The sequence below is a fragment of the Athene noctua genome, chromosome 13, assembly GCF_965140245.1.
Source record: "Athene noctua chromosome 13, bAthNoc1.hap1.1, whole genome shotgun sequence".
NCBI classification, from domain to species: domain Eukaryota; kingdom Metazoa; phylum Chordata; class Aves; order Strigiformes; family Strigidae; genus Athene; species Athene noctua.
This window is the reverse complement of record NC_134049.1, coordinates 24359330-24503032: the sequence shown is the minus strand read 5'-3', so window position 1 is coordinate 24503032 and position 143703 is coordinate 24359330.

Genomic DNA, 143703 nt, shown 5'->3' with positions numbered 1-143703 from the left:
ACACCACGGCTCTTTCTGAGAAAAAGCAAGCACGGAGGACGAGAACCGCTTTTGCCCTGCGTAGCGTTCCGGGCAGCGGGTAGAACCAGGCAGAGAATTCCCGGCTAGCAGCTTCCCTGTGGCGGGGAAGTGCAAACGTACACGTTTTCGGCCGAAAACGCGTTTTCCGGCGAAAACGCACACCACGGCTCTTTCTGAGAAAAAGCAAGCACGGAGGACGAGAACCGCTTTTGCCCTGCGTAGCGTTCCGGGCAGCGGGTAGAACCAGGCAGAGAATTCCCGGCTAGCAGCTTCCCTGTGGCGGGGAAGTGCAAACGTACACGTTTTCGGCCGAAAACGCGTTTTCCGGCGAAAACGCACACCACGGCTCTTTCTGAGAAAAAGCAAGCACGGAGGACGAGAACCGCTTTTGCCCTGCGTAGCGTTCCGGGCAGCGGGTAGAACCAGGCAGAGAATTCCCGGCTAGCAGCTTCCCTGTGGCGGGGAAGTGCAAACGTACACGTTTTCGGCCGAAAACGCGTTTTCCGGCGAAAACGCACACCACGGCTCTTTCTGAGAAAAAGCAAGCACGGAGGACGAGAACCGCTTTTGCCCTGCGTAGCGTTCCGGGCAGCGGGTAGAACCAGGCAGAGAATTCCCGGCTAGCAGCTTCCCTGTGGCGGGGAAGTGCAAACGTACACGTTTTCGGCCGAAAACGCGTTTTCCGGCGAAAACGCACACCACGGCTCTTTCTGAGAAAAAGCAAGCACGGAGGACGAGAACCGCTTTTGCCCTGCGTAGCGTTCCGGGCAGCGGGTAGAACCAGGCAGAGAATTCCCGGCTAGCAGCTTCCCTGTGGCGGGGAAGTGCAAACGTACACGTTTTCGGCCGAAAACGCGTTTTCCGGCGAAAACGCACACCACGGCTCTTTCTGAGAAAAAGCAAGCACGGAGGACGAGAACCGCTTTTGCCCTGCGTAGCGTTCCGGGCAGCGGGTAGAACCAGGCAGAGAATTCCCGGCTAGCAGCTTCCCTGTGGCGGGGAAGTGCAAACGTACACGTTTTCGGCCGAAAACGCGTTTTCCGGCGAAAACGCACACCACGGCTCTTTCTGAGAAAAAGCAAGCACGGAGGACGAGAACCGCTTTTGCCCTGCGTAGCGTTCCGGGCAGCGGGTAGAACCAGGCAGAGAATTCCCGGCTAGCAGCTTCCCTGTGGCGGGGAAGTGCAAACGTACACGTTTTCGGCCGAAAACGCGTTTTCCGGCGAAAACGCACACCACGGCTCTTTCTGAGAAAAAGCAAGCACGGAGGACGAGAACCGCTTTTGCCCTGCGTAGCGTTCCGGGCAGCGGGTAGAACCAGGCAGAGAATTCCCGGCTAGCAGCTTCCCTGTGGCGGGGAAGTGCAAACGTACACGTTTTCGGCCGAAAACGCGTTTTCCGGCGAAAACGCACACCACGGCTCTTTCTGAGAAAAAGCAAGCACGGAGGACGAGAACCGCTTTTGCCCTGCGTAGCGTTCCGGGCAGCGGGTAGAACCAGGCAGAGAATTCCCGGCTAGCAGCTTCCCTGTGGCGGGGAAGTGCAAACGTACACGTTTTCGGCCGAAAACGCGTTTTCCGGCGAAAACGCACACCACGGCTCTTTCTGAGAAAAAGCAAGCACGGAGGACGAGAACCGCTTTTGCCCTGCGTAGCGTTCCGGGCAGCGGGTAGAACCAGGCAGAGAATTCCCGGCTAGCAGCTTCCCTGTGGCGGGGAAGTGCAAACGTACACGTTTTCGGCCGAAAACGCGTTTTCCGGCGAAAACGCACACCACGGCTCTTTCTGAGAAAAAGCAAGCACGGAGGACGAGAACCGCTTTTGCCCTGCGTAGCGTTCCGGGCAGCGGGTAGAACCAGGCAGAGAATTCCCGGCTAGCAGCTTCCCTGTGGCGGGGAAGTGCAAACGTACACGTTTTCGGCCGAAAACGCGTTTTCCGGCGAAAACGCACACCACGGCTCTTTCTGAGAAAAAGCAAGCACGGAGGACGAGAACCGCTTTTGCCCTGCGTAGCGTTCCGGGCAGCGGGTAGAACCAGGCAGAGAATTCCCGGCTAGCAGCTTCCCTGTGGCGGGGAAGTGCAAACGTACACGTTTTCGGCCGAAAACGCGTTTTCCGGCGAAAACGCACACCACGGCTCTTTCTGAGAAAAAGCAAGCACGGAGGACGAGAACCGCTTTTGCCCTGCGTAGCGTTCCGGGCAGCGGGTAGAACCAGGCAGAGAATTCCCGGCTAGCAGCTTCCCTGTGGCGGGGAAGTGCAAACGTACACGTTTTCGGCCGAAAACGCGTTTTCCGGCGAAAACGCACACCACGGCTCTTTCTGAGAAAAAGCAAGCACGGAGGACGAGAACCGCTTTTGCCCTGCGTAGCGTTCCGGGCAGCGGGTAGAACCAGGCAGAGAATTCCCGGCTAGCAGCTTCCCTGTGGCGGGGAAGTGCAAACGTACACGTTTTCGGCCGAAAACGCGTTTTCCGGCGAAAACGCACACCACGGCTCTTTCTGAGAAAAAGCAAGCACGGAGGACGAGAACCGCTTTTGCCCTGCGTAGCGTTCCGGGCAGCGGGTAGAACCAGGCAGAGAATTCCCGGCTAGCAGCTTCCCTGTGGCGGGGAAGTGCAAACGTACACGTTTTCGGCCGAAAACGCGTTTTCCGGCGAAAACGCACACCACGGCTCTTTCTGAGAAAAAGCAAGCACGGAGGACGAGAACCGCTTTTGCCCTGCGTAGCGTTCCGGGCAGCGGGTAGAACCAGGCAGAGAATTCCCGGCTAGCAGCTTCCCTGTGGCGGGGAAGTGCAAACGTACACGTTTTCGGCCGAAAACGCGTTTTCCGGCGAAAACGCACACCACGGCTCTTTCTGAGAAAAAGCAAGCACGGAGGACGAGAACCGCTTTTGCCCTGCGTAGCGTTCCGGGCAGCGGGTAGAACCAGGCAGAGAATTCCCGGCTAGCAGCTTCCCTGTGGCGGGGAAGTGCAAACGTACACGTTTTCGGCCGAAAACGCGTTTTCCGGCGAAAACGCACACCACGGCTCTTTCTGAGAAAAAGCAAGCACGGAGGACGAGAACCGCTTTTGCCCTGCGTAGCGTTCCGGGCAGCGGGTAGAACCAGGCAGAGAATTCCCGGCTAGCAGCTTCCCTGTGGCGGGGAAGTGCAAACGTACACGTTTTCGGCCGAAAACGCGTTTTCCGGCGAAAACGCACACCACGGCTCTTTCTGAGAAAAAGCAAGCACGGAGGACGAGAACCGCTTTTGCCCTGCGTAGCGTTCCGGGCAGCGGGTAGAACCAGGCAGAGAATTCCCGGCTAGCAGCTTCCCTGTGGCGGGGAAGTGCAAACGTACACGTTTTCGGCCGAAAACGCGTTTTCCGGCGAAAACGCACACCACGGCTCTTTCTGAGAAAAAGCAAGCACGGAGGACGAGAACCGCTTTTGCCCTGCGTAGCGTTCCGGGCAGCGGGTAGAACCAGGCAGAGAATTCCCGGCTAGCAGCTTCCCTGTGGCGGGGAAGTGCAAACGTACACGTTTTCGGCCGAAAACGCGTTTTCCGGCGAAAACGCACACCACGGCTCTTTCTGAGAAAAAGCAAGCACGGAGGACGAGAACCGCTTTTGCCCTGCGTAGCGTTCCGGGCAGCGGGTAGAACCAGGCAGAGAATTCCCGGCTAGCAGCTTCCCTGTGGCGGGGAAGTGCAAACGTACACGTTTTCGGCCGAAAACGCGTTTTCCGGCGAAAACGCACACCACGGCTCTTTCTGAGAAAAAGCAAGCACGGAGGACGAGAACCGCTTTTGCCCTGCGTAGCGTTCCGGGCAGCGGGTAGAACCAGGCAGAGAATTCCCGGCTAGCAGCTTCCCTGTGGCGGGGAAGTGCAAACGTACACGTTTTCGGCCGAAAACGCGTTTTCCGGCGAAAACGCACACCACGGCTCTTTCTGAGAAAAAGCAAGCACGGAGGACGAGAACCGCTTTTGCCCTGCGTAGCGTTCCGGGCAGCGGGTAGAACCAGGCAGAGAATTCCCGGCTAGCAGCTTCCCTGTGGCGGGGAAGTGCAAACGTACACGTTTTCGGCCGAAAACGCGTTTTCCGGCGAAAACGCACACCACGGCTCTTTCTGAGAAAAAGCAAGCACGGAGGACGAGAACCGCTTTTGCCCTGCGTAGCGTTCCGGGCAGCGGGTAGAACCAGGCAGAGAATTCCCGGCTAGCAGCTTCCCTGTGGCGGGGAAGTGCAAACGTACACGTTTTCGGCCGAAAACGCGTTTTCCGGCGAAAACGCACACCACGGCTCTTTCTGAGAAAAAGCAAGCACGGAGGACGAGAACCGCTTTTGCCCTGCGTAGCGTTCCGGGCAGCGGGTAGAACCAGGCAGAGAATTCCCGGCTAGCAGCTTCCCTGTGGCGGGGAAGTGCAAACGTACACGTTTTCGGCCGAAAACGCGTTTTCCGGCGAAAACGCACACCACGGCTCTTTCTGAGAAAAAGCAAGCACGGAGGACGAGAACCGCTTTTGCCCTGCGTAGCGTTCCGGGCAGCGGGTAGAACCAGGCAGAGAATTCCCGGCTAGCAGCTTCCCTGTGGCGGGGAAGTGCAAACGTACACGTTTTCGGCCGAAAACGCGTTTTCCGGCGAAAACGCACACCACGGCTCTTTCTGAGAAAAAGCAAGCACGGAGGACGAGAACCGCTTTTGCCCTGCGTAGCGTTCCGGGCAGCGGGTAGAACCAGGCAGAGAATTCCCGGCTAGCAGCTTCCCTGTGGCGGGGAAGTGCAAACGTACACGTTTTCGGCCGAAAACGCGTTTTCCGGCGAAAACGCACACCACGGCTCTTTCTGAGAAAAAGCAAGCACGGAGGACGAGAACCGCTTTTGCCCTGCGTAGCGTTCCGGGCAGCGGGTAGAACCAGGCAGAGAATTCCCGGCTAGCAGCTTCCCTGTGGCGGGGAAGTGCAAACGTACACGTTTTCGGCCGAAAACGCGTTTTCCGGCGAAAACGCACACCACGGCTCTTTCTGAGAAAAAGCAAGCACGGAGGACGAGAACCGCTTTTGCCCTGCGTAGCGTTCCGGGCAGCGGGTAGAACCAGGCAGAGAATTCCCGGCTAGCAGCTTCCCTGTGGCGGGGAAGTGCAAACGTACACGTTTTCGGCCGAAAACGCGTTTTCCGGCGAAAACGCACACCACGGCTCTTTCTGAGAAAAAGCAAGCACGGAGGACGAGAACCGCTTTTGCCCTGCGTAGCGTTCCGGGCAGCGGGTAGAACCAGGCAGAGAATTCCCGGCTAGCAGCTTCCCTGTGGCGGGGAAGTGCAAACGTACACGTTTTCGGCCGAAAACGCGTTTTCCGGCGAAAACGCACACCACGGCTCTTTCTGAGAAAAAGCAAGCACGGAGGACGAGAACCGCTTTTGCCCTGCGTAGCGTTCCGGGCAGCGGGTAGAACCAGGCAGAGAATTCCCGGCTAGCAGCTTCCCTGTGGCGGGGAAGTGCAAACGTACACGTTTTCGGCCGAAAACGCGTTTTCCGGCGAAAACGCACACCACGGCTCTTTCTGAGAAAAAGCAAGCACGGAGGACGAGAACCGCTTTTGCCCTGCGTAGCGTTCCGGGCAGCGGGTAGAACCAGGCAGAGAATTCCCGGCTAGCAGCTTCCCTGTGGCGGGGAAGTGCAAACGTACACGTTTTCGGCCGAAAACGCGTTTTCCGGCGAAAACGCACACCACGGCTCTTTCTGAGAAAAAGCAAGCACGGAGGACGAGAACCGCTTTTGCCCTGCGTAGCGTTCCGGGCAGCGGGTAGAACCAGGCAGAGAATTCCCGGCTAGCAGCTTCCCTGTGGCGGGGAAGTGCAAACGTACACGTTTTCGGCCGAAAACGCGTTTTCCGGCGAAAACGCACACCACGGCTCTTTCTGAGAAAAAGCAAGCACGGAGGACGAGAACCGCTTTTGCCCTGCGTAGCGTTCCGGGCAGCGGGTAGAACCAGGCAGAGAATTCCCGGCTAGCAGCTTCCCTGTGGCGGGGAAGTGCAAACGTACACGTTTTCGGCCGAAAACGCGTTTTCCGGCGAAAACGCACACCACGGCTCTTTCTGAGAAAAAGCAAGCACGGAGGACGAGAACCGCTTTTGCCCTGCGTAGCGTTCCGGGCAGCGGGTAGAACCAGGCAGAGAATTCCCGGCTAGCAGCTTCCCTGTGGCGGGGAAGTGCAAACGTACACGTTTTCGGCCGAAAACGCGTTTTCCCGGCGAAAACGCACACCACGGCTCTTTCTGAGAAAAAGCAAGCACGGAGGACGAGAACCGCTTTTGCCCTGCGTAGCGTTCCGGGCAGCGGGTAGAACCAGGCAAGAATTCCCGGCTAGCAGCTTCCCTGTGGCGGGGAAGTGCAAACGTACACGTTTTCGGCCGAAAACGCGTTTTCCGGCGAAAACGCACACCACGGCTCTTTCTGAGAAAAAGCAAGCACGGAGGACGAGAACCGCTTTTGCCCTGCGTAGCGTTCCGGGCAGCGGGTAGAACCAGGCAGAGAATTCCCGGCTAGCAGCTTCCCTGTGGCGGGGAAGTGCAAACGTACACGTTTTCGGCCGAAAACGCGTTTTCCGGCGAAAACGCACACCACGGCTCTTTCTGAGAAAAAGCAAGCACGGAGGACGAGAACCGCTTTTGCCCTGCGTAGCGTTCCGGGCAGCGGGTAGAACCAGGCAGAGAATTCCCGGCTAGCAGCTTCCCTGTGGCGGGGAAGTGCAAACGTACACGTTTTCGGCCGAAAACGCGTTTTCCGGCGAAAACGCACACCACGGCTCTTTCTGAGAAAAAGCAAGCACGGAGGACGAGAACCGCTTTTGCCCTGCGTAGCGTTCCGGGCAGCGGGTAGAACCAGGCAGAGAATTCCCGGCTAGCAGCTTCCCTGTGGCGGGGAAGTGCAAACGTACACGTTTTCGGCCGAAAACGCGTTTTCCGGCGAAAACGCACACCACGGCTCTTTCTGAGAAAAAGCAAGCACGGAGGACGAGAACCGCTTTTGCCCTGCGTAGCGTTCCGGGCAGCGGGTAGAACCAGGCAGAGAATTCCCGGCTAGCAGCTTCCCTGTGGCGGGGAAGTGCAAACGTACACGTTTTCGGCCGAAAACGCGTTTTCCGGCGAAAACGCACACCACGGCTCTTTCTGAGAAAAAGCAAGCACGGAGGACGAGAACCGCTTTTGCCCTGCGTAGCGTTCCGGGCAGCGGGTAGAACCAGGCAGAGAATTCCCGGCTAGCAGCTTCCCTGTGGCGGGGAAGTGCAAACGTACACGTTTTCGGCCGAAAACGCGTTTTCCGGCGAAAACGCACACCACGGCTCTTTCTGAGAAAAAGCAAGCACGGAGGACGAGAACCGCTTTTGCCCTGCGTAGCGTTCCGGGCAGCGGGTAGAACCAGGCAGAGAATTCCCGGCTAGCAGCTTCCCTGTGGCGGGGAAGTGCAAACGTACACGTTTTCGGCCGAAAACGCGTTTTCCGGCGAAAACGCACACCACGGCTCTTTCTGAGAAAAAGCAAGCACGGAGGACGAGAACCGCTTTTGCCCTGCGTAGCGTTCCGGGCAGCGGGTAGAACCAGGCAGAGAATTCCCGGCTAGCAGCTTCCCTGTGGCGGGGAAGTGCAAACGTACACGTTTTCGGCCGAAAACGCGTTTTCCGGCGAAAACGCACACCACGGCTCTTTCTGAGAAAAAGCAAGCACGGAGGACGAGAACCGCTTTTGCCCTGCGTAGCGTTCCGGGCAGCGGGTAGAACCAGGCAGAGAATTCCCGGCTAGCAGCTTCCCTGTGGCGGGGAAGTGCAAACGTACACGTTTTCGGCCGAAAACGCGTTTTCCGGCGAAAACGCACACCACGGCTCTTTCTGAGAAAAAGCAAGCACGGAGGACGAGAACCGCTTTTGCCCTGCGTAGCGTTCCGGGCAGCGGGTAGAACCAGGCAGAGAATTCCCGGCTAGCAGCTTCCCTGTGGCGGGGAAGTGCAAACGTACACGTTTTCGGCCGAAAACGCGTTTTCCGGCGAAAACGCACACCACGGCTCTTTCTGAGAAAAAGCAAGCACGGAGGACGAGAACCGCTTTTGCCCTGCGTAGCGTTCCGGGCAGCGGGTAGAACCAGGCAGAGAATTCCCGGCTAGCAGCTTCCCTGTGGCGGGGAAGTGCAAACGTACACGTTTTCGGCCGAAAACGCGTTTTCCGGCGAAAACGCACACCACGGCTCTTTCTGAGAAAAAGCAAGCACGGAGGACGAGAACCGCTTTTGCCCTGCGTAGCGTTCCGGGCAGCGGGTAGAACCAGGCAGAGAATTCCCGGCTAGCAGCTTCCCTGTGGCGGGGAAGTGCAAACGTACACGTTTTCGGCCGAAAACGCGTTTTCCGGCGAAAACGCACACCACGGCTCTTTCTGAGAAAAAGCAAGCACGGAGGACGAGAACCGCTTTTGCCCTGCGTAGCGTTCCGGGCAGCGGGTAGAACCAGGCAGAGAATTCCCGGCTAGCAGCTTCCCTGTGGCGGGGAAGTGCAAACGTACACGTTTTCGGCCGAAAACGCGTTTTCCGGCGAAAACGCACACCACGGCTCTTTCTGAGAAAAAGCAAGCACGGAGGACGAGAACCGCTTTTGCCCTGCGTAGCGTTCCGGGCAGCGGGTAGAACCAGGCAGAGAATTCCCGGCTAGCAGCTTCCCTGTGGCGGGGAAGTGCAAACGTACACGTTTTCGGCCGAAAACGCGTTTTCCGGCGAAAACGCACACCACGGCTCTTTCTGAGAAAAAGCAAGCACGGAGGACGAGAACCGCTTTTGCCCTGCGTAGCGTTCCGGGCAGCGGGTAGAACCAGGCAGAGAATTCCCGGCTAGCAGCTTCCCTGTGGCGGGGAAGTGCAAACGTACACGTTTTCGGCCGAAAACGCGTTTTCCGGCGAAAACGCACACCACGGCTCTTTCTGAGAAAAAGCAAGCACGGAGGACGAGAACCGCTTTTGCCCTGCGTAGCGTTCCGGGCAGCGGGTAGAACCAGGCAGAGAATTCCCGGCTAGCAGCTTCCCTGTGGCGGGGAAGTGCAAACGTACACGTTTTCGGCCGAAAACGCGTTTTCCGGCGAAAACGCACACCACGGCTCTTTCTGAGAAAAAGCAAGCACGGAGGACGAGAACCGCTTTTGCCCTGCGTAGCGTTCCGGGCAGCGGGTAGAACCAGGCAGAGAATTCCCGGCTAGCAGCTTCCCTGTGGCGGGGAAGTGCAAACGTACACGTTTTCGGCCGAAAACGCGTTTTCCGGCGAAAACGCACACCACGGCTCTTTCTGAGAAAAAGCAAGCACGGAGGACGAGAACCGCTTTTGCCCTGCGTAGCGTTCCGGGCAGCGGGTAGAACCAGGCAGAGAATTCCCGGCTAGCAGCTTCCCTGTGGCGGGGAAGTGCAAACGTACACGTTTTCGGCCGAAAACGCGTTTTCCGGCGAAAACGCACACCACGGCTCTTTCTGAGAAAAAGCAAGCACGGAGGACGAGAACCGCTTTTGCCCTGCGTAGCGTTCCGGGCAGCGGGTAGAACCAGGCAGAGAATTCCCGGCTAGCAGCTTCCCTGTGGCGGGGAAGTGCAAACGTACACGTTTTCGGCCGAAAACGCGTTTTCCGGCGAAAACGCACACCACGGCTCTTTCTGAGAAAAAGCAAGCACGGAGGACGAGAACCGCTTTTGCCCTGCGTAGCGTTCCGGGCAGCGGGTAGAACCAGGCAGAGAATTCCCGGCTAGCAGCTTCCCTGTGGCGGGGAAGTGCAAACGTACACGTTTTCGGCCGAAAACGCGTTTTCCGGCGAAAACGCACACCACGGCTCTTTCTGAGAAAAAGCAAGCACGGAGGACTACTCGAGAACCGCTTTTGCCCTGCGTAGCGTTCCGGGCAGCGGGTAGAACCAGGCAGAGAATTCCCGGCTAGCAGCTTCCCTGTGGCGGGGAAGTGCAAACGTACACGTTTTCGGCCGAAAACGCGTTTTCCGGCGAAAACGCACACCACGGCTCTTTCTGAGAAAAAGCAAGCACGGAGGAGAACCGCTTTTGCCCTGCGTAGCGTTCCGGGCAGCGGGTAGAACCAGGCAGAGAATTCCCGGCTAGCAGCTTCCCTGTGGCGGGGAAGTGCAAACGTACACGTTTTCGGCCGAAAACGCGTTTTCCGGCGAAAACGCACACCACGGCGGCTCTTTCTGAGAAAAAGCAAGCACGGAGGACGAGAACCGCTTTTGCCCTGCGTAGCGTTCCGGGCAGCGGGTAGAACCAGGCAGAGAATTCCCGGCTAGCAGCTTCCCTGTGGCGGGGAAGTGCAAACGTACACGTTTTCGGCCGAAAACGCGTTTTCCGGCGAAAACGCACACCACGGCTCTTTCTGAGAAAAAGCAAGCACGGAGGACGAGAACCGCTTTTGCCCTGCGTAGCGTTCCGGGCAGCGGGTAGAACCAGGCAGAGAATTCCCGGCTAGCAGCTTCCCTGTGGCGGGGAAGTGCAAACGTACACGTTTTCGGCCGAAAACGCGTTTTCCGGCGAAAACGCACACCACGGCTCTTTCTGAGAAAAAGCAAGCACGGAGGACGAGAACCGCTTTTGCCCTGCGTAGCGTTCCGGGCAGCGGGTAGAACCAGGCAGAGAATTCCCGGCTAGCAGCTTCCCTGTGGCGGGGAAGTGCAAACGTACACGTTTTCGGCCGAAAACGCGTTTTCCGGCGAAAACGCACACCACGGCTCTTTCTGAGAAAAAGCAAGCACGGAGGACGAGAACCGCTTTTGCCCTGCGTAGCGTTCCGGGCAGCGGGTAGAACCAGGCAGAGAATTCCCGGCTAGCAGCTTCCCTGTGGCGGGGAAGTGCAAACGTACACGTTTTCGGCCGAAAACGCGTTTTCCGGCGAAAACGCACACCACGGCTCTTTCTGAGAAAAAGCAAGCACGGAGGACGAGAACCGCTTTTGCCCTGCGTAGCGTTCCGGGCAGCGGGTAGAACCAGGCAGAGAATTCCCGGCTAGCAGCTTCCCTGTGGCGGGGAAGTGCAAACGTACACGTTTTCGGCCGAAAAGGCGTTTTCCGGCGAAAACGCACACCACGGCTCTTTCTGAGAAAAAGCAAGCACGGAGGACGAGAACCGCTTTTGCCCTGCGTAGCGTTCCGGGCAGCGGGTAGAACCAGGCAGAGAATTCCCGGCTAGCAGCTTCCCTGTGGCGGGGAAGTGCAAACGTACACGTTTTCGGCCGAAAACGCGTTTTCCGGCGAAAACGCACACCACGGCTCTTTCTGAGAAAAAGCAAGCACGGAGGACGAGAACCGCTTTTGCCCTGCGTAGCGTTCCGGGCAGCGGGTAGAACCAGGCAGAGAATTCCCGGCTAGCAGCTTCCCTGTGGCGGGGAAGTGCAAACGTACACGTTTTCGGCCGAAAACGCGTTTTCCGGCGAAAACGCACACCACGGCTCTTTCTGAGAAAAAGCAAGCACGGAGGACGAGAACCGCTTTTGCCCTGCGTAGCGTTCCGGGCAGCGGGTAGAACCAGGCAGAGAATTCCCGGCTAGCAGCTTCCCTGTGGCGGGGAAGTGCAAACGTACACGTTTTCGGCCGAAAACGCGTTTTCCGGCGAAAACGCACACCACGGCTCTTTCTGAGAAAAAGCAAGCACGGAGGACGAGAACCGCTTTTGCTCTGCGTAGCGTTCCGGGCAGCGGGTAGAACCAGGCAGAGAATTCCCGGCTAGCAGCTTCCCTGTGGCGGGGAAGAGCAAACGTACACGTTTTCGGCCGAAAACGCGTTTTCCGGCGAAAACGCACACCACGGCTCTTTCTGAGAAAAAGCAAGCACGGAGGATGAGAACCGCTTTTGCCCTGCGTAGCGTTCCGGGCAGCGGGTAGAACGAGGCAGAGAATTCCCGGCTAGCAGCTTCCCTGTGGCGGGGAAGTGCAAACGTACACGTTTTCGGCCGAAAACGCGTTTTCCGGCGAAAACGCACACCACGGCTCTTTCTGAGAAAAAGCAAGCACGGAGGACGAGGAACCGCTTTTGCCCTGCGTAGCGTTCCGGGCAGCGGGTAGAACCAGGCAGAGAATTCCCGGCTAGCAGCTTCCCTGTGGCGGGGAAGTGCAAACGTACACGTTTTCGGCCGAAAACGCGTTTTCCGGCGAAAACGCACACCACGGCTCTTTCTGAGAAAAAGCAAGCACGGAGGACGAGGACCGCTTTTGCCCTGCGTAGCGTTCCGGGCAGCGGGTAGAACCAGGCAGAGAATTCCCGGCTAGCAGCTTCCCTGTGGCGGGGAAGTGCAAACATACACGTTTTCGGCCGAAAACGCGTTTTCCGGCGAAAACGCACACCACGGCTCTTTCTGAGAAAAAGCAAGCACGGAGGACGAGAACCGCTTTTGCCCTGCGTAGCGTTCCGGGCAGCGGGTAGAACCAGGCAGAGAATTCCGGCTAGCAGCTTCCCTGTGGCGGGGAAGTGCAAACGTACACGTTTTCGGCCGAAAACGCGTTTTCCGGCGAAAACGCACACCACGGCTCTTTCTGAGAAAAAGCAAGCACGGAGGACGAGAACCGCTTTTGCCCTGCGTAGCGTTCCGGGCAGCGGGTAGAACCAGGCAGAGAATTCCCGGCTAGCAGCTTCCGTGTGGCGGGGAAGTGCAAACGTACACGTTTTCGGCCGAAAACGCGTTTTCCGGCGAAAACGCACACCACGGCTCTTTCTGAGAAAAAGCAAGCACGGAGGACGAGAACCGCTTTTGCCCTGCGTAGCGTTCCGGGCAGCGGGTAGAACCAGGCAGAGAATTCCCGGCTAGCAGCTACCCTGTGGCGGGGAAGTGCAAACGTACACGTTTTCGGCCGAAAAGGCGTTTTCCGGCCAAAACGCACACCACGGCTCTTTCTGAGAAAAAGCAAGCACGGAGGACGAGAACCGCTTTTGCCCTGCGTAGCGTTCCGGGCAGCGGGTAGAACCAGGCAGAGAATTCCCGGCTAGCAGCTTCCCTGTGGCGGGGAAGTGCAAACGTACACGTTTTTGTCCGAAAACGCGTTTTCCGGCGAAAACGCACACCACGGCTCTTTCTGAGAAAAAGCAAGCACGGAGGACGAGAACCGCTTTTGCCCCGCGTAGCGTTCCGGGCAGCGGGTAGAACCAGGCAGAGAATTCCCGGCTAGCAGCTTCCCTGTGGCGGGGAAGTGCAAACGTACACGTTTTCGGCCGAAAACGCGTTTTCAGGCGAAAACACACACCACGGCTCTTTCTGAGAAAAAGCAAGCACGGAGGACGAGAACCGCTTTTGCCCTGCGTAGCGTTCCGGGCAGCGGGTAGAACCAGGCAGAGAATTCCCGGCTAGCAGCTTCCCTGTGGCGGGGTAGTGCAAACGTACACGTTTTCGGCCGAAAACGCGTTTTCCTTCGAAAACGCACACCACGGCTCTTTCTGAGAAAAAGCAAGCACGGAGGACGAGAACGCTTTTGCCCTGCGTAGCGTTCCGGGCAGCGGGTAGAACCAGGCAGAGAATTCCCGGCTAGCAGCTTCCCTGTGGCGGGGAAGTGCAAACGTACACGTTTTCGGCCGAAAACGCGTTTTCCGGCGAAAACGCACACCACGGCTCTTTCTGAGAAAAAGCAAGCACGGAGGACGAGAACCGCTTTTGCCCTGCGTAGCGTTCCGGGCAGCGGGTAGAACCAGGCAGAGAATTCCCGGCTAGCAGCTTCCCTGTGGCGGGGAAGTGCAAACGTACACGTTTTCGGCCGAAAACGCGTTTTCCGGCGAAAACGCACACCACGGCTCTTTCTGAGAAAAAGCAAGCACGGAGGACGAGAACCGCTTTTGCTCTGCGTAGCGTTCCGGGCAGCGGGTAGAACCAGGCAGAGAATTCCCGGCTAGCAGCTTCCCTGTGGCGGGGAAGAGCAAACGTACACGTTTTCGGCCGAAAACGCGTTTTCCGGCGAAAACGCACACCACGGCTCTTTCTGAGAAAAAGCAAGCACGGAGGATGAGAACCGCTTTTGCCCTGCGTAGCGTTCCGGGCAGCGGGTAGAACCAGGCAGAGAATTCCCGGCTAGCAGCTTCCCTGTGGCGGGGAAGTGCAAACGTACACGTTTTCGGCCGAAAACGCGTTTTCCGGCGAAAACGCACACCACGGCTCTTTCTGAGAAAAAGCAAGCACGGAGGACGAGGACCGCTTTTGCCCTGCGTAGCGTTCCGGGCAGCGGGTAGAACCAGGCAGAGAATTCCCGGCTAGCAGCTTCCCTGTGGCGGGGAAGTGCAAACGTACACGTTTTCGGCCGAAAACGCGTTTTCCGGCGAAAACGCACACCACGGCTCTTTCTGAGAAAAAGCAAGCACGGAGGACGAGGACCGCTTTTGCCCTGCGTAGCGTTCCGGGCAGCGGGTAGAACCAGGCAGAGAATTCCCGGCTAGCAGCTTCCCTGTGGCGGGGAAGTGCAAACATACACGTTTTCGGCCGAAAACGCGTTTTCCGGCGAAAACGCACACCACGGCTCTTTCTGAGAAAAAGCAAGCACGGAGGACGAGAACGCTTTTGCCCTGCGTAGCGTTCCGGGCAGCGGGTAGAACCAGGCAGAGAATTCCCGGCTAGCAGCTTCCCTGTGGCGGGGAAGTGCAAACGTACACGTTTTCGGCCGAAAACGCGTTTTCCGGCGAAAACGCACACCACGGCTCTTTCTGAGAAAAAGCAAGCACGGAGGACGAGAACCGCTTTTGCCCTGCGTAGCGTTCCGGGCAGCGGGTAGAACCAGGCAGAGAATTCCCGGCTAGCAGCTTCCGTGTGGCGGGGAAGTGCAAACGTACACGTTTTCGGCCGAAAAGGCGTTTTCCGGCGAAAACGCACACCACGGCTCTTTCTGAGAAAAAGCAAGCACGGAGGACGAGAACCGCTTTTGCCCTGCGTAGCGTTCCGGGCAGCGGGTAGAACCAGGCAGAGAATTCCCGGCTAGCAGCTTCCCTGTGGCGGGGAAGTGCAAACGTACACGTTTTCGGCCGAAAACGCGTTTTCCGGCGAAAACGCACACCACGGCTCTTTCTGAGAAAAAGCAAGCACGGAGGACGAGAACCGCTTTTGCCCTGCGTAGCGTTCCGGGCAGCGGGTAGAACCAGGCAGAGAATTCCCGGCTAGCAGCTTCCCTGTGGCGGGGAAGTGCAAACGTACACGTTTTCGGCCGAAAACGCGTTTTCCGGCGAAAACGCACACCACGGCTCTTTCTGAGAAAAAGCAAGCACGGAGGACGAGAAACGCTTTTGCCCTGCGTAGCGTTCCGGGCAGCGGGTAGAACCAGGCAGAGAATTCCCGGCTAGCAGCTTCCCTGTGGCGGGGAAGTGCAAACGTACACGTTTTCGGCCGAAAACGCGTTTTCCGGCGAAAACGCACACCACGGCTCTTTCTGAGAAAAAGCAAGCACGGAGGACGAGAACCGCTTTTGCTCTGCGTAGCGTTCCGGGCAGCGGGTAGAACCAGGCAGAGAATTCCCGGCTAGCAGCTTCCCTGTGGCGGGGAAGAGCAAACGTACACGTTTTCGGCCGAAAACGCGTTTTCCGGCGAAAACGCACACCACGGCTCTTTCTGAGAAAAAGCAAGCACGGAGGATGAGAACCGCTTTTGCCCTGCGTAGCGTTCCGGGCAGCGGGTAGAACGAGGCAGAGAATTCCCGGCTAGCAGCTTCCCTGTGGCGGGGAAGTGCAAACGTACACGTTTTCGGCCGAAAACGCGTTTTCCGGCGAAAACGCACACCACGGCTCTTTCTGAGAAAAAGCAAGCACGGAGGACGAGGACCGCTTTTGCCCTGCGTAGCGTTCCGGGCAGCGGGTAGAACCAGGCAGAGAATTCCCGGCTAGCAGCTTCCCTGTGGCGGGGAAGTGCAAACGTACACGTTTTCGGCCGAAAACGCGTTTTCCGGCGAAAACGCACACCACGGCTCTTTCTGAGAAAAAGCAAGCACGGAGGACGAGGACCGCTTTTGCCCTGCGTAGCGTTCCGGGCAGCGGGTAGAACCAGGCAGAGAATTCCCGGCTAGCAGCTTCCCTGTGGCGGGGAAGTGCAAACATACACGTTTTCGGCCGAAAACGCGTTTTCCGGCGAAAACGCACACCACGGCTCTTTCTGAGAAAAAGCAAGCACGGAGGACGAGAACGCTTTTGCCCTGCGTAGCGTTCCGGGCAGCGGGTAGAACCAGGCAGAGAATTCCCGGCTAGCAGCTTCCCTGTGGCGGGGAAGTGCAAACGTACACGTTTTCGGCCGAAAACGCGTTTTCCGGCGAAAACGCACACCACGGCTCTTTCTGAGAAAAAGCAAGCACGGAGGACGAGAACCGCTTTTGCCCTGCGTAGCGTTCCGGGCAGCGGGTAGAACCAGGCAGAGAATTCCCGGCTAGCAGCTTCCGTGTGGCGGGGAAGTGCAAACGTACACGTTTTCGGCCGAAAACGCGTTTTCCGGCGAAAACGCACACCACGGCTCTTTCTGAGAAAAAGCAAGCACGGAGGACGAGAACCGCTTTTGCCCTGCGTAGCGTTCCGGGCAGCGGGTAGAACCAGGCAGAGAATTCCCGGCTAGCAGCTACCCTGTGGCGGGGAAGTGCAAACGTACACGTTTTCGGCCGAAAAGGCGTTTTCCGGCCAAAACGCACACCACGGCTCTTTCTGAGAAAAAGCAAGCACGGAGGACGAGAACCGCTTTTGCCCTGCGTAGCGTTCCGGGCAGCGGGTAGAACCAGGCAGAGAATTCCCGGCTAGCAGCTTCCCTGTGGCGGGGAAGTGCAAACGTACACGTTTTTGTCCGAAAACGCGTTTTCCGGCGAAAACGCACACCACGGCTCTTTCTGAGAAAAAGCAAGCACGGAGGACGAGAACCGCTTTTGCCCCGCGTAGCGTTCCGGGCAGCGGGTAGAACCAGGCAGAGAATTCCCGGCTAGCAGCTTCCCTGTGGCGGGGAAGTGCAAACGTACACGTTTTCGGCCGAAAACGCGTTTTCAGGCGAAAACACACACCACGGCTCTTTCTGAGAAAAAGCAAGCACGGAGGACGAGAACCGCTTTTGCCCTGCGTAGCGTTCCGGGCAGCGGGTAGAACCAGGCAGAGAATTCCCGGCTAGCAGCTTCCCTGTGGCGGGGTAGTGCAAACGTACACGTTTTCGGCCGAAAACGCGTTTTCCTTCGAAAACGCACACCACGGCTCTTTCTGAGAAAAAGCAAGCACGGAGGACGAGAACGCTTTTGCCCTGCGTAGCGTTCCGGGCAGCGGGTAGAACCAGGCAGAGAATTCCCGGCTAGCAGCTTCCCTGTGGCGGGGAAGTGCAAACGTACACGTTTTCGGCCGAAAACGCGTTTTCCGGCGAAAACGCACACCACGGCTCTTTCTGAGAAAAAGCAAGCACGGAGGACGAGAACCGCTTTTGCCCTGCGTAGCGTTCCGGGCAGCGGGTAGAACCAGGCAGAGAATTCCCGGCTAGCAGCTTCCCTGTGGCGGGGAAGTGCAAACGTACACGTTTTCGGCCGAAAACGCGTTTTCCGGCGAAAACGCACACCACGGCTCTTTCTGAGAAAAAGCAAGCACGGAGGACGAGAACCGCTTTTGCTCTGCGTAGCGTTCCGGGCAGCGGGTAGAACCAGGCAGAGAATTCCCGGCTAGCAGCTTCCCTGTGGCGGGGAAGAGCAAACGTACACGTTTTCGGCCGAAAACGCGTTTTCCGGCGAAAACGCACACCACGGCTCTTTCTGAGAAAAAGCAAGCACGGAGGATGAGAACCGCTTTTGCCCTGCGTAGCGTTCCGGGCAGCGGGTAGAACCAGGCAGAGAATTCCCGGCTAGCAGCTTCCCTGTGGCGGGGAAGTGCAAACGTACACGTTTTCGGCCGAAAACGCGTTTTCCGGCGAAAACGCACACCACGGCTCTTTCTGAGAAAAAGCAAGCACGGAGGACGAGGACCGCTTTTGCCCTGCGTAGCGTTCCGGGCAGCGGGTAGAACCAGGCAGAGAATTCCCGGCTAGCAGCTTCCCTGTGGCGGGGAAGTGCAAACGTACACGTTTTCGGCCGAAAACGCGTTTTCCGGCGAAAACGCACACCACGGCTCTTTCTGAGAAAAAGCAAGCACGGAGGACGAGGACCGCTTTTGCCCTGCGTAGCGTTCCGGGCAGCGGGTAGAACCAGGCAGAGAATTCCCGGCTAGCAGCTTCCCTGTGGCGGGGAAGTGCAAACATACACGTTTTCGGCCGAAAACGCGTTTTCCGGCGAAAACGCACACCACGGCTCTTTCTGAGAAAAAGCAAGCACGGAGGACGAGAACGCTTTTGCCCTGCGTAGCGTTCCGGGCAGCGGGTAGAACCAGGCAGAGAATTCCCGGCTAGCAGCTTCCCTGTGGCGGGGAAGTGCAAACGTACACGTTTTCGGCCGAAAACGCGTTTTCCGGCGAAAACGCACACCACGGCTCTTTCTGAGAAAAAGCAAGCACGGAGGACGAGAACCGCTTTTGCCCTGCGTAGCGTTCCGGGCAGCGGGTAGAACCAGGCAGAGAATTCCCGGCTAGCAGCTTCCGTGTGGCGGGGAAGTGCAAACGTACACGTTTTCGGCCGAAAACGCGTTTTCCGGCGAAAACGCACACCACGGCTCTTTCTGAGAAAAAGCAAGCACGGAGGACGAGAACCGCTTTTGCCCTGCGTAGCGTTCCGGGCAGCGGGTAGAACCAGGCAGAGAATTCCCGGCTAGCAGCTACCCTGTGGCGGGGAAGTGCAAACGTACACGTTTTCGGCCGAAAAGGCGTTTTCCGGCCAAAACGCACACCCCGGCTCTTTCTGAGAAAAAGCAAGCACGGAGGACGAGAACCGCTTTTGCCCTGCGTAGCGTTCCGGGCAGCGGGTAGAACCAGGCAGAGAATTCCCGGCTAGCAGCTTCCCTGTGGCGGGGAAGTGCAAACGTACACTTTTTTGTCCGAAAACGCGTTTTCCGGCGAAAACGCACACCACGGCTCTTTCTGAGAAAAAGCAAGCACGGAGGACGAGAACCGCTTTTGCCCCGCGTAGCGTTCCGGGCAGCGGGTAGAACCAGGCAGAGAATTCCCGGCTAGCAGCTTCCCTGTGGCGGGGAAGTGCAAACGTACACGTTTTCGGCCGAAAACGCGTTTTCAGGCGAAAACACACACCACGGCTCTTTCTGAGAAAAAGCAAGCACGGAGGACGAGAACCGCTTTTGCCCTGCGTAGCGTTCCGGGCAGCGGGTAGAACCAGGCAGAGAATTCCCGGCTAGCAGCTTCCCTGTGGCGGGGTAGTGCAAACGTACACGTTTTCGGCCGAAAACGCGTTTTCCTTCGAAAACGCACACCACGGCTCTTTCTGAGAAAAAGCAAGCACGGAGGACGAGAACGCTTTTGCCCTGCGTAGCGTTCCGGGCAGCGGGTAGAACCAGGCAGAGAATTCCCGGCTAGCAGCTTCCCTGTGGCGGGGAAGTGCAAACGTACACGTTTTCGGCCGAAAACGCGTTTTCCGGCGAAAACGCACACCACGGCTCTTTCTGAGAAAAAGCAAGCACGGAGGACGAGAACCGCTTTTGCCCTGCGTAGCGTTCCGGGCAGCGGGTAGAACCAGGCAGAGAATTCCCGGCTAGCAGCTTCCCTGTGGCGGGGAAGTGCAAACGTACACGTTTTCGGCCGAAAAGGCGTTTTCCGGCGAAAACGCACACCACGGCTCTTTCTGAGAAAAAGCAAGCACGGAGGACGAGAACCGCTTTTGCCCTGCGTAGCGTTCCGGGCAGCGGGTAGAACCAGGCAGAGAATTCCCGGCTAGCAGCTTCCCTGTGGCGGGGAAGTGCAAACGTACACGTTTACGGCCGAAAACGCGTTTTCCGGCGAAAACGCACACCACGGCTCTTTCTGAGAAAAAGCAAGCACGGAGGACGAGAACCGCTTTTGCCCTGCGTAGCGTTCCTGGCAGCGGGTAGAACCAGGCAGAGAATTCCCGGCTAGCAGCTTCCCTGTGGCGGGGAAGTGCAAACGTACACGTTTTCGGCCGAAAACGCGTTTTCCGGCGAAAACGCACACCACGGCTCTTTCTGAGAAAAAGCAAGCACGGAGGACGAGAACCGCTTTTGCCCTGCGTAGCGTTCCGGGCAGCGGGTAGAGCCAGGCAGAGAATTCCCGGCTAGCAGCTTCCCTGTGGCGGGCAAGGGCAAACGTACACGTTTTCGGCCGAAAACGCGTTTTCGGCGAAAACGCACACCACGGCTCTTTCTGAGAAAAAGCAAGCACGGAGGACGAGAACCGCTTTTGCCCTGCGTAGCGTTCCGGGCAGCGGGTAGAACCAGGCAGAGAATTCCCGGCTAGCAGCTTCCCTGTGGCGGGGAAGTGCAAACGTACACGTTTTCGGCCGAAAACGCGTTTTCCGGCGAAAACGCACACCACGGCTCTTTCTGAGAAAAAGCAAGCACGGAGGACGAGAACCGCTTTTGCCCTGCGTAGCGTTCCGGGCAGCGGGTAGAACCAGGCAGAGAATTCCCGGCTAGCAGCTTCCCTGTGGCGGGGAAGTGCAAACGTACACGTTTTCGGCCGAAAACGCGTTTTCCGGCGAAAACGCACACCACGGCTCTTTCTGAGAAAAAGCAAGCACGGAGGACGAGAACCGCTTTTGCCCTGCGTAGCGTTCCGGGCAGCGGGTAGAACCAGGCAGAGAATTCCCGGCTAGCAGCTTCCCTGTGGCGGGGAAGTGCAAACGTACACGTTTTCGGCCGAAAACGCGTTTTCCGGCGAAAACGCACACCACGGCTCTTTCTGAGAAAAAGCAAGCACGGAGGACGAGAACCGCTTTTGCCCTGCGTAGCGTTCCGGGCAGCGGGTAGAACCAGGCAGAGAATTCCCGGCTAGCAGCTTCCCTGTGGCGGGGAAGTGCAAACGTACACGTTTTCGGCCGAAAACGCGTTTTCCGGCGAAAACGCACACCACGGCTCTTTCTGAGAAAAAGCAAGCACGGAGGACGAGGACCGCTTTTGCCCTGCGTAGCGTTCCGGGCAGCGGGTAGAACCAGGCAGAGAATTCCCGGCTATCAGCTTCCCTGTGGCGGGGAAGTGCAAACGTACACGTTTTCGGCCGAAAACGCGTTTTCCGGCGAAAACGCACACCACGGCTCTTTCTGAGAAAAAGCAAGCACGGAGGACGAGGACCGCTTTTGCCCTGCGTAGCGTTCCGGGCAGCGGGTAGAACCAGGCAGAGAATTCCCGGCTAGCAGCTTCCCTGTGGCGGGGAAGTGCAAACGTACACGTTTTCGGCCGAAAAGGCGTTTTCCGGCGAAAACGCACACCACGGCTCTTTCTGAGAAAAAGCAAGCACGGAGGACGAGAACCGCTTTTGCCCTGCGTAGCGTTCCGGGCAGCGGGTAGAACCAGGCAGAGAATTCCCGGCTAGCAGCTTCCCTGTGGCGGGGAAGTGCAAACGTACACGTTTTCGGCCGAAAACGCGTTTTCCGGCGAAAACGCACACCACGGCTCTTTCTGAGAAAAAGCAAGCACGGAGGACGAGAACCGCTTTTGCTCTGCGTAGCGTTCCGGGCAGCGGGTAGAACCAGGCAGAGAATTCCCGGCTAGCATCTTCCCTGTGGCGGGGAAGAGCAAACGTACACGTTTTCGGCCGAAAACGCGTTTTCCGGCGAAAACGCACACCACGGCTCTTTCTGAGAAAAAGCAAGCACGGAGGACGAGAACCGCTTTTGCCCTGCGTAGCGTTCCGGGCAGCGGGTAGAACCAGGCAGAGAATTCCCGGCTAGCAGCTTCCCTGTGGCGGGGAAGTGCAAACGTACACGTTTTCGGCCGAAAACGCGTTTTCCGGCGAAAACGCACACCACGGCTCTTTCTGAGAAAAAGCAAGCACGGAGGACGAGAACCGCTTTTGCCCTGCGTAGCGTTCCGGGCAGCGGGTAGAACCAGGCAGAGAATTCCCGGCTAGCAGCTTCCCTGTGGCGGGGAAGTGCAAACGTACACGTTTTCGGCCGAAAACGCGTTTTCCGGCGAAAACGCACACCACGGCTCTTTCTGAGAAAAAGCAAGCACGGAGGACGAGAACGCTTTTGCCCTGCGTAGCGTTCCGGGCAGCGGGTAGAACCAGGCAGAGAATTCCCGGCTAGCAGCTTCCCTGTGGCGGGGAAGTGCAAACGTACACGTTTTCGGCCGAAAACGCGTTTTCCGGCGAAAACGCACACCACGGCTCTTTCTGAGAAAAAGCAAGCACGGAGGACGAGCACCGCTTTTGCCCTGCGTAGCGTTCCGGGCAGCGGGTAGAACCAGGCAGAGAATTCCCGGCTAGCAGCTTCCCTGTGGCGGGGAAGTGCAAACGTACACGTTTTCGGCCGAAAACGCGTTTTCCGGCGAAAACGCACACCACGGCTCTTTCTGAGAAAAAGCAAGCACGGAGGACGAGAACCGCTTTTGCCCTGCGTAGCGTTCCGGGTAGCGGGTAGAACCAGGCAGAGAATTCCCGGCTAGCAGCTTCCCTGTGGCGGGGAAGTGCAAACGTACACGTTTTCGGCCGAAAACGCGTTTTCCGGCCAAAACGCACACCACGGCACATTCTGAGAAAAAGCAAGCACGGAGGACGAGAACCGCTTTTGCCCTGCGTAGCGTTCCGGGCAGCGGGTAGAACCAGGCAGAGATTTCCCGGCTAGCAGCTTCCCTGTGGCAGGGAAGTGCAAACGTACACGTTTTCGGCCGAAAACGCGTTTTCCGGCGAAAACGCACACCACGGCTCTTTCTGAGAAAAAGCAAGCACGGAGGACGAGAACCGCTTTTGCCCTGCGTAGCGTTCCGGGCAGCGGGTAGAACCAGGCAGAGAATTCCCGGCTAGCAGCTTCCCTGTGGCGGGGAAGTGCAAACGTACACGTTTTTGGCCGAAAACGCGTTTTCCGGCGAAAACGCACACCACGGCTCTTTCTGAGAAAAAGCAAGCACGGAGGACGAGAACCGCTTTTGCCCTGCGTAGCGTTCCGGGCAGCGGGTAGAACCAGGCAGATTATTCCCGGCTAGCAGCTTCCCTGTGGCGGGGAAGTGCAAACGTACACGTTTTCGGCCGAAAACGCGTTTTCCGGCGAAAACGCACACCACGGCTCTTTCTGAGAAAAAGCAAGCACGGAGGACGAGAACCGCTTTTGCCCTGCGTAGCGTTCCGGGCAGCGGGTAGAACCAGGCAGAGAATTCCCGGCTAGCAGCTTCCCTGTGGCGGGGAAGTGCAAACGTACACGTTTTCGGCCGAAAACGCGTTTTCCGGCGAAAACGCACACCACGGCTCTTTCTGAGAAAAAGCAAGCACGGAGGACGAGGACCGCTTTTGCCCTGCGTAGCGTTCCGGGCAGCGGGTAGAACCAGGCAGAGAATTCCCGGCTATCAGCTTCCCTGTGGCGGGGAAGTGCAAACGTACACGTTTTCGGCCGAAAACGCGTTTTCCGGCGAAAACGCACACCACGGCTCTTTCTGAGAAAAAGCAAGCACGGAGGACGAGGACCGCTTTTGCCCTGCGTAGCGTTCCGGGCAGCGGGTAGAACCAGGCAGAGAATTCCCGGCTAGCAGCTTCCCTGTGGCGGGGAAGTGCAAACGTACACGTTTTCGGCCGAAAAGGCGTTTTCCGGCGAAAACGCACACCACGGCTCTTTCTGAGAAAAAGCAAGCACGGAGGACGAGAACCGCTTTTGCCCTGCGTAGCGTTCCGGGCAGCGGGTAGAACCAGGCAGAGAATTCCCGGCTAGCAGCTTCCCTGTGGCGGGGAAGTGCAAACGTACACGTTTTCGGCCGAAAACGCGTTTTCCGGCGAAAACGCACACCACGGCTCTTTCTGAGAAAAAGCAAGCACGGAGGACGAGAACCGCTTTTGCTCTGCGTAGCGTTCCGGGCAGCGGGTAGAACCAGGCAGAGAATTCCCGGCTAGCATCTTCCCTGTGGCGGGGAAGAGCAAACGTACACGTTTTCGGCCGAAAACGCGTTTTCCGGCGATAACGCACACCACGGCTCTTTCTGAGAAAAAGCAAGCACGGAGGACGAGAACCGCTTTTGCCCTGCGTAGCGTTCCGGGCAGCGGGTAGAACCAGGCAGAGAATTCCCGGCTAGCAGCTTCCCTGTGGCGGGGAAGTGCAAACGTACACGTTTTCGGCCGAAAACGCGTTTTCCGGCGAAAACGCACTCCACGGCTCTTTCTGAGAAAAAGCAAGCACGGAGGACGAGAACCGCTTTTGCCCTGCGTAGCGTTCCGGGCAGCGGGTAGAACCAGGCAGAGAATTCCCGGCTAGCAGCTTCCCTGTGGCGGGGAAGTGCAAACGTACACGTTTTCGGCCGAAAACGCGTTTTCCGGCGAAAACGCACACCACGGCTCTTTCTGAGAAAAAGCAAGCACGGAGGACGAGAACGCTTTTGCCCTGCGTAGCGTTCCGGGCAGCGGGTAGAACCAGGCAGAGAATTCCCGGCTAGCAGCTTCCCTGTGGCGGGGAAGTGCAAACGTACACGTTTTCGGCCGAAAACGCGTTTTCCGGCGAAAACGCACACCACGGCTCTTTCTGAGAAAAAGCAAGCACGGAGGACGAGCACCGCTTTTGCCCTGCGTAGCGTTCCGGGCAGCGGGTAGAACCAGGCAGAGAATTCCCGGCTAGCAGCTTCCCTGTGGCGGGGAAGTGCAAACGTACACGTTTTCGGCCGAAAACGCGTTTTCCGGCGAAAACGCACACCACGGCTCTTTCTGAGAAAAAGCAAGCACGGAGGACGAGAACCGCTTTTGCCCTGCGTAGCGTTCCGGGTAGCGGGTAGAACCAGGCAGAGAATTCCCGGCTAGCAGCTTCCCTGTGGCGGGGAAGTGCAAACGTACACGTTTTCGGCCGAAAACGCGTTTTCCGGCGAAAACGCACACCACGGCTCTTTCTGAGAAAAAGCAAGCACGGAGGACGAGAACCGCTTTTGCCCTGCGTAGCGTTCCGGGCAGCGGGTAGAACCAGGCAGAGATTTCCCGGCTAGCAGCTTCCCTGTGGCAGGGAAGTGCAAACGTACACGTTTTCGGCCGAAAACGCGTTTTCCGGCGAAAACGCACACCACGGCTCTTTCTGAGAAAAAGCAAGCACGGAGGACGAGAACCGCTTTTGCCCTGCGTAGCGTTCCGGGCAGCGGGTAGAACCAGGCAGAGAATTCCCGGCTAGCAGCTTCCCTGTGGCGGGGAAGTGCAAACGTACACGTTTTTGGCCGAAAACGCGTTTTCCGGCGAAAACGCACACCACGGCTCTTTCTGAGAAAAAGCAAGCACGGAGGACGAGAACCGCTTTTGCCCTGCGTAGCGTTCGGGGCAGCGGGTAGAACCAGGCAGATTATTCCCGGCTAGCAGCTTCCCTGTGGCGGGGAAGTGCAAACGTACACGTTTTCGGCCGAAAACGCGTTTTCCGGCGAAAACGCACACCACGGCTCTTTCTGAGAAAAAGCAAGCACGGAGGACGAGAACCGCTTTTGCCCTGCGTAGCGTTCCGGGCAGCGGGTAGAACCAGGCAGAGAATTCCCGGCTAGCAGCTTCCCTGTGGCGGGGAAGTGCAAACGTACACGTTTTCGGCCGAAAACGCGTTTTCCGGCGAAAACGCACACCACGGCTCTTTCTGAGAAAAAGCAAGCACGGAGGACGAGGACCGCTTTTGCCCTGCGTAGCGTTCCGGGCAGCGGGTAGAACCAGGCAGAGAATTCCCGGCTAGCAGCTTCCCTGTGTCAGGGAAGTGCAAACGTACACGTTTTCGGCCGAAAAGGCGTTTTCCGGCGAAAATGCACACCACGGATCTTTCTGAGAAAAAGCAAGCACGGAGGACGAGAACCGCTTTTGCCCTGCGTAGCGTTCCGGGCAGCGGGTAGAACCAGGCAGAGAATTCCCGGCTAGCAGCTTCCCTGTGGCGGGGAAGTGCAAACGTACACGTTTTCGGCCGAAAAGGCGTTTTCCGGCGAAAACGCACACCACGGCTCTTTCTGAGAAAAAGCAAGCACGGAGGACGAGAACGCTTTTGCCCTGCGTAGCGTTCCGGGCAGCGGGTAGAACCAGGCAGAGAATTCCCGGCTAGCAGCTTCCCTGTGGCGGGGAAGTGCAAACGTACACGTTTTCGGCCGAAAACGCGTTTTCCGGCGAAAACGCACACCACGGCTCTTTCTGAGAAAAAGCAAGCACGGAGGACGAGAACCGCTTTTGCCCTGCGTAGCGTTCCGGGCAGCGGGTAGAACCAGGCAGAGAATTCCCGGCTAGCAGCTTCCCTGTGGCGGGGAAGTGCAAACGTACACGTTTTCGGCCGAAAACGCGTTTTCCGGCGAAAACGCACACCACGGCTCTTTCTGAGAAAAAGCAAGCACGGAGGACGAGGACCGCTTTTGCCCTGCGTAGCGTTCCGGGCAGCGGGTAGAACCAGGCAGAGAATTCCCGGCTAGCAGCTTCCCTGTGGCGGGGAAGTGCAAACGTACACGTTTTCGGCCGAAAAGGCGTTTTCCGGCGAAAACGCACACCACGGCTCTTTCTGAGAAAAAGCAAGCACGGAGGACGAGAACCGCTTTTGCCCTGCGTAGCGTTCCGGGCAGCGGGTAGAACCAGGCAGAGAATTCCCGGCTAGCAGCTTCCCTGTGGCAGGGAAGTGCAAACGTACACGTTTTCGGCCGAAAACGCGTTTTCCGGCGAAAACGCACACCACGGCTCTTTCTGAGAAAAAGCAAGCACGGAGGACGAGAACCGCTTTTGCCCTGCGTAGCGTTCCGGGCAGCGGGTAGAACCAGGCAGAGAATTCCCGGCTAGCAGCTTCCCTGTGGCGGGGAAGTGCAAACGTACACGTTTTCGGCTGAAAACGCCTTTTCCGGCGAAAACGCACACCACGGCTCTTTCTGAGAAAAAGCAAGCACGGAGGACGAGAACCGCTTTTGCCCTGCGTAGCGTTCCGGGCAGCGGGTAGAACCAGGCAGAGAATTCCCGGCTAGCAGCTTCCCTGTGGCAGGGAAGTGCAAACGTACACGTTTTCGGCCGAAAAAGCCTTTTCCGGCGAAAACGCACACCACGGCTCTTTCTGAGAAAAAGCAAGCACGGAGGACGAGAACCGCTTTTGCCCTGCGTAGCGTTCCGGGCAGCGGGTAGAACCAGGCAGAGAATTCCCGGCTAGCAGCTTCCCTGTGGCGGGGAAGTGCAAACGTACACGTTTTCGGCCGAAAACGCCTTTTCCGGCGAAAACGCACACCACGGCTCTTTCTGAGAAAAAGCAAGCACGGAGGACGAGAACCGCTTTTGCCCTGCGTAGCGTTCCGGGCAGCGGGTAGAACCAGGCAGAGAATTCCCGGCTAGCAGCTTCCCTGTGGCGGGGAAGTGCAAACGTACACGTTTTCGGCCGAAAACGCGTTTTCCGGCGAAAACGCACACCACGGCTCTTTCTGAGAAAAAGCAAGCACGGAGGACGAGAACCGCTTTTGCCCTGCGTAGCGTTCCGGGCAGCGGGTAGAACCAGGCAGAGAATTCCCGGCTAGCAGCTTCCCTGTGGCGGGGAAGTGCAAACGTACACGTTTTCGGCCGAAAACGCGTTTTCCGGCGAAAACGCACACCACGGCTCTTTCTGAGATAAAGCAAGCACGGAGGACGAGAACCGCTTTTGCCCTGCGTAGCGTTCCGGGCAGCGGGTAGAACCAGGCAGAGAATTCCCGGCTAGCAGCTTCCCTGTGGCGGGGAAGTGCAAACGTACACGTTTTCGGCTGAAAACGCCTTTTCCGGCGAAAACGCACACCACGGCTCTTTCTGAGAAAAAGCAAGCACGGAGGACGAGAACCGCTTTTGCCCTGCGTAGCGTTCCGGGCAGCGGGTAGAACCAGGCAGAGAATTCCGGGCTAGCAGCTTCCCTGTGGCGGGGAAGTGCAAACGTACACGTTTTCGGCCGAAAACGCGTTTTCCGGCGAAAACGCACACCACGGCTCTTTCTGAGAAAAAGCAAGCACGGAGGACGAGAATCGCTTTTGCCCTGCGTAGCGTTCCAAGCAGAGGGTAGAACCAGGCAGAGAATTCCCGGGTAGCAGCTTCCCTGTGGCGGGGAAGTGCAAACGTACACGTTTTCGGCCGAAAACGCGTTTTCCGGCGAAAACGCACACCACGGCTCTTTCTGAGAAAAAGCAAGCACGGAGGACGAGAACCGCTTTTGCCCTGCGTAGCGTTCCGGGCAGCGGGTAGAACCAGGCAGAGAATTCCCGGCTAGCAGCTTCCCTGTGGCGGGGAAGTGCAAACGTACACGTTTTCGGCCGAAAACGCGTTTTCCGGCGAAAACGCACACCACGGCTCTTTCTGAGAAAAAGCAAGCACGGAGGACGAGAACCGCTTTTGCCCTGCGTAGCGTTCCGGGCAGCGGGTAGAACCAGGCAGAGAATTCCCGGCTAGCAGCTTCCCTGTGGCGGGGAAGTGCAAACGTACATGTTTTCGGCCGAAAACGCGTTTTCCGGCGAAAACGCACACCACGGCTCTTTCTGAGAAAAAGCAAGCACGGAGGACGAGAACCGCTTTTGCCCTGCGTAGCGTTCCGGGCAGCGGGTAGAACCAGGCAGAGAATTCCCGGCTAGCAGCTTCCCTGTGGCGGGGAAGTGCAAACGTACACGTTTTCGGCCGAAAACGCGTTTTCCGGCGAAAACGCACACCACGGCTCTTTCTGAGAAAAAGCAAGCACGGAGGACGAGAACCGCTTTTGCCCTGCGTAGCGTTCCGGGCAGCGGGTAGAACCAGGCAGAGAATTCCCGGCTAGCAGCTTCCCTGTGGCGGGGAAGTGCAAACGTACATGTTTACGGCCGAAAAAGCCTTTTCCGGCAAAAACGCACACCACGGCTCTTTCTGAGAAAAAGCAAGCACGGAGGACAGGAACCGCTTTTGCCCTGCGTAGCGTTCCGGGCAGCGGGTAGAACCAGGCAGAGAATTCCCGGCTAGCAGCTTCCCTGTGGCGGGGAAGTGCAAACGTACACGTTTTCGGCCGAAAACGCGTTTTCCGGCGAAAACGCACACCACGGCTCTTTCTGAGAAAAAGCAAGCACGGAGGACGAGAACCGCTTTTGCCCTGCGTAGCGTTCCGGTCAGCGGGTAGAACCAGGCAGAGAATTCCCGGCTAGCAGCTTCCCTATGGCGGGGAAGTGCAAAAGTACACGTTTTCGGCCGAAAACGCGTTTTCCGGCGAAAACACACACCACGGCTCTTTCTGAGAAAAAGCAAGCACGGAGGACGAGAACCGCTTTTGCCCTGCGTAGCGTTCCGGGCAGCGAGTAGAACCAGGCAGAGAATTCCCGGCTAGCAGCGTCCCTGTGGCGGGGAAGTGCAAACGTACACGTTTTCGGCCGAAAACGCGTTTTCCGGCGAAAACGCACACCACGGCTCTTTCTGAGAAAAAGCAAGCACGGAGGACGAGAACCGCTTTTGCCCTGCGTAGCGTTCCGGGCAGCGGGTAGAACCAGGCAGAGAATTCCCGGCTAGCAGCTTCCCTGTGGCGGGGAAGTGCAAACGTACACGTTTTCGGCCGAAAAAGCCTTTTCCGGCGAAAACGCACACCACGGCTCTTTCTGAGAAAAAGCAAGCACGGAGGACGAGAACCGCTTTTGCCCTGCGTAGCGTTCCGGGCAGCGGGTAGAACCAGGCAGAGAATTCCCGGCTAGCAGCTTCCCTGTGGCGGGGAAGTGCAAACGTACACGTTTTCGGCTGAAAACGCCTTTTCCGGCGAAAACGCACACCACGGCTCTTTCTGAGAAAAAGCAAGCACGGAGGACGAGAACCGCTTTTGCCCTGCGTAGCGTTCCGGGCAGCGGGTAGAACCAGGCAGAGAATTCCCGGCTAGCAGCTTCCCTGTGGCGGGGAAGTGCAAACGTACACGTTTTCGGCCGAAAACGCGTTTTCCGGCGAAAACGCACACCACGGCTCTTTCTGAGAAAAAGCAAGCACGGAGGACGAGAACCGCTTTTGCCCTGCGTAGCCTTCCGGGCAGCGGGTAGAACCAGGCAGAGAATTCCCGGCTAGCAGCTTCCCTGTGGCGGGGAAGTGCAAACGTACATGTTTACGGCCGAAAAAGCCTTTTCCGGCAAAAACGCACACCACGGCTCTTTCTGAGAAAAAGCAAGCACGGAGGACAGGAACCGCTTTTGCCCTGCGTAGCGTTCCGGTCAGCGGGTAGAACCAGGCAGAGAATTCCCGGCTAGCAGCTTCCCTGTGGCGGGGAAGTGCAAACGTACACGTTTTCGGCCGAAAACGCGTTTTCCGGCGAAAACGCACACCACGGCTCTTTCTGAGAAAAAGCAAGCACGGAGGACGAGAACCGCTTTTGCCCTGCGTAGCGTTCCGGTCAGCGGGTAGAACCAGGCAGAGAATTCCCGGCTAGCAGCTTCCCTATGGCGGGGAAGTGCAAACGTACACGTTTTCGGCCGAAAACGCGTTTTCCGGCGAAAACACACACCACGGCTCTTTCTGAGAAAAAGCAAGCACGGAGGACGAGAACCGCTTTTGCCCTGCGTAGCGTTCCGGGCAGCGGGTAGAACCAGGCAGAGAATTCCCGGCTAGCAGCGTCCCTGTGGCGGGGAAGTGCAAACGTACACGTTTTCGGCCGAAAACGCGTTTTCCGGCGAAAACGCACACCACGGCTCTTTCTGAGAAAAAGCAAGCACGGAGGACGAGAACCGCTTTTGCCCTGCGTAGCGTTCCGGGCAGCGGGTAGAACCAGGCAGAGAATTCCCGGCTAGCAGCTTCCCTGTGGCGGGGAAGTGCAAACGTACACGTTTTCGGCCGAAAACGCGTTTTCCGGCGAAAACGCACACCACGGCTCTTTCTGAGAAAAAGCAAGCACGGAGGACGAGAACCGCTTTTGCCCTGCGTAGCGTTCCGGGCAGCGGGTAGAACCAGGCTGAGAATTCCCGGCTAGCAGCTTCCCTGTGGCGGGGAAGTGCAAACGTACACGTTTTCGGCCGAAAAGGCGTTTTCCGGCGAAAACGCACACCACGGCTCTTTCTGAGAAAAAGCAAGCACGGAGGACGAGAACCGCTTTTGCCCTGCGTAGCGTTCCGGGCAGCGGGTAGAACCAGGCAGAGAATTCCCGGCTAGCAGCTTCCCTGTGGCGGGGAAGTGCAAACGTACACGTTTTCGGCCGAAAACGCGTTTTCCGGCGAAAACGCACACCACGGCTCTTTCTGAGAAAAAGCAAGCACGGAGGACGAGAACCGCTTTTGCCCTGCGTAGCCTTCCGGGCAGCGGGTAGAACCAGGCAGAGAATTCCCGGCTAGCAGCTTCCCTGTGGCGGGGAAGTGCAAACGTACATGTTTACGGCCGAAAAAGCCTTTTCCGGCAAAAACGCACACCACGGCTCTTTCTGAGAAAAAGCAAGCACGGAGGACAGGAACCGCTTTTGCCCTGCGTAGCGTTCCGGGCAGCGGGTAGAACCAGGCAGAGAATTCCCGGCTAGCAGCTTCCCTGTGGCGGGGAAGTGCAAACGTACACGTTTTCGGCCGAAAACGCGTTTTCCGGCGAAAACGCACACCACGGCTCTTTCTGAGAAAAAGCAAGCACGGAGGACGAGAACCGCTTTTGCCCTGCGTAGCGTTCCGGTCAGCGGGTAGAACCAGGCAGAGAATTCCCGGCTAGCAGCTTCCCTATGGCGGGGAAGTGCAAAAGTACACGTTTTCGGCCGAAAACGCGTTTTCCGGCGAAAACACACACCACGGCTCTTTCTGAGAAAAAGCAAGCACGGAGGACGAGAACCGCTTTTGCCCTGCGTAGCGTTCCGGGCAGCGGGTAGAACCAGGCAGAGAATTCCCGGCTAGCAGCGTCCCTGTGGCGGGGAAGTGCAAACGTACACGTTTTCGGCCGAAAACGCGTTTTCCGGCGAAAACGCACACCACGGCTCTTTCTGAGAAAAAGCAAGCACGGAGGACGAGAACCGCTTTTGCCCTGCGTAGCGTTCCGGGCAGCGGGTAGAACCAGGCAGAGAATTCCCGGCTAGCAGCTTCCCTGTGGCGGGGAAGTGCAAACGTACACGTTTTCGGCCGAAAAAGCCTTTTCCGGCGAAAACGCACACCACGGCTCTTTCTGAGAAAAAGCAAGCACGGAGGACGAGAACCGCTTTTGCCCTGCGTAGCGTTCCGGGCAGCGGGTAGAACCAGGCAGAGAATTCCCGGCTAGCAGCTTCCCTGTGGCGGGGAAGTGCAAACGTACACGTTTTCGGCTGAAAACGCCTTTTCCGGCGAAAACGCACACCACGGCTCTTTCTGAGAAAAAGCAAGCACGGAGGACGAGAACCGCTTTTGCCCTGCGTAGCGTTCCGGGCAGCGGGTAGAACCAGGCAGAGAATTCCCGGCTAGCAGCTTCCCTGTGGCGGGGAAGTGCAAACGTACACGTTTTCGGCCGAAAACGCGTTTTCCTTCGAAAACGCACACCACGGCTCTTTCTGAGAAAAAGCAAGCACGGAGGACGAGAATCGCTTTTGCCCTGCGTAGCGTTCCGGGCAGCGGGTAGAACCAGGCAGAGAATTCCCGGGTAGCAGCTTCCCTGTGGCGGGGAAGTGCAAACGTACACGTTTTCGGCCGAAAACGCGTTTTCCAGCGAAAACGCACACCACGGCTCTTTCTGAGAAAAAGCAAGCACGGAGGACGAGAACCGCTTTTGCCCTGCGTAGCCTTCCGGGCAGCGGGTAGAACCAGGCAGAGAATTCCCGGCTAGCAGCTTCCCTGTGGCGGGGAAGTGCAAACGTACACGTTTTCGGCCGAAAACGCGTTTTCCGGCCAAAACGCACACCACGGCTCTTTCTGAGAAAAAGCAAGCACGGAGGACGAGAATCGCTTTTGCCCTGCGTAGCGTTCCGGGCAGCGGGTAGAACCAGGCAGAGAATTCCCGGCTAGCAGCTTCCCTGTGGCGGGGAAGTGCAAACGTACACGTTTTCAGCCGAAAACGCGTTTTCCAGCGAAAACGCACACCACGGCTCTTTCTGAGAAAAAGCAAGCACGGAGGACGAGAACCGCTTTTGCCCTGCGTAGCGTTCCGGGCAGCGGGTAGAACCAGGCAGAGAATTCCCGGCTAGCAGCTTCCGTGTGGCAGGGAAGTGCAAACGTACACGTTTTCGGCCGAAAACGCGTTTTCCGGCGAAAACGCACACCACGGCTCTTTCTGAGAAAAAGCAAGCACGGAGGACGAGAACCGCTTTTGCCCTGCGTAGCGTTCCGGGCAGCGGGTAGAACCAGGCAGAGAATTCCCGGCTAGCAGCTTCCCTGTGGCGGGGAAGTGCAAACGTACAAGTTTTCGGCCGAAAACGCGTTTTCCGGCGAAAACGCACACCACGGCTCTTTCTGAGAAAAAGCAAGCACGGAGGACGAGAACCGCTTTTGCCCTGCGTAGCCTTCCGGGCAGCGGGTAGAACCAGGCAGAGAATTCCCGGCTAGCAGCTTCCGTGTGGCGGGGAAGTGCAAACGTACACGTTTACGGCCGAAAACGCGTTTTCCGGCGAAAACGCACACCACGGCTCTTTCTGAGAAAAAGCAAGCACGGAGGACGAGAACCGCTTTTGCCCTGCGTAGCGTTCCGGGCAGCGGGTAGAACCAGGCAGAGAATTCCCGGCTAGCAGCTTCCCTGTGGCGGGGAAGTGCAAACGTACACGTTTACGGCCGAAAACGCGTTTTCCGGCGAAAACGCACACCACGGCTCTTTCTGAGAAAAAGCAAGCACGGAGGACGAGAACCGCTTTTGCCCTGCGTAGCGTTCCGGGCAGCGGGTAGAACCAGGCAGAGAATTCCCGGCTAGCAGCTTCCCTGTGGCGGGGAAGTGCAAACGTACACGTTTTCGGCCGAAAAAGCCTTTTCCGGCGAAAACGCACACCACGGCTCTTTCTGAGAAAAAGCAAGCACGGAGGACAGGAACCGCTTTTGCCCTGCGTAGCGTTCCGGTCAGCGGGTAGAACCAGGCAGAGAATTCCCGGCTAGCAGCTTCCCTATGGCGGGGAAGTGCAAAAGTACACGTTTTCGGCCGAAAACGCGTTTTCCGGCGAAAACACACACCACGGCTCTTTCTGAGAAAAAGCAAGCACGGAGGACGAGAACCGCTTTTGCCCTGCGTAGCGTTCCGGGCAGCGGGTAGAACCAGGCAGAGAATTCCCGGCTAGCAGCGTCCCTGTGGCGGGGAAGTGCAAACGTACACGTTTTCGGCCGAAAACGCGTTTTCCGGCGAAAACGCACACCACGGCTCTTTCTGAGAAAAAGCAAGCACGGAGGACGAGAACCGCTTTTGCCCTGCGTAGCGTTCCGGGCAGCGGGTAGAACCAGGCAGAGAATTCCCGGCTAGCAGCTTCCCTGTGGCGGGGAAGTGCAAACGTACACGTTTTCGGCCGAAAAAGCCTTTTCCGGCGAAAACGCACACCACGGCTCTTTCTGAGAAAAAGCAAGCACGGAGGACGAGAACCGCTTTTGCCCTGCGTAGCGTTCCGGGCAGCGGGTAGAACCAGGCAGAGAATTCCCGGCTAGCAGCTTCCCTGTGGCGGGGAAGTGCAAACGTACACGTTTTCGGCTGAAAACGCCTTTTCCGGCGAAAACGCACACCACGGCTCTTTCTGAGAAAAAGCAAGCACGGAGGACGAGAACCGCTTTTGCCCTGCGTAGCGTTCCGGGCAGCGGGTAGAACCAGGCAGAGAATTCCCGGCTAGCAGCTTCCCTGTGGCGGGGAAGTGCAAACGTACACGTTTTCGGCCGAAAACGCGTTTTCCTTCGAAAACGCACACCACGGCTCTTTCTGAGAAAAAGCAAGCACGGAGGACGAGAACCGCTTTTGCCCTGCGTAGCGTTCCGGGCAGCGGGTAGAACCAGGCAGAGAATTCCCGGCTAGCAGCTTCCCTGTGGCGGGGAAGTGCAAACGTACACGTTTTCGGCCGAAAAAGCCTTTTCCGGCGAAAACGCACACCACGGCTCTTTCTGAGAAAAAGCAAGCACGGAGGACGAGAATCGCTTTTGCCCTGCGTAGCGTTCCGGGCAGCGGGTAGAACCAGGCAGAGAATTCCCGGGTAGCAGCTTCCCTGTGGCGGGGAAGTGCAAACGTACACGTTTTCGGCCGAAAACGCGTTTTCCGGCGAAAACGCACACCACGGCTCTTTCTGAGAAAAAGCAAGCACGGAGGACGAGAACCGCTTTTGCCCTGCGTAGCGTTCCGGGCAGCGGGTAGAACCAGGCAGAGAATTCCCGGCTAGCAGCTTCCCTGTGGCGGGGAAGTGCAAACGTACACGTTTTCGGCCGAAAAAGCCTTTTCCGGCGAAAACGCACACCACGGCTCTTTCTGAGAAAAAGCAAGCACGGAGGACGAGAATCGCTTTTGCCCTGCGTAGCGTTCCGGGCAGCGGGTAGAACCAGGCAGAGAATTCCCGGGTAGCAGCTTCCCTGTGGCGGGGAAGTGCAAACGTACACGTTTTCGGCCGAAAACGCGTTTTCCGGCGAAAACGCACACCACGGCTCTTTCTGAGAAAAAGCAAGCACGGAGGACGAGAACCGCTTTTGCCCTGCGTAGCGTTCCGGGCAGCGGGTAGAACCAGGCAGAGAATTCCCGGCTAGCAGCTTCCCTGTGGCGGGGAAGTGCAAACGTACATGTTTTCGGCCGAAAACGCGTTTTCCGGAGAAAACGCACACCACGGCTCTTTCTGAGAAAAAGCAAGCACGGAGGACGAGAACCGCTTTTGCCCTGCGTAGCGTTCCGGGCAGCGGGTAGAACCAGGCAGAGAATTCCCGGCTAGCAGCGTCCCTGTGGCGGGGAAGTGCAAACGTACACGTTTTCGGCCGAAAAAGCCTTTTCCGGCGAAAACGCACACCACGGCTCTTTCTGAGAAAAAGCAAGCACGGAGGACAAGAACCGCTTTTGCCCTGCGTAGCGTTCCGGGCAGCGGGTAGAACCAGGCAGAGAATTCCCGGCTAGCAGCTTCCCTGTGGCGGGGAAGTGCAAACGTACACGTTTTCGGCTGAAAACGCCTTTTCCGGCGAAAACGCACACCACGGCTCTTTCTGAGAAAAAGCAAGCACGGAGGACGAGAACCGCTTTTGCCCTGCGTAGCGTTCCGGGCAGCGGGTAGAACCAGGCAGAGAATTCCCGGCTAGCAGCTTCCCTGTGGCGGGGAAGTGCAAACGTACACGTTTTCGGCCGAAAACGCGTTTTCCGGCGAAAACGCACACCACGGCTCTTTCTGAGAAAAAGCAAGCACGGAGGACGAGAATCGCTTTTGCCCTGCGTAGCGTTCCGGGCAGCGGGTAGAACCAGGCAGAGAATTCCCGGGTAGCAGCTTCCCTGTGGCGGGGAAGTGCAAACGTACACGTTTTCGGCCGAAAACGCGTTTTCCAGCGAAAACGCACACCACGGCTCTTTCTGAGAAAAAGCAAGCACGGAGGACGAGAACCGCTTTTGCCCTGCGTAGCCTTCCGGGCAGCGGGTAGAACCAGGCAGAGAATTCCCGGCTAGCAGCTTCCCTGTGGCGGGGAAGTGCAAACGTACATGTTTTCGGCCGAAAACGCGTTTTCCGGAGAAAACGCACACCACGGCTCTTTCTGAGAAAAAGCAAGCACGGAGGACGAGAACCGCTTTTGCCCTGCGTAGCGTTCCGGGCAGCGGGTAGAACCAGGCAGAGAATTCCCGGCTAGCAGCTTCCCTGTGGCGGGGAAGTGCAAACGTACACGTTTTCGGCCGAAAACGCGTTTTCCGGCGAAAACGCACACCACGGCTCTTTCTGAGAAAAAGCAAGCACGGAGGACGAGAACCGCTTTTGCCCTGCGTAGCGTTCCGGGCAGCGGGTAGAACCAGGCAGAGAATTCCCGGGTAGCAGCTTCCCTGTGGCGGGGAAGTGCAAACGTACACGTTTTCGGCCGAAAACGCGTTTTCCGGCGAAAACGCACACCACGGCTCTTTCTGAGAAAAAGCAAGCACGGAGGACGAGAACCGCTTTTGCCCTGCGTAGCCTTCCGGGCAGCGGGTAGAACCAGGCAGAGAATTCCCGGCTAGCAGCTTCCGTGTGGCGGGGAAGTGCAAACGTACACGTTTACGGCCGAAAACGCGTTTTCCGGCGAAAACGCACACCACGGCTCTTTCTGAGAAAAAGCAAGCACGGAGGACGAGAACCGCTTTTGCCCTGCGTAGCGTTCCGGGCAGCGGGTAGAACCAGGCAGAGAATTCCCTGCTAGCAGCTTCCCTGTGGCGGGGAAGTGCAAACGTACACGTTTTCGGCCGAAAACGCGTTTTCCGGCCAAAACGCACACCACGGCTCTTTCTGAGAAAAAGCAAGCACGGAGGACGAGAATCGCTTTTGCCCTGCGTAGCGTTCCGGGCAGCGGGTAGAACCAGGCAGAGAATTCCCGGCTAGCAGCTTCCCTGTGGCGGGGAAGTGCAAACGTACACGTTTTCAGCCGAAAACGCGTTTTCCAGCGAAAACGCACACCACGGCTCTTTCTGAGAAAAAGCAAGCACGGAGGACGAGAACCGCTTTTGCCCTGCGTAGCGTTCCGGGCAGCGGGTAGAACCAGGCAGAGAATTCCCGGCTAGCAGCTTCCCTGTGGCAGGGAAGTGCAAACGTACACGTTTTCGGCCGAAAACGCGTTTTCCGGCGAAAACGCACACCACGGCTCTTTCTGAGAAAAAGCAAGCACGGAGGACGAGAACCGCTTTTGCCCTGCGTAGCGTTCCGGGCAGCGGGTAGAACCAGGCAGAGAATTCCCGGCTAGCAGCTTCCCTGTGGCGGGGAAGTGCAAACGTACACGTTTTCGGCCGAAAACGCGTTTTCCGGCGAAAACGCACACCACGGCTCTTTCTGAGAAAAAGCAAGCACGGAGGACGAGAACCGCTTTTGCCCTGCGTAGCGTTCCGGGCAGCGGGTAGAACCAGGCAGAGAATTCCCGGCTAGCAGCTTCCGTGTGGCGGGGAAGTGCAAACGTACACGTTTACGGCCGAAAACGCGTTTTCCGGCGAAAACGCACACCACGGCTCTTTCTGAGAAAAAGCAAGCACGGAGGACGAGAACCGCTTTTGCCCTGCGTAGCGTTCCGGGCAGCGGGTAGAACCAGGCAGAGAATTCCCGGCTAGCAGCTTCCCTGTGGCGGGGAAGTGCAAACGTACACGTTTACGGCCGAAAACGCGTTTTCCGGCGAAAACGCACACCACGGCTCTTTCTGAGAAAAAGCAAGCACGGAGGACGAGAACCGCTTTTGCCCTGCGTAGCGTTCCGGGCAGCGGGTAGAACCAGGCAGAGAATTCCCGGCTAGCAGCTTCCCTGTGGCGGGGAAGTGCAAACGTACACGTTTTCGGCCGAAAAAGCCTTTTCCGGCGAAAACGCACACCACGGCTCTTTCTGAGAAAAAGCAAGCACGGAGGACAGGAACCGCTTTTGCCCTGCGTAGCGTTCCGGTCAGCGGGTAGAACCAGGCAGAGAATTCCCGGCTAGCAGCTTCCCTATGGCGGGGAAGTGCAAAAGTACACGTTTTCGGCCGAAAACGCGTTTTCCGGCGAAAACACACACCACGGCTCTTTCTGAGAAAAAGCAAGCACGGAGGACGAGAACCGCTTTTGCCCTGCGTAGCGTTCCGGGCAGCGGGTAGAACCAGGCAGAGAATTCCCGGCTAGCAGCGTCCCTGTGGCGGGGAAGTGCAAACGTACACGTTTTCGGCCGAAAACGCGTTTTCCGGCGAAAACGCACACCACGGCTCTTTCTGAGAAAAAGCAAGCACGGAGGACGAGAACCGCTTTTGCCCTGCGTAGCGTTCCGGGCAGCGGGTAGAACCAGGCAGAGAATTCCCGGCTAGCAGCTTCCCTGTGGCGGGGAAGTGCAAACGTACACGTTTTCGGCCGAAAAAGCCTTTTCCGGCGAAAACGCACACCACGGCTCTTTCTGAGAAAAAGCAAGCACGGAGGACGAGAACCGCTTTTGCCCTGCGTAGCGTTCCGGGCAGCGGGTAGAACCAGGCAGAGAATTCCCGGCTAGCAGCTTCCCTGTGGCGGGGAAGTGCAAACGTACACGTTTTCAGCTGAAAACGCCTTTTCCGGCGAAAACGCACACCACGGCTCTTTCTGAGAAAAAGCAAGCACGGAGGACGAGAACCGCTTTTGCCCTGCGTAGCGTTCCGGGCAGCGGGTAGAACCAGGCAGAGAATTCCCGGCTAGCAGCTTCCCTGTGGCGGGGAAGTGCAAACGTACACGTTTTCGGCCGAAAACGCGTTTTCCTTCGAAAACGCACACCACGGCTCTTTCTGAGAAAAAGCAAGCACGGAGGACGAGAACCGCTTTTGCCCTGCGTAGCGTTCCGGGCAGCGGGTAGAACCAGGCAGAGAATTCCCGGCTAGCAGCTTCCCTGTGGCGGGGAAGTGCAAACGTACACGTTTTCGGCCGAAAAAGCCTTTTCCGGCGTAAACGCACACCACGGCTCTTTCTGAGAAAAAGCAAGCACGGAGGACGAGAATCGCTTTTGCCCTGCGTAGCGTTCCGGGCAGCGGGTAGAACCAGGCAGAGAATTCCCGGGTAGCAGCTTCCCTGTGGCGGGGAAGTGCAAACGTACACGTTTTCGGCCGAAAACGCGTTTTCCGGCGAAAACGCACACCACGGCTCTTTCTGAGAAAAAGCAAGCACGGAGGACGAGAACCGCTTTTGCCCTGCGTAGCGTTCCGGGCAGCGGGTAGAACCAGGCAGAGAATTCCCGGCTAGCAGCTTCCCTGTGGCGGGGAAGTGCAAACGTACACGTTTTCGGCCGAAAACGCGTTTTCTGGCGAAAACGCACACCACGGCTCTTTCTGAGAAAAAGCAAGCACGGAGGACGAGAATCGCTTTTGCCCTGCGTAGCGTTCCGGGCAGCGGGTAGAACCAGGCAGAGAATTCCCGGCTAGCAGCTTCCCTGTGGCGGGGAAGTGCAAACGTACACGTTTTCGGCCGAAAACGCGTTTTCCGGCGAAAACGCACACCACGGCTCTTTCTGAGAAAAAGCAAGCACGGAGGACGAGAACCGCTTTTGCCCTGCGTAGCGTTCCGGGCAGCGGGTAGAACCAGGCAGAGAATTCCCGGCTAGCAGCTTCCCTGTGGCGGGGAAGTGCAAACGTACATGTTTTCGGCCGAAAACGCGTTTTCCGGAGAAAACGCACACCACGGCTCTTTCTGAGAAAAAGCAAGCACGGAGGACGAGAACCGCTTTTGCCCTGCGTAGCGTTCCGGGCAGCGGGTAGAACCAGGCAGAGAATTCCCGGCTAGCAGCTTCCCTGTGGCGGGGAAGTGCAAACGTACACGTTTTCGGCCGAAAACGCGTTTTCCGGCGAAAACGCACACCACTTCTCTTTCTGAGAAAAAGCAAGCACGGAGGACGAGAACCGCTTTTGCCCTGCGTAGCCTTCCGGGCAGCGGGTAGAACCAGGCAGAGAATTCCCGGCTAGCAGCTTCCGTGTGGCGGGGAAGTGCAAACGTACACGTTTACGGCCGAAAACGCGTTTTCCGGCGAAAACGCACACCACGGCTCTTTCTGAGAAAAAGCAAGCACGGAGGACGAGAACCGCTTTTGCCCTGCGTAGCGTTCCGGGCAGCGGGTAGAACCAGGCAGAGAATTCCCGGCTAGCAGCTTCCCTGTGGCGGGGAAGTGCAAACGTACACGTTTTCGGCCGAAAACGCGTTTTCCGGCGAAAACGCACACCACGGCTCTTTCTGAGAAAAAGCAAGCACGGAGGACGAGAACCGCTTTTGCCCTGCGTAGCGTTCCGGGCAGCGGGTAGAACCAGGCAGAGAATTCCCGGCTAGCAGCTTCCCTGTGGCGGGGAAGTGCAAACGTACACGTTTTCGGCCGAAAACGCGTTTTCCGGCGAAAACGTACACCACGGCTCTTTCTGAGAAAAAGCAAGCACGGAGGACGAGAACCGCTTTTGCCCTGAGTAGCCTTCCGTGCAGCGGGTAGAACCAGGCAGAGAATTCCCGGCTAGCAGCTTCCCTGTGGCGGGGAAGTGCAAACGTACACGTTTACGGCCGAAAACGCGTTTTCCGGCGAAAACGCACACCACGGCTCTTTCTGAGAAAAAGCAAGCACGGAGGACGAGAACCGCTTTTGCCCTGCGTAGCGTTCCGGGCAGCGGGTAGAACCAGGCAGAGAATTCCCGGCTAGCAGCTTCCCTGTGGCGGGGAAGTGCAAACGTACACGTTTTCGGCCGAAAACGCGTTTTCCGGCCAAAACGCACACCACGGCTCTTTCTGAGAAAAAGCAAGCACGGAGGACGAGAACCGCTTTTGCCCTGCGTAGCGTTCCGGGCAGCGGGTAGAACCAGGCAGAGAATTCCCGGCTAGCAGCTTCCCTGTGGCGGGGAAGTGCAAACGTACACGTTTTCGGCCGAAAACGCGTTTTCCGGCGAAAACGCACACCACGGCTCTTTCTGAGAAAAAGCAAGCACGGAGGACGAGAACCGCTTTTGCCCTGCGTAGCGTTCCGGGCAGCGGGTAGAACCAGGCAGAGAATTCCCGGCTAGCAGCTTCCGTGTGGCGGGGAAGTGCAAACGTACACGTTTCCGGCCGAAAACGCGTTTTCCGGCGAAAACGCACACCACGGCTCTTTCTGAGAAAAAGCAAGCACGGAGGACGAGAACCGCTTTTGCCCTGCGTAGCGTTCCGGGCAGCGGGTAGAACCAGGCAGAGAATTCCCGGCTAGCAGCTTCCCTGTGGCGGGGAAGTGCAAACGTACACGTTTTCGGCCGAAAACGCGTTTTCCGGCGAAAACGCACACCACGGCTCTTTCTGAGAAAAAGCAAGCACGGAGGACGAGAACCGCTTTTGCCCTGCGTAGCGTTCCGGGCAGCGGGTAGAACCAGGCAGAGAATTCCCGGCTAGCAGCTTCCGTGTGGCAGGGAAGTGCAAACGTACACGTTTTCGGCCGAAAAGGCGTTTTCCGGCGAAAACGCACACCACGGCTCTTTATGAGAAAAAGCAAGCATGGAGGACGAGAACCGCTTTTGCCCTGCGTAGCGTTCCGGGCAGCGGGTAGAACCAGGCAGAGAATTCCCGGCGAGCAGCTTCCCTGTGGCGGGGAAGTGCAAACGTACACGTTTTCGGCCGAAAACGCGTTTTCCGGCGAAAACGCACACCACGGCTCTTTATGAGAAAAAGCAAGCATGGAGGACGAGAACCGCTTTTGCCCTGCGTAGCGTTCCGGGCAGCGGGTAGAACCAGGCAGAGAATTCCCGGCGAGCAGCTTCCCTGTGGCGGGGAAGTGCAAACGTACACGTTTTCGGCCGAAAACGCGTTTTCCGGCGAAAACGCACACCACGGCTCTTTCTGAGAAAAAGCAAGCACGGAGGACGAGAACCGCTTTTGCCCTGCGTAGCGTTCCGGGCAGCGGGTAGAACCAGGCAGAGAATTCCGGGCTAGCAGCTTCCCTGTGTCAGGGAAGTGCAAACGTACACGTTTTCGGCCGAAAACGCGTTTTCCGGCGAAAACGCACACCACGGCTCTTTCTGAGAAAAAGCAAGCATGGAGGACGAGAACCGCTTTTGCCCTGCGTAGCCTTCCAGGCAGCGGGTAGAACCAGGCAGAGAATTCCCGGGTAGCAGCTTCCGTGTGGCGGGGAAGTGCAAACGTACACGTTTTCGGCCGAAAACGCGTTTTCCGGCGAAAACGCACACCACGGCTCTTTCTGAGAAAAAGCAAGCACGGAGGACGAGAACCGCTTTTGCCCTGCGTAGCGTTCCGGGCAGCGGGTAGAACCAGGCAGAGAATTCCCGGCTAGCAGCTTCCCTGTGGCGGGGAAGTGCAAACGTACACGTTTTCGGCCGAAAACGCGTTTTCCGGCGAAAACGCACACCACGGCTCTTTCTGAGAAAAAGCAAGCACGGAGGACGAGAATCGCTTTTGCCCTGCGTAGCGTTCCGGGCAGCGGGTAGAACCAGGCAGAGAATTCCCGGCTAGCAGCTTCCCTGTGGCGGGGAAGTGCAAACGTACACGTTTTCGGCCGAGAACGCGTTTTCCAGCGAAAACGCACACCACGGCTCTTTCTGAGAAAAAGCAAGCACGGAGGACGAGAACCGCTTTTGCCCTGCGTAGCCTTCCGGGCAGCGGGTAGAACCAGGCAGAGAATTCCCGGCTAGCAGCTTCCCTGTGGCGGGGAAGTGCAAACGTACACGTTTTCGGCCGAGAACGCGTTTTCCGGCGAAAACGCACACCACGGCTCTTTCTGAGAAAAAGCAAGCGCGGAGGACGAGAACCGCTTTTGCCCTGCGTAGCCTTCCAGGCAGCGGGTAGAACCAGGCAGAGAATTCCCGGCTAGCAGCTTCCCTGTGGCGGGGAAGTGCAAACGTACACGTTTTCGGCCGAAAACGCGTTTTCCGGCGAAAACGCACACCACGGCTCTTTCTGAGATAAAGCAAGCACGGAGGACGAGAATCGCTTTTGCCCTGCGTAGCGTTCCGGGCAGCGGGTAGAACCAGGCAGAGAATTCCCGGCTAGCAGCTTCCGTGTGGCGGGGAAGTGCAAACGTACACGTTTTCGGCCGAAAACGCGTTTTCTGGCGAAAACGCACACCACGGCTCTTTCTGAGAAAAAGCAAGCACGGAGGACGAGAACCGCTTTTGCCCTGCGTAGCGTTCCGGGCAGCGGGTAGAACCAGGCAGAGAATTCCCGGCTAGCAGCTTCCCTGTGGCGGGGAAGTGCAAACGTACACGTTTTCGGCCGAAAACGCGTTTTCCGGCGAAAACGCACACCACGGCTCTTTCTGAGAAAAAGCAAGCATGGAGGACGAGAACCGCTTTTGCCCTGCGTAGCCTTCCAGGCAGCGGGTAGAACCAGGCAGAGAATTCCCGGCTAGCAGCTTCCGTGTGGCGGGGAAGTGCAAACGTACACGTTTTCGGCCGAAAACGCGTTTTCCGGCGAAAACGCACACCACGGCTCTTTCTGAGAAAAAGCAAGCGCGGAGGACGAGAACCGCTTTTGCCCTGCGTAGCCTTCCAGGCAGCGGGTAGAACCAGGCAGAGAATTCCCGGCTAGCAGCTTCCCTGTGGCGGGGAAGTGCAAACGTACACGTTTTCGGCCGAAAACGCGTTTTCCGGCGAAAACGCACACCACGGCTCTTTATGAGAAAAAGCAAGCACGGAGGACGAGAACCGCTTTTGCCCTGCGTAGCGTTCCGGGCAGCGGGTAGAACCAGGCAGAGAATTCCCGGCGAGCAGCTTCCCTGTGGCGGGGAAGTGCAAACGTACACGTTGTCGGCCGAAAACGAGTTTTCCGGCGAAAACGCACACCACGGCTCTTTCTGAGAAAAAGCAAGCACGGAGGACGAGAACCGCTTTTGCCCTGCGTATGGTTCCGGGCAGCGGGTAGAACCAGGCAGAGAATTCCCGGCTAGCAGCTTCCGTGTGGCGGGGAAGTGCAAACGTACACGTTTTCGGCCGAAAACGCGTTTTCCGGCGAAAACGCACACCACGGCTCTTTCTGAGATAAAGCAAGCACGGAGGACGAGAATCGCTTTTGCCCTGCGTAGCGTTCCGGGCAGCGGGTAGAACCAGGCAGAGAATTCCCGGCTAGCAGCTTCCGTGTGGCGGGGAAGTGCAAACGTACACGTTTTCGGCCGAAAACGCGTTTTCTGGCGAAAACGCACACCACGGCTCTTTCTGAGAAAAAGCAAGCACGGAGGACGAGAACCGCTTTTGCCCTGCGTAGCGTTCCTGGCATCGGGTAGAACCAGGCAGAGAATTCCCGGCTAGCAGCTTCCCTGTGGCGGGGAAGTGCAAACGTACACGTTTTCGGCCGAAAACGCGTTTTCCGGCGAAAACGCACACCACGGCTCTTTCTGAGAAAAAGCAAGCGCGGAGGACGAGAACCGCTTTTGCCCTGCGTAGCCTTCCAGGCAGCGGGTAGAACCAGGCAGAGAATTCCCGGCTAGCAGCTTCCCTGTGGCGGGGAAGTGCAAACGTACACGTTTTCGGCCGAAAACGCGTTTTCCGGCGAAAACGCACACCACGGCTCTTTATGAGAAAAAGCAAGCATGGAGGACGAGAACCGCTTTTGCCCTGCGTAGCGTTCCGGGCAGCGGGTAGAACCAGGCAGAGAATTCCCGGCGAGCAGCTTCCCTGTGGCGGGGAAGTGCAAACGTACACGTTTTCGGCCGAAAACGAGTTTTCCGGCGAAAACGCACACCACGGCTCTTTCTGAGAAAAAGCAAGCACGGAGGACGAGAATCGCTTTTGCCCTGCGTAGCGTTCCGGGCAGCGAGTAAAACCAGGCAGAGAATTCCCGGCTAGCAGCTTCCCTGTGGCGGGGAATTGCAAACGTACACGTTTTCGGCCAAAAACGCGTTTTCCGGCGAAAACGCACACCACGGCTCTTTCTGAGAAAAAGCAAGCACGGAGGACGAGAACCGCTTTTGCCCTGCGTATGGTTCCGGGCAGCGGGTAGAACCAGGCAGAGAATTCCCGGCTAGCAGCTTCCCTGTGGCGGGGAAGTGCAAACGTACAAATTTTCGTTCGAAAACGAGTTTTCCAGCCAAAACGCACACCACGGCTCTTTCTGAGAAAAAGCAAGCACGGAGGACGAGAATCGCTTTTGCCCTGCGTAGCGTTCTGGGCAGCGGGTAGAACCAGGCAGAGAATTCCCGGCTAGCAGCTTCCCTGTGGCGGGGAAGTGCAAACGTACACGTTTTCGGCCGAAAACGCGTTTTCCGGCGAAAACGCACACCACGGCTCTTTCTGAGAAAAAGGAAGCGCGGAGGACGAGAACCGCTTTTGCCCTGCGTAGCCTTCCAGGCAGCGGGTAGAACCAGGCAGAGAATTCCCGGCTAGCAGCTTCCCTGTGGCGGGGAAGTGCAAACGTACACGTTTTCGGCCGAAAACGCGTTTTCCGGCGAAAACGCACACCACGGCTCTTTATGAGAAAAAGCAAGCATGGAGGACGAGAACCGCTTTTGCCCTGCGTAGCGTTCCGGGCAGCGGGTAGAACCAGGCAGAGAATTCCCGGCGAGCAGCTTCCCTGTGGCGGGGAAGTGCAAACGTACACGTTTTCGGCCGAAAACGAGTTTTCCGGCGAAAACGCACACCACGGCTCTTTCTGAGAAAAAGCAAGCACGGAGGACGAGAATCGCTTTTGCCCTGCGTAGCGTTCCGGGCAGCGAGTAAAACCAGGCAGAGAATTCCCGGCTAGCAGCTTCCCTGTGGCGGGGAATTGCAAACGTACACGTTTTCGGCCAAAAACGCGTTTTCCGGCGAAAACGCACACCACGGCTCTTTCTGAGAAAAAGCAAGCACGGAGGACGAGAACCGCTTTTGCCCTGCGTATGGTTCCGGGCAGCGGGTAGAACCAGGCAGAGAATTCCCGGCTAGCAGCTTCCCTGTGGCGGGGAAGTGCAAACGTACAAATTTTCGTTCGAAAACGAGTTTTCCAGCCAAAACGCACACCACGGCTCTTTCTGAGAAAAAGCAAGCACGGAGGACGAGAATCGCTTTTGCCCTGCGTAGCGTTCTGGGCAGCGGGTAGAACCAGGCAGAGAATTCCCGGCTAGCAGCTTCCCTGTGGCGGAGAAGTGCAAACGTACACGTTTTCGGCCGAAAACGCGTTTTCCGGCGAAAACGCACACCACGGCTCTTTCTGAGAAAAAGCAAGCACGGAGGACAAAAATCGCTATTGCCCTGCGTAGCGTTGCGGCCAGCGTGTAAAACCAGGCAGAGAGTTCCCGGCTAGCAGCTTCCCTGTAGCGGGGAATTTCAAACGTACAAGTTTTCAGTCGAAAACTCGTTTTCCGGCGAAAACGCACACCACGGCTCTTTCTGAGAAAAAGGAAGCACGGAGGAGGAGAACCGCTTTTGCCCTGCGTAGCGTTCCGGGCAGCGGGTAGAACCAGGCAGAGAATTCCCGGCTAGCAGCTTCCCTGTGGCGGGGAAGTGCAAACGTACAAATTTTCGTTCGAAAACTAGTTTTCCAGCCAAAACGCACACCACGGCTCTTTCTGAGAAAAAGCAAGCATGGAGGACGAGAATCGCTTTTGCCCTGCGTAGCGTTGCGGCCAGAGCGTAAAACCAGACTGAGAGTTCCCGGCTAGCAGCTTCCCTGTGGCGGGGAAGTGCAAGTGCACAAGTTTTCGACCGCAAAAGCTTTTTCCGGCGAAAACGCACAGCACGGCTCTTTCTGAGACAACGCAAGCATGGAGGACGAGAATCGCTTTTGCCCTGCGTAGCGTTGCGGCCATCGAGTAAAACCAGGCAGAGAATTCCCGGCTAGCAGCTTCCCTGTGGCGGTGAAGTGTAAACGTACACGTTTTCTGTCGTAATCATGTATTTTCACTGAAAAGCACACCAAGTATGATTCTGAGATAAAGGAAGCAGGGAGCAATAGAATCGCTGTTGCCATGCATAGCTTTCCAATCTGTGGGGAAATCCAGGTATCGAATTCGATGCTATCTGCTTCCCTGTGTCTGGGAAGTGCAAACGTATACATTTTCAGCTGAAATTTTTTTTTCTGCTGAAAAGCACACCAAGGCTGATTCTGATCCAAAGCAATCATGGAGCAGAAAATCGCTTTATCCCTGCATATCTTTCCCTGTTTCAGGTATATCCAGCTAGACAATTCCTGGCTAGAAGCTTCCCTGTGCCTGTATAGTGCAAACGTACACATTTTCTGCCGCTATTTTGTTTTTTCACCGAAAAGCAATCAATGGCTGATTCTGACCAAAGCAAGCAGGGAGTACAAGAGTCACTGTTGCCCCTGATATCTTTCTGGTCAGCGGATAAATCCTGGCAGAGAATTCTCGTCTAGCAGCTTCTCTGTGCCTGGGAAGTGCAAACGTACACGTTTTCATCCTAAAACACATTTTCTTTTCAAAAACCACACCAAGGATGATTCTGAGCCAAGTCAAGCAGGGAACACGAGGATTGCTTTTGCCCTGCATAGCTTTCTGGGCAGCGGGTGTTGCCTTATGATGCTTAATAACGTGGCTCAGGGAGAGACAACACGGCGGCCAACTCCATGCAGCTCGGTCCATCTGCACACAGACATCAATGTGGTGGATGGCACATGGCATTAATTATTGTATAACATTGCTTTTTATACCCTGGGTTTATGACCTCACATCCATCTGCCTACATCTTATCTTCCCATACAACGCAATATCTTCCGAGCGCCAGACCTTAACTACCACATTTCCCTCCTCCCCCATGCTATTCTAATAATATGACAATACCTGTCAAATTTATTGGAAGGTTATATCCATTAGGAATTAGATAAACCTTAAAAAACACAGCGTATCTAAAAAAAATGTTTCATAAAGCCTGGTATTATATAGCAGCTGTAGTCATTGATAAAAAGGTAAACTAAATGTATTACTTGTGATTAAAATATAAAATAGTGCACTTAATCAATAAGAATGTTAACATTCAGACCCGCAATCGCTAGGGAACCCTGGGTGCAGCGAGAATCAGAATGCCCTTCCTTACAAACCGGAAAACCTACGTGATGCGTCCATCCGTAGGAGAGGCATCCAACATCGCTGCAAGCAGGCCCTGTTTTGAAATCAACAGGCCAAAATGATTGGCAAATTCCTTTAAGCGGAAGCATCTGATTCTAATTCTCCTGTTGGGTTCTACCCAGAGCCTGGCCAGCACTCTGGGGAAGACCAAGGGAGTTTCTAAACGTAAAATTTTTAAAGTTCTTTGTTCTTAACACTGGTAAGTATAAAAATAAAGCATACAGATAAGGCTATAGATAATACTTAGACTATCAGACTTAAAATGACAGACTAAGGAGGTAATATATTGAGTGCCGAGTGAGCATGCTTTAGAGCATTTGCTGGTGATTGATAAACAGAATGTTAACCTTTTCTAAGCGGCTTTTCACAAACGACACTAACTCATTCAATATGCAAGGCCCAAAAATTAGTACCAGTAGTATTATAGTAAGTGGGCCGATCAGGGCGGAAAAGAGGGTGGTTAGCCATGGAGACTGTCTGAACCAAGAGTCGAACCATCCTTGTTGGGCTTCTCTTTCCCTTTTTCTTTGGGCTAGCCGATCTCTCAATTCAGCCATGGTGTCCTGTACGATTCCTGTGTGGGCTGCATAAAAACAAAATTCTTCCCCGAATGCGGCACATAAACCTCCTTGATACAACAGTAGAAGTTTTAACCCTTGCCTATTCTGCAAAATGACCTTCGAAATGAAAGAGACTTTTTCCAAAAAGGAGACAGATTTTTCAATTCTTTGTAGGTCCTCATCTATGGTCATTTGTAGCTGGGATAATCCCTGGCGCTGGGTCGCGAGGGCTGAAACTCCTGTGGCTGTGCCGACCGCTCCTAGCCCAAGCAGCGTCGCAGTGGTGATGCCTGTTAGTACCGCTCTTTTATCAATCCGGTGAGGTTCTTCGAAATAGTGATATAGGTCTTCCTCTGGGTAATATAGGACCTTAGGAACAACTATAACTTGGACACAAAAGTCGGCAGAATTATCAAAAAGAATAAAGGACACACATGGGGTTACTCCTGACTTGTGGCAGACCCACATTGGGGATGTAGACGGGATTGCCCATTTGTAGACTCTATTGACCCTAACAGTTTTCGCACAAACAGAACTACCCCAGTTTGCCAAAGCGGTATTGCCCAGACATACACCCTGGCCTTTAACCTGGTCCAGGGTGATCCCTCTCTGTGGTGTGTCCCACCTGCATTGAGTTGGATTATTGTCTGGCGAATAGTAAAAGGAGGCATTGAACGCGATGCCCTCATAAAAGGGTGGGTTCATATCGTAGCACAGCCTGCAGGAGCTCGTGAGGTCTGGACCTGACTGGTTCAATGACCAAAAGGTAGCATTCAGTACATTAAGGAATGGCTTATCAGGTAAGCGGTAAGGGCCCGCATTCAGTTCACTTGGAGGAGTTCTTTGCTTAGCTACTAGGGGAGTTGTCAAGATAGGGGTGGATAATGACAAGCTTTCTCTTCCTTGCTCGACGTCATTGTCACTTTTGGCTATGACATTGGGGCCGATTGCTGTGCTGCTTTGTATTTCCCGTTTTCTAATAGAAAACAAGCTCCCCCTGTCCGTACTAAATTTATAGTGTCTGACGCCCCAAGTTTTGCCGACAGTCCATACCAGGTCATTTTTGTTGGTTATGTTTAATATAAGGTATTCACACCAATTTTCAGAACCCTCATGATCCGCCCATATCTGACGGTGAGGAGCCAGCTGCGGTTCGGTGGTATGCCTGGTGCATTTATGAGGTCCCCACTGTACTTTTAGGTATTTGTCTGGCACTGCTCCCGGCACCCAGTCTGAGGCTATAGTTTCACATCCCCGATAGGAAAATAATAATAATAATGATCAGGGGCTTTACAATAAGATTTGCCGGGGTTAGAGCTGGGACATATGTAATAGCTTGACTTGTATAAACAGGACTCTACTGGGACTAGGTCATAAAGTTTTACCTGAAAGCTAGGAGGCCCCGGGGTAATGATTGTTTGCAGTATCTCTTGATCCCATCTCAATAATGCCCATTCCCATGGCTGGTGTTCGTATGCACAACAAGACACTATGAATCCTGAAAGCAAAATTAAAGAGAAACATCGCAGCAGCAAAATTACATAGAAACATCGCAGCAGCCCTTTGCGGGGGCGTCTCAGCTGACGCTCGGGTTCTGGTGAAGCAGAGCTATCCATTGTAGTCAGGGTATTCTCTGACTCACTGTCCTCTCTCGTCACAGGACCATACGGTTTACGGGGGTGCCCGATGATTAGGTCCTGCGAATAAAAACTTATAGTTCTCATTAGTTTCATCCTAGAGGTCGGGTTTAATAGACTTAAGAGGACACCATTTAATTTCACCATCTTTTCAACTGCGGCATACTCCCATCCTGTTAAAACAAGCCTCCACCCCTGTTCCCATTTTCCCAGTTCATTTCTGATTGTGGCCGGCGGACCTGCTTCTAATGCTCTAGTGGTCCAGTATTTTGGGGCAGGGCAATGCGCCTCTTCTCCTCTGGGGAATTGGTTTAACTTTAGCAGGGCGGTTGCCAAAAGACGTACTTGGTCTTCTGATGGAATGGCGTTGGTAAAGCCTTCTGTCTTTGCTAATATTTCTAATTTCGATTTCAGAGATTCATGTAGTTGACAGGCCTCCCTTAGTGTCCGTAATTCTTTTGCAGCAGTGTCAGCTTTATCATCACAGATTTGGAAGTACCTTTTAACAGGACTATGACTGTTGACATGGAGAACTGAAATGGTGCCTTTCCTGGCGGAGAGTGCCTCTTCGAGTATTAGCACTGTTGTGTGTTGTCACGCCAGGACCTGACATGGCTTGGCAAAGTTTAGCTGCAAACCTGGAGTCAGTCACTATATTGAGATGTTCCATTGGGAACAGCCTGCATGCTAGTACTATAGCTGCTGCTTCTAGCTGTTGAACTGAAAGCTCATAATTGGCTGGTTTGATACGGTGCCATTCGTCTCCTGATTGCCACACTGCTACGGCAGGCGATGTCGTTGAAGATGCATCTGCAAAGACTGTTGGTCCTTCCTGAGGTCGGTCCATGACCTTAGATGGGGGGTCAACGTCTACAACCACCAACATTTGAGTCCAGGGAGGTTTTGTGGCATACCGGATTTCTCCACCAAATCCAGTAAGGGCTATAGCTAAATACTCTGATGTCGTCACTGACTGCGTTGAGAGCTGCTTACAGAATGGTATGTATATTCTGGCGGGCTCGATGCTCAAGTGTCTTAGGGAGAGTTTTCTGCCTTTCATGATGAGATTACCAATGCACTCGACCCCTGGAGAGAAAGCACATGAGGGTTTTCCCAGGGCTATCCATTGTATTGGTTGGGCTTTTTCAGGGGAGCCCTGAGCTAGTGCTCCTACTCCTCCTCCTGACGTGAAATGTATGTACAGAACAAGTGGTACGTTTGGGTCCCATCTGGCGAGCGTGCTTGACGATACCTTCTGTTCGATGAAATCAAAAGAGTTCACTGCTTCTATCATCAGAGCTTTTTTCTCCCATGGGTTTTTTCCTTTTAGAAGATCATACAGGGGGGCCATGATTTCAGGGGGAATTAGGATGATATTGTGGAGCCATTGTAAAGACCCTACTAGCTGTTGCATATCATAAAGTGTTTCAATGTGCCGACGGATTTTTACCTGAGGAGGGGTTATATAAGAATCTGTAATTCCTACTCCTAACAAGCTTACACATGGTCCTTTCTTAATTTTCGCGCTCACAATTTCAACCCGTTTGCTTTCAGGGTTTCTGAAATTGTTGACACCAAGCGGTCTACCTGATTTTCTGACAGCTCGGCTATCAAGATATCGTCCATGTATTGAATGATGGTCGCAGTTGGGGCTGTGGCGCAGGTTGAGCTATAATACGTTGAGCCATAAAATTGGTCGCTTCTCGAGGGGGGAGGCGGGTTCGGGAGTGCTTTGCTCCATCCAGGGTTAGAAAATCTCTTTGGTCGCCGAATTGCATTGTTGACATCTGCATTCTGTTACAACTGGGCCTTTTGCACCTGCACGTAATGTTGAAGAGCCAATCGCTGCCTGGAGGCGGTCTATGAACTGTGTAAAGCTCTCACTTTCATTTTGTTTAATAGTAGACCAAGAGGACGGCTTTGCAACGACCCTACAAGCTATGTGAATGGCGTCTCTGGCAGCAGGAGTAGTTGCCATAATTTCCTGGGCTTGTAGGCCTTGAGTTTGAACTTGAGGGGTAACTATCGCCCATCAGACGTTGCAAGCTAGATCCACGCAAGGGATGGTCTGCCCCCGCTACTTGAGCCAATAATCTTCTACAAATATCCTCCCATTCTTGTTTAAAAACAATCATCCCTGCTCCGTCAAAGATTAGTCTACAAGTTTGCATTATGTCAAATGGGAGCATGTCGTCTCCTCCAAAAACACCATCAATAAGGGTGGAGACTAAGGCGGAATTGAGACCTTTATCGGCAATTGCTTTACCAATCGCCTGTATGTCTTTAGGGTTTATGGGCAAGTAAACCCTCTGTCCCTCGTCTGTCATCCAGACCAGGAATGCTAGTGCTGCCAGTGGGAATAAGTCGGCGCATGTCATTTTTATTTCTTTCCAGTCCATGAGGGGGGTTTGCTTTTCTCATGGATTCTCTTTAGAGTGGGTGGGTGGGGGGTGTTGGCCTTTAGTTCTGTCTGCTCCTGTTCCTTTTTCCTTTAAGTTTAAGTAAGCTGTAAACCATTCGTCCTCGCTACTGTCTGACCCTGAGTTGGAACTCGACTGGCTGGTCACTTCCGGGCTCCAGTACCTTTTTGTTAGACTTCTATCCCTTCCACTCCCCTTATGGGCAGGCCGCTCCCTTTCCCTAGGCTAGCCCCACCTCCTGCTAGGGGAGGGCCCTGCTTTATCAAGGTGTCTCTCCGGGTGGCCGCTTAGATTGGCTCTCTGCCCCTCGCCAGTGCTCTCCACCCCTCCCCGAACACTTCCCCCACCTTTCCTTTTGTTCTCTCTGGCTCTGTACTTCTCACCCGTACACTCCTCCCCTCTAGCCTTGCTTGTGGTTGCTGGCACTTCCTCATTCTTTTCGTCAGGACCATTTTTATCTTGTCGTCCCCCTCTTTTTTCGGCGCCATTTTGGGGCACATAGGGCGGTGGTCGGTCCCAGGTTTGTATTGATTCTGATATTTCTCCGGCGTTCCTTGCCTCCTCTACCAAACCGCCTCGGAAAGATTTTACTTGTTTTCGCCCTTCCCCTTCTATAAGCGGATCGGGGTCCGAGGATTGAGGGAGTATACCGCCCTCCTGCGAATCCTTCGGCTCAATATAATCAGTATCACTTGGGAGGTTAGTAGTCTGAGTGGCTGCTCCAACCCCTAATCTCGGGGTGGCCAATAAACAGTTTTATGCCGCCTTCCAAGTTTTCTGCTTCTATATATCTTTCTTAAGGGCTAGTTTAACCCTCCCTGACAACTTAAAGTCTTTCCCAAAACCCGAGGGTTGTAAAAGCCTCGCACCAGCATGAGTAAAATCTTTAGACTTGCACTCAATTCCCCACTGCTTCTTTAATTGTGATACGACCTTCACGAGAGCTTCCATCATCCTCGCAGGTCCTCGGGAACGGCAATCCGACCCTCACAAAGTTACCTTCACAAGGACGTTCCCCCTCCTTGTTGGTCCTGAGAACTCGTATTCTCTTCTCCTTGTTGGTCCTGGGAGCATTCTCCCTACAGCAGTGGAACACCGGGTGTCTTCCCTAGCAAACCCTTTCCCACTTCCCGGGTTTCGGCACCATTTGTTGCCTAATGATGCTTAACGACCTGGCTCAGGGAAAAACAACACGGAGGAAAACTCCACACCGCTCAGTCCATCTGCACACAGACATCAATGTGATGGATGGCAAATGGCGTTTACTATTGTATAACATTGCTTTTTATACCCTGGCTTTATGACGTCACATCTGTCTGCCTACGTCTTATCTTCCCGTACAACGCGATATCTTCCGAGCGCCAGACCTTAACTACCACAGCGGGGAAATCCAGGCAGAGAATACCCGACTAGCAGCTTCACTGTTCCTGGGAAGTGCAAACATACACGTTTACGGCCGAAATCTTGTTTTTTCTCTGAGAAGAACACCAACGCTCAGTCTGAGCCAAAGAAAGCACGGAGCACGATAATCGCTGTTGCCCTGGATACCTTTCCAGGCAGCAGGGAAATCCAGGCAGAGAATTACCAGCTTTCAGATTCTCTGTGCCTGGGAAGTGTAAGTGTACATTTTTTTGGCCGTAATAGCATTTTCACACGGAAAAGCACACAAAGGGTGATACTGAGCCAAAGGAATCACGGAAAAATAGAACCCTGTTGCCTTGGTTAGCTTTCCGTCAGCGGGGAAATTCAGGCAGAGAATTGAAGGCTAGCAGATTCTCTGTGCCTGGGAAGTGCAAACGTACTTTTTTTTTTTGGCCGTAATCGAGTTTTCTAGCCAAAAAGTACAACAAGGCTAATTCTGAGCCAAAGCAAGCACGGAACACAAGAAACGCTGTTAACGTGCATATCTTTCCGGGTGTCCTGATTCAGCTAGGATAGAGTCAAGTTTTTCCCCAGCAGAGAGAGAGGGGGAAGGGATCTTCAGCCGGGTTATTCATACCATGCTGACGTCAGGTCCAGGGGTGGAACCTTTTTACTTTCGCTTCTGGTTTTGGGTGTTGCCATACACACGGTGGGCTTGCTCCTTGACCATATAGCGGTATTTCTCTATATATCTTTTGTCTTGTTCACTGTTATTGCTGTTTACTATTATCATTGCTACTGTTGTTGTTCAGATTGTTCTATCACTCTGTTGTATTAAATTCCTTGTTATTTTAGCCCGGGTCTGTGCCTAAATTCCAGCCCGACCGGCCGCGGGTGGGGGAGGGGCAACGGCAACGTGTTCTCCGATTCCGGCAGGGGTTAAACCTGTACATTAAAAATTGGCGCACCAACGTGGGGCAGACCCTGACCAGAGTGTGAAAGAGCAATCCGTTGGGTGTAATCTTTCTGTTTGCAATCATGTTTATTTGATAAGAAAATGTTTGCAATGCTGGCCCACTTGCTTGCGTGGTGGGGCTGGATTAATCCTTATATCCAGTGTATAATCCCAGTGGTGGTATTTGTTATCAGTGGAAGATGTGCAAAGGGTCTTATGTTGTTATACTGGCTATTGAATGCTTATAATGCCTTTCTATTGCTGTGCGTGGGGGCGGTCTGGTACCTGTTTGCCATTTGAGCTTTGGCTAGGGGGATTACCCCCGCTGTGGGTGAGCCAGGGGAAGAGATCCTCTCAGTTTTGGGGAGTTTAAATTATCCTTGGAGCCTGCAGGCCACTGTGATTGCGGCACTAGGCCTTCTGAATGCCAGCCAGATCTTGTTTTGGGCCATGCAGCACTTCTCTAACAATAGCAGTGCCCGGAAACCTGCCCAAGATCAGATAATAGTGAGTGGCAATGGGTGTGGGAAAAGATGGGCAAAGGCCTGAGTCAGTGGGCACCCCCAATGCTTTGGAACTTCACTCCTGAGCAAATGCAGAGCCCTGAGAAGCTGATGGAGTGCTTAGAAAGGGTGTGTTACCAAACTAGCAAAACCCAGGAGACACAAATCGCTGCAATGTGTTGGGGACTTGCCCATGCATACGGTGTCCTCTTTAATATCACCCGCTGCCCTCAAAGGGAAGAAAAGGCCACACAAACAATATCTGAACCGGGGGCACAGGCAGAGCCAGTATCAGTCGCCTCCACCAGCACAGCGACTGAGCCAGAGAGTCAGCCAGTGCCAGTGTCAGTTGCCCCAATATAGAAAACAAAATATACCAGAAAGTCTGTTCGCAGATTGAGGGATGAGGATGAGCCAGGCCCATCAGGGGAACAGGAGGAAGGACCAGAGGTGACTGTCCGATCTCTGTCCCCGACTGAGCTGCGAGATATGCAGAGAGATTTCGGCTGCCTGGGAGGCGAGCGGATTTGCACCTGGCTGCTCCAATGCTGGGACAATGGAGCCAGTGCTTTTGAGATGGAGGGGAGAGAGGCCAAGCAGCTGGGATCTTTGGCCATGGATGCTGGCATTGATAGGGAAATAGGGAAGCAGGCTCAAACCCTCAGCCTTTGGAGGCGACGCCTGCTCAGTGTAAGGGAGAGGTACCCCTACAAGGATGATCTCTTATGTCAGCTAAGCAAATGCACCAGCATTGAGAAAGGCATCCAGAACCTCAGGGAACTGGCTGTGTTTCAGATGATCTATGGTGATCTGAATAATGAGCGGTCACCCATGGACCCAGATCAGGCCCCTCGCACACACCTGATGTGGCGACAGTTCCTGAAGAGCGCACCAGAAGCGCACTCGAAAGCATTGGCAATAGTGTCCTGGTGGACAGACACCCAGACTCTAACAGCGGGTGGAGTGGTTGGCAAGCTTCGGCAATATGAGGGAAATTTCCCTTCATCTCACCATTCCCCGGTCTCAGCTGTGGGGGAACTGTCTCAGAGGGTTCAGAAAATGGAAGAGGACATGTCCTACGTTCCACCTACACGGGCTGATGTCTCAGCCATTAGAAGTAAACGTTTCTCCACCCAAGAGAAAGGCAGCAGAAGGTACACACCACAAGGCACCCTGTGGTTTTTCCTCTGCAACCATGGAGAAAACATGAGGAGGTGGGATGGACAGCCCACTGCTGCCCTAGCTGCACGAGTAGAGCAGCTGAAAGGGAAGACCATCACAAAAGGGAAGTCCTCCAAGAAGAGTGCAGCTCCAGTGTCCAGTCAGAAATCCCCCAGGCAGAACAGAATGGTGAACGTTATGTCTGACCCTCTTGAGGGGACCAGTGAATCATTCTTTCAAGAAGTGAGTGATGATGAGCAGGATTAGAGGGGCCCTGCCTCCAGCCAGGTGGAGGAAAGGGATAATGGGATTTACTGGACAGTGTGGATCCGATGGCCTGGCACGTCAGACCCACAAGAGTATAAGGCTTTGGTGGACACTGGTGCAGAGTGCACCCTGATGCCTTCGAGCTACAGTGGGGTTGAATCCATTTGAATCTCTGGAGTGACAGGGGGATCCCAACAGCTGACCCTACTGGAAGCTGAAGTGAGCCTGACTGGGAGGGACTGGCATAAGCACCCCATCGTAACTGGCCTAGATGCCCCGTGCATCCTGGGCACAGACTACCTCAGGAGAGGGTACTTCGAAGACCCAAAATGGTACCGGTGGGCTTTTGGTGTAGCCACCCTGGAGGAGGTTGAACAGTTGTCCACCTTACCCGGCCTCTGAGAGGATCCCTGAGTGGTGGGGTGGGTTAAGGTTGAGGAGCAGCGAGTGCCGATTGCTACCAGGATGGTGCACCAGCGGCAGTACCGCAGCAACTGAGATTCCCTGGTCCCCATCCATCAGCTGATCCGTCAACTAGAAAGCCACAAGGTGATCAGCAAAACTCACTCACCCTTCAACAGCCCTATATGGCCAGTGAGAAAGCCCAATGGCGAATGGAGGCTAACTGTGGACTACCGTGGCTTGAATGAAGTTACGCCAGCAATGAGTGCTGCAGTGCCGACATGCTAGAGCTCCAGTATGAACTGGAGTCAAAGGCAGCCAAGTGGTACGCCACAACTGACATTGCTAACGCGTTCTTCTCCATTCCGATAGAGCCAGAGTGCAGGCCACAGTTTGCGTTCACTTGGAGAGGCATCCAGTACACCTGGAATCGATTGCCCCAGGGGTGAAACCACAGCTCCACCATTTGCCATGGACTGGTCCATACTGCACTGGAGAAAGGTGGGGCCCCAGAACACCCGCAGTATATTAATGACGTCATTGTATGGGGGAACACAGCCGAGGAGGTCTTTGAGAAAGGGAAGAAGATATCTGAAATCCTCCTGAAGGCCGGCTTTGCCATTCAGCAAAAGAAAGTTAAGGGGCCTGCAAGGGAAATTCAATTCCTAGGGATAAAATGGCAAGATGGGCGTCGCCACATCCCAGTGGAGGTGATAAACAAGATAACAGCCATGGCCCCACCAACCTCTAAAAAGGAGACTCAGTCTTTCCTGAGTGCTGTGGGGTTCTGGAGGATGCACATCCCCAACAGGAGCCTGATTGTGAGCCCTCTCTACCATGTAACCCATAAGAAGAACGATTTTGAATGGGGCCCTGAGCAACAACAATCCTTTGAGCAGATTAAACAAGAGATTGCCCAAGCGGTAGCCCTTGGGCCAGTCCAGGAAGGGCAGGAGGTTAAGAACATGCTCTAAACCACAGCCGGGGAGAATGGCCCTACCTGGAGCCTCTGGCAGAGAGCACCTGGGGAAACCCGAGGCCGACCTCTAGGCTTTTGGAGCCGGGGATACAAAGGTTCTGAAGCTAATTATACACCGAATGAGAAGGAGATACTGGCAGCGTACGAAGGAGTTCAGGCTGCCTCAGAAGTGGTTGGCACTGAAACACAGCTCCTCCTGGCACCCCGACTGCCAGTGCTGGGGTGGATGTTCAAAGGAAAGGCCTCCTCCACGCATCATGCAACCGATGCCACGTGGAGTAAATGGGTTGCATTGATAACACAGGGGGCTTGAATAGGGAACCCCAGCCGCCCAGGGATACTAGAGGTGATTACGAACTGGCCAGAGAGCAAAGATTCCGGGATGTCACCAGAACAGGAGGTGACACGTGCTAAGGAGGCCCCACCATATAACGAGCTGCCGGATGAGGAGAAGCGATATGCCCTGTTCACTGATGGGTCTTGTCGCATTGTGGGAAAACATCGACTATGGAAGGCTGCTATATGGAGTCCCACACGACCGGTCACTGAAGCTGCTGAGGGACAGGGTGAATCCAGCCAATTTTCAGAGGTGAAAGCCATTCAGCTGGCTTTGGATATTGCTGAGCAGGAAAAGTGGCCGAGACTCTACCTCTACACCGACTCGTGGGCAGTGGCGAATACCCTGTGGAAATGGCTGCAGCAATGGAAGCAGAACAACTGGCAACGTAAGGGTGAAACCGTCTGGGCTGCTGAAGTATGGCAGGACATTGCAGCCCGTGTGGAAAAACTCATTGTGAAGGTGCGCCACGTGGATGTCCATGTACCCAAGAGTCGGGCCACTGATGAACATCGACACAACCAGCAGGCAGACCAAGCTGCTAAGATAAGAGTGGCTCAGGTGGACTTGGACTGACAGCACAAAGGGGAACTGTTCATAACCCGGTGGGCCCACGAGACCTCGGGCCATCAAGGTAGGGATGCAACATACAGGTGAGCTCGAGATCGAGGGGTGGACCTTACTATTGACACCATTGCAGAGATCATCCACGGATGTGAGACGTGCTACAATAAAACATGCCAAGCGGGTGAAGCCCCAGCGAAACGGAGAGCAATGGCTGAAATATAGATATGGAGAGGCCTGGCAGATCGACTACATCACACTGCCACAGACCCACCACAGGAAGCGCCACGTGCTCACAATGGTGGAAGTAACCACTGGATGGCTGGAAGCTTACCCAGCACCCCACGCCACCGTCCGAAACACCATCCTGCGCCTTGAAACCCAAGTCCTGTGGTGACACTGCACCCCAGAGAGAACTGAGTGAGACAACGGGACCCACTTCCGAAAAACCTCATAAATGCCTGGGCAGAAGAACACGGCATCGAGTGGGTCTACCATATCCCCTACCACGCACCAGCCTCTGGGAAGATCGAGCGCTGCAATGGACTGTTAAAAACCACATTGAAAGCACTGGGAGGTGGACCTTCAAAGACTGGGACATGCATCTAGCAAAGGCCACCTGGCTAGTCAACATAAGAGGATCTGCCATTAGAGCTGGCCCGGCTCAGTCGAAACCTCCACGTGCTGTAGATGGGGATAAAGTCCCTGTGGTGCGCATGAGGAATATATTGGGAAAAATGGTCTGGTTTAGTCCTGCACCAGGAAAAGGTATAGGGAAACCCATCCACGGGATTGCTTTTGCCCAAGGACCTGGGTGCACCTGGCGGGTGATGCAGGACAATGGAGAGGTCCGATGCGTACCACAGGGGGACTTGATTCTGGGTGAGAACATGCTGTGAATTATGCTGTGCCTGTGTAAATTATTGTTTTGTTATTGTTAACTGCTAAATGGCAGCTGGACATGACGCAGATGGTATAGAATAAAGGGGTGGATTATGTCCTGGTTCAGCTAGGATAGAGTCAAGTTTTTCCCCAGCAGAGAGAGAGGGGGAAGGGACCTTCAGCCGTTTTATTCATACCATGCTGACGTCAGGTCCAGGGGTGGAACCTTTTTACTTTCGCTTCTGGTTTTGGGGGTTGCCATACACGTGGCGAGCTTGCTCCTTGACCATTTAGCTATATTTCTCTGTATATCTTTTGTCTTGTTCACTGTTATTGCTGTTTATTGTTGTTTTCATTGCTACTGTTGTTGTTCAGATTGTTCTATCACTCTGTTGTATTAAATTCCTTGTTATTTTAGCCCGGGTCTGTGCCTAACTTCCAGCCCGACCGGCCGCGGGTGGGGGAGGGGCAACGGCAACGTGTTCTCCGATTCTGGCAGGGGTTAAACCTGTACACCGGGCAGCGGGGAAATTCACGCAGAGAATTGATGGCTAGCAGCTTCTCTGTGCTTGGGAGGTGCAAACGTACATTTTTTTAGCCGTAATCGAGTTTTCTTGCCAAAAAGGACACCAACGTTGATTCTGAGCCAAAGCAAGCACGGAACACGAGAAACACTGTTGCCTTGCATAGCTTTCCAGCAGAGGGACAGTTCAGGCAGAGTATTCACAGCTAGCAGCTTCTCTGTCCCTAGCAGGTGCAAAAGTACTCCTTTTCGTCTGCACTCGAGTTTTCTCACTGGACAGAACACCAAGGCTTATTCTGAGCCAAATCAAGCACAGAGCATGAGAATCGCTGTTGCCCTGGATAGCTTTCCTTCAGCGGGGAAATCCAGGCAGAGAATTTCCAGCTAGCAGCTTCTCTCTCCCTAGGAGGTGCAAAAGTACACGTTTTCGGGCAAAATCATGTTTTCTCTCTGGACAGCACATAAAGGCTGATTCTGAGACAAAGCAAGCATGGAGAACAAGAATCGCTGTTGCCCTGGATAGCTTTCCTTCAGCGGGGAAATCCAGGCAGAGAATTCCTGGCTAGCAGAGTCTCTGTGCCTAGGAGGTGCAAAAGTACACGTTTTCGGGTGAAGTCGTGTTTTCTCACCGGACAGCACTTCAAGGCTGATTCTAAGCCAAAGCATGCCTGGAGCATGAGAATTGCTGTTACCCTTGATAGCTTTCCAGGCAGCAGGGAAATTCACGCAGAGAATTGGCGGCTAGCAGCTTCTCTGTGCCTAGGAAGTGCAAATGTACATTTTTTTTGCTGTATTAATTTTCTAGCCAAAAAGCACACCAAGGCTCATTCTGAGTCAAAGTAAGCAAGGAGCACGAGAATCACTGATGCCCTGCATAGCTTTCCGGACAGTGGGGAAATCCAGGCAGAGAATTCCTGGCTAGCAGCTTCCCTGTGCCTGTGAAGTGCAAACGTACACGTTTTCAGCTGAAATCATGTTTTTTCGCCAAAAAGTAGCCCCAGTTAATCACCAAAAAAGTTTCTTGTCCTTTAATAGAGGCTTTCTTCTTCCAAAAGTTGCCCTGTTTAGAAGGAAAAAAAAAGTTTCCTCTTCTGAAATTGAGGATTTGTTCTGCAAAAATTAGCCCTGGTAGCACGCAAAAAAAAAAAAAAAAATAAAGACATTTGCGGCGGGCGGAGAAAGCAAGCAGCCGATTCAATGTGAAGGATAGAGCAAGCTTCGACTTTACTGAAAGAAATCACACCTTATATAAGCACTCTACAGTACACTACTCGCAAATCTATTGGATACATTTAATAGGTTACATTATAATATACCAGCCATTGGATACATCTAAAGGGTCACATTATAATATCCCAACCCCCTGTGGTATTTCAGGTATGCATAAACACTTTTCTTCCTTTGAACTTGTTTTCCTCCCAGAGCTGTTTTTCAATCACCCCCAAGGCCATAATGGGCCCCAGTTTATCTTTTTGCTCTCACAACAGTCCTCGTTAGCATCACTGAGCCCTGAATCTTCTTCCTTGTTAGCATAACTGTACCCTGGGTTTTTTCCTCTGTTTACCTCAGGTGGCTGTGACCAGCTCCTGAAGGGAGCTATGGCCTTGTTCTACTAGCCATTCTCCAACAATTCCCCCTTTTTCTTTTTGTGCAGCTTGCACAAGCATAACCTTGCTAAAACTTTTCATCATGCAACTACAAGCTATCCTAATGATTATAATGACTAATATTACTATTCCCAACCACCGCAAACCCTCTTGTAAGAGATTTTGTAGCCAGGACAGTCCAAACAAAGAGAGTAACCATTGGTCCCAGGGATTGTCAACTACCTTTACCTTTTGTAAGTGCTGCTTCATCCATTGCAATTGACTTTGAATCGACTGACTATGATCAGATAAATTAAAGCAGCACATTCCCTCAAAATCCCGACATCCATGTCCCTGGGCAAGCAAAAGAAAATCTATGGCAGCTCGATTTTGTAATACAGCATGCCTCAGACCGTCCACATCGCTAGCCATCTCTCGAATAACTCTCGTGGTAACATTAGACTGTTTCACTGCCCAGCAAGCCAGCTTCTTAATACTAGCCAGTGCATGAGCAGTACCTATTGCAGTGACCATGGAGGCAAAAACTCTGGCGGTCACTCCCCATATTTCAACTGAATCATCACACTTCCCAGTAAGGGCTGAGAGATCGCGTTTGTTGCACAAATTTACATGCTTTGCCCACTGATGTAATGCTGGGGCCATGAGAGTCAGGTGACCGATATAACAAGGACCACCAAATGCCCGTCGTGGTATACCTCCCCATGCTCGGTCTCCGCAAATCAAAAACACTCCATCAGGAAAAGCTTTAGGAGTTCCATTGTTCCATACTGATAATTTTCCATTAACTTCTGATCCTAATGCTCCTAAACCACTACCCAAAGTACTATTGGTTCCACAATAATCTCCCTTATTCTGGTAATCAAATCCCTTGGTATGAGAAGTTACATTGATCCAGCCTGACAAATTATACAGCTTGTAATTATGAATGCCCTGTTTAAAATTACCCAGCATAAAACATGTCTGAGTCCAATTTTCTGAGCTGTTTCCAATCGCAACAGATCCCAGTAGGTCCAGCTCCTGAGGGTCCCATGGCAAAGAAGTGGTCAAGTTGTTAATAACTGCAGCAGCAGCCTGAGAGGTGCTATTAAACTTACAAGGAGAAACATTGAATGTTTGACAAATTACCTTTGGATTGCCAATGGGTACCCCGAAGAGACAGGTCCTAAAGGGGTCAGCAGGAGAAGCCAGAGATAGACAGAAGTCTGTTTGTCCCGTCTTATTCGCCCAAGAGATCCAAACATTCGTTTTCGGCAACATCATCGGGACAGTTTGTATTATTGGTATCACTGCCAGGAACATTAGCAGCTTTCTGAGCCGGCCTCGTCCATCAGCTGAGAATCCATTGGATACCTGTAGGAGTAATGATACACATATAACCTCTGCCCACATATTTAACTTCTGCTGGACCCTTCCATATTCCTGTTTCTAATTCTCTGTACATTACATACATAGGTTCCCTCTCTTGTTTTCTCGCTGCTCCTCCATGAATCATTGCAGGAGGGAGTTCTTGATCAGAAAAAACACACAGGTGATTTAAAACAAAAACAGTTTTCAACAGCCTTTCTGCTACATCAGTAATATCCTTAAACTTTTGTAAATACTGTTTCAATGTTTGATTTGCTCGTTCTACAATAGCTTGACCAGTTGGCGAGTGTGGTATTCCTGTTATATGCTTTATTCCCCACATCTGACAAAATTTTCTAACCCTTTCACTGCAATATGCAGGCCCATTGTCAGTTTTAATTGTGGTGGGAACTCCCATAACTGCAAAGCAACTAGTAAGGTGACGTATTACATGCAGTGCCTTCTCTCCTGTTTGGGGAGTTGCCCATATGTATTTACTGTAAGTATCTATAGTGACATGCACATACTTTAATCGTCCAAATTCATTAACATGTGTCACATCCATCTGCCACAATTCACAAGGACCTAAACCTCGTGGATTTACACCAATTCCAAGTCCTGGGCCATGATGGCTACATGTAGCACATGCACAAACAATGCCACGGGCTTCCTCCATAGTGATGTTAAACTGCTGATGTAGTCCTCAAGCATTCTGGTGAAACCTAGCATGCGATTCTCTTGCCTTGACAAAGTCACTAACAGGGGCTGCTACAGAGACCAGCCGATCAGCCCGGTCATTACCTTCCCCTAGTCCGTCAGTCCATTTATGACTCCTGATATGAATTACACAGTATGGTTCTGCTCGCTGCACAATTGCTGTAACAAATCAAAGAGCCTTCTATTATTTATGTCTCGTATCCTTGCTCCCTCTATACGACTGACAATACCTACAACATACAGAGAGTCTGTAACAATATTCAGTTTCTTATCAATCCATTGACTGCAAGCCCAGCCTACTGCAGCTAGTTCCAATGTCTGCAGAGAGTCTTCAGGCTGTGCTTCCAATAATTGATGTTTCCATTGTCCATCCTCGCTCCATGTGACTGCTGCACGTCGCGAGCGTCTTCCAGCGTCAGTGTAAACTGTAATAGCATCCTGAAGTGGTCTCTCACTTATTTTTGGCTTTTCCATCCAGACATGTAGATTCACCCATTTCAATACTGGGGCTTTCAGAGTTTCAAGTTTTACATCTGCTGAGCTAGACAGCAAGCTCAATTTTAACTCTGGTGAGTGCTGTAAATACCAGTCCAAATCCTTCTTCTGGATCGGAACATATATTGTTCCTGGCTCCTTCCCTGTAATTTGCACTAATCTTGTTCTACCCTTTTGTATTAATTCAGCTAAGTTAGAAATTTTCGTCTGCAGCGTCGTTACTGTCTGTATTACTGTAAATACCCATTCCAAAACAGCTATCTGATTCTCCCCCTTTTTCTTTTTGCATTGGGTCAATGCACCTATGAATTGACATGCACCTGATAAAATAGTAAGGTCTATAGGATAATCTGGATCAATCCGATCGACTGCCCTCGTTGTGACATGCTCTGCAATTTCTTGAATGGTACGTTGCTGGTCCACAGACAATTGTACCGGCTGGGCAGGATCGGTCCCTCTTAATAGAGGACGCAGGCATTCAAGTTCGTCATTATTGATACCTACAATAGGCCGAAGCCATTGTAAGTCACCTAATAGTTTCTGGGCATCCGCAAGCGTCTTAATGTCCGTATGAATGACCAGTTTCTGCGGGCTAATTTGTGTTTCATTTATTGTCCAACCTAAGTATTTCCATGCTGGAGAATGCTGAATTTTGTCTGTTGCAATAACCAAAGAATGTTGTTCCAGTTGTTGTTGCAAAAACTGTTCCTGCTGTACAGAAAAAGGTGTCTGCTGGGCAAATAAGATATCATCCATATAATGATAAATAATTGTATCAGTCCAGGCATTGCGCACTTCTTGAAGGGCAAAGTCCACAAATAGCTGACAAAGTGTAGGACTATTCTTCATTCCCTGTGGCAATACAGTCCATTCAAAGTGCATGGCAGGCGCTTCTCTATTAATTGCAGGCAAAGTAAAGGCAAATCGTTGAGTATCTTTTTCATGTAACATAATTGTGAAAAAACAGTCCTTCAAATCTATAATTAGCAAATGCCATTCCACAGGAATCACTGCTGGATTAGGAAGACCTGGTTGTAATGCTCCCATCGCCTGCATCTGATTGTTAACTGCTCGGAGATCATGCAGCAGGCGATACTTGCCTGATTTCTTTTTAATAACAAAGATCAGCGTGTTCCAAGGGCTCACTGATGGTCTCAAATGCCCTTGGTCCAGCTGTTCCTGCACCAACAGATGTGCTTGTTGCAGACTTTCCTTTTTCAACGGCCACTGCTCGATCCACACAGGAGAATCAGATAACCAGGTCAGTGGGATCGGGAAAGTCCATCCTGCAGTGACCGTCACTGAAAAGTTTTTTCTGTGGTTAACACCACTCCAAATTGATTTAACACATCACATCCAATAAGTGCTTGTACTCCCCGAGGCAGTGGCATAATGGTGACATACAGACTAGCTAGCTGTCCATCCATTACAACCTTAACTCGGTTGCAGCTCTTCTGAACTTGTGCAGTCCCACCAACGCCTTCCACCCCTCCCAACATAGGGTGAGAGGGCCAATGAGAAGGCCAGTGATGAGAAATAAGATTAACAGTCACTTCAGGCCTGTTAGTTAAAGGTACAGTCAACAAAGCCAGTCCTCCAGTGGATCCAAAACCCCCGGACCCACGGTCTTGCAGTAATGTGGGTCGATCATCCATAATCTGCTGCAGGGGTACTAATTGTGCAACATGGCTGCCCTTAGGAACATGCATAGGTGGAAATGATGTTTGCAGAATTATACTGATTTCCCCAACATAGTCTTTATCAATAACTCCAGGTAAAACAAACAGTCCTTTAAGTCCAGTAGATGATCGTCCTAATAAGAGGGCTCCAGACGGCTGCCCACCTATTAGGAGCGGTCCCATAACTCCTGTGGATACCTTCTGTGGTTGATTGTCAAGCAGAGTGACGTCTACTGCTGTTGCCAGGTCCAGGCCGAGGCTCCCTCTGGTGGCTGGTTGCAGCTAAGCTGGTGCTTGTTGACGATCGTTGGCTGCACGTAGGTCGCAGGAGCCGCCATTGGGGTCTGCGCGCTGCGGCTCGGGGCGCTCATCTTCCCGTTTCCCAGCCGAAAACAAACCGTGGTATCATGGTTGTCTGCACGGCAGTTCCGACACCAGACGTGTGGTACCTTGCACTGACGTCTAAAATGACCCTGCCGGCCACATCTGTGACATTTGTATCTATAACCTGCAAGTTTACTGCGCGGGGGCTTAGACTGCCATAAAGGCGCAAGCGCAGCAAAAGCCTGCTTGTTAGACTCAATTAAGCTCTTTCCCAGGTCGTTTATGGCGTCTACTAAAAATGTCTGGGGCCCAGCAGGGACTCGGCTCATACGCTCTAGCATATCTTCTATGCCAACATCAGCTGGTAAAGTAACTAGAATGTCCTTTGTAGATGAATTACAGTTTTCCAATGCACACTGCCGTAACAGTGTACCCTTCATCCATTCTGGGACATCTGCCTGATTAATAGCTGCTGTAATTCGATCTACAAAGGCACCAAAAGATTCATCTCGCCCCTGCTTAATTGACATACATGATGGAGATGGAGGCTTAACTTTTGTGCAATTCAGTGCTTCCCTAGCAAGTCTCATAGACTCCAACAAAACTCGAGGTCCTGTTTGCATCTGTAATTCAACTGAAAAGAATGGACCTGTACCCATTAATTGCTCCACAGTAACTTGAGCCAAGGGATCATTTGGCGGTCACGGCTGGTGTGCAAATATTTCACAGGCACGCTGCCAGTGAGCTTGCCATAACAGCAATTGTGACTGAGTTAAAATCAACCACATAACACCTTTTATATCCTCAGGACACAACAACCCACGACCCCAAATATAATTTAACATTTGTCTAGTTGGTTCACCGTGAAGCCCCGACTCATTAACCGTGTTACGTAGCTGACTTAAAAGTTTCCAATCAAGGGGCTCATGATGACCAGCCATACCTCCCGCACCATCCATATCATACATAACAGGGAAGGCTTGAGTTGGATCAAAATCTCTAAGTATATCAAACTGATTTTCTGATAATGCATGGCGCGCAATTTCATCCCAATTTATTCGCATGGTCGAGGGAGGAGTCTTACTCTCGGGAGGAGTTTTACTTTCGGCTATCGGCTCTGCATCCGGCAGTGCAAGTACCCCATTTTCGTTTTCACAATTTCGTTCCGGTGCCATCGGTGCCGAGGGAACTGAGGGGGCCGCCTGCGGCCCAGACTGTTCCAATGGCTCCGGTGCCACGGGGGCTGTAGGAGCCGAGGGAGCCGGCGGGGCCATCCGTGGAATTTGAAGCCCCAGCGGCTCCAGCGGCTCCGGCTCCAGCGGCCCCGGTGCCGCCTGCAGCGGTTGTTTCGGCCGCACTACTGGCACGGGAATACCGGATGGGGGGGGGGTGAAAAATAGTCTGCGGCCGCTGTAATGCGTCCTGCATTTTTATCTGTTCCCTCCAACCTTACAGTAGAGGCCGCGGCTATTTTTTGTTCTGCCTTATGTTGTTTAATAGTATTAGCCACCTCCCACCACGATTTCATTAACTTTTTTGCCACTTTATCCTCATCTATCACCATATTCCATAATATATCCCCAAAATCGTGCCATTCTGACTCCTCAAACAATAAATCTGGCTCTGTAAAGTGCCCCTTAGCCTTGCCTAGAGCTATCAGCGCGGCAAAGTCTTTTAACGGACCTACTCCCAGCTTTTCTAAAAAGCACTGTAGAAGTTTGAGGGCTACCTCTTGTTCCATTGTCCTGCCCGGGCAGACTTGTTTTGATTCCTTTCCTGTATCACAGCTTGATGACCTTCAGCAGTATCCGATCAGTAGCTAAAGACCAGTGCTGGCTTTTCCTAGGTTTCCCCAAATTCAGCCTTCGTTATGGCCTTTCCTGGATATACCACTTCGGCCTATTCCTCATTAGCCCTCTCGGTTCGCAATATCTCCTGAAGCAATATTGTGGATCTGCTGCTCCAATGTCAGACTTACAAATCCCAGCACTTCAGGAGACGGCACACATCTCCTGCACCAGGCAGTGACCTTCCCGCCTTCCTGCTCCGAAAATCCGTTCTGTCGCTTCCCGGATTCCGTCTGGTGGAAAAGCAGGGTTCGGGTAACCCTGTTCGGTGCGCCACTTGCGGCGGGCGGAGAAAGCAAGCAGCCGATTCAATGTGAAGGATAGAGCAAGCTTCGATTTTACTGAAAGAAATCACACCTTATATAAGCACTCTACAATACACTACTCACAAATCTACTGGATACATTTAAAAGGTTACATTATAATATACCAGCCATTGGATACATCTAAAGGGTCACATTATAATATCCCAACCCCCTGTGGTATTTCAGGTATGCATAAACACTTTTCTTCCTTTGAACTTGTTTTCCTCCCAGGGCTGTTTTTCAATCACCCCCAAGGCCATAATGGGCCCCAGTTTATCTCTTTGCTCTCACAACAGTCCTTGTTAGCATCACTGAGCCCTGAATCGTCTTCCTTGTTAGCATAACTGTACCCGGGTTTTTTCCTCTGTTTACCTCAGGTAGCTGTGACCAGCTCCTGCAGGGAGCTATGGCCTTGTTCTACTAGCCATTCTCCAACAGACATTTTCTTGTTCTGAAATTGTGGCTTTTTTCTGCAAAAAGGAGCCCCGGTTACATACACTAAAAAAAGAGAGTGGCTCAGGATCCTCTCGGCTGCTTGTGCTCTCACGTCTAAGTTCAGGGCTCGGCTGAGCTATCCCGAGTCTCAGATCGGCAGGGACTTGGCTCGGGGATCGGCTTGGCTTGGTTCGGGGCTCAGGGCTCAGCTTGGGGCTGGGATCAGGGCTTGGATCAGTGCTCGGCTCAGCTCGGCAAGTGGCTTGGCTCGGGGTTGGGCTCAGGGCTCGGTATGGGGCTCAGCTTGACTCTGGGATTGGCTTGGGGTTCGGCTCGGCTCGGCTAGGGGCTCGGCTCAGATTTCGACTCCGCTCAGCTCGGGGCTGGGCTTGGGTTTCATCTCCACTCGGCTCAGGACTCAGCTCAGGGCTCGGCTTGACTTGGCTCCCCTTGGCTTGGCTCGGGGCTTGCTTCGACTCGGCTCAGGGTTCTGCTCTAAGGTCGGATCGGCTCGGCTCTGGGCACAGCTTCTGGTTTGGCTCAGATCGGCTTGGATTTCGGCTTGATTTTCGGCTCAGCTCGGGGCTCGGCTGGGCTCGGGGCCCAGCTCAAAGCTGCGCTCCGAGCTCTGCTTGGTTCTTGAGGCTCGGCTCTGGCTCGTGTTTCACTTTCACTGGTCTCAGGGCTCGTGTCTGGGCTTGGGGCTCGGCTCGGCTCAGCTCCCCTCGGCTCAGCTTGGGGCTCAGCTTGAGGTTTGTCTTGACTCGTCTTGGGGCTCGTCTCAGGTTTGCCTCAGCTCAGGTTTCTTCTCCTCTCAGCTCGGGATTCGGCTCAGGGTTTCACTTGAGGCAGGGCTTGGGTTTTGGCTCGGCTCGATGCAGGTCTCAGGTTTTGTCTCGACTCGACTCTGGGCTTGGCTTGGCTCGGGTCTCGGTTCAGTGCTCGGCTCGGGGCTCGGCTCGGGGCTCGGCTCGGCTCGACTCATGTCTCGGCTCGAGGCTGGGTGTGGGATTTGGCTCGAGGCTTTGCATGGCTCGGCTCGGTGTACGGCTCAGGGCTCGGCTCAGGGTTCGGCACTGGGCTCAGCTCAACTCTAGGATCAGCTTGGGTTGTGACTCGGCTCAGCTCAGGGCTCGGCTTGGATTTCGACTCTGCTCAGCTTGGTGCTTGTCTAGGGTTTCATCTCCACACGGCGCGGGACTCGGCTCGGGGCTCAGCTTGACTTGGCTCCCCTCGACTTGACTTGGGGCTCATTTCGACTCGACTCAGGGTTCTGCTCGAAGCTCGGATCGGCTTGGCTCTGAGCTCGGCTTCTGGTTCCGCTCAGATTGGCTTGGATTTCTGCTGGAGTTTCGGCTTAGCTAGGGGCCCGGCTCAAAGCTGCACTCCGGGCTCTGCTCGGTGCTTGAGGCTCGGCTCTGGCTCAGGTTTCAGTTCCACTGGGCTCGGGGCTCGGGTCTGGGCTCAGGGTTTGGCTCGGCCCAGATCCCCTCGGCTCTGCTTGGGGCTCGGCTCGGGATTTGGCTTGACTCGGGTTTCTTCTCCTCTCGGCTCGGGGTTCGGCTAGGGGTTTCGCTCGAGGCAGGGCTTGGGTTTCGGCTTGGCTCGGCTCAGGGCTCGGCTCGGCTATCTCGAGGCTCAGCTCGGCTGGGGCTGGGCTCGGGTCTCAGCTCAACTCGTCTCGGGGCCTGGCTCGGCTTTCGCATCGGCTCGATGCAGGTCTCAGGTTTCGGCTCGGCTCGGCTCGGGGTTTGGCTCGGCTCAACTCTGGGCTCAGCTCAAGGCTGGGTGCGGGTCTTGGCTCAAGGCTTGGCAAGGCTCGGCTCAGTGTACAGCTCGGGACTCGGTTCAGCTCAGGGCTCAGCTTTGCTCGCTCATGGTTCGGCTCTGCTCGGCTCTCGGCTGGGCTTGGGGCTCAGCTCGAGTCTGGGCTCGGGTTTTGGCTTGGGACTCGGCTTGGCTTTAAACGTGGCTCGGATCAAGGCTGGGCGTGGGTTTTGGCTCGAGGCTTGGCACGGCTCGTCTCGGTGTAAGGCTCGGGGCTCAGCTCGGCTCGGCTTGGGGCTCGGCTCGAGGCTGGGCTCAGGTTTTGTCTCGGGGCTTGGCTCGGCTCAGCTCGGGGCTCGGCTCGGGTTTCCACTCGGGGCTCATCTCTGCTCGGCTCGTGGTTCGGCTCGGCTCAGCTCGGCTCAGGGCTCAGCTAGGGTTTCGACTCCGCTCAGCTCATGTTTCATGTCGGGGCTCGGCTCAGGTTTCATCTCCACTTGGCTCGAGGCTCAGGTCTGGGCTGGGCTCAGCTTCGGCTCAGCTCCCCTCAGCTTGGCTCGGGGCTCGGCTAGGTGCTCATCTCGACTCATCTCGGGGCTCGGCTCGGCTTTTGCCTCAGCTCGAGGCAGGTCTCGGGTTTTGCTTGACTCTGGGCTTGGCTTGGCTTGGGTCTCAGTTCAGTGCTCGGCTCTGGGCTCAGCTCACTGCTCGGCTCGGAGCTCGGCGTGGGGTTCAGCTCAGCTCGACTCGTGTCTCTGCTCGAGGCTGGGCTCGGGTTTTGACTCGAGGCTCAGCTCGGGTTTTGGTTTTGCTCGGCTCTGGGCTGGGCTCGGGGCTCAGCTAGAGTCTGGGCTCGGGTTTCGGCTTGGGACTCGTCTCAGCTCGGCTCGTGGCTCAGATCAAGTCTGGGCTGGAGTTTCATCTCAGGGCTCGGCTCTCCTCGGCTCAGGGCTTGGCTCGGCTCGGGGTACGGCTCAGGTTTCATCTCCGCTCGTCTCTGTGCTCGGCTCGGGGCTCATCTTGGCTCATCTCGGCTCCTCTCCACGCGGCTCGGGGCTCATTTAAGCTTGGCTCAGGGTTCAGGTCGGGGCTCAGCTCGACTCGGCTCGGGTCTCAGCTCGGGTTTCGGCTTGGAGCTGGGCCTAGAGCTGGGCTTCGGACTGGGCTCAGGGCTGGGCTCTGTGCTCATCTCGGCTGGGCGTGGGCTCAGGTCTTGGGTCAAGGTTCGTCTCAGCTATCTCAGGTCTCAACTCAGCTGGGGCTGGGCTAGAGTCTTGGCTTGGTTCGGGGTTCGGCTCAGGGTTTGGCTCGACTCGGTCAGGGCTCGGCTTCAGTTTTGCCTCGGCTCGTGTTTTGGCTCCGCTCAGCTGGGGGTTCGGCTCGTGTCTCGGCTCGAGGCTAGGCTTGGGTTTCGGCTCGAGGCTGGGCTTGGGGCTGGGCTTGGGACTGGGCTTGGGGCTCAGCTTGTTGCTCGGCTTGGCTCGGCTCGGGGCTGGGCTCGAGGATCGGCTTGGGGCTCAGTTCAAGGGTCGGCTCAGCTCAGCTCTGGGCTCTGCTTGCGACTCGGTTAGGGGCTCATTCAGCTCAGCTTGGGGCTCGGCTCGGGTCTCGGCTCAGCTTGGGACTCAGAACTCGGCTCAGGGCTGGGCTCGGGGCTTTGATTGGGGTTTGGCTAGACTCAGGGGTCAGCTCGGGGTTCAGCTCATGGATGGACTGGTCTCAGCTCGGCTCTGGGTGTCACCAAAAACCGGGATAAAAACTTATCGACACCAATGTGATGTAGATAAGCAGACACTTCCTTATTGACAGCCGGACATGTAGGGGAGTGCTCTCACTAACAACACGTGCCAGGTCCTGGAATCATACACCTTATATAGAACTTAGACATACATATTCATTAAGTATTCATACATAAGCATACAACTTCCAAGAAATCATTAACATATTCTCCTCCTATTTCCGATTCTGCGCAGTAGAGGTTAGAAATGTCTAGAAATGGGTCTGGGGTGTAATGTGAGTAGGTGGTTCATGAGTTGGTGGTCGTGATCTCTCCCTGCCAGAATTACCTTTTGCTTAAGGACACGGTTTTCTTGGCAGGTACCTGCAAGCTGTTACAATTACTTCCCTCAGTTCCCCTTAATCCTGGACCTTGACAACTACTTGGAATTCGTCTAGTCCTATGTATGTATTATCAATCAGTTTACAAACCATCTTGTGTTTTGTTACCTAGGTTCTAACAGGTCCTACTAAACAATTATGACCAATCCCTTCAGCCTTGGTACGGGGCTGTACAGGGGATTTTAGAGTAGCAGTCGGTTGCTAGATTCAAAATACAATAAATGTAAAATAAATTATTTTTACTAAAATATCCCTTAATTCTATACTTATATTAAAATCAAACACAATTTAATTTCAGTTGATAATAAAACCAGTAAAATTTCCCCCCTTTGAAAGTGTTGAAAATCATTTAATATTTCCATCCTTTTATTTGTTTTCATCTTTGAATCTAAAGTTTGTCTTGCCAGATGATGGTGGTCACGGGCTGTAGTCTGGTGTCATAGTAGGTACTTCTCTCATAATTTTACCATATATTGCAAGCCTATTAGTAAACTGTCTTCTATGACAGGCACACACCAACATAATCATCAAAAGGACAAATAGTAGCAAAAATAGATTTTTTATTAGGGATTTAAGTCAAGAGCTTAAGTTCCATCCTAATCAGCTAAAAAGATTTCCTAGCCAATCTTTTGACATATCTTCTCAAATTGTTTCTGTTTCTTTTTCGATTTTGCCTAACAGATCTAAGTCATGTTCTACATCGTGTGCAACATTCAGAATATGAATGCAGCAATGATCTAATCTATCTTTATGATATTCACACACTCCATGCTCCTTTAACAGAAGCATGTCTAATGCCATCCTGTTTTGAAGTGTCATTCGGGAAGTTGCCTGTAACTGTATGTTTAATTCTTTAAATCCTTTTCTTGTAACATTGGCCAATTTTTCTACTTGTCCTGTTAAGTGATAAAGCCATTCTCTACTCCTATAGGATGCTATTGGGTTCAAAAGAGACTCTAAAGCCCAGCCAATTTTTACTCCTGTTGATGGTTCATTCCAGGTGTCATCATCTGTTTCAGATCTTTTAATTCGTTCTAATTTAAAATTTTCCAGGGATCCCTTGAATGGTGATTTCTTACAAATCGGACCCAGTGTTGGCAGGCCTAAAGTAATTTGTTTCACCTTACCATCTACTGGTAAGTGTGTTGTCCAGGTGCCATCACTTAATGCCCAAACTAAATGCCCTGGACTCTGAATGGTAGATTTCTTATAACTAAAAAAAGTATCTGCTTCTGGGTGTAAAGATGCTAGTCATGGTGAGGTTATTATAAAAACCTCAACAATAACAACCAAACTTCGAAGCAGCTGCCAAATGAGGAATTCTTCTATTTATTAAGTCTGCATTGCTGCAATCATACACCTTTTCACATTTCCACCATGGTACTCCATGTTCCTTTTCTAGTCGGGTAGTGCCTTTATCTACTATCGAGGGAAGGATTGCAAACTCTCTATTAATCCAGGTACCGTCCCAAGTAAAACACCAAGGTGTTCTGGCCATGTACTGAAATCGTGAGAATATGGACATAGACCATACAGAGTCCCACTGTGCCTGTTTTTGGGTACTTTGCCCAGTTTTGTTACACTGCCATTCCATGATGCTCCTGCTCACATTGTTTGTAATTTGTTCATCATATGAACACCATCCTTGATTAGGTTTTGGGCCTTCTGGGAGGAGAACTTGATCCAAAGCACTAGGTTTAGACCCTGTTATAAAGTCTACTACTATAATTTAGTAGTTTCTCACAGTCTGAGAAATGCCAATGCCAATGGAAAGGCTCGAAGTCATTTTAAATTGGTCTCTTGACAGATCTTACTTATTTGCCTTTTAAAAGTCTGGTTCGTTCTTTCTACTTTTCCACTGGATTGTGGCCTCCACGGAGTATGCAAATCCCAAGTGATACCCAGAATTTTGCTAACGTTTTGGACTATTTCTGCAACAAAGTGTGGACCTCTGTCAGACAAAATTCCAATAGGAACTCCAAATCTTGGAATTATTTCTTGTAGTAACCACTTTACTACTTCATTGGCTTGTGTGGTGCAACAGGGAAAAGCTTCTGGCCATCCTGTAAAACTATCAACCCCCCACCAGGATATATGTGGTAAGGTATTAGCTGTCTTTTTCTACCTGCCAAGCCACAGAAACGCGTCATTCAGATCACAGCTAACCCTTGCAGGAGGTTAAAACCTTCACGGGAACAAAAGCACAAATGCCAATATGGTGGTTGCTATTTGCTCAATTTATTAACTGTGCAATTGCTTCATATACGCCTTTCCGTACATCGCGAGATCTTTAGTTCCCTGTTCTTTCCATACATCGTGAGATCTTCCGAGCACTTCTCCCTACACTTCCCCCTCCCCATGCTTTACCAACCATGTATCAGAGGTTGTATAAGGCCAATGCCTCCCAGATCTCCCCTTTCTTTGTTTTGCAGCGGCACCTGCAAGACTTGTTTGAGAGCTGTATCAATCAAGGGTTAGACATACTTCAAAAACATAGTGCACTTAGAATAGTTCCACAGAAGGCTAAAACAATACAGCAGTTATAATTACTAGTTAAAAGGTAAGCTAATTTCACTACTTATAATTAAGGGATATGACTAAATACTACAAAAATAAACAGTAAGGAAAATATGGAGTAGCACACTTAATTAACAGGACTACTAACATTCAGATCCACAATCGCTGGGGAACCCCGAATACAGCAAGAATTTAGAGTGCCCTTCCTCACAAACTGGAAATCCTACACGATGCATCTATCTGTAGGTGAGGAATCCAACATCGCTGCAAGCAGGTCCGGCCTCTAAATTAACAGGCCAAAATAACTGGCACTTTTCTTTGAGTGGGAACATCTGATTTCATCCTGTTGGGTTCCACCCAGAGCCTGACCACCACTCCTGGGGGAAAACCAAGGGAGTTTCTTATAAGGTTAAACACTTGAGCTCTTAATTCTTAATATTGCGAAACAAAGAAAGTTGAATACACACATTCTTATAGTATTTAATCCTTATTAATAACTACATTTCATCTAAACTACATGTTTCACTAGTGACTAGTAAGCCTATATACCTCATTAAGGAGTTGCAATTACTGTTAGCATTTTCTCTTAACAGAATTGGCAACTGTAGTGTGGTTTGTTCTGTTGCAGTAGCAAACATTACCCAGACATTCTGCTTAAATGATCAGTTGAAGAGATTGCAAACAGTTGGTACAGGGGTATCCACAGCACCCACAGCTGGATCCTGAGTGCTGGCTGCCTCTCACCCTCAGGTGTGGTTACACACACCTTGCCAGTAATCACCACGGACTGTGACCTGTGAAGACACAAGCATAACCTCTTCCCCAGGTTATTAAAGAAAATGATCCTATTTGTACCACATCCCTCCACCATCCACTAAATTGACCTTGCCAAATGGTTGTGGTGTTGCCGCCAGAATTAATATTTTGGGCAGTGGTGTTGACATGTGAAAAGGTCATCTTTGCCCAACTATCATTTGATACCAGCTCAATAAACTCTTATGGGTTAAAGTATGGAACTCTTAATAGACATGTTTGGAACGGATCAGATGGCGTTGCCATAGGTAGACAGAAGCGTTCTTTTCCCATCTCATTTGCTATAGTTACCCATATGTTGGGTCTGGGCAAGATGGTTCGTCTAGCGAAAGATCCAAGTAGCCAAAGGCCACAGAAAATCTACAAAAAATTTTAAGAAGAAATGGTTATTTCAGGTTTTATATGTCATGCAGGTATCCATTTAATTAAACCATCCTTTGCCACTGCTGTGTACTCACGCCCAAACACTCTCAGCGACCAGCCCGATTCCCATGCATTCACTCCCAGTTCCTTGATCTGAACCAAAGGATAGTTTTTTGTTGCCTGGGTTGGCATAAACTGTTTCCCCAGGGGAGGTGTTGACTCATCGCCTCTAACAAAATTATTTACAGCATAAAGGGCGTGGGACAAAAGAGTCTGTTGTCTGTCTATGGGTATTGTCTCCTTATGACCTTCTCCCTCCCCAAGCTGTTGTATTTTTGCTTTTAGGGTGCGATGCGCACGTTCTACTATTGCTTGTCCTTCACTGTTGTAAGGAAGGCCGTGTACTAACTTGGTGTCCCATAATGCACACCATTCTTTGGTACGTTTAGCAATGAAACAAGGGCCATTGTCTGTCTTGATTTCTTGTGGCTTCCCTAATAAGGCAATGATGCCCTCCCAATGAACAATAATGTGTCTGGCTGTTTGTTTGTGAGCCATTGTAGCTAATATTGTAGAACTAAAGGTGTTGATGGTTACTATGAGGTATTAATTTGGTTTCAGTAGGTCACGTTCTGTTATGTCAGTTTGCCATATCTAATTAGAAGAGAGACCCCTTGGATTGACACCTGCTTCCCACAATGGGCCCTTTTGACAGTAGGGACAAAGTGCCACTATGTTTTTTGCTTGTGACAGAGAAATATGACATGTTTTCACTAAGGCTTTTGCTCCAAGGTGTAGAAACGCATGTAAATGCTTTGCAGCATCTAGTGACCATACACCCCTGTTGGAGAATGGCTTGCAGAGAGCAAGGCCATGGGTCTCTGCAGGAGCTGATTGCAGCCATCTGAGGTAAACAGAGGAAAAAACCCAGGGTACAGTTATGCTAACAACAGACTGTTATGTTAACAAAGAGAGAAACTGAGGTACACAATGGCCTTGATGGTAAAAACAACCTTGGGAAAGGAGGCAGGCCAGAAGAGGGAAGATGTTGTGACATGTCTGAGATGCCACAGGGGGCTGGGACATTATAATGTAGCCTTTTACATGTATCCAATAGATTTGTGAGTAGTGTGCATGATTTTTGTAGAGTGCTTATATAAGGGGTGATTTCTTTCAATAAAGTTGAAGCTTGCTCTATCATTCACATTGAATTGGCTGCTTGTTTCCTCCGCCCGTTGCACACCCCTTGCTGCCTGGTCAGCTTTATGATTGCCTTCTACAATTGGACCAGGTAAGGATTGGTGACTGTTCACATGTGTAAGAAAGGCTAGTCCTACGCATTGTTGTAGAGCGTCATAAAGTAAAGTTGATGCTTCTGTCTGCACAAATCCTACTGTTGTAATTTTGTGTACAAGTTTATAAACATATAAAGAGTCTGTAACAATATTAATTGGATTCTCTGTTTCCTGTTGGAGTGTCATCTGGACCGCTTTGGCTTCTAACTATTGTACCGATTTATTAGTCTGAGTCCACAATTTCTTTTGCCCGTGTCCTTCAGCTTTCCATACGACTGCAGCTGTTTGTGATTGTGATGAGGTGTCTGTAAAGTATGTTGTGCCATTTAGAGGGCGCATGACTAGAGGTAGTGTAAGTTGTAGCTGAAGTGTTTTCAGGTGTGTAACCCATTGTAGGCCCTTTCCAGTTATTATGGAGCCCGGAAAGTCAAAGATGGTACATTGTAAGTCTTCCGAATGTGTAACTATGTCGTCCCACACTTGCTGCTTCCAGGGGATGAGTATTGTGTCAGGTTCCTTTCTAAAGTGTTGAAGGGTCCTATTACGTAGGCGCCCTATAAGGTCTGCTACAACAGCGACTATGGTGACAAAGACGGCCTTGTTGGTGTTTTGGTAAGCCCAGGCTAAAGGCGCAGGCTTGCCATCCGTGCCTTGAAACAGGATGCCTATTGTGCCATGTTCAAAAATAAAGTACCGTGCTGTGATTGGCTGTTTTAGATTCCATCGCTGCAAAGGTCTCTGTTGTTGTAAAATAGCCTGTATAAGTGTTAAATTGTCCTGACACTTCTTTGTGAGTTTCCTTGGTTCCCACAAGTGTTCTCCTTTCAGCAATTCATAGAAGGGTTGCATAAGTCTCAAGGGAATACAGATAAAGCTGCGGAGCCACTGCAAGGCTTCTACTAATTTCTGAAAGTCATGAAGAATGGCAATGTTTGAAGCAAGAGCTATTGGTTGTGGACTTATGTTGTTCCCAGCTAAAGTCATGCCCAGATATTGTAATCGCGTACCTCACTGGATTTTTGCCTCAGCAATGCACAAATTATGTTGTTGCAACAAGGCTTTGGCACGCTGGAACAGGTGTTACACTTGCTGTTCTGTAGGTGCTGCTAATAATGTCATCCATATAGTGTACCACATGATGGTCAGTCTTACCTTCTCTCAACAGCACGATGGCTTTGGTCACATACAGCTGACAAATGACAGGTGAGTTTTTCATACCTTGAGGCAGTACAGTCCATTGCCAATGCTGAGCTGGCTGAGCGAGGTTCACAGAAGGCACGGTAAAAGCAAATCTTTGTTTGTCAGCGGGATGTAAAGGGATGCTGAAAAAAACAATCTTTGATACCAATAATCACAATGGACCAATCTTGGTATGGCAGAACCCCGGAGCAATCCAGGTTGCAGGGCAGCCAGTGCCATCTGTTAATTTACAGCCCTGAGGTCATGGGGTAAGCGCCACTTAGTCTTATCTTTCTTTTGGATAACGAACACAAGAGTATTCCAAGGGCTTGTAGAGGGTTCCAGATGACCTGCCTGTACTTCTCTTTCCACTATTTGTTGAAGTGCACTTAGGTTTACTGAGTTAAGGGGCCACTGCTCAACCCACACCTGTGAAGAAGTTAACCATGTAAATTTTAAGGGTGGTATTTGCTCAGCAGTGGCCTCTAACCTAAATCTGTAATGCCATTTTTCATTTGTTGCATGCAGTCGCGGCCCAACAAAACTCCCCGGAAATTTGCTCATACTATAGGCTTCAGTATCGCAATCAAGGCCCCCTTTTCCTGGTACTGGATTTTAAATGTTATGTTGGTGATTGCTTTGTACATTGGTTTTTCTCCTCTGACACCTGCCAGGAATCCCCCAAATGTAGTTTCCCGCTGCCCTGACCACCATTTTTCGCCCACTACTGTTATATCAACTCCTGAATCAATCACAGCCTGTAGCACTATTTCTTCTGTTCTTCCTGGGCAAGGCTGGCTTATCCAAACGGCAACCATGGGCTTGTTGCTACAATCGAGAAGGAGAGCCACGGTTCTTGGCTCAGAGGGACCTCCTGTGGACAATTGCGGGCATATTTTATTGTGACTTGGGGAGTATAGGAAAAGTTGTCTCTGATGTGTGTGGGTTGCCTGTGGGGTATTGGAGGAGCCCAGCCCCCATTCTTGGGATCAACCTAACTGGGTAAGCATGTATGGTTGTAGTTTCAAGCTTCACGCCTGACATAACACACTCTTTCACTATGAGCTGCCAATCAGTAGGGTGTTTTTGTAAACAAGAAGAAGTAGCCCCGCCCATGATCAGGTGTGTGTTCTGTTGGGTGGAGGCTGCCAGTGTTTGTACCGCTGCTGTCAGTTCCACTAGCAATTTCATCATATCCTCCTCCGGTTTCTTCTCCTCCCTTTCTGGCATCGCTCCTGCCTTTCCCATTTGATTGGATTTCGGACTGCTGCCGTCTGATTCGTCATATGACTCCGCCTGAGTTTTTTGATCTCACCAATGAGCGAACAGACTTTTTGATTCTTTTGTACGACAAGGGTCAGAAGTCTCTGCTGCGATCCAGGGGCGCCACCTCCTCCGAAGGAGGGGGTGTCCCTGGAAGCCAGTCGAGCAGGGGATCTGTCCGGGGCCGCCCCTTTTCACTGTCCTGCTGTTTTTTAACTGTCTGCGTTTCCTCTTTCCATTGTTGCATTTGCTTTCTCCATTCCTCCTCAAAGTCAGCTGTTTGTGTTGCGGCTTCTGCTTTTTGTAATGTTCCCCGAGGATATACGGGGGGGGTGGGGGTGTGGGGGGGTGGGGGTGGGGGGTGGTTTGGTGGTACGGGTGGACCAGAAGGGCTAGTGTTATTTCCGCTCCCTGCTTTGTTCTTGTCAGGGGGTTTACCTTCTATGGGCCACTCCTCCCCTAGCTTGAAATCGTCCTTCTGAGAGGAAATATCTGCAAGGTCCTTTGTCTGAGTAGTTTTTTCTGAGAAACATTGCAATCCCCTATGTGCATGCTTAGATGCATGTTTTTTGGCTTGGGTGGCTTTCATCAATGAATTTGCCTTATCCCAAGTCACCAAGTGCTCTGGATTTCCCAATTTTGCCTGCTCTGTTAAATCAGCTTTTATTAGAGGCCACAGCTCTGACTTCATACAATCCATCGGCTCAGCCAAAATGCCGAGCTTTAATACTCTTTGTAGCATAGCTTTTAAAGTGCTCGACTTCATAGAAGTCTTATGTTGTTTTCCCCATATTTTAAATACCTTGATTGTGGCCTCCATGATGTGCCGTGGAGTCTCCCGTCCTGCGTGGAGCTCCGTCACCTCCTGCCATGTACCACCAACCATCACCGTCCATACACCGGAGTCACCATTTGTTGTGGTAAGGTATTAGCTGTCTTTTTCTACCTGCCAATCCACAGACATGTGGCGCTCAGATCACAGCTAACCCTTGCAGGAGGTTAAAACCTTCACGGAGACAAAAGCACAAACGCCAATATGGTGGTTGCTATTTGCTCGATTTTTTAACTGCTCAATTGCTTTATATACGCCTTTCCATACATCGTGAGATCTTTAGTTCCCTGTTCTTTCCATACATCGTGAGATCTTTAGTTCCCTGTTCTTTCCATACATAGCGAGATCTTTCGTGCGCCTCTATTCTTCCCATACATCACGAGATCTTCCGAGCACCTCTCCCTACATCTGAGGACAAGTGAGACTTTGGGAGTATGATGTATGTAACATCAGCTCAGTGTCCAGCAGTAAAGACTACCAAATGTTAGGCATTAAAAAATGAATAATGAAATCAAGCGCATCCTTATGACACTGTATAAATCTTGGGTTTGCTCACACTTTGAACTTCTCGTGCAGTTCCTCTTCCCACAGTTGTAAATAGGAATATTAATTCAGGAAGAGGAGGACAAGAAGGACCACATGCCAGTCAGAGAGGGACCTGGGGGTGTTGATTGCTAGCCGGCTGAATATGAGCCAGCAGTGTGCCCAGGGGCCAAGAAGGCCAATGGCATCCTGGCTTGTGTCAGCAATAGCGTGGCCAGTAGGGAGAGGGAAGGGATCTGACCCCAGTGCTCAGCACTGGTGAGGCCTCTGCTCAATGAGTGGGTTCAGTGTTGGGCCCCTCACCCAAAAAAGGCCATTGAATGACTCGAGTGTGTCCAGGGAAGGGCAATGGAGCTGGTGCAGGGTCTGGAGCATAGGTCTGCTGGGGAGCGGCTGAGGGAACTGGGGGGGTTTAGTCTGGAGAAGAGGAGGCTGAAGGGAGACCTCCTGGCCCTCTGCAGCTCCCTGCCAGGAGGGTGCAGAGAGGGGGGATGAGTCTCTTGAGCCAAGGACCCAGCGCCAGGCCCCGAGGGAATGGCCTCAAGCTGCGCCAGGGCAGGGTCAGACTGGCTCTTAGGGAGCATTTCTTTCCAGAAGGGGCTGTTAGGCATTGAAATGGGCTGCCCAGGGCAGGGGGGGAGTCCCCATCCCTGGAGTGGTTGAAGAGTCCGGTTGACCCAGCGCTGAGGGATCTGGTTGAGTTGGGAACGGTCAGGGTGAGGTTCATGGTTGGAATGGAGTATCTTCAAAGTCTTTTCCAACCTGGATGGTTCTGTGATTCTGTGAAGGTTACTCTGTTCTGCAGTGGTTACATTCTACAAGAGCCATCTAGGCTTGGATTCAGCTTGGCAAAAGAGGACTTTGGGGGTAAATGTGTTCTACAGAGATCCGTGATGGAGGTCTGCAGAGTAAAGTGGTCTGGAGGTGCTGGACAGCAATAGCTGTTGTCTTCTAGCACAAGGACTGGGAGCTATCAAATGAAGTTAGTAGCAGTCAAGTTCAAAACAAACAAGAAGCAAGACCTGTGGAAGTGCTTGACAAAAAGGTATTGTTTGTGCAACAGCTGCGTACAGGCTGGAGGACAACTGGGCATCAACTGGCAGAGATCCATGTAGGATCCACTTAGCTCAGAGTTTACGCCTCTGTCCCTCCCAAAGGACTGCTCTGTGGGTTATGTGTGGATGTGACTTCGGCAGAGCTGGGATCTGCCCTAACACCCAGCACCCTGTGAACTGTCGGGTTGTTTCCCTTGTTGTTGTAGGGACCATTGATGTGTAGCTGTGCTAGGAAGTCTGTTAAATAACACTTCCCAGAACCCACTCCCTGCCCCCTCCTCACATGCACACACTCTCTTCTGCCTCCTTCAGTCTTTCTGTCTCGTGAGGGTTGCATAAAGCAGCTCTGCACTTTTGGACAATAACTTGCAATTCTTAATCACTCCTAGTAATTACAACTTGTCTCTGGTTTATGCCTCCTCAAGTCTAGCTGAGGACAGGAGCTGTTTCATATTTAAATAGTAGTATATTTGGATTGGTCTCCTGGGAGCTGTTGGTCTTGAAGGCTGAGATCAGGAAAATAACTAGGAAGACGGAAGCAGAAGGTTTGTAGGAGCATGTTAACAAGCATGTCTTCTCTTGCTTTAAGAGTAGTATAGTGGGCCTGCTTGATTTGGAAGCATTCATTTCTTAGGGAGATAAAGAGGAGGGAGAGAAATAATTGCATTTTTATCCCTAGATGTTTCTTCTACAGTAACACAGTGAGAGAAGGAAGGGGAAAGTATGAGTCCAAAGATTCCACTTGATTTAAAAGCAGAGAAGTTCCTTAGCTGGGAGACCTGACAGAGCTGTCAAGGGGAAGAGGTCATGACTACAGCTTTCTTAAGCTTTACTTTGAAATTGCTCTTAGTGATAACAGAAGACTTCAGTTTACCCCACGCAGACTGATTAAATGTAATAAAAGTTTGTTTAAATGTATTTAGGCACCAGGATTGAGAGCTCCTTGGAGCAGTCAAGCAGAGAACCCACAAGGGACATGTAACGCTGCTGGTTGTAAGCTGTGTGCAGGACCTAGCTCAAGAGGTAACTAGAAAACAGCCCTTCAGTTGTAGAGACCAAATGTACTCAAATTCAATGCTTTACAGTAATGAAACAGCAAAAAAAAAAAAAAAAAAAAAAAAAATCCCTAATACTACACTGTTGGTGGGGTTTTCTTTCTGAAGTGGAGAAAGCTTGTTAACAGGGAATGGGCAGGAGGGGCAGAGGGTACAAGGCTTGCAGGAGTCTTGGAGACTGTTTAAAGACCTTGTGTGAGCAGTTCAGAGTAAATGTTTTACCACCTATCAAAACCATAGCTAAAATACTTTTCAGAGAACAACAGTGTGGTTAAACAGCAGAGTAATGAATGTTTTTAGAAATGGAGGAAAAAAACATGCCCCTTGAAGAAACTGAAGGCTCTTCAAGAACTTAACCATAGTTGGATAATATCAAAGGGTTAAAAGCTAGAAAACAGACAGAAAGAATGATAGAAAATTATTCATAAGGTTGTTAAAATGCAGACCGAGAGGAATTATGGAAGATGTCCCAAGGCTACGTGGTTGTAGAGGAAATTCCCAATGTGTGTGGAGTTGCTATTTATGTTACTTCTCTATGTGAGGATTTATTAATAAGAGTGGGCCTCACCCATTTGCGGAGAAAGGATGGTTTTAGTGAAGGGCAGGTGGTGATGATAATGTAAAACTTCTTTTAACCTGGGAAAAGTAAAAACTGAGTGAGAAGCAGGCTGTGAGGGCTTTTATTGTTGGAGCTTTTTACAGGACTTGGAAGTAGTTAGATTTCAGTGATTCAGTCTGCCTATTGTGCTCCTCATGACAATGCTTTCTGAGCATATGGTCGTTAGTTTCTTCATCTTGTGAAGTTTTTTAAGACCTGACAGAAAGCTGTTTCTGTGTTGGTGTGACTGTGTCTGTTCCTTGCTGCCCTACTGGTGGTTGCTTCACTGGAGTGAAGATAATTAGAAATAACACATCATTGTTGGGGACTGGAGTTCTTCCTTTATGCTCATTTGATACCTAAATGTAGCCTGTCTTAAGCCATACTGCAGGAGCTGAAGTAGGCCGATGCTGAAACCTTGAGTGTGGTTCTGGACTTGCCCAGGGTCAGAGGGGTTCAGAGGAGAGAGGGGAGCTGAGAGACTTCAGCTTGTGGTTTCTGTGTACAAAAGAGCAAACATTTGAACTTTCTGCAGCAAACTGTACCAAATCCACTTTAGATCCCTGTTACAACTCTTCTATCACAGTTTTCTCAAACTTTTGTCTTGAACTCCCTGCTGCTGTGAGAGTGTATGTATTGGATGCTCTCAATCTTATTCAGGAGAGACCTGTGTGCAGTGGATGAGATGTTATGGCAGGAGTTGCTTTTCTCAAGCTACAACTTGAGAACGTGAATTGGAAGTTATTTTGGTTTTACACTGTCATGTTCAGTATGGTCCTGAGGTGCAGGTGCTGAGTTCAGGTTCTCAAACTGGGTCCCCAGAAAGAGCCTTTCCTGTGCCGTGGAGAGGAAGAGTCTCAAAGACTAGAGCTGCAGTCTCTAGTGCTTGTCTCAGAGCTGTTTCTATTCTAAACCGCTGAATAGGGAAAAGAACCTGCTTCATCCCATCAGTCAGGGAAAACAGACTTTGCTCTGAGGTGGTTTTAATTGCTTTCCTTGTTCTAATGATGGAACGGTAGAGCCTTCCATCTGTGGTTCTGCAATGCCATGAGTATCCACGCTTTGGTTTCCATTCCACAGGCCCTGTTTCTGCTTCCTCTGAGGCTGTGGTCATGGCTAAATCGCCTCCTTACAGCACACCTTTTTCTCTGAAGTCTCTTCTTTTTCATGTCATCTTAAAAACACTGCTGCAGGAGGCACGCTTCCTTTCTCTTCGTGCCAGGTTGCATTCCAACCTTCGTGCCAGCAGGTGTCTTCAGAGGGAAGTTCATTTGGCCTTCACCCCCTTGAGATGTACCATACCCTGGAGCTGCACTTCTCACCATCAACTGCCTTTGATGTGAGCTAGTTCAGACTTAAACACAAAGGGTTTTATACCTCTGCTCTAGCCTGGACATCTGGAAGTTATTTGAGTCTACTCGCAGTCAACATAAATGATGCCCAGTTGAGCCAGATTTAATACAATGGATTTACCAAGTTCTTCTATTTCAAGAGAAAAGAAAAACTTCAGGCTTAACTTAAGGTTTACAAGTTTCTGTAGAGAAGTCTGATGGCAGATGTAGTTTTGCAGGATTCAGTAACAGAGTTAGTATTTTTCTGAAAAATATTTTGTATACTATGACCTTTATTCTCAATGGAAGGCAAAATATAGATCACCTCTTTAATATTGTGCAATTTGAATCAGTTGTCTTTTCAAACTGGGACAAATAGTAAATTGGCATTTAGGACACTTAAGGATCCATTTGCTGTGTGCCACAGTAAGGCAGAATCTGCTGGAGGCTGCCAAATACCCACCTGAATCTAAAAGTTGAATGTCAAGCATCATTTTTATCATTCTGCAGAACAGAAGGCATTTTTAGCCCCCTGTACTTCCAACTTGCAAGGCAAGCAAATTGGATAACCTCTTAATTTTATTTGGTAATTTGAAAAGATTATTTCTGTCCTCTCTATTTTATTTTTTTTCACTTTTTCTCTCAAGGGTGTAAAGTTTTATCCTGCGCTGCAAATGGGCTACAGACTGAGATGAAAAGAGGAGAGTTTTGATAGAAATGTATAAGCCAGAAAAGAAATGAGAAATTGAAAGTGTTAAACAGTAAAAGAGGCAGATTTTTATTTAATAACCCCTAAATGGTTTATGTAAACTCTCTGAAAACACTGTTAATTATGGGTGGAAAAAAGTCACAGTTCCTGTCTTTAAAATGTCTGTTCAGCATCATGGACACCTTTATAGAAAACACTATTCTCCTCTAAGCTTTTATTCCAAAGCAACAGTTTTCCCCATCAGGGTGGTGGTACTGTGGTAGATGCTATTCCTGTCTAGTGAAGGTGACTGCTCAGGATCTTGGTCTTCTGTTTCATTTTACTGTCATGTGTCCACAGCAGGGGTAAATGTGCTTATAAAGGGGATGGTCAAGGTTGCAGGTGTCAAGCTAGAGCCTGAATTTGGGTCACCTTTCTTACCCCTGATCCCCTGTGGCTTTTGGCCAAGGCAGCTGGTCTGCTTTGGCCACAGTCCCAGATCTTTCGGTGCCTCATGTTCCCAAGGCACCTGTGGGAGTCAGGGCAGCCTAAATTCCCATGCAGGCACCTGATGCCTTCAGAGGATTCAGCTTTCTGTGCCTCGGGAAGTTGTACCTGTATGCCGGGTCTGCCCAGTCTTATTTTGCATGAAAATAAAATGACCTTGTCTTTTCTCCACAAGGGGAGTTGTCCTTGACTGTCCTTGAGCACTTTGAGCCTGTTTGGCCCTTCTGGGAAAGGGATCGTATTCCTCAAATGAAGCATAATGCTTCATCATGTGTTCTGATCTCTCTTTACAAATGACAACCTGGAGTTTTGAACCTTATTATTAACTATAAAACCCAATGATTAAAGGCATCAAGGTTTGTTATTATATAATCAGGATACTCGCTCAATGCTCTCAGTGAGATGAGATGTTGCAGGAACCAAGAGAGAGCTAAGCTCAACAGTACCAATTCTCCTTTGCCTGTCTGTAACTTTACTTTTTGACTAAATAGCAGATCTTACATCTCTTCTGAGGGTGAAAAAAAAGGATACAAACAATTTAGCAACCTCTTTCTATTGTCTATCTGCTGAGGAAGTTTCTTTTCTGTGGCAAGATAGATGATGATGCCTGGACTCTTCTGATCCTCTCTGCAAAGGGATTAATCTCATTCTTTAGTTCTCCTTGCTAGGGATGAAGCCAAGGATGGAGTTAAATAGTTTGATGGGTGTTAAACAAGCTCCTGAACTCCATTCTCCTTACAGAGTAGGAATCCAGTTAAGGTTATCTGAGAATAAAAATGATCCCATGCTGTCCTGGTTGTGTTTGGATCCTTTTCCTGACAGCCATGTCTGCGTTACAGAAGAGAATAATTTCCATTCAATTCTCTTCTTTGCCACTCTTCTTGATAGAGTAGCTAAGATAAAAACTGGGCCAAAATAATGTTCTCTTAGCCAACTTAATCTTAGAGTTGTGAGAAGCCCTGAGTGGGATCAGTGCAGTCACTATTCCAGTGGAGCTGCAGCTCCCAGTTTGGACCTCCAGCAATTACTAGGTCCTTCCTCTTACTCTGAGCAATATCAAACCCATAGCACTCGTCTCCATGTAGAAGGACAGCAGCAAGCCCATGCCTCTAATTCAGCACAGCATAAGTTCTGGATATTAAAGCAATGGCATTGCCCCTGAATAGGTGTGGTGGTGCAATTCCTACCCCTCCCTGCCGTCCTTGTTGGGCTGCTTGGTGCCAGGTGTGATTCCATCCACATTCCCCCGAGCCATACGCCAATCTATGGAGATAAGGACTGAATAACCTTGAGGAGCCTGGCTCCTGCCCCCCTCTGATTGCTCGGAAAAGGTTATAATGGCCCATCATCTCCTGATGGCCTGACACACCTGTGCCTGGGATGTGGTCAGATGGAACAATAACAGGGTTGCATGTTATTCAAATTCTTGTGCAACTGCCAGAAGGCACCAGATAGCATTTGACAAAAGTCAATCATCTTGGACCCTATAAACTGCGACCACCAGAGAGGCCCTTTGAGCTCTCCTGGATCGCAGCGGCCTGTGACCAGCATCTCCCCTGAGCTGGGACGCCTCTCAGGTATCGTCTGCTCCAGACGGAAGGCCAGGGCGAAGTCCCCCCGCTCGAGTCTCAATTATCGCCCGTTGCGGAATGCCAAGGCATTGTGAGTATTTGCTCTAAACTCGAGAGGGAAATTTTCTTTGAGCTGGCTTCTATTTCACCTGTTTATTGGTGGGTGTGCGTGTGTGTGGGTACGTACCCTTACCCTTGTTCCTGTGTGTTTGTCCCTTTTGTGTTCATTTTACCGAACCCAAACCCCTTTGTTTCTGTACATATATGTCTGGTTTGTGTATGCGCATGTACATATGTGTATAAATTAAGGTACCGTTAAGTAAGTTAGAGTGAATCTTGTCATTTTAGAATCTGAATAAGTCGCTTTTCTGTCTGAGTTATTTTGTATTGACAAATAGTTGTTAGTTATTAATAAATCTAGATTATTTTTCTAAATCTTTACCGTGTCAATACTTTCATCCGCGACAAATTGGCGTAGTCGGCAGGATGACAAGCAAAATCACCAAATACTTACAAAAACACAGTATCCAACCAAATCCCACCTTCCCAGAGGATTGGGCTTATAATAATTGGCACAACTGGGAAGAGGTAGAAAAACAGTTAACTGATGCCAGAGGTGCAACTAAATTTGGAAAAAATAAAGGTATGATTTGTAAAATGTTGGGAGCGTGCCTGGAAGCTGCCTTTCTGAACGACAGAAGTTTAATTGTAAAATACAAAATTTACAAAATGAGATTACAGAGCAGAAATCCACCAATCTGCTGTTGTCAATTAAAATAGAGCAGCTGCAAGGGCAACTTAAGGAATCCCAATTGAAACAACAAAAACTGGGGGAATGCGTTGAAATTATGCTAATGCAGTGTCCAACCCCCCCTGATATCGTTCAAATCAGAAAATTGATTGTGTCCCCTGAAGATTGGGATGGTAATATTTGGAGCGATACACAGAATGACGACTCAGACAAAAATAATTTTCAACCGCCTGAGTCTCCTCCACTTGCAGTCAGACCAATTATTAAAACAGAAGTAACAACAGGATCTCGGGGTGGTGTGAGAAGCCACATCAGCAAAACAACCCCTTTTGATCCAATTCAAATAGCCAATTCACAAGATCGTTTCGGCCGTAAACCGGGAGAAACTGAAACTGAGTACCTATGGAGAGTGTCTCTAAACGGGGGAGATAGAATTTTACTAGATGGCAGTGAAGCCAGTGGTTATTGGGGTCCTGGTGTCTTTTTGGATGCTGGTCCCAACCCCCCGACTGACCCCCACTCACTAACAAGCAGAGTGGCCTATTGGGCTGGTGGCATTGATGTGTTAGAGAGAGGAGAACCTCTGTTGATACCTATCAAATCTCTAAATGACCTCTCCGCAGCTTTTACAAAAGCTGCCTGTATCCAAGCCATGCATCAGCGTAATCCTACTGATGTTCCTCTTTCGGCACCTGTAGCTCCTGCTATACTCAAACTACTGATAAAAGGAGCCCCTGCCATGCTCAAACCTTTTCTCATTGCAAAATGGGATGAGATCTAGAGAGACTTAAATTATAACGAATTGATAAATCTACCACGAACTTTTGATAATGGTGAGGAAGTAGGCTTAGAATTAAAAGGATTACCAACTTGGGCAACATTAGTTCATGAAACTATAAACCATGCCTGAGAAATGGGATGGGATGAAATTCCCAGTGAAACAAAAAATACAGGTCGCACTGTCAGGCAAATTAAACAATCACATCAAAATAATTCTCAGGAACAAAACCCCCCTGACCGACAATCCAGGGGTCAGGAATGGAGAAATGAGCTATGGAAGCAAGCATTGTCACTAGGAATTCCTAGAGCCACCATTCAGAGGCAGCCTACTGGCGTCATTCTGAGCCTAATTCAGGCATTTCAAAGATGTAACGCTCCAAATACTCCAACTTCCCCCTCGCCAGCCCCCAGGAAAAAAGAGAATCCTTTCCTTTCTCAAGAGGATCAGTTGCAAAACACAAGATCAAAAAACTGATAAGGTCCGGACGGCAATTGGGCCTGCCAGTCCGGCAAGTAAAAGCTTATCAGTGGATAAATGAGAACGGCCCTTACATTCTAATTCCAGTTGGTCCTCAACAACAGTTAATAAAATTTTTAATTGATACTGGTGCACAAATTTCAATAATTACAAAGCGACATGCTGATAAGCTAGGCATACGACCTAGCCGGCGAAAGGTTAAAATCACCGGAGTTACAGGAACTAGCACTGTGTGCCAGACAGCAAAACTTAATTTGCGGCTCCCTGGCGAAAAACGTGTAACTCCTCTTCGCTTTGCGATGAAGGAGCACTATGAAAACATCCTGGGTTTTGACGCATTGAACGGCTGAACCTAGCGTTTGCCAGACGGCAGCCTGTGGTCCTTCGGTTCAACTGCCAACCCTCACCCTAACAAAAAACAAACTGCCACAGTGTGTGTGCTCCGTGCAGCTCCAGCACTTCCCAAATCAAAAATTACTAATGTCCCACAGTATCCTATTTCTGCTGCAGCACGAACTGGGATTTCTAAAGTAATTGCAGATTTAGAAAAACGACAGATTATTTACCGAACTCACTCCCCATACAATTCTCCTGTTTGGCCAGTCCATAAACCAGACGGGAGGTGGTGGTTAACAGTCGATTATCGGCGTTTAAATGCTAATACAGCCCCACTGACAGTGGCAGTCCCCAACATTGCAACTTTAACCGCTACACTGCAAGCCCCGCACATCCTTGGATGGCAGTGTTAGATGTAAAAGACATGTTCTTCATGGTCCCCTTAAGGGAAGAAGATAAAGAAAAAATTGCCTTTATGTGGGAAGGTATCCAATACACCTTTAACAGACTCCCACAGGGATATAAACACTCACCCACAATTGCTCATGCTGCACTTGCTGAACTTTTACAGACAGTTTCACTCCCTGAAGAGGTAAAACTGTATCAGTACATAGACGATATTCTAATCGGAGGAACCTCTCCTAACAAGGTGGCGGAGGTGGCAGCAGCAGTTTGGCAAGCATTGCATGAGGCACAAATTGAAATTCCACCTGAAAAATGTCAGGGACCAAGTAAAGAAGTGAAATTCCTGGGCACTTGGTGGATTGCTGGAAGTGCGGCAATCCCACCAGATACTCTAAATAAAATAGAAAAATCAGAAATGCCACAATCTAGAAAAGAATTACAACAGCTAATGGGTACTTTAGGATATTGGAGAAAACATGTACCTGGACTCTCCATCATTGCCCGTCCACTGTATTCACTTTTACGAAAAGGAAAATCATGGAGATAGGACTCAGAACACGAAGAAGCAATTAAAACTCTGCTACTAGAATTAAAAACATATCAATCTCTAGGACCTGTTCATCCTCATGATCCTATTATAGCGGAATGGGGTTTTGCAGAACATGGTACCTACTGTAACTTATTTCAAATGGGCCCTGAGGGGCCAAAGAGACCCTTACTGTTTAGCTCAACTGCATTTAAAGAGACAGAGCAAAGATATTCAGAGTGGGAAAAGGGTCTTTTGTCTTTAGTCCGTGCAGTTAAACAAGTCGAGAAAATTCGTCAAGAACAAGCTGTTCAGACCAGAGGTCCCTTTAATTTATTGGACACAATCCTAAAAGGGACTGCTCCCCCAGAGGGAATTGCACAAAAACCTACAATTAGGAAATGGTGTGCCTATCTAGTGGGCGTGGCAGATGAAATGCAATTAACTGAAGGACACACAAAAGTTTCTAAATTACAAATGCCTGTTAATACTGACCCGCTAGCATTACAACAACCATTTAAACCTTCACCAATTTTAGATGCACCCCCCTTCACTGAAGATTCACCAACAGAGGGTGTCTGGTTTACCAATGCCTCAGCAAAAAGAGTGGATAGTAAATGGCAATATAAAGCTGTTGCATTAGAAATCAAAACAAACAAGTTATTGAAGAGGGTGAAGGCAGTGCTCAAGTAGGAGAGTTAAGAGCAGTTGTTTTGGCAGCACAAAATGAAGCAAAAACCATTTATGTAGACTCTTATGCTGTCTGGGCAGGTGCCACACAATGGCTTTGTCAGTGGGAAGCCCTAAACTGGGAGATAAATAAATCACCAATCTGGAGGACTGCAGACTGGCAATTCCTATTAACCATGGCCAGAAAAACGCCATTCCAAATAAGACGGGTAAAAGCCCATGCTAATGACAATAAACCAGCTACAAATTGGAACCAAAGGGTGGATGAATTGACAAAAATTAGGAAAATAGGCATTAAAAATTCCTCAAACCCCACATGGTATCGATTAGGAGAATGGTTACATCAAAAATTAAGCCACACAGGTCGAGAAGCACTTTACTTTTCGGCTCAAAGCCGGGGATGGCCCCTCAGTAGAAAAACATGTGAAACCATACTCACTGAGTGTCCCCAGTGTAAATTAAAATTGCAGATGGACCATCCTGCCAAAGCACCACCTTTACACATTAAAGAGGGGAAAACTTTGTGGTCCACTTGGCAAATTGATTACATTGGTCCTTTAAAATCCTCTGCTGGGTACAAATATATTTTAACAGGTGTAGAGATAATATCTGGACTTCTTGCAGCTACCAAGTGCCAAAAGGCTAATGGACAGAATACTATCTGAGGCCTTTCCTCATGGTTCTCAATTTTACCTGTCCCTGATTCTATCCAGAGTGACAATGGCTCGCACTTTACCAGTAAAGAAGTACAAGAATGGGCAAAGCAAAGAGAAATGAAGTGGGTATTTCATACACCTTATCACCCACCATCTAATGGTATAGTTGAACGAGCCAATGGATTGCTAAAAAAATATCTTAAACCACATGAATGACAATGGGACAGCCGTCTTTCTAAAATTATACAGCAGTTAAATAATCGGTATGGTCCCTATGGAAGTCCAATTACTCGAGCCTTCTTAACACCTTCTTCAGAAAAAACCCTGAACAATGAGCACACCTGGTCCTCAATGAAAGCAGGACAGCCTGTGGTGGCAAAAATCCCATCTGTAGGAACAATACCAGTAACCCTGGTCAAGCCACGAGGATTTCTAGCATGGGATGCTATTGATAGCAATGGAATCAAACATAAAATCAGTACTAGATGGATTTATCCAGCATCCTAAGGGATAACCTGAAGTGCTAAAGCTTGGACAATAGGCCCAAGTCAGAGCTGAACTATAAATTAATTCTGTATATTTTATAGCTGATAACCAACATGCTAACAGGTATTATAAACCACCTATCCTGATGTAAAGGGTGGAAGTGTTGAAGCCTGAGCAACAGGCCCTGAACCAAAACTGTTAACTTAGAATGTAATCCCTAATGATGCATGCATAGAGGATGTCTGGAATGTATCTTTCCTTCCCTTTGTATGGGAATAGAGCAGCAGAGTCATGGAGGCAGGTGTCTGTCACAGAGACCTGATGTGAGACCTTGCACATAATCCCATCAGATAAGCAGAGAAACTCCTTTGGCTTCTTCCTTGAGCCCTGGCCAGGCTCTGGGGGGAACCTAATGTGAGACTGAAACCAGATGTTTCCGCTTGGGTGTACCAAGGCTGGACCCGCTCACAGTGACTTTGGAAGCCTCACCTCTGGGTGGAGGCACCACGTAGGACTTCCCATTTGCAGGGAAAGGCTCCCCAAATCCTCCCTGTGACTGGGGCTACCCAGCAACTGCGGATCTGGATGATAGTAAAGTAGGCAAGTGGTTATGTATCTTTCTTAATCACTATTCTCTCCCTGGCAGTAGCGATTTGATGCATTACCCTGTAATTGTTTAAGTGCACTATTCTGTCTTATCGTATATTTTCTATGTTATTATAGTATTATTATTTTTATATTATTATTATTAATATTATTATGAGTAGATACACCTACTTTTTCACTCTGGGGTCCGAGTCTAATTGATATCCCTAATCAACAAAACATAACCTGTTTAGTCTTCCTTCCCCCCCCCCCCCCCCCTCCCCCCCGAGAGTTCTCTTTCCTTTTCAGAAATAACCAACTCCAGCAACGACATCGTGGAAACAAACACCACATCCAGCAAGCCTATCAGCAGCACTGTGGAAACAACCCTCATCTTCAATATAAGAATCTCTGCAGCACTGTGCCTACCCATTTACATACAATGTGCACAGAAAACTGGACAAAAAACTCTTATCATGGTCCAGCACGATATAGCAGAAATACATCAGGTGCTAACAAGAGTCAAAAGGGATGGAGAACATCGATGGTGGGAAAGCTTATTTGGATGGTCACCAACCACAACAAGACTGTTTAATTCCAAGACTGTTTAATTCCATGTTCTACCCGGTCATGATTTTCTTAATTCTAATTTTAGTATGTTTATGCTCATAATTGTGTTGTATATTAAGGTTTGGAGAATGGTTAAACAAACTGCTCAGTTACAAAATTATCCCCGTGTGTATACTATCACTTTTTTTTGAAGCTAATCAAACACAAAATTTCCTTCAATTTTAACTATATTATGGCATCCTCAGTTTATAGGCATAGAGGCAAGAGGCAACCACACTGCCACTCTATGGACAAGATAAATTGACTTTAGTCACAGGGTGGATTGTGGTGGTGCAATTCCTACCCCTCCCTGCCGTCCTTGTTGGGCTGCTTGGTGCCAGGTGTGATTCCATCCACATTCCCCTGAGCCATACGCCAATCTATGGAGATAAGGACTGAATAACCTTGAGGAGCCTGGCTCCTGCCCCCCTCTGATTGCTCGGAAAAGGTTATAATGGCCCATCATCTCCTGATGGCCTGACACACCTGTGCCTGGGATGTGGTCAGATGGAACAATAACAGGGTTGCATATTATTCAAATTCTTGTGCAACTGCCGGAAGGCACCAGATAGCATTTGACAAAAGTCAATCATCTTGGACCCTATAAACTGCGACCACCAGAGAGGCCCTTTGAGCTCTCCTGGATCGCAGCGGCCTGTGACCAGCATCTCCCCTGAGCTGGGACGCCTCTCAGGTATCGTCTGCTCCAGACGGAAGGCCAGGGCGAAGTCCCCCTGCTTGAGTCTCAATTATCGCCCGTTGAGGAATGCCAAGGCATTGTGAGTATTTGCTCTAAACTCGAGAGGGAAATTTTCTTTGAGCTAGCTTCTATTTCACCTGTTTATTGGTGGGTGTGCGTGTGTGTGGGTACGTACCCTTACCCTTGTTCCTGTGTGTTTGTCCCTTTTGTGTTCATTTTACCGAACCCAAACCCCTTTGTTTCTGTACGTATATGTCTGGTTTGTGTATGCGCATGTACATATGTGTATAAATTAAGGTACCGTTAAGTAAGTTAGAGTGAATCTTGTCATTTTAGAATCTGAATAAGTCGCTTTTCTGTCTGAGTTATTTTGTATTGACAAATAGTTGTTAGTTATTAATAAATCTAGATTATTTTTCTAAATCTTTACCGTGTCAATACTTTCATCCGCGACAATAGGTGCAAATATTATTTTTAATAAGTAGTGGTTTCATTTCCAGTTTGCCCTTTACCAACACAAGGAGTGACCCTCATCACAGTCTTCCTCTGAGCAATGGGGTTACTCTGGTTGGATATGACTTCTCTGGGAGAAGCACCTCTCCCTTTTGACCCTACTGAAATAATTCTGGGGAGAAAACGAACAGTTCCTCAGTAAATTGAAGCCCACAAACGCTCAGGCTGACTTAGTTCTTGAAATAAAGTTGCTGAGTTTCCCAGCTAACCATGCTGCAGCCCAGTTCAGTCTCCTGTGCAAGGCAAGGACTTCCATGCCTGTCACCTGAAAAATGAGGCTGCAGGCAGCCACGTCGGGCACAAAGGGAAAGAGTCCCTCCAAAGGGCTGAACACCAGCCTGGTTGTAGAGGAAGGTCCTCAGAGCCACCCCAGCATGGAGAAGACTGGCAGATTGGGGTCACAAAGGGGACAGGAAAAACCGATGCGACACACAGACAGCTCTGGGGCACGTGCGCACACACAGACACCCACAAGTGCACACACACACACCACACACAACACATGCGCACAGGCAGCACATGCACATGCTGCAGCACGCACGCACGCGGGATGCAGCCACCCACATGCCCCGCAGGCACGCTTGTCAGCAGAGCAGTTTAACGGGGGGAGCAGAGCAAAGGATCCTCCTTTCGCTGACCCCTTGACAGTCTGCAGCTGCTTTCCATCACTCATTGCCACCCAGACTGAGAAGGCTGAAGGGGTTCAGTTCTTCAGTGGGGAATGCACAAGTGCTCCTGAATATTGCCAGTCTCCCTCGAGAATGATGTTGTGAATAACCCCAGACCAACAGCTCTGCGGAGGCTGCTCTAATGGCATTACAGCTGATGGTGGTGATGGACTGTAACTAGGTGGTAAATTGTTAGTAGCACAGTCCTTTACTGATATTTCTACCTTTTGCAACTTGTTCAGTATCTTGTTTAAACCATCCTCTTTTTTACTCTTTTTGTTCTTACTATTATTGTTAATTGGGAGGGGAGGGTGAAGCAAACAGCTGGGCGACACTGACGACACACTTCCGCTGGGCAACGATGCCACACTTGCTTCAGTGACGTTGCTGGCCCCTCCCTCTCCAGAGGAGTCTCAGCTGGTTCTACTATGATGGGGGAGTGGAGCCTGCGGGGGCAGAGTTGCCACCACCGCCACGCTGCATGAACCAGTGGCGCCGCGAGAGGCGCCTCCCGACCTCCGTCCCAGTCCTGGCTTCGAGCCCTGGTCCCGGTGAGCGCAGGGTGGGACGGCCGCAGCAGCTACCTTTCGTTCAGCTTTCATAGTTTTCAAAGCATTTATCATCACATTCCATGTTTCTTTAAAAAGTCCCTTTTGCTGCACCCACTCAGTGAGCTTCTTAAGATTGCTAAGAGCTGTTTCTTCGCCTCTCACAGAGAGGATACTTAGTGACACGTTTTCCACTGCTGTCTTACCTGCAGGATTTCCGCGTTCCTGCACTTCCTCCTGCTCCCCCACCTGCAAGCTTCCGTAATCACCTTCAGCAATGCTTTGGAGCCTTCCGCATTTAAGCCTTCCACATTTAAGCCTTTTTTATTGTCCCTGTTTGGGCGCCAGGTGTTGCAGGATAAGGTTGTGAGACAAGACACACACCAATATGGTTAACAGTCAAGCTCCGAAGTTCATTAGAAAAACAAGTCCTTATATACTCCTGTACACTCTAAAAATAACAGCAAATCCGTGTGTTGCTCCAGCGCATGCTCATTTCAAAAACTAGTTCCTCTCAGCACTTTCAACAAAAACTAATAGCCGCGCACAGCCAATAGATAAATTTCAGCTTTGTTATTTTAGAGAATCCCTTCATATCTGTTTCTTCCCTAATGAGCACAAACTCCCCTGCTTTTAGCCATTGTTAATATAGACACCGTTAGTCTTCTAACACAAATGCATCATTAATTTAGACATTGTTACTCTTCTAACCCAAATGCTAATGATACTTTTACATTGTCAGTGATGCAGAAGGTTTGAGACCAAGCATACACACCCACAAAAACTTTTGAGAATAAATAAATAAGTGCTTTCCTCAGGAAATTGAGGTGTTAATAAAGGGAAAAAATGCTGCTTTGCAGGCTGTTTCTGCCAAAGCAGTGTGCAAGTATGTGTTGATCTTTTTTTTCACCTTGCATTTTTCAGTTCTTGGATGGGTACTGTGGCACAGGGTTAGGAATATCTGCACACTGTATCAGAATAAGTGAGGAAGCAGACAGTGTTTAAAATGAAGTGTGTAAAGCAGGGAACTTCAGTGATGGTACAGCGTAGACTTTGGCTGTATAAACCAGTAAGGACTAGGTAGTCTAACCAGAGACATGGAAAACCTTGACAGTGAAGGTGAAGGGTGAAGGTCTGAGGTGCGCAGTCCATGGAGTTTTGATTTGTTTCTTTCTTGTACTATATACATTCAATTGATACCTTCTAAAACTTTCATCTAATGCTGAATTTATTATAAACTTTAAGATCTCTAAGTGAAAAGAGTTTTATAAGAAATGTATATTATTCTTATTGGGTTTAATACCAAATTATTCTTTTTTAATTTGCAGGCAAAAATAATCCTGGTTATTACAGCTTCTGTTGTGCAGGTTTAGCTCCTGCCAGGATCGGAAAGCACGTTGCCGTTGCCCCTCCCCCACCCGCGGCTGGTCGGGCTGGAATTTAGGCACAGACCCTGGCTAAAATAACAAGGAATTTAATACGACAGAGTGATAGAACAATCTGAACAAAAACAGTAGCAATGATAATAACAATGAACAGCAATAACAGTGAACAAGACAAAAGATATACAGAGAAATACCGCTAGATGGTCAAGGAGCAAGCCCGCCGCATGTATGGCAACCCCCAAAACCAGAAGCGAAAGTAAAAAGGCTCCGCCCCTGGACCTGACGCCAGCATGGTATGAATAACCCGGCTGAAGATCCCTTCCCCCTCTCTCTCTGCTGGAAAAAAAAACCTTGACTCTATCTTAGCTAAACCAGGACATCTGTAAATCCTATAATATTTTAATTAGAATCCTGCTAGAAATTAGTACAGTTATTTCCTCATCCTAAAAAGGATGAAAGTAATAAAAAGTAGTAGAAGAAGAAATTTATCTTAAGATGTTCAGCAGATTAAAAACCCCCAACCCCCCCAAAAAACCCTTCTGGAATAATTTATGACTGTTTCTGATTTTGCAAGTTTTTCTGTTAAGATGGAATTTTTTAGTTTAAATACTGAAAAATGTCTCAAGTGAAACTTGTACTAATGCTAATATGGTAATACTGAAAATCATCCACATTTAAATAAGATGATACAAAGTTTTGATGGTCATACCTGGCTGCATGTGATCTAACTAAAGGCATTTTTAAAACTTCGAATGCTCTGCTGGCAATGGGCGTTCCTGTCTGTTCTCCTTGGGTCAGCATGATCCAAAGGAAATACACAGGGCAGGTCACTGCCGTCTTTGAATTCATCTGCACCTGCTGAAGTGCTTATCAGATACCCGGCATCTAGTTCTTGTCAGGATTACACAGAGATATGTAAACGTCAGAAGCTTTTGATTTATAAAATACTTTGAACTCTGAGAACTGATGTAGCTATTGGAAAAAGCAATGCTTCATGCTAGCCTGTAAAAGATTTATTCAAATCTTCATTCCTTCTTTTAGCTCAGCTTTGTATCTGGAAGGAAAAGGGTTCTACTTCTTTTATAGTCAAAGCAGTTTAGATTTGGTGAAGGCTTTACCTGCAGGGCTTTACCTGAAGTCCTCAAAGTGCTTGGAATTAATGCTTTGCCTTAATATAGCAAGTGAAATTTATTCTGCCAGCCATCTTGTGATAAGCATTCTTCTCTTCAGTAACACTGGCAGTAGGAGTCCCTGTTTTATGTGAAACCACATTCTTTATCGATTTTGCACCACTCTTTTTTCCTCAAATTCTGAATAATTGTAGCTGCCAGAACTTTCCAGACTGATCTACTGTTTCACTGAAACCTAATACTAAGTCTATAGTCTTCTGAGCGTCTTTCCCCGGATGCAAATTTAAATTTCTCTCTTACCTGATGATGGTCAGTCTTTCTGCTGTTGAAAAACCTGATTTTCATCTTTAGGTAATATTCACATTGCTCTACACTGTAGATCTTCTTGTAAACAGTGTAGAAAAATATAACCAGAGTGTAGTATTCTTCATCATTTCCAGCGGCTTTGTGTTTTCATTCTTTTTCTTGAGTTAAATGAAAACTTAAAAATGTCAGAAGCTTCTGAAGGTGGGTGTTGAGGGCTGTGACCTCACTGACATTTTATGGGGGAAAAAAAACTACTTCAATATGTTTTGATATTCTCCTTGCACTATAGAAAGCACTGAGTTCTATCGGAGTCCAGGAGTGGTGGAATTAAATATGACAGTATTTAAGAGGATAATGAATGGCAAGTAAAAATGAGTTCAGATGTTGCTTAGCTCAGAACAGAAGGCACAGATAAGAAAACCTGAAGCTGTCTGGTAAAGCTAATAGGAAAAAAACCTTTTTTAAAAGATGCCACTAAAATTCCCAAGAATGAAAGTCATTGAAAAGCTGGTTATCTAGTGTTTGATGTGTCAGACTTGTCAGATGTCACTTCAGTGTCAAAAGGAAGCAGCTCGCAATTGGATGTTTCAGCAGCATCGATGGGGTTTGTGCATGAAGAAAAGACTGTGCTAAAACTGCATAAGGGCTCCAGAGTTAATTGGTTACTGTATTCTAAATTGCTGCCCCAAGTAGCTCTTTGCATGGCTGAGGCCTTCCTGGGAGGATTCTGTTCAGGCTGCACATACACTGGGAACAGAGTTTAACATTACTGTGGTTTGGGAATTTTTTTAAGAAAAATTGAGCTGTAGAGCAAAATGGTAAATTCCAATCACGCTATTAAGAATGATTTTTCCTGCTTTGCTAAATCTAGTTTTCTGTTTGAATTTAAATGTTTGAACCAATTTCCATGGGGCAGTATTTCATACAAGTTTTTGTTCTTTTTAAAGTCAGAATAACAAAAGGTGGATTTAATCTGTACTTTTAAATAGTTTGCTAGCTCACGATACAGTTTATAAGGGAAGTAAACTGAGCCACACTTGAATGTTGTGGGGTTTTTGTTTTGAGGGTATTTTATTACTTTCCTGAGCTCAAGCATAAATATGAACATATTACAGATATTACTGTGATATTCATGTCATATGAGAAAAATTCTTATTTTGAATTAATTTTGTTTACAGCTACCTTAAATATTTCCCTGCCAAAATCTAACTTCAAAAATACAGAACTTTGCGTTTTGTTTCTTTACAAAATCTCTACTTTGCTTTATAATTTTATTTTTTTTTTAAGGTCTTCATAAAAATTCTGTCTCTGTTTAGCAGACAATTATATGGTTTTACATGGACATCAGGCATTATGCCAAGTGTAAGGTCCTGCACCTGGGTTGAGGCGATATTAATACAGACTGGGGGATGGATGGATGGATGGATGGATGGATGGATGGATGGATGGATAGATGGATGTAGGGATGGATGGATGGATGGATGGATGGATGGATGGATGGATGGAGAGCAGCCCTGTGCAGAAGGACTTTGGGATATTGGTGGACAAAATATCGGACGTGAGCTGGCAGTGTGCACTCCCAGTCCAGGAAAACAATCATCTCCTGGGCTGCGTAACAAGAAGCATGGCCAGAAGAGTGAGGGGGGGGGGGGATTCTCCCCGTTTATTCCACTCTGGTGAGAGCCCCCTGCAGTGCTGCGTCCAGCTCTGGGGGCACCAACAGCAGAAGGACACAGACCTGCTCAAGCGGGGCCAGAAGAGACCATGAAGATGCTCGGGGGGCTGGAGCACCCCCCTGTGAGGACAGGCTGGGAGAGTTTGGGGGTTCAGCTGGAGAAGAGAAGGCTCTGGGGAGACTTTAGAGGGGCCTTTCTATTTATAAAGGAGGTTTTAAGAAAGATGGAGAGAGACTTTTTATCAGGGCCTGTAGTGCCAGAACAGAGGGCAGCGGGTTAAAACTGAAGGAGTATATTCAGACTGGACAGAGGGAGCGTACTTTTTTTTTTTTTTTTTTTTTTTAACAGTGAGTGTGGGGAGGTCCTGGCACAGGTTACCCAGAGAAGCTGTGGCTGCCCCCTCCCTGGAAGGGTTCAAGGCCTGGTTAGATGGGGCTTTGGGCAACCTCGTCTGGTGAAAGATGTCTGTGCCCATGGCAGGGCCTTGGACTAGATGATCTTTAAGGTCCCTTCCAACCCAAACCATTCTAAGGTTATAAATAATAATAAATAAGTAATAAATTGTTCTCTTTCCCACTGTAGTCTGCGAACTGACATCCAAGACAGCATATTTCAGTTTAGTTTTTTTTCTTTTTCTTCCCCCATACTTCCATGGTTGGAAATAGGATTTCCATAGAATAATCCTTTTCCTAATTTATCACTGTTATTTTTCACTGTCATTTTTCCTGTCATTTCATTTTTCTTCTTATAGTACTTTTCCTGTGTGGATGTACTAAATCAGAAACTCCCATGTGATAAATATTCTCTGGTATTTCTTAGAGAATAGTAAAGTTTGAGGCTCACCAGTCTTGACAGCTGGGAAACTGGAACTGAGCAGCTGAAAGCTGGTCTAGGATTTGGGCATCTGTGTTTGCTGGCACACTTGGAGTTCATTTGTTCTGCATTTGCTAAAGATTAATGAGAAAGCTGCTTTCTATTATTCTAAGCCTAAGAATAACCAAACAGCATGTAATATCTACACTCTACATCTACAAGCACTTGACAAACCTTTATCTGGAAATTTTACTGTTAAAACACGTTCAGAATTACCCATTTCCTGATGTGATTATAAATAAAATAGCATGTTACGTGTCATAAGAAAAAAACCTGTCAAAGAGGGAAGTTGTCATCTGAGGCAAATACCTACAAATACCTACAAATTTAGATGTTTAAAATGAAGCTTAAAGCTTTCAAATAAGCTTTTCATAAGGCAGCTTTTAATCTGAATCGAATGTTGAAGACATGGTTTTACTTGTGAGTTTGTGGCTGGTGCTTCAATGTGAGAGTGCATTTCCTAGGCTGTCAGTGTCCCTGTGCAGCATTTGAAATGGAGAAGATGACACCGATCAGTAGCTGCCCACTGATTTCATTGTTGCTCTGTGCTTAGTTTGGTGCAATGTTATTTACACATATATTAAATTTTAAAGTGGAAGGGATTGCTTTGTAGATAAATTTGCAGTGGAAAAGCATTCCCAGGCACTTACATGTGTGGAACAAATCCACAGTTTTTACCTTTAAGAATGTATCCATTTGTTTGCTCTACCTTGCTATGATCTCAACGACCCAAGACAGATAAGGTGTTTAATTAAATTCAGAACTTCAAAGGAGTTTTGAGATTTCCACATAATATAATGTTCCATGTAGAGTTACATTTGCATTTGCATTTTCCCCCAGTGCCTGTTGAAAGCTAATTTTGCTTATAGTTTCACTTTTTTTTTTTTACTTTTTTTTTTTTTTTTTTTTTTTTTTTTTTGTCATGGCAGTTGTGGTTTTTCTTTAGTTCATTTCAGTGGCTACAGCATTTGCAGAGAGACGAATATAAGGACCCATCATGGTATAAATGCTTGAAAGCTGGAAATCCATGTAAAAAGAATAAGCTTTAGAAATCTCCTTTCTCTTAGGATATTATTAATAGCAGGAATATGAATAAATAGATATTGTTTTATACAGCACAGCTGCTCTAGGAACCATACTAACAGTTCAATGCAGTATGCACAGGTGCTCTAGGAGCAATACTGAAGATAAGTTATCGTGACGACCGAAGGCTGCATCAGTGAGCAGGGATGTCAGAAGAGGAACCGGAGCAGGACAAGAAGAACTAGTCATAACTGTGGAATACAATGGACTTTTGAAACCGATGGTGAATTGGTATTGTATTGCATGTTATGAAGAATCATATAAATATAAGATGCTCTATGTCAGCTGTTGCCACTCCCTGAAGTGATGGCCCAGCTCTAAGTTGTTAATAAAGCAGCCTAGAGATATCCACAGTCTGGTAAAATCCTTTAACAATCCAGACACTTCAGCATTTCTAACTCCGTGAAGGAACTTGCAGGCAGTGATTTCCTAGAGGAACGTAGAAGAGTGCTGTGAGACAGGGGTTCCCAAGAGGACTAGATGTTGCTCTTCTGTCCATGCAGGGTCTGGGCATTGAACACCAAGCTCCAGACCTGGAATTGATGAATTTCATAAATCTGTGTGAAATCCCAAAGCTGATGCAGTTAATGAATGAGGCAGCTAAGCTGGAGATTTACAGCAGCATCCCCCAAGTGACCCAGGTTCAGGGCAGACAACAGCATTGCATGGAGCAATCAATGGGCTTGAAATTCTTTAGACAGACACAGGTTGCCCAGTCGGGTCAAATGCCAACAGGAAAGTGAGTTTTAAAGGCAGAACTATCTGCCTAGATAGCAAGGTAGTTACTTTGTTATGGCTGACTGTGTCACTTCATCCCTTCCAGGAGAGAACTCCCGGCTTCCTTAAACAGCTGGGGCTGGGGACGTACTGGTCTGACAGCGTGAATGGGAAATACTTACTGCCCTGGTTTTACATTGGTTGATTGATCTCTTTAATACATATTTTTCAAACACATTCATTCTTCTTGAAGGCAGTAGATGTGCTCTAGCAAGATAATTACAATGGAATAAATACTAGATCAACTAGAGAGTTATTCAATACACCTAAGGCATTTCTTAATCTTGCGTCAGAGCAGAATTCAATATTATTTCTATAATATTCTTCTAAGTGAGCATCGTATCTTAGCCCAGAGTGCAGGGGTAAGCAAAAAGAGTGCAAGTGAACAAAACAGATCATTCACTATTTTATCAGGTAGGAGCACACTGGCAGTTTTGTTCACAGTTGCTGTTGTGCAGTGTCAGCACTCCCTAGATACTCTTAGATCTTGCAGCCTGTGTTATTCAAAGCCACTTAGGCCTTCCAGCTCATGCTTGCCAGCTCACTGGTCACATACAGTGTGTCTTATTCTTCCTTTGAAGTATTTCCCTGAAAGTACTTTTTTCAGTCTCATGTTAACTGTCTGAAGCCCAGTTATGTCACTTGTAGAGGAAGGCCATCTGCGAAGCAGTCTCAGATTTGTAGATGCTTTTGACACTCAAATATTATAAAACTCTCCAATTTCTAGTTTTGTGATGAGACTGAGAAGGTATTCTAAATCGCAATTAGGGAGTACTATGGGCTATCAACTTGGCAAATTATAAACACTGACACATACTTATAATGGGGAAAAAAAATCACATTCCTTGTATGCACATTTAACACAGTGATTGATTCTTCACAGTCAGCAAATCTGTTACATTTATATCCAATTACAGAGTGATTATATGTATATATTAGGCTTGTTTATGCAATCAGCAGTATTAAATGAAATCTAAATTCAAGAATCTGCTGTGCTGGTTCCTGCTGTTGCAGACACCCCCGTGTCCTGTGGAGGAGGAGGCTCCCCAGTCCCTCTGGTTTCATGCTGCAGAGTGAGCCAGGGCAGGTCCAGTTCTGTGAGGGGAGAGGATCTTTATGTGCCCGATCTGTTTGTGATGGAAACCTGTCTGTGCCAGATACCGAGTTAATGCTAGTCAGTTTTTGTTCCGTAAGCTCCTCACAATGAGCAAAAAAGCTAAGAAAAAGAGTCTATAGGGTTAGTGTGCAGTCTGCTCTTGGAACAGAGTGCTGTAGTGTGTGGCTTTTGAGAATAAGCTGATGAACAGTGGCAATATATCCAACAGTATTTATTTTGCATTGTCTGAGTTCGTGTTCTGTGCTGCCACATTTGATTGAACTGGCAAGTGGAGGACAGTATCTGTTTGTGGGGATTCTAGAGGGCTTTCTGCGAGAGAATGGACATGCGAGCAATCCTGCGTGAGAACAAGACTGATAAGAGCCTCAGCCGAGCAAGAATGCGATAAGGATGTGACCCTGAATGAGGGGGGAGAAACTCGATGAGACAAACAACCCCTGGAAGGGGTTGGGATGGAAGAGGAAGTTAAACAAGGCAGGAAGCCTGGCAAGGCTGATGTGGCACTTTTTATCCAATCATAAGAAGGTTTAAAGCGCAGGCTGAGTTAACTGTCCAGTCTTGAGGACTTGTACTGCGTGTTACTCACGTGTGCGGGAGAATGTTATAAAAGGGCTTTCTTAGTTGTAATAAACGGGCATTGCTTGATCACATTGGTCGTGTGCATGCTCAGCTCTCCTGCAAGTGGCGTCCCTGGGTGGGGCCCTCAAGACTGGCACAGAGTCTTCACTGAGAAGGACTCGTCAGAGAGCAATCTGAGGGGGAGAAAGCCGGTCGACATATCTAGGCACTGCCCTGGTGTCTGAAGGTAAGAATCAGAGCGCTGTAACTTTAAAGGGAGAGATAGAGGGAGAGTTTGAAGATAACAGATCTGTGAGAGGCAGCAGCAGGGTAGGAATGGGGGCTTCCCTTGCCAAGGACAAACAGGCAGTGGTGAAACTCCTCCGGTATATCCTCTCTGTGAGAGGTATAAATTATGATAAGTCTACTCTGGAAGGTTTATTAAAATGGAGCCAAGAAAAGGGACTTATACCGAGTGTAGGTCTCGCATCTGATATATCTACCTGCGAGTCTATAGGAAAGCATCTTTGGGATTCAATCAGTGATGGAGGAAGGTCAGCAAAAGATGTGAGCAGTTATAGCACACTCTGGAAACAAATCCGTGAGACTTTGCAAGAGCTGAGCAGCGAGCGTGCTGCAGCTGCTTCTGCTTTTGCAGCGATCGGAGCAGCATCTCGTTCTGATAATTCGCCTCAGATGCCTGCTCCCCTAGCGGCTCCCGTCGCATTAGCTCAGGAAAAAAACCTGTTTACTTTGCCGGTCATGCAGTAGGGGCGAAACCAAAAGCTGCGTGGCCGGGAGCTGAGAACAACCGAAGTATATCTGATGTCCTCAGGAAGGAGAATGAGGCTGCATCAAAAGAGTCTGGCAGTGGGTGTAATGCAGAGTCTGACAGTGGGCAGAGTGCAGAGTCCGACAGTAGGCGGAACACAGACAAGAACGCAAGCGGCAGTGACATATCTCCTCCGCCTTTGCCTTCTTCACAAGGCAACACCACGGGAGAGCAAACCCCTCCCTCTCAAGCAGGCATTTCAAACACAGAAATCTTACTTGTAGACAAGCTTGTAGACAAACTTGAAAAATTGACTGTAACACAGGAAAAGAAGATGGGCCACAAATCGTATACCTTTTCATCGAGTGCACAACAGCAACCGTCTGCTCCTGACCCTCCCCTTGACTATTCAGTTCCAGTACCTGCTACCAATCCATTCGTGTCATCGTCACAGGCAGTGGCTGTGCCTTCATCATCTCACCCTGCAACCTCACACCTTTTCTCTTCACAGATTCAGAGTGCCTCTGTGGCCGCACACCGATGGAAGGGGGTTATTAGAGATGCTATTGTGGAAGGGTCTTTTATTCCTGAATTTGTACAAGCATTTCCTGTCTCTATTAATAGTACTTCTGGTACTAATGAGTGGGATCATTTAGATTGGAAATTGCTTGAAAAGGCTAGAGCTTCAGTAATGCAAAATGGTCTTCACCATCAATTAACAAAGCAAATCATTAATTATATTTTTTTCATCAGCATTGTTAATTCCAAAAGATATTGATCAAAGAGCAGCAGTTGTATTAACTCCATCTCAAAAGATGCTGTTTGACAGTGCATGGCTTAAATTGGCTAATAATGAGTAAGTTCGGCCACAACTGTAAGGTGATCCACTTCATCTCGTTAAGGCACAAATGTTGTTAGGTACAGGACCCTTTGCAGCAGTAGATGTGCAAGTAAATCTTTCTGATGCAGTGTTATGACTATCACAGTCAATAGATACTCAAGCCCTGCTGTCTGTACCTGATACAGAAGGGAAAAGGCAAAATAAATTTGTGTCAGTAAAACAAGGTCTTAATGAGCCTTTTTCCAAATTTGTAGACGGACTTTTTGACTCCCTGGAACAGCAACCTGATTTGACCATAGAAATGAAAGAGAACATCTTTAAAATAATGGCCTTTGAGAACGCCAATCCAACTACCAAGCGATTGTTAGCTACCCTCCCCCAAGGAGCGCCTGTAGCCACCATGATTGAATAAACCAACAGAGGAATACAACAGGCTAATGTTGCAGCTTATGCGGCTGCTGTACGTGAGGTGGTTGCGCCATTTTTCCAGGTTAAAAAGGGTGAAATAAGGGGAAAGAAGTGTTATAACCGTGGCAAGGGAGGTCATCTTCAAGTGCACTGCAAAAGTCTAAAGGCTCAAAGATGGTGTAGTAATTGTAACAAGAATACTCACCACACCCATGAGTGCAGAAAAGGTTTGGGAAACATGAGAAGCAGCACAGATCCCTCTCGCGCTCAGACACAAATAAGGGGCGTATGGCAAGCTCAAAATCAGGGACAGGAGGTGGTTTCCTGTCCACTCACACCTCCGCCATAACAGGGAATGCGGGAGTGGATGTGGAAACAGCAGTAGACCTTACAGTACAAGATCAGAAGGTCCACTTAGTAGATAGTAATGTGGAAGGATTGTTAGGATTTGGACTAAGTGCTTTTATAGTAGGGAGATCATCGGAGACTCGCCAAGGCGTTCAAGTATTATTGGGTGTAATTGATGCGGATTATATTGGTGTCATAAAAATAATGGTTCAGACCCTAACCCCACCTGTGTTTATTCCCAAAGGCAGCAAAATTGCCCATCTTGTGACGTTTAAAGTGTGTGTTCCAAATGTAGTGGAAGGTAATAGAGGGACTGGTGGATTTGGGTCATCTGGACAACCGCAAGTATATCTGTCTCTTGATGTACACCAAGGAAAACCAGAATGTGAAATAGTTATTCAACCTCCTGACGGGGACTGCAAAAAATTAAAAATGTTAGTAGATACAGGGGCTGACATTACCATTATATCAGCCCAACAATGGCCTGCCTCATGGCCCACCACTGAGGCGGCCACAGGAGTGTTTGGCATTGGGGGATCCCAAGCCACCAGAATTAGCAAAGACCCTACTGTAATTAAATTTCCTGATGGGGCTCGAGTTACCATAAAGCCTTATGTGATACAAGTTCCTATCACATTACTTGGATGAGATGTCCTAAGCCAAGTTAGAACAACATTGGTTACACAGCCTTTTCAGTGATGGCCATTGATGAGCAGCCTATCCTCAAACTTAAATGGAAAACAGAAACACCTGTGTGGATAGATCAGTGGCCACTGAAACAAGAGAGGCTGCAAATTATTCATCAGTTAGTTGAAGAACAGCTGCAAGCAGGACATATTATCCCATCACAGAGTGCTTGGAATACTCCAATTTTTGCTGTTCCAAAAAAGAACAACAAATGGAGATTGTTACACGATTTACGTGTGGTCAATGCAGTAATGGAATCAATGGGATCTTTGAAGCCAAGATTAACATTTCCTTGCATGATACCAGAATCTTGGTCGGTGTTGCTCATTGATTTAAAAGATTGCTTTTTCACCATTCCACTTCATGAGGATGATGGGCAAAAGTTTGCATTCTCTGTCCCATCTATAAATAAGGCTGAGCCAGCAGAACGGTACCATTGGGTAGTGTTACCTCAAGGGATGAAAAATTCTCCTACTATGTGTCAGATCTTTGTTGCCTGGGCACTAGAGCCAGTCAGAAGAAGGTTTCCTCAATTGATTATTTACCATTACATGGATGATATATTAATAGCTGGAGAACATATGCAATCAGAAACTATATTGGGTCATTCGCAAAAGGAACTGTCCAATAGAGGTTTGAAAATAGCTCCCAAAAAGGTACAGTCTACCTCCCCTTGGAAGTATTTAGGGTAGACAATCACCGATGCCACTATTTGTCCACAGAAATTAAAAATTAATACAGAGGTCCACACATTGAATGACGTCCAAAAACTAATTGGAGATATCCAGTGGGTTAGAAAGTTATGTGGTATTACCAATGATGATATAAAGCCATTAAGTCACTGTTGAACACTACCATTCAAGCAAATAGCAAAAGAACCCTGACACAGGAACATAAAATTGCCTTGCAAAAAATTACAGATAAAATAGAATCATGGCATGCACAACGAATACGACTGGAACTCCCAGTGCAATTGATGATTATCAATAGTGGAGGAAATAGACAATATCCATTGGCCATCATTATGCAATGGGACTCAGAACAGAAACAACCTCTACGAATTTTAGAGTGGGTTTTTACTGCGCATACCCCTAAGAAAACCATAACTACAAGAACAGAATTACTATCACAATTAATCATGAAAGGCAGACATCGAATTATTGAAATCACAGGTACTGATCCTCAAACTATTATTGTTCCATTAGTACAGGATTATCTAGACTGGTTGCTCAGACATTCTGAGGCATTACAAATTGCTCTTGAAGATTATACTTCAGCTGTCTAAAGTTTACACATCACATCGATTACTACAGTTGTTAATGAACCAAGTAATCAAAAAATTTCCAATGCAATCAGAAGTACCAGTGCAAGGTTTAACAGTTTTTACAGATGCAGGGAAAAAATCGCAGCAAGCTGCATGCATCTGGTTAGAAGGAAATGAATGGAAATATCACCTCATTCAAGGCCAAAGAGAAGATTCCTTACAGACCTTAGAACTCCAAGCAGTTTTGTGAGCATTTCTGTCCTGGCCACATTTGGGATTAAATGTAGTGTCTGATTCACTCTATGTAGTAGGAGTAGTAAAAAGGTTTGAGCAGAGACAAATAAAAGAAGTAAAAAATGAACGCTTAGGAAAACTGTTGCAAAAATTAATTCATACTCTGGATCAGAGAAGTGTTGTCTACTTTATTACTCACATCAGAAGTCATCAATCCAAGGAGGGACTAGGATATGGGAATGAATTAGCTGATCAATTAGTTGCTCCAGCTTGGTCTGGACCTTTTCCAAATTTGTTTGCGCAAGCTAGAGAATCTCACAATTTTTTGCATCAGTCAGCAAAAATGTTGCATAAGCAATTTAAAATTCCTTTGGCAGATGCAAAGGGCATTGTTGCCTCTTGCCCGTCCTGTCAAAAAATAGGGTTTGGCCTGGGAATGGGAGTCAATGGGGCCTATCTCCTCTACAATTATGGCAAATGGATGTTATCACATAGCAGAATTTGGTAGTCAACGATATGTACACGTTGTTATTGACACCTTCTCCATGGCCATCTGGGCTACAGCCCAAACTGGAGAGACAGCTAAATATGTTGAAAAACATTTATATAGTTCTTTTGCAGTACTTGGGGTGCCAAAAAAGATCAAAACAGACAATGGTCCAGCATATATTTCTGGGCACTTCCAACGTTTCTGTATCTTGTGGGGAAATGAACACTGTACAGGAATTCCACATTCTCCCACTGGACAAGCAATCATTGAACGAGCTCATCAAACTCTGAAGTAAATGCTTCAAAAACAAAAAGAGGGAACCACGGGTATGATGCCAGCTGAACGATTAAGAAAGGTTTTATATGTTTTGAATTTCTTGAGGCTTACAGGAGAACGTCAAGAACCACCAATGATGATTCACAGTTTAGCAATAAAAGGTGATGCTGAGCGATCTATGGGTATAGAGCGACCGTTAGCTATGTTCAACAATTTAAATACGGGGCAATGGGAAGGGCCTGTTAAAGTGCAATTAACCGACAGGTTATATGTGTTTGCTTACAGATCATGGCTTGCAGTGGGTTCCATCTCGCTGGGTGCGGCCCTAGAGAGAAGGTCAAGCTCGCAATCCTAAACCTTACGATGGTTCTGACAGTGCTTAATGCTCATGCAGTGGGAGTAGTTTCTCCTCGACCAAATATATGGGTAATGACAGCTAAGGAGACGGGCCAAGAATCCTTTTGCCTCTCGATGGCTACTCCTTCAAACCCATTCCAAACATGTCTATTAGGAATTCCATATTTTAACCCACAAGAGTTTGTTGGGCTGGTGTCAAGCGATAGTTGGGCTAAGATGACCTTTTCACAGGTCAGTGCCACTGCCCAAGCTACTCATCCCGGCATCAACACCACAGCCTTTTGGCAAGGCCAGCTCATTATGAGTCTTAACAAAACCATGAGTGAACCACAAGAGATATATTTGTTAGGTTCTATGCCACCCAGCTTTGGTGCAGTAGTGTTTAAAGGGAGTGGAAAAATAGCTGCCTCTTTAGTTAATTCTAATGTACCCCTGACTGTTAGCCGAACAGTCTCACCAAGCAACCCTTCATATACTGGGAACCAACTTGATGATTATTGTCCCCCAAAATGTCGGTATTCCAATGTTTGGGGCAATAACACAGTGGAATTACGTTTACCCAACCACACCTTCTTGATCTGTGGGGACAGAGCATGGCCTGGAATTCCTTCCAAACCACTAGGGGGCCCATGTTATTTGGGAAAGGTAACTATGTTTAAGCCAACCATGACTGATCTTTTTAACAGAATGTTGTTTAGCTACACAAAACGCCTTTGGTCCAAACGACGATTGTTCCAGCTAGGACCTAGATGTAATGATTGAGAGCAATTTTGGAATAACCCTACAAGCGTTATTGCTTCCCTAGTGTCTCCAGTTGGGACCAAACAGGCATTACAACTAGTCACTCGTCTTGCATGTTGGACTGCTAAACAAATGAACTTGACATCAAATGTGATAGGTGATTTGGCTATGGATGTCGAGAGTCTTAGACATGCTGTACTTCAAGATAGGGCTGCCACTGATTTTCTGCTTTTAGCACAAGGGCATGGGTGTGAAGGGTTTGAAGGAATGCGCTGTATGATTTTATCTGACCATTCGGTATCTATCTATAAGAATCTGAGAAAACTGAAAGATAACATGAAGAAGTTAACTGTTGTAACATCATCCTTATCAGAATGGTTTGTTTCATTAGGAATCACAGGATGGTTGAAGGAGTTGTTACAAGGGGGAATTGTAATTCTTGTAGTTGTCATGCTTGCTGTCTTTTTTCATGCTTAGTTTCCTGTGTTAGACATTCAGTACAAAAGGGCCTGCAAGAAATCTGGATTGCTCAAAAACAAAAAGAGGGATATGTTGGGATTCTAGAGGGCTTTCTGCGAGAGAATGGACATGCGAGCAATCCTGCGTGAGAACAAGGCTGATAAGAGCCTCAGCCGAGCAAGAATGCGATAAGGATGTGACCCTGAATGAGGGGGGAGAAACTCGATGAGACAAACAACCCCCGGAAGGGGTTGGGACGGAAGAGGAAGTTACACAAGGCAGGAAGCCTGGCAAGGCTGATGTGGCACTTTTTATCCAATCATAAGAAGGTTTAAAGCACGGGCTAAGTTAACTGTCCAGTCTTGAGGACTTGTACTGCGTGTTACTCACGTGTGCGGGAGAATGTTATAAAAGGGCTTTCTTAGTTGTAATAAACGGGCATTGCTTGATCACATTGGTCGTGTGCGTGCTCAGCTCTCCCACATCTGTTGTCTTAAATTTGTATAGTTTTCACTTGCAAAGCAGTTGAAGTTTCAGTATGAATCAGAGAGATGTCCTGTCTGCACAACTTGGGAACAGAATGAGAACCAGCCCAGGTCTTTGCATTAATTCCGTATTAACTGTTTTCCCCTTGGCAATGTTGTTCTGGAATGCTTTGCTCCTCTTAAAACATTTTGTTGCATTACCACTTCAGATGAGCCAAGTCCTCATTACAAGATCTAGAAAGATATTTGGCTTTCCTCTCTAAGTCTAGACAAAGTAGAAGGTAAGAGGAAGGGTCTAAGGAAGAAAGATTGTATTTCCTTGCATTTGTTCTTAGTAATAAAGTATGTGTGTGTATATATATATATATATATATATATAAAGAGTATAGAAAATGTATGGTGGGAGGGGGAAGAATCAGAATTTTGTAGTGGTTTTGAGTGCTTTTGCTTGCTGGTTTAATTTTCACAGAGCTGTGTGAGTTTGCATATGTCAGTCAATTGAATGTAATGCTTTGCTTTGATTATGACGAGAATAAAATTTACGTTGCATAGGGCTCAGTATATGTAAACTGATACGTAAATGCTGCTGTAAGTATAATTACTAGCAAAAGACATAATCAAGTTGACTAACAAAGTTTTTAATTAGATTAATGTAAACCATTTGTGATTTAATACAATGCTGTCTACAAAATTAGATATGGTATGCATGCATGTGAAATCAGTTCAGTAACGTACTGGGTCCAAATTAGCTGTTCTTACCATTTCCTTGACTGAAAAGAAATTTTAGTTTTATGCTACAATTTTACTAGTCCAGTATCACTAACATGCATGGGAAAGATGGATTAATTTTATTGCTGGGTATTCAACCCTGACTTATCCTGATTCTTAGAACTTAACTTTGCAAATACAGCATCTGGCAAAGAGAAATCTTTCACCTGATATGAAATCATATTCAGCTCAGTAAGAGTAAGATATTGTGCTTGGAAATCCCATTGTATTACAACTCCTTTAGATCTTTCTTTTACATTTCAGACTCTCCAAGTTAGAAAAATGTTGGTAGGTCACTGCCAGTTAGCAAAGAGAAGATGGTATTTATTACTGTGAGCAGTAAAGCATGTATCTGTGGGAGTGATAAACCCAATTAGCCTAATGTTTATTGTGCTTTTAAATGTCGTAGTCTTAGTACCTATTTCCATACCTGCGTGTATGCTCAGTATAAACTTACTGAATTGTGTACTTTGAAAAGGGGTTAGTGATGAACTTCTTCAGTCTGAATCGTGAGCATTCATAGAAATACTGGTTTAGATAATAATGTCCTTCAAATGAGCCGGTCTTAGATACCCCATTCCAAGAACCCTTCGTTACTTAACTTTCATGTTATTTGTTTCTACGTAGTAAAAACACTGACTACTTCAGGCTTGTCTAGGACACCGAGGATGACTGTCAAAAGGCAGGTGGCTTTTTGTCCTGCAGAGGCCTCCTGCCCTTGATTCCACAGACTGTGACATAAATACAAGGCAAACTCCTTGTTAGCTCAGCATCTCTGCAGTTTTTAAAAATACTGATCTTCTTGAGCAGCTTTCCATTAAGGAGCAGTCAGCCCTCAAAAAAACTGGCGACTCTTTAGAGACGTGGGTTGGGATCAGTCGTGACCTCTGACCGGTGACTGGTTTGCCAATAGTTCCAACCTCCCTGAAGTGGGCAAAAAAGCCCGTAGGGCTGCTGTCCCCACGGGGTAGGGGACAGCCCCCAGCTCACCAGCTGGGGGTCCTTTTCCCAGCCACCTTGGCTCGCTGCCCTCATCCCTCAGGCAAGGGCACCTCTGGCATGTGACACTCTCCAGGATGTGGCAGGGCAGGAGGGACCCGGGTGGCTCAGTGAACCCTTGAGGGGACCATGACAGCCGCGGGTGCTGGCGGAGCCACCTCGGGGTGCCACAGGGACATGGACGGACGCTGTCTTCCCCCAGTGCGGTGTGTCCCCGCCCAGGCCGGGATGGGTTATTCCCCCCTCCATGGTCTCTCCCACCTCACGCAGCCCCTACAGCCCCGCAGACCCCACCCCTTCTCTGACATCTCTCCCCCCACCCACTTGCCATTGGCCGATCCACAGCTCTATCCGCCTGGATCCAAAATGGTGCCGCCGGGGTCTGCAGGCGAGTGGCGGTGTGGCGGCCTGCAGGGCCTGGCTGGCTGGGGGGCTCCATCGCCCGCCCCTCCCTCACACGGCAGCAGTTTTGGCAGTGGACCGCCAAGCCGTTGGACAGATGAGTACAAGCCCGGCCTGGCCCAACTCCCCAGCTCCTCCAAAGAAGGGGTGCAAGGCCCGCAGCTTGGAGCAGCCTCTTGCCTCCGGAAGGGGCGGTCAGGAGCATCCTGCCTGGCTGTGGGGCTGGGGTCCCTGGGATACCCCTTCAAGGGTGGGGTGTACCAGGGGCATCCACCCCAGCTCTGGGCCAGGGGAGCTGGCCTGGGGCCCTGCGGTTCCCCTCTGCAGTAAGGGGGATATCGGGGGCACCCCGGGCTGTGGGGCAGGGGAATTGTGCTGGAGGAAATGCCCTTGTATCAGACAAGTGTAGTGCTATGTTTTCCCCCTCGTCTGTAGGGCAGGGCAGGCCCTGGGGGGGACTCCTGTGTGCACCCTTTGCCCCATGGAAAGCACGGGGTGGGGGTGTGTGTGTCAGGGCCTTGAAGGCCCCCTGGGGTGGCCTCAGAGCCAGGGCTGTACCACCCTCCTCTCCACAGGTACTGAAGAAATCTCACCCCTTCCTGAAGCCCTTAGAGATGTCACCTTGGGTGGCAGCAACTCTGTCCCGAAGAGGTGCCCCTGCCAGCGCGTGTGCCCCTTTGTTATCCTCCCTGCGGGGTGTCACTCCTGGCCAACCTCTGCTCAATACGAGGGACTGTGGGGCCTCTCTGTGTGCACCTCCCCTGCTGTGGTTCCTCTGGCTGGGATGTCCCTGTTCCTGACAAGGCATCCACACTCACCCGGGGATGGGAGAAACAAATGAAAAGTCTGATTCAAGTGGTGTTCAGAAGAAGAGGCTGGTGCTGATGAAGGAGATTCTCCCTACAAGGCCTCTGGAGCAAGGCTCCCATGGGCACAGGGCACCTACCTCTCTGGGGAGGCTTTCACAAGTGCTGTTCCTGTCTGGTGCTCCTCACGATTGCTCTCATTTGCCTTATCTGAACCCTGCCCTTCCCCTCCAGGTCTGTGGATGAAGTCTGAAATGCTTAGTTGGCTCTAAATCCTGCTGGGCTGGTTAAATCTCTCTTTCCAATGTGATTTCACTCAGTTCTTTGTTGCTTCGCGGCTCCCTCAGGTTGGGACAATCCAGGCCTGGGGCAAGCAAAAGGAAAGAAATTATAACTGTGTGTTCCTCCTCTTCTGCTCACGGGGGAAGCAAATGTTGTGGTCTCCCTGGGTCATTTTGTCTCCCAATTGCTCCCGTCTCTCCTGGAGATCATGGCCCTGCTCCCAGCTGGTGGTCTTAGACAGCATCTCTCTTCTGCAGTGGATGACTTCAGGCTTTGGCTTGGAAAGCTCAAAGCAGGTGAACTAGTCTGGGAGGCAGCTAGTCCTGCCCAGACAATACACTCCGATGTCAAGGTTTTGGCGGAGTTCTCCCCTTCTCCTAACTGGCTGCTGCCCAGGAGGCTTGCTGCCACCTTGAAATCCCCCACGTGCCCGTCCTTCCCAGGGATGGCTACGACAGGGCTTGGGCAACACAGCCACGGAAGGTGGAGGTGGGACATGATGCATCCATGGTCGCTGGATGTGAAGCTCCCTTTCTTCTTTTTATCTGAAATTTGAGAGATATTCCTATACAGATTCTCCGCTCTTTCCTTTCTTTGCCTTGACAAACTGACAGAGGGAGGCTTTGTAAAGATTTGGAGACTGTCTTAGCTTCCTTTTCCATGACACTTGGTGTCACTTAGTTGTATTAGCTTTTAGGTGATGCTTTTTCCCTGCAGATTGAAGGTGGCAGAACTAGTAAATGTTGTTTCACGTTTCCAATACTGCCCTGTGGTTTTTGCATCGGGAATTCTCAGTAATTTTCTGGGGATGCATTGACAGGTTGGTCTAGTGTCTTATCCTCTGTGCAATGGGTTATTTCCTGTTCTTTAGAAAGATGGGCAGCCAGGCTCCTGTGGGAGGTATTTAAATGCTGTTTTAGAAGGGGAGAAACAGAATCTGATAGGAATAAATATGTTCTGTGTCCAAAGTGGCACTGAGGTTTCATGGATGTGCCGTATCAATAACCTACACCCTGCGAGGATCTCCTCATGAGTGTTGTAACACAGATACCGCAGCCGTTGTACCAGACACTGAACATATGGGTAACAAAAAATGCCTGTCCTGAAAAGCTTAAACTGAGACAGGACAGGGTCTCACCCAGTCGGTTTGGGAGCACAGAGTCAGCCTAGGTCTCGGCTCCTGACCAAGGAGTGGTGTGTTTGCTGAGAGGTAGTACCTGCCCTGAGCTTTCTGTCCATGCAGAAGTCGGGCTTCAGACAGGGGGTTAAGCTGGGAGACCAGATTCATCTAGCCAAGCTGCATCAGGGAAAACCAGACAAGAGTGGGTAAATAAAGTTACTGAGCATCACTTGGTGGGATAACTCAATTTTCTCAGCTGTAAAGGCAGGATGTGATAATGAACCTTTGTGTGGAGCTGTAGGATGTGCTGTGAGTTGAGTATAAGGACATGAGCTAAAGGAACAGGATCAGACATCAAGGGTACTACAGATACCACGGCAGAAACTTGATGTCTGGCAGTTGTGCAAGCGCTTGTGTATCTTAGAAGTCACCTGTTGCACCTCTCGGAGCACTTGCACACCTCCTGTCCAGACTGTTACACCTTCTGCATGGATAAATAGGGCAGAGAATGGGCAAAGATGAGACAAACACAGGCAGAACCTGCTTCATGCAGCAGTTCGAGCTCACCGATGCAGGATGGGGGTGTTCAGCCCTGCCTCTGTAGCCTGCTGGATGTGATCTTGAGGCTTCTTGAGCTGCTTGTGTGGGAGCACAGCCTGATGGGCTGTGCACTTAGATCAGCTCAGGATGCTTTGTTGGGGGAGCCTGGTTCAAATTCTTTAAAAAGAGCTGCTTGGGAGGTGGGACCCTTGCCGTTGTATCAGTGTTAGCCAGTGCAGGCATCCGCCTGTTTCTTCAGAGCTCCAGAAAAGGGTTTCCTCACCCAGAGCTGGTGGACACATCCTCTCCCTTATCTTGAACACACATAGTTCGTTTGGCTCGTGAAGTTCAGGCCTTTGCACGTGAATCGAAGCATTCGCCCCTCAGCGGCGCAGAGACCCCCACGCAGAGAAGACCAAAGCTGTGGCTGCTGTCACGAGACGGCGTGAGCTTGGTGCTGGGTATCTGAGAGGCTCTGCCGGCTCCTCTGCTGCCAGGACTCACTGGGAAGCAGCGCGGATCTGAAGGTGTTGTTTTTCTTACTCCTGATAATGTGCTTGCTGTGCCCACCCACGGGGTGCCTCTGCTTAATAGCTGTCCTGACTCCTAGATGCTCATTAGTCAGCAAACTCTTTCCTAGACTCAACTGCTGGTGGGTAAACACAGTGAAACTTTTCAGCACTTCCAGGCATGAGGGACAGCTGCTGCGGCAGCGAGCCCACCCCTCATCAGGCTTCGCCACCAGGACCTCTCTGTGCTGTGTTGTTTCCAGCCTCTGCCCTGGATCTCTGCATCTCTTCCTGCCAGCTGGGCCTGTTGCTGCTGTCTCTCCTGCATCAACAAGTTCCCAGCACCTTTTCAGCTGCACTGGGCAGCCATCCCGCTCCTGAGCACGGCTGGGCTCTGCTCATTTTACTGTTGGGCACTGAGACAGGGAGTCTAAACAATCTTAGATTGATGATGCAAGACTTGTGCAAAAACAAAAGGAGGCGTATGGGGCTGTTCGCAAAGACATACCAGGTGTTGATAACGTTGCTAGGCTACTATCTCCTAGCCCAAAGAGAAGTCTCCTCTGGTCCTTGAAGTTAGGGGTATCTGCAACAGATTACCCCAAACACTGGCACAAACTGGCCTGGCAGTCTGGTCAGAAGCCAGAGAACAACTGAGGCTGCGCAGAGCGACAGGGTGAAAAGTTCATCAGCGAGGAAGAATAGGTACTACATCTTTACGACCCCTCCCCAGGAATTTGCGACCCCTGCCCGGAACTTGAAGAGCTCATCACACAGGTGTAAGGGCAGGAGACCTAATTACCATGAGAAGCGAGGGGAGGCATTGGTAGACTATGTATATGTATAGGCGTTCTATGAATATGCACAATTTTGTAACATATAAGCCGGACGGGATCTGCAAAAGGCATGCATGCTTGTGGTGGAGCGATCCCCCATGTGCCCAGTACTGAATAAAACATACCCACTTTATAACTCCACAGTTATAGAGTGATTTCTCCACAAGTCATCTTGGCACCCCAGATGGGACAAACTCTGCTCGGCTGCCGGGACACTGCTGGAGGGTGGACGTCCTAGGTGCACCCCGAGCTCTTCTCGGAGGAACTCCGCTCCCAGCTGTCCACTGTGGGAGCAGACGAGGACCATCTGGTTCCCGGACAGAGGTATGTTTAAGGGTAACGGGCTGCTGGTAAGATGCACAGAGACCTCTGGCGCACAGCTCAGTTCCGAGGAGGGGGTACACCCATTTGGTTTTGGTATTGGGAAACCGCGGGAAAGGAGTAAGATCTTTTGGGGCAAACTACCGATGACTGGTATATAAGAGGCAGTTTGCATTTTGGGCAGGGTACTGGTAATTCCCATCACCTGCAGGATCTTGCTTCAGGTCATTGTATAGTGCACTAATTGTGGATATACTGGCTTTGAACTGACTGCAAATTGTTAACGGTTTATGATATATGTTACAAACGGACTTGGTGATTGTTTAAACTCGGTATATTTTGTGGTATGAGTGGAAAGTGTGGTGGGCCCTTTAAGTGTCTGTGTGCCTGCGTGGTGTGAGTGAGAGCAGCTGCTGCTGTGTGTCTGTGTGCCTGCATGCCTGCAGGGCAGGGTGTGAGTGAGACACCGCCACTGCTGTGTGAGTGAGAGGCAGCTGTTGCAAGACAAATGAGAAGTTTATGTTTGTTTAAATAATACCCTGTCCTTGTATGTCTTGTGAAAACATTGTATGAATCAGAGACGGGAAAGTGAATCCCTTCTCTGTCGGTTTGAGTTAGATTTGGTTGGATTATTTGTGTAGAAGGAATGAATGTTCGGCACGGGGAAATGATTTATACCTGCTAGAAGGATTGTACATAGCTCCTTCTGGGCAACTGGTAGTACCAGATTGGGTTTGTGGGAGAATCCCCTGCTTTCTCTGTGCTCCTATGCTCCTACATTTGATAATTTTCATCAATCTTGGATATTAGCAGAGTGCGTAGATAGTCGATGTAAGTGATATTATGCGTCTGACGAGGAGTTTGTGGTGTTCAGAGTGCTGAGAAGAAGAGGTATCATTAGACCTCTCGGTGAAAGACGGGAGTCAATAATTATTGTGTGGAAGAAGTCGTAAGATACTGGAACTTTGGGAAGTGAAGGAGGAAGAGTGGGAGAAGGTTAAAAGACAGTGTAGAAACTGCTATGAGTGGAGAGAAAGGATTTTGAGAAGAAGGAATAATAATGGGAAATAAGCAGGGAAAAATTATAAAGAAAAGCCCATTGGATTGATACGCACTGGAAAGACATAGCAGGGAGGGGAAGCACGGAAAGCAAGAAAATCCTGATTAAATACTGTATTCAGTGGTGTCCACTTTACAAACTAGAAGAAGCAGCTAAATGGCCACTAAATGGGACCTTAGACTATAACACGCTTTTGCAATTAATGTTATTTTTACAGAGGGAATGGAAGTAGGATGAGGTGTCTTACACAGACAGGTTTTTTATCCTCCGAAATCACCCGGGGTGGCAGAGGGACTGTAGACTAGTTCCACCACAAGATCCTTTAGTGCTTGCCCTGGAAAAATATTATAAGGGAGCTACTAGCCAAAGTGAAAAGGCTTATTTTTGCAAACCTTTGTAATATAAACTGGGAAAGCAGTTAGGCATACAGAAATTTCTGTATATGCCGAACTCCACAAAAACGCTCCTAGGAAGACACTTACTAGAACAATTAGGAGCAACCACTACCTTTAACAATGGAGAGATTACTCTGGAGGTAAATAACCAAGAACTTATACAAATCATGAACTTGTCCCTAACTAGTATCCCCACAGGAGGAGAAATCAGTGAGGAAATTATCAATCAGGTGTATCCTGGAGTGTGGGCCACTGACACGCCTGGAAGGGCAAAGAATGCCTCATCCGTAGAGGTAAAACTTAAGGAAGGACAACAACCGGTAAGAATTAACCAATACCCTTTAAAAAGGAAGATAGGGAAGGGAACCAGCCAGTTATAGAAATTTTTTACAAATAGGATTATTAAAGGAGTGTAAATCTAATTTTAATCCTCCCATATTACCTGTCTGGAAACCCAATGGGTTATATATGATAGTTCAAAAACTGAGAGTAATAAATAGATCTCCACCCAGTGGTGGCAAACCTATACACTTTGTTAACTCCTTAGCTAATCTGGTTTACTGTTTTAGACATCAAGGATGCTTTCTTTTGCCTCTCTCTCCTCGAAGCCAGTCAGAAAATATTTATATTTGAATGGAAAAATCCTAAGAGTGGACGTAAAACCCTGTTGACCTGTAGGGTGCTGCCACAAGGATTTAAAACCAGCCCCACTATATTTGGTAACTAATTGGCCAAAGACCTTGAAACCCCAACTCCACCTGAAAAGGGAAAGCTGCTGCAGTATGTAGACAACACCCTAATCGCCACCAAGACAAAAGAGGCCTACGTGACCTAGATAGTAAGCCTTTTAAATTTTCTGGGACTTCAAGGCTACCGGGTATCTAAAAGAAGGGCCAAGTGGTGCAGAGTGAAGTGATCTATCTGGGCTACAAAAGCAGTGCTGGAAAGAACCTTAGGACAAGCTCAGAAAGAAGCAATTTGTCAGACTCCGAGGCCACAGACAGTGAAAGACCTGCGAACATTCCTGGGAATGACTGGGTGGTGCAGACTATGGATTTATAATTATAGATTGCTTATTAAACCTTTATATGCACTAACCGCCACTCAACAAAAAAATCTCCAATGGAATAAGGAGGCCATACGAGACTTTGACCTGTTAAAAAAGGCTCTGATGCCAGCTCCAACCTTGGGACTCCCAGATGTAAGAAAGACATTCTTTCTCTTTTCACACGAGAAACAGGGAATTACATTGGGAATACAGGCATAAGACTTTGGCCCGTATCGTTGGGCAGTCGCCTATTTCTCCAAGAAACTAGATACAACCACTAAAGGTTGGCCCGGATGCCTACGAGCAGTTGCAGCAGTGATCTTAAACATACAGGAGGCACAAAAATTCACCTTAGGCCAGAAAATTACTGTACTTTTATCTCACACAGTGTCTGCAGTATTGGAAATTACAGGGGGACATTGGCTTTCGCCCCAAAGGTTCTTAAAACATCAGGCGGAATTAGTAGAACAAGATGATGTGGAGATTGTAGTAACTAACATTATTAACCCAGCTTCTTTCCTGAGTGGAAACACAGGAGAAAGAGTGCAACATGACTGCCTGGAGACCATCGAGGCAACATACTCAAGCCGCACAGATGTGAAGGATGTCCCTCTGAAAGATGCTGAGAACTGGTTTACAGATGGGAGCAGCTATGTCCTGAGCGGCAAGAGGTATGCTGGGTAGGCTGTTACTACCACTTAAGAAATACTGGAATCAGGACCACTGCCTGCAAATACCTCTGCACAAAAGGCAGAGATAGTCGATCTGACCAGTGCTTTAGGATTAGCCCAGGGCAACACAGTGAACATTTATACAAACTCGAAGTATGCCTTTGGAGTAGTTCATGCTCATGGTATGCCTTTGGAGTAGTTCATGCTCATGGAGCAATCTAGAAGGAAAGAGGACTGTTGAACTCACAAGGGAAACACATCAAACATGAAAAGGAAATTTTGAAGCTTCTGGAAGCTATCCAACTTCCAAGAAAAGTGGCAATCATGCATATTAAGGCACACCAAAATGTGAACTCGGATTTGGAAAAAGGAAATGAATTGGCAGACAGAGAGGCAAAACAAACAGCCGAAAGAGAGGTAAAAATGGAAGGAGCTTTAGTTCCTGACGGGCAAGTCATCCCAAAAGGTAAGCCTACTTATACTAAAGAGGATCAAAAGTTAATTACAGACCTAAAAGGATCATATAATGAAGAAGGTTGGGCCATCACTCCCCAAGGGAAGGTAGTAATTCACTCTTGTTTAGCTAGACACTTGATATGAGAAGAGCACAGGAAAGGGCACTGGGGAGCGGAGGCCCTATACCGATATTAGGTCAAGAGCATTAGAGCTAGAAATTTGTATACCATAATAAGACAGGTGACTCAACAGTGTGACCTTTGCCTCCAGACTAATCCTAACAATACCCCCACTCTAGAAGTAGGCCAAATTGGAAAAGGAAATGGACCAGGACAACAGTGGCAAATTGATTTTTCAGAACTTCCAAGAAAAGGGGGGTATCGATATTTACTGGTATTAACGGATACCTTTTCAGGTTGGCCAGAAGCATTCCCCACTAGGTCTGCCAAAGCCTGGGAAGTAACAAGAATATTGTTACAAGAAATAATTCCACACTTTGGGGTCCCAGCGACTATATCCTCAGATAGAGGACCACACTTTATATCAAAAGTAGTTCAGCAAATCAGTTGCCGTCTGGGTATAGACTGGCAACTTCACACTCCTTATTGTCCCCAGTCTAGTGGCCAAGTAGAAAAGATGAAGCATTTGATTAAGTAGCAAATAGTAAAGCTCAGGCAGGAGTCAAACCTGACCTGGCCCCAGGCTCTCCCTCTGGCACTTTTGCATATACAAGCCAAACCAAGGGCCAGGGAAGGGTTGAGCCCTTTTGAGATGTTATATAGCAGACCTTACGTGGTACAGAAGGGAACGCTGATGCAAGTTGGGGAGGAAACTATGACTTCATACATAATAGCATTAAGTAAACAACTCAGTAGAATTGAGAAACATATATTTAGAACTTGGAGTAGAGGGTTAGATAGGCCTGTACGTAACATTCAGCCTGGAGACTATGTGTATGTTAAGTCTCTTACAGAAAAGACATTGGAACCACAATGGGAAGGGTTGTTTCAAGTGCTACTCACAACGTTTACGGCCATCAAGATTAAAGAATACTTAGCCTGGATTCATCACACCAGAGTAAAAAGGGCCCACAAATCCCCATAGAAGGTTACACAAACTCAGCTGGGAAGACTACGCTTCTCACGATATGTCTAATAATCTCCTTTCCCCAGATACCCAGTCAAAGCTTCGCTGAATAGCCATGGTCCCAGGCGTACATTAGGTATACTGAAAGCATGAGTATAACTGATACTAACTCAGCCTTAACTTTAACCACTGTACTGATGCAGGGAACAGAAGTGTATACAAAAGCAGAGGAGGGCACACTTCCCACTGAAATTCGAAAAATAGTTTGGAATAGTGCCACAGAGACAAAGTTACAATCATAGTGGAACATGGTCAACTTCACTTATAGCCTGACATGCATACAGTAATGACTTTTGTGTTAACAATACATAACGTAAAATTAATCACCATACAACCCACTGTAAATCAATTACAACAGGACTCCGCTATACCCCTTTAAACATAAGACCTGGGCTATGACTACTGGTAATAAATGGCAAACAGTAGATCTCGAACCCTGTATCATGAAAAAACAACAGGGATTTATATGTAAAAGTAATACCTTTTACTTTGAAGCACATCCCAACGTAGATTTGAAGACCATTGTTGTCTATACCGGAAAGGGATGTGCATGTTTAAGGACACTGTATGACACAATAACCATAGATGGGCAAGACAAGAAATTGATACAGCATCTAAATTATTGTATTTGTAATTTCACCATCATCCTAGGGTGTGATTTCATTTATCCTGCCCCGGTGGTTACACATTCCCTCTTGAAATGCAGCCTTATAGTAACGATACTTCCGGTCCCCATAAGGTTAAATGTAAGTCATATAGAAAGCCAGATTTATACTGCATAGTAGAAAAAGTCAAGGGGCAAGGGCAAGAAACTTTACTCACAACCTTTCATGATGGGGAAAAGATAAAAAAAGTGTTAAAGGTGGTTGAGCAAGAAGGAAAACAATTGATAGGATACACTCCTCAGATGGTCACCTACAACTACTGCAATCTTAAACACAGCCCTTCACCCAGTGGTTGTTTTATTAATATCTGTAACAATTCTGTTAATCCTTACTGTAGCTATATATGTATGGATCTGGAGACTTACAAAACGCTTGCAAGCTATGTATGACGCTTTATATCACAATCTGAGCTTTAAGCAATAAACTAACTAATTTGTAGGATAGTACTAACATATTATAAAGCACGGGACATAGATTAAGGAGTAGACAAATAAGTAATAAAAGAATTTACTAAGAAGAAAAGGGGGGAATGAGACGGGGAGTCTAAACAATCTTAGACTGATGGTGCAAGACTTGTGCAAAAACAAAAGGAGGCGTATGGGGCTGTTCGCAAAGACATACCAGGTGCTGATAACGTTGCTAGGCTATTATCTCCTAGCCCAAAGAGAAGTCTCCTCTGGTCCTTGAAGTTAGGGGTATCTGCAACAGATTACCCCAAACACTGGCACAAACTGGCCTGGCAGTCTGGTCAGAAGCCAGAGAACAACTGAGGCTGCGCAGAGCGACAGGGTGAAAAGTTCATCAGCGAGGAAGAATAGGTACTACATCTTTACGACCCCTCCCCAGGAATTTGCGACCCCTGCCCGGAACTTGAAGAGCTCATCACACAGGTGCAAGGGGAGGAGACTTGACTACCATGAGAAGCGAGGGGAGGCGGGGGTAGACTATGTATATGTACAGGCATTCTATGAATATGCACTATTCTGTAACATATAAGCCGGACGGGATCTGCAAAAGGCATGCATGCTTGTGGTGGAGCGATCCCCCATGCGCCCAGCACTGAATAAAACATATCCACTTTATAACTCCACAATTATAGAGTGATTTCTCTGCAAGTTAGCACCATCTGCAGCTCCTAGAAACCAGGCCAGCTCTGTTGACCCAAGAGGGACCTGTCCCTTGTGTGCCAGCTCTGAACGGGCCCTTGTCTCTGCCTTGGGATGAAGAACTGTGCTGTGTACCGAGGGTGAGGAGGAACTGTTTTCCAGAGATGGTTTTTCAGAATGGGCTGGCTGTGAATTGTTACCCAAATGGAGGTAATAACTCAGGATTCCTGTCTTGCATCCAGAGATTCTTACACCCAGTGATGAGCACTTGTATAAGAGTTCTTCTGCGAGGTGTTGCTCCCCATGTAGTGCCTGCATCTCTCAGGCTCCCTGTCCCATGGGTCCCTTTCCACCGGGAGGGGAGCTGAGGGATGGAGACATGACTAATTTCAGGCCACATAGGAAGTACTTGATTAAGCTGGGATTTGGACCCGAGTCAAACTATGTACCATAGCGTTGGCTACAATCCTGAGAGCCAGCATGGGGTTCAGTCCCTCAGGTGTGTTGCAGAAGAGCCCCGGTGTCCCTGGTTGGAGTCCTTCCCTGTCCTGCCAGGCTCAGAAACGTGAAATCCCAAACCTGAAATCCCCTTGAAGGAAAAAAATGAACATCAGTTTATAAGGCAGGGGAACTGAGATGCATGGTCACTCAGACTGAATCGGTGGTGCAGAAAAGAGCAGATCTCAAATCCCAGCTCAGGCTGGAGAGAGCCTAAGAGTTTAAACAAGGCTTCTCTTTGCTGCTGCAAAGAATAAATCTTCAGCTGAATGTAGCACTTTGGATCTAAGGCTTTGAAGACAGAAGACTATTGAAGCTGTTTTGGTCTGTATTCAGCTCCCTCCCAACAACAGGCAAGAAGTGCAACCCCAGACTAGGCTGAGGAGATTATTAGTGGGTGCTCTCTGGCTTTTTGCATTGTTGTCTTTTTTCTTTCTGTTTTCTGCAGCATTCAACTTGTCTGTGGAGCACAGTATACTCCACTGGATCCCTGGCTCACCAAAAAGTAAGTGTTTATCTTCTGGAGACTCAGGCCACAAGGCTTTGCAGGATTTTTGCTCAGTCCTGCAGTGGGTGGAGGTCCCCAGCACCCTCTGGCACTGTGATGTTCCCGTGGAGAAGGGCAGCAGTGGCGTGTGGTGCTGCCTTGAGCTCTGCGAAAGCTGGCAAGGAAAGCTCATTTGCTGGTGTCCTTTGTGACCAGAAATCCCTGTTGTACCAGTCACATCAAAGGAGACAGGCATATTTTTTAGCAATGGTGTCTGAGCCCTCTGCTCCCCTTTGGAGACAGAAGAACTAAGGGAAGGGGAGGTAAAGCTGCCTGGCAGCTGCGAGGCTGGAGAACCGCAGCCCCTTCCTGGCAGGAGAAGGCAGAGCTGATCTGAACTGCCTCCTTGTCTCTATCTCGTGCCGTGTAGTGGTGAAGCTTCCCCCTTTTCTGTGACACTTCAGGTGGTGGACTTTGACTCCTGTAGCTGAAGGGTAAATGCAAAGGCTCCTCCTGTGCCTGAGAGAAGAATCAGGCTGGCCTGTCTGCTGGGAGCCATCGCAGCTGTATCAGGAGCATCCGCGAGTGCAGACTGACTCTAACTCCTGACGTGCCTCTCCCCAGGTCGAAGGACTTTTTTGGGGCGTTAATCTGCCACTTTTCTCTAGGGTGGGGGGAGGCAGAGCTGGAGGAGTTGTACATTTCTCCGCTTTGCCCTTCTGAGCTGGGAAGCCTGGCACCTCTCCAGCTGTGTGCTGGCACTATGTGGTGATGCAATTCTTACCCCTCCCTGCCCTCCTTGTTGGGCTGCTTGGTGCCAGGTGTGATTCCATCCACATTCCCCCAAGCCATACACCCATCTGTGGAGATAAGGACTGATAACCTTGACCAGCCTGGCTCCTGCCCCTCCCAATTGCTTGGAAAGGGTTATAATGGCCCATCATCTCCTGATGGCCTGACACACCTATGCCTGGGATGTGATCAGATGGAACAATAACAGGGTTGCATGTTATTCAAATTCTTGTGCAACTGCAGGAAGGTACCAGATAGTATTTGACAAAAGTTAATTATCTTGGACCCTATAAACTGCGACCACCAGAGAGGCCCTTTGAGCTCTCCTGGATCGCAGTGGCCTGTGACCAGCATCTCCCCTGAGCTGGGAGCCTCTCAGGTGTCGTCTGCTCCAGATGGAAGGCCAGGGCGAAGTCCCCCCCGCTCGAGTCTCAATTATCGCCCGTTGAGGAATGCCAAGGCATTGTGAGTATTTGCTCTAAACTCGAGAGGGAAATTTTCTTTGAGCTGGCTTCTATTTCACCTATTTATTGGGGGTGGGGGGTGTGGGGAGGTATGTACCCTTACCCTTGTTCCTGTGTGTTTGTCCCTTTTGTGTTCATTTTACCAAATCCAAACCCCTTTGTTTCTGTATGTATATGTCTGGTTTGTGTATGCGCATGTACATATGTGTATAAATTAAGGTACCGTTAAGTAAGTTAGAGTGAATATTGTCATTTTAGAACCTGAATAAGTCGCTTTTCTTTCTGAGTTATTTTGTATTGACAAATAGTTGTTAGTTATTAATAAATCTAGATTATTTTTACTAGATCATTACCATGTCAATACTTCCATCCGCGACACACTGTGGCCTCCGTGCCTTGCCATTGTAGCAGCTTGGGCTCTGCCTCCTGCTATCAGGCAGCCCACAAAGACTTAACAAGTTCCATGGGTCTGGGAGGAGGAATGGGGAAACTGGAAGAAGGGACTGGCTGGTTGGAGTGAGGATGTAAAGAAGGAAAGAAAATGGACTGGTCTGCCAGCATGGCTCTGATACTGTTTCTCTCTGGCTCCCAGCTTCATCAGGGACTGCTCCAAGGCCAACACGCTGCCTATGAAAAGCAAGAAGGTCTCCAGCTTTCATGAGTTTGCCCACAACACCAGTGAAGCCTGGGACATCGGCGATGATGAAGATGAGGGCTTCTCTTCCTTCTCTTCTTTGCAGACTCTGTACTCGAAAGTGGCCAAGGCCACAGGCAGCCCAGGTTCTGGAGAACCACAGCAAGCTGTGGGCAAAACCCAAGCGGGCCCAGTCTGCTCTCAGCGACAAGCCCACCAACTGCAAGCTCAAGTCCAGCAGCGAGGCCCAGCTCTCCAGGACAGCTAGTAAGAGCCGTCCTCAGGAGCAGCCTCGTTCTCTGGCACTCCCCTGACTGGCTGCTGAACTCAGCCCCTTGCTGCTACTCGCGTGTTACAGGAGAGAGGCTGTTGCACAGCCTGTAGGTTCAACAGAGGATTTCACCTTCTTGTAGTATCCTGTACTCCAGGAAGACATTTCTGGAGGCCTGACCTTAATGCCTCAGTCTCCTCTGCTGCTCAGTATCCTGCGTACAGGACCAGAGGATCCCGTGTTCTGGGTGTTGAGGGATTGTGGAGATCTGTTAAACTCTTGCTTGGGGTTGCTCATTGTCTGCTTCCTTTGTGGCCCAGTGTGGTGCTCTTAGTAAAGGTCTGGATGAGGTCCTGCTGACCCCAGGTCGGGGCAGTTTGGGCAGAGAACTGGGCAGCGTCAGCCCCTGCTTGTGGCAGGCAGACAGCTGCCTGTGCTGTGGAAGTCACCCAGCATGTCCCTGCTGCCAGCAGGTGGCATTGGCAGCCCATGACCTCCTCTCTGCGCTAGCAATTAGCTTGATCACTCTTCAGATTAGCGGTGAGCAGAACAGATCTGAAGGTTGGTTCTTGTGAGATTTCCATAGATCCTTCTGCCTCATCTCCTGTGCCCTTCTGCCCATGGCTTCCCATGGGAAGAGGGAATTCTGATCCCCTGGCAGCCAGGTGTCTGATGTGGGAGGAAGGAAGGTAGGGAGAAATGGGGAGAATGATGGAAGAGCCACAACTGATGCCTGTGAACCAGCTGATCCACCAGAGTGGGCCAGTGGTGCTCTGTTTGCTGGGACTGGGGAAGAGAAGGGTGGAATCTGCAGCACTGTCTCTGACAGTGGCCAGAAGAGTGAGGTGGGGTTGGAGAGGTGCAGACTCTGTCCCCACCTCACTGCAGCATCTGCTCCTTGCAGAGGAGGCCTGTGTGTGGACCCGTTCAGAAGCAGCAGTCCCTTCCCCTTCAGCCTGTCATTCCACTCGTCACCTGAATCTCTGACCAAAATGCTTCGGGTGCTGCCCCCATGATTCTGAGGGAGAAAATGCACCCAGAGAAGTTTTGGCAGCTCCTTTCCAGGCACAGCATGGACCTGGGTGAGTGTGGCAAAAAGGAGGTGCCTGCAAGTGGGAAGGGGAAGGCAGAGGGGGCCTGCTGCCTGCTTCAGGTTGCAGTCAGGTCTGCTCTGGCATGGATGAAATGACTACCTGCAGTTGCTCCAAGAGGGCTAGTTGCACAAACTGCTCTGTTGGCAGATTTTTATGTCCTCCACCAGCTGTCTGTCCATTTCCAGTCTTTCTCCATCTCACAAATTGTGGTGGTTTAAGCCCTGCTGGGACTGGAGACCACGTTGCCGTTGCCCCTCCTGTTACTGATTTTATTATCAATTGAAATTAAATTGTGTTTGATTTTAATATAAGTATAGAATTAAGGGATATTTTAGTAAAAATAATTTATTTTACATTTGTTGTATTTTGAATCTAGCAACCGACTGCTACTCTAAAATCCCCTGTACAGCCCCGTACCAAGGCCGAGGGGATTGGTCATAATTGTTTAGTAGGAACGGTTAGAACCTAGGTAACAAATTACAAGGTGATTAGTAAACTGATTTATAATACATGTATAGGACTAGAAGAATGCAAGTAGTTGTCAAGGTCCAGGATTAAGGGGAACTGCGGGAAGGAACCGTAACAGCTTGCAGGTACCTGCCAAGAAAACCGTGTCCTTAAGCAAAAGGTAATTCCGGCAGGGGGAGATCGCGACCACCGACTCATGGACCACCTACTCACATTACACCCCAGACCCATTTCTAGTCATTTTTAACCTTTATTGCACAGAATCGGAAATAGGAGGAGAATATGTTAATGATTTCTTAGAAGTTGTATGTTTATGTATGAAGACTAATGAATATGTATGAGTAAGTTCTATATAAGGTGTATGATTCTGGTGCCAGGAGGAGCTGTGTTTCAGTGCCGACCACTTCTGAGGAAGCCCGAACTCGTTCGTACTCTGCTAGTATCTCCTTCTCAGTTGGTGTGTTATTAGCTTCAGAACCTTTGTATCCCAGGCTCCAAAAGCCTAGAGATCAGCCTTGGGTTTCCGCTGGTGCTCTCTGCCAGAGGCTCCAGGTAGGGCCATTCTCCCCAGCTGCAGTATCAAGCATGTTCTTAAGCTCCTGCCCTTCCCGGACAGGCCCAAGGGCAACTGTCTGGGCAATCTCCCGCTTCATTTGTTCAAAGGATTGTTGTTGCTCAGGGCCCCATTCATAATCGTTCTTCTTACAGGTTACGTGTAGAGAGAGATCACAATCAGGCTGTAGTTCGGGACGTGCATCCTCCAGAACCCCACAGCGCTCAGGAAAGACTGAGTCTCCTTTTTAGAGGTTGGTAGGGCCATGGCTGTTATCTTGTTTATCAACTCCGCTGGGATGTGACAACGCTCATTTTGCCATTTTATTCCTAGGAATTGAATTTCCCTTGCAGGCCCCTTGACTTTCTTTTGCTGAATGGCAAAGCCGGCCTTCAGGAGGATTTCAAATATCTTTTTCCCTTTCTCAAAGACTTCCTTGGCTGTGTCCCCCCATACAATGATGTCATCAATGTACTGCAGGTGTTCTGGAGCCCCACCTTTCTCCAGTGCAGTATGGACCAGTCCATGGCAAATGGTGCAGCTGTGGTTCCACCCCTGGGGCAATCAATTCCAGGTGGACTGGATACCCCTCCAAGTGAAGGCAAACTGTGGCCTGCACTCTGGCTCTATCGGAATGGAGAAGAACGTATTAGCAATGTCAGTCGTGGCGTACCACTTGGCTGCCTTTGACTCCAGTTCATACTGGAGCTCCAGCATGTCGGCACTGCAGCACTCATTGCTGGCGTAACTTCATTCAAGCCACGGTAGTCCACAGTTAGCCTCCATTCGCCATTGGGCTTTCTCACTGGCCATATAGGGCTGTTGAAGGGTGAGTGAGTTTTGCTGATCACCTTGTGGCTTTCTAGTTGGCGGATCAGCTGATGGATGGGGACCAGGGAATCTCGGTTGGTGCGGTACTGCCGCTGGTGCACCGTCCTGGTAGCAATCGGCACTTGCTGCTCCTCAACCTTAAGCCACCCCACCACTCAGGGATCCTCTCAGAGGCCGGGTAAGGTGGACAACTGTTCAACCTCCTCCAGGGCGGCTACACCAAAAGCCCACTGGTACCCTTTTGGGTCTTTGAAGTACCCTCTCCTGAGGTAGTCTATGCCCAGGATGCACGCGGCATCTGGGCCAGTCACAATGGGGTGCTTATGCCAGTCCCTCCCAGTCAGGCTCACTTCAGCTTCCAGTAGGGTCAGCTGTTGGGATCCCCCTGTTACCCCGGAGATGCAAATGGATTCAACCCCACTGTAGCTCGATGGCATCAGGGTGTACTCTGCACCAGTGTCCACCAAAGCTTTATACTCTTGTGGGTCTGACGTGCCAGGCCATCGGATCCACACTGTCCAGTAAATCCCATTATCCCTTTCCTTCACCTGGCTGGAGGCAGGGCCCCTCTAATCCTGCTCATCATCACTCACTTCTTGAAAGAATGATTCACTGGTCACCTCAAGAGGGTCAGACATAACGTTCACCATTCTGTTCTGCCTGGGGGATTTCTGACTGGACACTGGAGCTGCGCTCTTCTTGGAGGACTCCCCTTTTGTGATGGTCTTCCCTTTCAGCTGCTCTACTTGTGCAGCTAGGGCAGCAGTGGGCTGTCCATCCCACCTCCTCATGTTTTCTCCATGGTCACGGAGAAAAACCACAGGATGCCTTGTGTTGTGTGCCTTCTGCTGCCTTTCTCTTGGATGGGGAAACGTTTACTTCTAATGGCTGAGACATCAGCCCGTGTAGGTGGAACGTAGGACATGTCCTCTTCCATTTTTTCGACCCTCTGAGACAGTTCCTCCACAGCTGAGACCAGGGAATGGTGAGATGAAGGGAGATTTCCCTCATATTGCCGGAGCTTGCCAACCACTCCATCCACTGTTAGAGTCTGGGTGTCTGTCCACCAGGACACTATTGCCAATGCTTTCGAGTGCGCTTCTGGTGCGCTCTTCAGGAACTGTCGCCACATCAGGTGTGTGCGAGGGGCCTGATCTGGGTCCATGGGTGACTGCTCATTATTCAGATCACCATAGATCATCTCAAACACAGCCAGTTCCCTGAGGTTCTGGATGCCTTTCTCAATGTTGGTTCATTTGCTTGGCTGACACAGGATATCATCCTTGTAGGGGTGCCTCTCCCTTACACTGAGCAGGAGTCGCTTCCAAAGGCTGAGGGCTTGAGTCTGCTTCCCTATTTCCCTATCAATGCCAGCGTCCTTGGCCAAAGATCCCAGCTGCTTGGCCTCTCTCCCCTCCATCTCAAAAGCACTGGTTCCATTGTCCCAGCATCGGAGCAGCCATGTGCAAATGTGCTCGCCTCCAAGGCGGCCGTAATCTCTCCACATATCTCGCAGCTCAGTCGGGGATAGAGATCATACGATCACCTCTGGCTCCTACTCCTGTTCCCGTGATGGGCCTGGCTCACCCCCATCCCCCAGTTTGCGAACTGACTTTCTGGTATTACTTGCGGAGAAATCACTCTATAACTGTGGAGTTATAAAGTGGGTATGTTTTATTCAGCGCTGGGCACATGGGGGATCGCTCCACCACAAGCATGCGTGCCTTTTGCAGATCCCATCCGGCTTATATGTTACAAAATTGTGCATATTCATAGAACGCCTATACATATATGTAGTCTACCCCTGCCTCCCCTCGCTTCTCATGGTAGTCAAGTCTCCTCCCCTTGCGCCTTCGCGATGAGCTCTTCAAGTTCCGGGCAGGGGTCGCAAATTCCTGGGGAGGGATTGTAAAGATGTAGTACCTCTTCTTCCTTGCTGATGAACTTTTCACCCTGTCGCTCTGCGCAGCCTCAGTTGTTCTCTGGCTTCTGACCAGACTGCCAGGCCAGTTTGTGCCAGTGTTTGGGGTAATCTGTTGCAGATACCCCTAACTTCAAGGACCAGAGGAGACTTCTCTTTGGGCTAGGAGGTAATAGCCTAGCAACGTTATCAGCACCTGGTATGTCTTTGTGAACAGCCCCATAAGCCTCCTTTTGTTTTTGCACAAGTCTTGCACCATCAGTCTAAGATTGTTTAGACTCCCCGTCTCATTCCCCCCTTTTCTTCTTAGTAAATTCTTTTATTACTTATTTGTCTACTCCTTAATCTATGTCCCGTGCTTTATAATATGTTAGTACTATCCTACAAATTAGTTAGTTTATTGCTTAAAGCTCAGATTGTGATATAAAGCGTCATACATAGCTTGCAAGCGTTTTGTAAGTCTCCAGATCCATACATATATAGCTACAGTAAGGATTAACAAAATTGTTACAGATATTAATAAAACAACCACTGGGTGAAGGGCTGTGTTTAAGATTCCAGTAGTTGTAGGCGACCATCTGAGGATCGTATCCCACCAATTATGTTTCCTTTCCTGCTCAACCACCTTTAAGACCTTTTTTATGTTTTCCCCATCATGAAAGGTTGTGAGTAAAGTTTCTTGCCCTTTCTATGATTATTGTGTCACACAGTGTCCTTAAACAGGCACATCCCTTTCCGGTATAGACAACAATGGTCCTCAAATCTACGTTGGGACGTGCTCCAAAGTGACAAAACATTTGGTCAGTATCTAAGCAGGTATCCTGGGTTATTAAGGTATTACTTTCACATATAAATCTCTGTGGTTCTTTCATGATACAGGGTTCGAGATCTACTGTTTGCCATTTATTACCAGTATTCCTAGTCCAGGTCTTATGTTCAAAGGGGTACAGCAGGGTCCCGTTGTAATTGACTCCGAGGCTTACAATGGGGTGTATGGTGATTAATTTTGCATCATGTATTGTCAACACAAAAGTCGTTACTGTATGCATGTCAGGCTATAAGTGAAGTTGACCATGTTCCACTATGATTGTAACTTTTTCTCTGTCTCTGTGGCACTATTCCAAACTATTTTTCGAATTTCAGTGGGAAGTGTGCCCTCCTCTGCTTTTGTATACACTTCCGTTCCCTGCATCACTACAGTAGTTAAAGTTAAGGCTGAGTTAGTATCAGTTATACTCATGCTTTCAGTATACCTAATGTACTCCTGGGACCATGGCCATTCAGCAAACCTTTGACCGGGTATCTGGGAAAAGGGGATTATTAGACGTATCGTGAGAAGCGTAGTCTTCCCAGCTGAGTTTGTGTAACCTTCTATGGGGATTTGTGGGCCCTCTTTACTCTGGTGTGATGAATCCAGGCTAAGTATTCCTTAATCTTGATGGCTGTAAACGTTGTGAGTAGCACTTGAAACAGCCCTTCCCATTGTGGTTCCAATGTCTTTTCTGTAAGAGACTTAACATACAGATAGTCTCCAGGCTGAATGTTATGTACAGGCCCATCTAACCCTCTACCCCGAGTTCTAAATACATGTTTCTCAATTCTACTGAGTTGTTTACTTAATGCTATTATGTATGAAGTCATAGTTTCCTCCCCAACTTGCATCAGCGTTCCCTTCTGTACCACGTAAGGTCTGCTATATAACATCTCAAAAGGGCTCAACCCTTCCCTGGCCCTTGGTTTGGCTTGTATATGCAAAAGTGCCAGAGGGAGAGCCTGGGGCCAGGTCAGGTTTGACTCCTGCCCGAGCTTCACTATTTGCTACTTAATCAAATGCTTCATCTTTTCTACTTGGCCACTAGACTGGAGTGTGAAGTTGCCGGTCTATACCCAGACGGCAACTGATTTGCTGAACTACTTTTGATATAAAGTGTGGTCCTCTATCTGAGGATATAGTCGCTGGGACCCCAAAGTGTGGAATTATTTCTTGTAACAATATTCTTGTTACTTCCCAGGCTTTGGCAGACCTAGTGGGGCATGCTTCTGGCCAACCTGAAAAGGTATCCGTTAATACCAGTAAGTATCGATACCCCCCTTTTCTTGGAAGTTCTGAAAAATCAATTTGCCACTGTTGTCCTGGTCCATTTCCTTTTCCAATTTGGCCTACTTCTAGAGTGGGGGTATTGTTAGGATTAGTCTGGAGGCAAAGGTCACACTGTTGAGTCACCTGTCTTATTATGGTATACAAATTTCTAGCTCTAATGCTCTTGACCTAATATCGGTATAGGGCCTCCGCTCCCCAGTGCCCTTTCCTGTGCTCTTCTCATATCAAGTGTCTAGCTAAACAAGAGTGAATTACTACCTTCCCTTGGGGAGTGATGGCCCAACCTTCTTCATTATATGATCCTTTTAGGTCTGTAATTAACTTTTGATCCTCTTTAGTATAAGTAGGCTTACCTTTTGGGATGACTTGCCCATCAGGAACTAAAGCTCCTTCCATTTTTACCTCTCTTTCGGCTGTTTGTTTTGCCTCTCTGTCTGCCAGTTCATTTCCTTTTTCCAAATCCGAGTTCACATTTTGGTGTGCCTTAATATGCATGATTGCCACTTTTCTTGGAAGTTGGATAGCTTCCAGAAGCTTCAAAATTTCCTTTTCATGTTTGATGTGTTTCCCTTGTGAGTTCAACAGTCCTCTTTCCTTCTAGATTGCTCCATGAGCATGAACTACTCCAAAGGCATACCATGAGCATGAACTACTCCAAAGGCATACTTCGAGTTTGTATAAATGTTCACTGTGTTGCCCTGGGCTAATCCTAAAGCACTGGTCAGATCGACTATCTCTGCCTTTTGTGCAGAGGTATTTGCAGGCAGTGGTCCTGATTCCAGTATTTCTTAAGTGGTAGTAACAGCCTACCCAGCATACCTCTTGCCGCTCAGGACATAGCTGCTCCCATCTGTAAACCAGTTCTCAGCATCTTCCAGAGGGGCATCCTTCAGATCTGTGCGGCTTGAGTATGTTGCCTCGATGGTCTCCAAGCAGCCATGTGGTACTGTTTCTCCTGTGTTTCCACTCAGGAAAGAAGCTGGGTTAATAATGTTAGTTACTACAATCTCCACATCATCTTGTTCTACTAATTCCGCCTGATGTTTTAAGAACCTTTGGGGCGAAAGCCAATGTTCCCCTGTAATTTCCAATACTGCAGACACTGTGTGAGATAAAAGTACAGTAATTTTCTGGCCTAAGGTGAATTTTTGTGCCTCCTGTATGTTTAAGATCACTGCTGCAACTGCTCGTAGGCATCCGGGCCAACCTTTAGTGGTTGTATCTAGTTTCTTGGAGAAATAGGCGACTGCCCAACGATACGGGCCAAAGTCTTATGCCTGTATTCCCAATGTAATTCCCTGTTTCTCGTGTGAAAAGAGAAAGAATGGTTTACTTATATCCTGAAGTCCCAAGGCCGGGGCTGACATCAGGGCATTCTTTAGCAAGTCAAAGTCTAGTATGGCCTCCTTATTCCATTGGAGGTTTTTCTGTTCAGTGACAGTTAGTGCATATAAAGGTTTAACAAGTAGTCCATATAGATACATAGCCTGCTGTCGCGGATGAAAGTATTGACATGGTAATGATTTAGAAAAATAATTTAGATTTATTAATAACTAACAACTATTTGTCAATACAAAATAACTCAGACAGAAAAGCGACTTATTCAGGTTCTAAGATGACAATATTAACTCTAACTTACTTAACGGTACCTTAATTTATACACATATGTACATGCACATACACAAACCAGACATATACGTACAGAAACAAAGGGGTTTGGGTTCAGTAAAATGAACACAAAAGGGACAAGCACACAGGAACAAGGGTAAGGGTACGTACCCACACCCCCCCCCCCCACCAATAAACAGGTGAAATAGAAGCTAGCTCAAATAAAATTTCGCTCTCGAGTTTAGAGCAAATACTCACAATGCCTTGGCATTCCTCAACGGGCGATAATTGAGACTCGAGCAGGGGGACTTCGCCCTGGCCTTCCGTCTGGAGCAGACGATACCTGAGAGGCGTCCCAACTCAGGGGAGATGCTGGTCACAGGCCGCTGCGATCCAGAAGAGCTCAAAGGGCCTCTCTGGTGGTCGCAGTTTATAGGATCCAAGATGATTGACTTTTGTCAAATGCTATCTGGTGCCTTCCGGCAGCTGTACAAGAATTTGAATAATATGCAACCCTGTTGTGAGAGACGAGAAACCAGGCCTGTGAGAAACTAAGACAAACAACCTGGGAAAGCAAAAGTTGAGGCTGATCGAAGAAATGCCTCAAACACTCGCAAGACAAAACTCTGAGTCACAGGGTGCATGCTGTGGAGGCTGAAGCTGATAACGCTGCCCGATGTAGCTGGGGGAGAGAGCCCTGTGGAGACAGGACGGCTCTGCCCTGGGGCACCTGGGCAAATTTCAAGGGCCATGTGTCCGGTGAATGAACTTTGCTTCATTATCCACAAAATGCATATTAAAGTTGACACCCCTCAATATGCTAACGAGGGCTGTCATGATCATGCTAATGACATCATCCCATGAAACACCTTACACCTCCCTGTACATGGGATACGTAGCTATGTGGGTCGACCTAGGGGATGGACCCAAGGAAAATGGGTATAAATCAAAGGGGGGAAGAAAGGGCTCTCTCTCTCTCTCTGCCCCTCTCCCTGCCCCCCCCCCCCCCCCCCCCCCCGCCCCTCTGGAGAAAGCAGTGAAGCGAAGAAGATGAATGCCAGCGAAGAAGACGGCCGCCTCCTGGAACCCTCGCCGGTGGGATCAGCGCAGGAACCCAGACAGGTGATCTGTATTCCCCCATTCCCTCTATCTCCCTCTTTTCCTTTTTCTATTAAAAAATGCAAAGCATATTATATTGCTCACCACAACTTGCTCTGTACTTAGCCAATTATCATGTGTTCAATTAGTACATTGTAGGTAGTTAATAAATGCTTGAACTTGGAGACTTGTTGTCCGCTCCAATTGGGGATTTGCGAATCTGAGTCACTTGTCCCCGTCATCGGAGCGGGACGTGACACCTGTTATTGTTCCATCTGACCACATCCCAGGCACAGGTGTGTCAGGCCATCAGGAGATGATGGGCCATTATAACCTTTCCGAGCAATCAGAGGGGGGCAGGAGCCAGGCTCCTCAAGGTTATTCAGTCCTTATCTCCATAGATTGGTGTATGGCTCGGGGGAATGTGGATGGAATCACACCTGGCACCAAGCAGCCCAACAAGGATGGCAGGGAGGGGTAGGAATTGCACCACCACAATCCACCCCGTGACTAAAGTCAATTTATCTTGTCCACAGAGTGGCAGTGTGGTTGCCTCTTGCCTCTATGCCTATAAACTGAGGATGCCATAAACTAGTTATAATTGAAGGAAATTTTGTGTCTGATTAGCTTCAAAAAAAAAAAATTATTTTGGGATAGTATACACATGGGGATACTTTTGTAACTGAGCAGTTTGTTTAACCATTCTCCAAACCTTAACATACAACACAATTATGAGCAGTAAACATACTAAAATTAGAATTAAGAAAATCATGACCGGGTGGAACATGGAATTAAACAGTCTTGTTGTGGTTGGTGACCATCCAAATAAGCTTTCCCACCATCGATGTTCTCCATCCCTTTTGACTCTTGTTAGCACCTGATGTATTTCTGCTATATCATGCTGGACCATGATAAGAGTTTTTTGTCCAGTTTTCTGTGCACATAGTATGTAAATGGGTAGGCACAGTGCTGCAGAGATTCTTATATTGAAGATGAGGATTGTTTCCACAGTGCTGTTGATAAGGCTTGCTGGATGTGGTGTTTGTTTCCACGATGTCGTTGGTGGAGTTGGTTATTTCTGAAAAAGAAAGAGAACTCTCGGGGGGGAGGGGGGGGGGGGGGGGAGGGAAGACTAAACAGGTTATGTTTTGTTGATTAGGGATATCAATTAGACTCGGACCCCAGAGTGAAAAAGTAGGTGTATCTACTCATAATACTAATAATAATAATAATAACAATAATAATAATAATAAAAATAATATAATATAGAAAATATACGATAAGACAGAATAGTGCACTTAAACAATTAGGAACATACAGGGTAATGCATCAAATCGTTACTGCCAGGGAGAGAATAGTGATTAAGAAAGATACATCACCACTTGCCTACTTTACTATCATCCAGATCCGCAGTTGCTGGGTAGCCCCAGTCACAGTGAGGATTTGGGGAGCCTTTCCCTGCAAATGGGAAGTCCTACGTGGTGCCTCCACCCATAGGTGAGGCTTCCAAAGTCACTGTGAGCAGGTCCAGCCTTGGTACACCCAAGCGGAAACATCTGGTTTCATCTCACATTAGGTTCCCCCCAGAGCCTGGCCAGGGCTCAAGGAAGAAGCCAAAGGAGTTTCTCTGCTTATCTGATGGGATTATGTGCAAGGTCTCACATCAGGTCTCTGTGACAGACACCTGCCTCCATGACTCTGTTGCTCTATTCACATAGAAAGGGAAGGAAAGATACATTCCAGACATCCTCTATGCATGCATCATTAGGGATTACATTCTAAGTTAACAGTTTTGGTTCAGGGCCTGTTGCTCAGGTTTCAGCACTTCCACCCTTTACATCAGGATAGGTGGTTTATAATACCTGTTAGCATGTTGGTTATCAGTTATAAAATATACAGAATTCATCTAGAGATCAGCTCTGACTTGGGCCTATTGTCCAAGCCTTAGCACTTCAGGTTATCCCTTAGGATGCTGGATAAATCCATCTAGTACTGATTTTATGTTTGATTCCATTGCTATCAATAGCATCCCATGCTAGAAATCCTCGTGGCTTGACCAGGGTTACTGGTATTGTTCCTACAGATGGGATTTTTGCCACCACAGGCTGTCCTGCTTTCATTGAGGACCAGGTGTGCTCATTGTTCAGGGTTTTTTCTGAAGAAGGTGTTAAGAAGGCTCGAGTAATTGGACTTCCATAGGGACCATACCGATTATTTAACTGCTGTATAATTTCAGAAAGACGGTTTTCCCATTGTCCTTCATGTGGTTTAAGATATTTTTTTAGCAGTCCATTGGCTCGTTCAACTATACCATTAGATTGTGGGTGATAAGGTGTATGAAATACCCACTTCATTTCTCTTTGCTTTGCCCATTCTTGTACTTCTTTACTGGTAAAGTGCGAGCCATTGTCACTCTGGATAGAATCAGGGACAGGTAAAATTGAGAACCACGAGGAAAGGCCTCAGATAGTATTCTGTCCATTAGCCTTTTGGCACTTGGTAGCTGCAAGAAGTCCAGATATTATCTCTACACCTGTTAAAATATATTTGTACCCAGCAGAGGATTTTAAAGGACCAATGTAATCAATTTGCCAAGTGGACCACAAAGTTTTCCCCTCTTTAATGTGTAAAGGTGGTGCTTTGGCAGGATGGTCCATCTGCAATTTTAATTTACACTGGGGACACTCAGTGAGTATGGTTTCACATGTTTTTCTACTGAGGGGCCATCCCCGGCTTTGAGCTGAAAAGTAAAGTGCTTCTCGACCTGTGTGGCCTAATTTTTGATGTAACCATTCTCCTAATCGATACCATGTGGGGTTTGAGGAATTTTTAATGCCTATTTTCCTAATTTTTGTCAATTCATCCACCCTTTGGTTCCAATTTGTATCTGGTTTATTGTCATTAGCATGGGCTTTTACCCATCCTATTTGGAATGGCGTTTTTCTGGCCATGGTTAACAGTAATTGCCAGTCTGCAGTCCTCCAGATTGGTGATTTATTTATCTCCCAGTTTAGGGCTTCCCACTGACAAAGCCATTGTGTGGCACCTGCCCAGACAGCATAAGAGTCTACATAAATGGTTTTTGCTTCATTTTGTGCTGCCAAAACAACTGCTCTTAACTCTCCTACTTGAGCACTGCCTTCACCCTCTTCAATAACTTGTTTGTTTTGATTTCTAATGCAACAGCTTTATATTGCCATTTACTATCCACTCTTTTTGCTGAGGCATTGGTAAACCAGACACCCTCTGTTGGTGAATCTTCAGTGAAGGGGGGTGCGTCTAAAATTGGTGAAGGTTTAAATGGTTGTTGTAATGCTAGCGGGTCAGTATTAACAGGCATTTGTAATTTAGAAACTTTTGTGTGTCCTTCAGTTAATTGCATTTCATCTGCCACGCCCACTAGATAGGCATACCATTTCCTAATTGTAGGGTTTTGTGCAATTCCCTCTGGGGGAGCAGTCCCTTTTAGGATTGTGTCCAATAAATTAAAAGGACCTCTGGTCTGAACAGCTTGTTCTTGACGAATTTTCTC